This window comes from Atractosteus spatula, chromosome 6, assembly GCF_055471065.1.
Source record: "Atractosteus spatula isolate fAtrSpa1 chromosome 6, fAtrSpa1.hap1, whole genome shotgun sequence".
In the NCBI taxonomy this organism is placed as follows: Eukaryota; Metazoa; Chordata; class Actinopteri; order Semionotiformes; family Lepisosteidae; genus Atractosteus; species Atractosteus spatula.
Genome location: NC_142711.1, coordinates 9744950 through 9889128, shown reverse-complemented (window position 1 = coordinate 9889128; position 144179 = coordinate 9744950). Strand labels below are relative to the sequence as shown.

Below are 144179 nucleotides of genomic sequence, written 5' to 3'. Positions count from 1 at the left end.
ACTAAACATTTTTTTCAATTACTTTGAAAGTAATATGAAATTATCAAAATTAAAGAATTAAGGAACCCCTCAAATAAAAGACTGGTCTGCCAACAGTTGCCAAACCATGTGGCCTTGAGTCCTCGGGGATTCTGATATCAGTCATCTACTGAAATATGTGATCACTCAATGGTTTTCTCACAAGACACGAAATCTGCAAGTTACGGATTTGACTCAACAGCTGCTACTGGTCTGAATTTCTCTTTCTGTCCGTGTGTTACTTCTGCTATTTGATGAATTAACACATGAGACAGGTCTGCTGTTGCCTGTACCAATGCACCAAGGGCAGGTGTATCAACAATCACGTTCCCTGTGAGGTCAACAGCACCAGCCTATGTTTCAAAAGCAAAGTGCACTGAGGAAACGTCCTGGTTTGCTACTACTTTATAATTCTCATGGTTCATGGGTCATACCATATGCTGGACTATCCCCTTTACTTTAGACATAGTGTATACCTCCTGTGGAGGATAACATTCCAGAATATGTTAGTAAGGCAGCGACTTGAGGTAGATGTGGAAATGGTGCAAATGTGAACTGATTCATCTAAAAAGAGCTAACCATATCACCCCCCCCCCCCCCCCCCACATTTGATATAATAAAAAATAAAAAAAATTTAAATGTACATAAAGACTTAAATTGTTATTATTGCTTATCTTTAAATACCTCAAATTTCTGAAGTAAAGAAAAAATAGAAAGTAGAATGGTCTTCATGTTTCTGTTTCTGATTAAATTCATATTTAGCTAATCATCAGAAGATGCAAAGCATATTTGCTGAATCAGTGATTATTAATTTTTCACTATAAAAAGTACTGGATCATTTTATAGCATTTCTCGTATGTGTATGTGTACTCCTTAGGAACTGTATGTGTAAGAAAAGTTAATAGCGCAAATATATATTTAAATTAATTTCAAATAATGGACCTTTCTGTACTAAGAAGTATAGGGTCCTGTATGTTTAAATAGAACAAAACATTCTAAGACATTTGAATCAATAATTTAAAATATGAATTCTTAACGATTATGTTTTTGTAACTTTAAAATTCTAAATCAGACTTGTAAAATGTTTATTTTAAGTATACTTCTGGCCTTTTAACTAGGAAATGTAATTTTGCCCACATTATCTCTCACATTGGTTTAAGATCTCTTTTAAATGTAGCACACAAGTTACAAGATAGTTAAAAAGTAGCTGATATACAAAAAATGTAAACTACAGTAATTGCTTGTGAGGTCACTGACATCTGCCTGGGTTTGTTCATTTTGATCACATGTCATCGATGGTAAATGAGTGGCTTGACTGGAGACTAAAGGTAATCCATAGAATTGAACCTGCAGCAATCAATTGGTTTTCATTTGGCTTGCAATTGGTTTGACTGACCATCTGCATAGTGGCAGGCAGAGAACCACAGGTCTAATTTTCCAAGCAACAAGAGACAAGCAGCATGGTCAAAGGTGAAACAGCACAGAGGGAAAGTAGACAACATTTCTGTTAACACCATGAGCTATAAAACCTTCACTTTCAGACTTTGAAATGGACACTGCTGTGACTTTCTTTTGTTAATAGCTCCATACATTACATTTCCTTGTCATGTCTTTAATTGCTCTACAAGAGAAGAAATGGAGCTGGCAGACCTGGAATCCTGGTGAAAATCTTATAACTCTCCCCTTATTCTTGCCTCTTCTGACATTTAACATCACAGTGTGAGAAAAACTGGTGTACCAGGTGCCATACATGCACATTTGACCCCCAAGGATGTTAGAGAAAAAGTCCCACACACATGCCTTGTTTCTCTACCTCTGTAGATCTGAAAGAAGAGGGTGTGAATAGGAAAGCTCTTTAATGGATAAAAGTGTGGGGCATTATTAAGAAAGACTGTAAGCCTTATTCTTTTCACAGTAATGATAGGATCAAGCTAGGCTAATATAGGGGCCCGTTGCAGCAAAAGCAGGTTCACCCTATTTAATCCTCTTAAGTCCTGGTGGTAAAAATGTACTGTTCTTTGAGTAAGTGTAAATTTATGTAATGTGGGTTTGGTGTAAGTTGTCTGAAAAAGATCACTTTCAAACATATGTGAAATATGGGGTTACTGATAACCACTTGCCTTTCAGGGTTTATTTTGATTATCAATTATCTCTTCTTTTCTGAAGAAGTTAATACATAATTGAAAATTAAGGAGTCTCACCTTTATTACTTGTTTTTTTTCACCAAGGGAATGAAAGAAATGTTTATTTATTACTTTCTGAAGGTGGAAGAGTGTTCAGTTACAGTACATCCCATATATTAATATTGTAAGGTTGGAAAATGTTTTAATCACTCTTTTTATGCTAGTATTTATATTTACCCTCTTGAATAGCTTGCCTTACCTCAATGCCCTGCAGGTGATAAATGTAAATTTTGTGGCTTTTTTTAAGTACATAAGCAGAAATGTACACTGGGATTAGGGTTGATTATCCATATAAGTGATTTATCAGAATGAAAATAAATTCAAATCACACGGTGTCTCTAACATGTCAAACTAAGACTCTTAGTTGAGGACACCAGAATTTATTCATTTTATATTCTAACTGAAACAATCCTAGTTTTTGTAAATGTCCTTGGCCATGTCTTGCCATTAAATCAAAAGTATCCATTCTGCTAGAATATTAATCAATGTCAGCATGATGAAGTTGAAAAGCAAGGTACTTTTTGAATACTGTATACATGACAATGAGAACAAAAGACATAAAAAATAAACATACTGTATAAAGAGCAAGAGAAAAGGCTTCCATAAACTTAATCTCCTTAATTATTTCTTGGTTATTTCTCACACTGCAAACCACTACAGGAAGAATACGTGAATCTATGCACAACACCTCAGATTCTCGAGCGGTTTAATACAGTACAGTATATGAGCATTACCATAGATTACTAAGGGAAATTACGGGTTCACCTGTAAATCTAACTGAACTTCTGTGGTGTTTGAGAATGCTCTTTCATAAATGTGCCTTTTATTTTTTGCCGTGCCTTCTTTAAGATGCTCCAGGCCGTCATGTCATCCTCCTACCTGCACTTTTGTAAGTGGAGTAGCACATTTTGACAATGCCTGACTCCTGTTTCACTTCTTATGTACAGTACTGTGTGTTCTCAAAACATCCCTATCGACGCTACACACTCTCTCAGGGCGCTCCGTCTGAGACTTTCTTGTTTAGGGCCCATTTTCAATGTGCTTTCGCCACCAGAATGTGTCTGCCTCTTGAGAAAATATCTTCTTTTGATGTGATGAGATTCGGTGTGAAATTGGAACCACCAGTAAGTTGAATGCTGCTTGGGAAATGATCGGCTATGGGCATTCAAACAATCTGTCTTTCCTTAGATGTCATTTCTACTTCTGTATGTATAATGTATATGATATATGTAATGCGTATGAACAATATATGAGTAGCCAAAGGCAGATGTTTGGGGAAGGCATGACTTCATGTGGCACTAAATCAGTACAGAATAGTGATGATGATAATTATTATGATGAAGGCGATGATGATGATGATGATGTTTACATAAACTAAAAGTACCATCATTTCAAAATGAATAATTCATGATAATTCTTTAATAGCTAAAGTCTTTATAAAAGGTCTGAATAAAACACAACAGTGGACCTTTCCTTTGTCATTAATAAAGCATGCTCTTGAATGATGCATTTAAATCTCTGGCAAACATTATGAATTTCACTTTGAATTCATATAAAATCAGTAAGTGTTTTAGACATCAGAATGGCAAACTTTCAATTCCATGAATATTAATGCATTGTCCGCCCTACAAGGGCACCATGTACTACACACCATTTCAGTGCAGGAGAACACATTACATCCAGATGAAATAGAACATGATAAATCACTGTCCTGTAAATAGCATGTTGACCAAAATATTTAGACAGCATATACAGACATGAATTAATGTCATACTGATATCACATAATATAATATAAATATTATATGACATTCAAAAATCTAACATTAGTATTTAAGAAATGTCATGGGTAGTTTTCATCATCATCATCATCCTCCTCCCACACCTAAAAAAAAAATCTTTCGTGTTTTGGAAATGATGCAGGAAAACCACCAGCTCTTTACATAAATTAGGAAACAAACCGGCATATTTTGTACCTTAAATAACGCTAAAACTGTTCTGATGAGTTGTTAACATGTTGTTTATTTCAGACATGGAAGCCTCGCTTGTAACCCGATACACTACTAACAAGCTACTGTAGGTGACATTCGTGTGGATATCTCTCAACGTACAATTAAAATTTTAAATACCCCATGGTTTACAACAAAATGGTTCTCAAACTTTAGAACATCACTTTCGCAAAATACAGATACAGTTTGTGAAACAAAGGAATTTATTTTCAAATGGCCACAACATGTGCAGTTATAAATTTCAGAAAATTCAACGTTTAAATGTACATGTACTGTAATTTGCCTTTCAAAGTAATATGTTCAGTGCTGCTTCTGAGGCTATTACAGTTGTGTAGCTTTTTATGTCGATTAATGAATGCTATTCAAATTATTCTACAATACAACAGACACAAGACTGTTAGTGTCCGGGTTCAGTAAAAGGTGTAAAGACTCCAGAGCGATAGAAACATTTTGACGTGCTGGGTAAGACATCAGGTAAGGAATGACCTCCCATACAACAGCCCAAAATATAAGTAAAGTTGAACATAACACGATCTACCCTGAAATTAAAAAGACAGATAACACTTGGAGATATCCCATCTCAGAAGTAGTTAAATAGCTAAATTTTCTACCTTGCACAATGAACAAATAATATTCATATCTATATTTAATAACGTCGAGTGTAATGCAAAAATGCTCAGTTCACCTTTCTAGTTTTTTTTGTTGTATCTGTGATAACTATGTCAAAACGTGATGAAGTATTATCCGGTTGGTCTCCACCATACTGCTTATGTAACGACTATATCCTTTAGGTACAGTATCTTCGCAGAATCCGCTATAATACGTGTTTTTTCGGTAAAACGCGTTTTGTTCTGTTTTTTAAATCGCATCTTTTACTACACAAAGTACAGTAAATAAAGACATTTAATCGTATTTTGTTAATCAGTGCTTATTGAAAGATTATCCTCCTGCGACTCGGAATTAAGCAATGATTTTAAAATCAATATTATGACCATGCTTTTGACAGATGTGTAACGACGTATTATATTCAAATTTATTCTTCTTGACTTACAAATTGTGTGACAAACTAAATTAAGACTGTGTTATACCACCACTAATAATTAAAGTATAAGAATAAGAGTGATAATTTATGCGACGGTAAACGGTATTAACATGTTAAAAATGTTTTCAACGTGATAATACTAGCTCTAATGTTTGATACATGGTATAGTCCTATTAGAATGTATACAACAAATATTTGAATTTCGAAGTTAGAAATGAATATCAAACTTTACCATAATAAAACATTTAAAATTGATCAATAAGACGGAAAGTGAAGATGTCTAATAGTGCTTCCTTTGCATAGAAACTATAACGAAAATATCGCTGTAAACGAACTATTAGAAATATAACCCTATATTTAAATAGGTTCATTGATAAAGGACATACAGTATATTACGTGTAGCTAGTGTCACACGACACTAGGAGCATATCCTCACTTTTTAAAAATTGCTCATGTTCTCTAGGTGTCAGTAGAAGCCAGGACGATATTCCAGCTCTGCACCTCATACTGTACTGTAGTTGTCTTCATTGTCATTTTATATAGGAGTCCCTCGATGTATTATTGTGTATATTGTTACATACAGAACACATACACGTAACCGTATAACCACAAACATACAAATGCTAACTCACAATATCTACCCACCAAGACGGATATATTTCGTTGTGCTATCGTGACGTTGAACGAACTGTGCGTTAACCATTGAAAATAGGTCTAAGACCAAAGGCCTTATGAACTGAAGCAAATCTGAAAACGTCAGTAAATTCATTTTAAACTCAATAACCAAAGCATTACAGCTACATTAATGTGAAGCGCACAATATGTACGGGACATTAACGAACCCAGTTCATATGAACTGAATTAACTGTCGTACAGTGTAATACACATCTTAATGTTTATTTTAAATGTAGAGGCCAATCTCATTGTCACCGGGGCAATCTCATAGCAGCAACGCTTATAGTATGGTGAAAAGAGAGGCTGTAACAAAAATATCTTTGCAAATGTTACTTGTTTTTCCTCGAAGGAAGGCACTCGGTTTCAATTCGTTCAACATAGATTATGCTTTCTACAACTTCTTAAAAGTCTCAACCCATCTTTCTGCAACATTAAAATCAACATCAAATGCTTTGTGCTTGGGATATTATGACACAGTATACACAGCTAGACTTTGCCTAGTTGTCGGGTATGATATTGACTTGAATGTGGCTTTATGGAACATGTAAAACGTTATGTATACTGCATGATCTAGAACAAGTACTGTACAGTATATACATACAAAAAAAAATCTTCGATAAAACAATTCTTGCTAAATCAAATTTCCAACACAAATAGGCTACCTTGTGCATTGTTATTGGTCCTAAAAGTATTCCTTACTTGACGCGGCGTTCTTCCTCATCCTCTGTGTGAGAAGGAATCCCTTTTAACTTGTAAAATGTTTTATTACGAACTTTTGCTAGCTGAACAAGTGGCCCTAATGATGGCTCTCGCATCTGGAGTGGCTGATGAAGCATTGCTTTTTTTTTTCTCCCTCCGTTGTAGTCTTCTCTTTTGGCCGAGGGGCTTCTGGTCAGTGCTGATTAATAAATGTTTTTTTTTCCGTTCTGAAGTACGGGACAATGGGGGTTGCCCTGTGACCCCGCCGAGCCTCGACCTTGTGCGTGTTCATTGTGGCGAGCTGGGAAAAGGGCTCTGGGACGAAGACCCCAGGCAATGACCCGCACACATCCTGTGGCTTCCCCATTCATCCCTAGACCACTGCAGTCGGTCACAGCTCCAATTGTTTCAACTGCAACAATGGGGTTTTTTCCCAGGGAAAGTAAGCTCTTTAAAATTCCTTTAATGTTGTTTCCCTACATTTAGCTAACTATCATTCATCCCGTTTAACACCTTAAAGTATTTCGCTTGCATCTCCGTGTCGATGGTGGCTTTGTCTTGAAGCATCAGGTTTCTCAGTATCGAGATCAAGAGTGCTAGTGTTATTTAAAGAAATTGCGGCAGCAAAGCAACTGTGTGATCGCAGAATTTTAAAGTGGAATTTTGAGATGTCTGATATTTCAGTAAATACAAAAAATGTCGTATTTTATGAAAAAGATCAATCATGTCAACGTCTATTTCGCGAAATACGACGGCCTACCTAGAAGACAGCCTTCTAAACACATGTAGTCCTATAGCCTGATTTAATTTTGAAAGTATGCTATTGTTGAAATTGGGTCTGTACTTAACTTATATGGTGTACTTATAGGCATACCATAATGTATAAATAAGTATTATATGTTTATAAATAACTGATGACACCAGGGTCCAAATGACAATAGTACAACACACAAAAATCCATGGTAAGGGTAAAAATGAAATCGGAACTAAATATAAAAGAACCTCTTTTACCTAAAAAAGTGAAAATATTGTATGAGTGATATATGTATATACATAGGACCCAAGTGGAACAGGAAAACATGTACAGTAAGACATCTGACAAACATGCAGCCCTTTTAAGTTATCGCGAGGTGTCCTAGATTGGTTTGGTTTATAGTCGGTCAGAAGTCTCCTCACAGAATGCTGCGTAAAGAGCGGTTTATGATGCGTCAGTTGTTGTTTTTTTTTAGTCGCAGCATAGCGATAGGCTATGTGTTTGCACTAGAAACGTTACCCATACGAAACAATATCAAGCAGTAAAATAAAAAAGGTACATTAAAAGAGCCGATGGTGGCAGTTACATCAATAAATTATTAATTCACCGCCGCGCCGGCTTTATTTTTTTCAAATTTTTCAAATCCAAAGCATTGCCCCCTTTCCCATCTTTTTCTTTATAAACGATAACGTATATTACGTTTCTTTAAATAGCCTTCGTTTTATTTAAAGATCGGGTTTTATCAGTTGCGGGACATCTGACACGTAATATGTTCTGTTTACAGTATAAATAAATATACTGTATTAAAGACAGCCCGAGCGTATACTTTGAATGTTATTATTTAATACACGTTTGTATTAATCCGTAAAGTGACAGAATTCTTGTGTAAAAAAATTAAAGATGGAATATGTAGTATTTCACCGCTTCTCTTTTACCGGTTTTACCATGCCTCTAAAATCATGGGCTAGTAATGTTTTTGTTTCATGCTCGTTGACTCAGTTTTAAAATTCCAAGACGGCGGTGTAACATTTCTAAATAATCCTAGCAAAGATGTATTTTCTCAAATCCTTTGGCGAGTCACAAGTCGACTCTTTTAACGTTGATTTAAATGAAATTCAGTGTTTCTTTTTCAAGATATAACAAAACATGTTACATTTGTATTTGAAATTCCTTTCTGAAAAGTAGTGTTATAAAGACAAACTGTTAAACTGCCAACTGCATTGAATGCATAAGAATACAAAATATGTACTGTATGATTGAAAAAAATATTATATAATTTGGCTACTTTAAATGGAACAGTTCGGAAATGAATTGAGAGAACTTTTATTAATGAGAAGGAACATATGACATGAATACACATGATATAAATTGATTTATATATAAAAACGATGATTCACATTGATATGACTCAACACAGAGAAGATCATAGTAGAGATTTATACTTGATTTACGGGTCACTCTAAACAGACATACTGTTATAGACTGTTGGGTAGGTAGGTGAGATGGTAGATAGAAACTGATTTAATATACTGAAAAAGAGATATTATACACGTTCATAATGATTCTGACAAAAAAGTATAATAGAAATCTGTGTAATCGCATCGGATTAGATTCTTTCATTTCCTTTGCTAATCCAAAATAAAATGCTATTTAGATGTTATTAATCTCGTCGAGCGCAAGATCACAATCCTTTTGGACAATTTCAGTTGGATTTAACAAATGTCCATCAATATTTAGAAAATTTTCAAACACGGCTAATGGAACTCGAAGAGGGGGGTGAATTGTTGATTGACAAATTCATTTCTTAACCAAATTATGACATATCGGAATAGTAAAAGGTACTTGACAAATTACCTACAGAATTAAGGTGCAATGATATCAGATTAGCATTGGTAAAAGAGACAGACCGATCATCAGGAGGCACAAATGAAGCACTTTCACAAACTAAGCGAATCTGAAACGTTCAATGACTTCACAGTTAGACAAAAAAAAAATCACGAAAAATTGTTCAAGTCCATATAGACAATAAGGGGTTGATAGCTCCACCTCACATACCATTTTAGTGATGTGTGTGAGTTTGAGGGGGGTTAACTCATTGTAATGCATGCAACGACCTGCCCTCTTTTGAAAAAAAAAAGCAGCCATGCTTTGCTGAGCCCAAAGCTCCTGACTCAGAAGCACAATCTGCAAGTCGCAAAACCGGGGGGTTTGTCTTTTATGAATGTGAAATGTGTCCGCAGAAGACGCAGGAAATGCAATTGATTCTCCCGAAATAAAATTTATAAGGAAACGCTATGGATATGGGATAGACGACTACGCAGGATTAGCTAGATTGGTATGGACGATCAAACTACTAATCCACTGCCCGTAAGTACAGATTATTCCTATTTTTATTATTTTCAAATCGAGCATATGCTCAGGCGGTGTCTTCGTGACTGTGCGTCCTGTTTTGAAATTGCATTCTTCAAAACGAGACAGACACCGAGCTTTGATGAAATATTTGACCTTTTACAGATTTGCGGTGTGTTGCATCGAGGGTAGACCGCCCACGTTACACTTGTCCCGAATTTCTAGTTCCACGAAAAAAAATAAACGAGATTGGCGAAATGAATGCTTCAGATGTGCAGTTAACTGGTTGAGATTAATTAACGTATGTTTTCATATTCAACGTAAGGGAAGTCCATGAATCGGTTTTGTAACTTACCGATGTGGCTCAATGCATGGTCCTTCAGGGTGAAGTATTTCTATCGCTTTTGGTTGGCGGACAATAAGAAGAAAAAACATTATTCGGCCAACTGAATTTCTTTCAGTGCGTTATAACATTTCTGACACTTATATTTTACATGTCTGTTTATTGGAGAACAGCTAGTGATCTTTAAATCTGTAGATCAGCAGGTTTGTCTTTGTGAAGCCTGAGATGCTCTTTTTTTTAAAAAAATGGCGAGGGCTATTGTTTCCCGACCATTTTCTTCCGGTCATCTCATTGCCTATCAATATTTCTGTATTACTTATCATTTAAAAACATTACATTCGAATGTGATAAAGCGTATTCTGTTTTGTAATTATCTAACAATACGGTAATTTATTCACTTAAGTAATTATTCAATTTTATCTGTGCATATATATACCTTAATTATTTAATTGCTGGTACCTCTTTGTGGAAATTTGACGATATGTAGCTAAAATGTGGGAACATAAATGTAAATCAAAATGCGGATTTAAATCAATTTATTTGAACTTCAATTTTTCCATCTAAATATATTTGATTAATAAATATTTAAACTCAATAGGTTTAAATAAGATGTCTATGGCAGAAACAGTGAATACTAAGCTATATCGTTTTAACAATGGTAGCCAATAGCTTACCAATAAACATAATAAGTAGACGCTCAAACATATAGGTGCTATTCTTGGTTTTCCCAGAAGACTGCCCCGCTTGCAGCTTGGCTATAACAATCTCAACTTAAAGTGATGTAGTCCTTCATCCCACATTATCATACTGGAGAAGTCTTGAAAGGCGATGTATGCATGCATTATTATTTTTATGATTATTATTATTATTATTGATCAGAATGATACCCCCAAAATATATGTATATTTTCACCATCTTCTCTTTTTAAAAGCATCTCATAATTTATAGAGCTGACGTATAAGCTATCTTAAATAACGCATTCTCTGTGAGATATATATATATATGTTTTGCTTAGTTTGGACCTTTTTCCCGTTTCACCGAAAGTGTTGCATTGTTGTTCTGAATGTCACGGGGAGCTTTTCAAAACCATGGACAGCGAAACGCAGTAAAAAGAAAAGCCAGGTCTCAAATGCACGTGAACGAAAATGTTTCGTCGTGGGCAGTTGGGTATTAAAAGAATTATCCATCTGAATCATTTAAAGTCCAGTGCAATTAAACATTTTCCATGTAAACCGTTAAACTAAACCGTCTCGTGCATAAATATTCCATATGAAAAGCACTATACCGATATTGCTATATAATACATAGGCTGCGGATGCAAAAAACATCACTCTTCCATGTACTTTTCTGAAGAAAAAAACATCCACTCTCCACTTGCCACACGTAAAATACATAGCATACATTTAAGCATTGCTGTTGAATTCGTCACCAACATAAAGTTCAGGGGTGGTCATTTTGTTTTTGAATTCAGATATAAAACGTTCTTTGTGGCTTTTTTGATAAACACAAAAAAAATGCTGAAAAACTGGCGTTTTGTGGGGTTGGGGCAAGTTCGGTGTCATTTGAAAATCGACTTTAATTTCCCTTTTCTATGTCTGTAACATCGAATTTGCCCGAAAACTGTTAACTTTCAATGGATTCCTTTTACCTCCAGTGCAGCCAAGCTGAATAATTGCTGATTTCACATTTCTGATTTTTATACGTGCATAGTCACGTAGACATACATTATTCTACATAATGTTAAAATGTTTAATTTAATATGTATCTGCATACACATGTTACCTTAACCTTTTGCAAGTATTCTGGTCTTTGCACGGGTTTAAGAGTATCCTGAGCAGGTTGAAATAAGGATTTGGATGTGCTCGCTTTAGTTTCAAGGACACAGGGAGATGATCGGGACTTTGGTAGCAAACATCTGTCTGCCCGGTGACGTCACCAACCCCCCATGTAATCCTCTTGTGCTGAAGGCAGATGCCTTATTTGTTTGCCTGGAGAGCCATTAATCCCAAAGTCCGGATCAGCAGGCAAGGGGAAAAGACGGGACAGAGACTGAGCCTAGTCACATAAAAAGGTCTCCAAATGGATAAGACGTTAATGTACTGCCTCAGTGCGAATACGGATTGTGGGGAGAAAACGTTGCTTTGAGTGTTTTATGCGCCTTGTGGATGGATTATTTGTGGAGCTGGGTCCGGGAATGTGTCTAATTTGAAGCAGAAATGCAGAATGTTGCGTTCTTGGCAATCACAAACTCTTGCTCGGGCTCTCGATTTCATTTCAAAATGATTTTCCAAATTCTACAATTCGAAATCGCCAAGTCTTATTTAACGCGGTGCTTTCGTGCTGATTTTTCGCCCCGCACAATGTGGTTCGGTAATGAATTCGGATTTTGTGATTGACGTTTTTCCAGGATCATTAGGAAAACTGTATTTTTTTAACCCATGAATGTCTCATGAACCAGCGTACTGTATTTGCGTGTAGGTTAGAATGTAATTCTTGCTAACGCTGTTTAGGGAAGCAGTTAAATACAACGAGTGCTTTTCCGCCTTAATGAAGCTTTTTTGTCTTCTTTCTTTGTAGGTCCTTTATGGGAAATACACGAGTGAACCGTCTCGCTGATACTTCTTTGCCGGAGCCGCCATCCTTTGAAGCGCATCGGCTGGACCGCCCCCTTTCCCCCAAACTGGATTCGGGGTGTCTATAATTTTCAATTGAGCTCCTAAGATTCAGTACTGGTGATGATGACTTTAACTCTTCAAACACTTGGAGCTCAGCATGTCCAGCCCTAACTCTACTGCTTATCATTAATGGTCTTTTAAAACGGGCAATCCCCGTCTCACATCTGTTTTGCTTCATCAGACACTTAAATAAAGTAATAGTGGGATATAGCGGGGATTTTTACCGTTTATTGAGAATTATAACAAATGCGAGGCCAGATGGGCTCTTGGTAGCCCCTTGGGATAGAAAAGGGCTATTAAGTTTATTCTCTGCATTACAAGGAAATCTGATATATCGGTTTCCTTTCGTTCTAGAGTCTCAGGGAAATAAAACGAAACGATACGGATTGACGTGACTCTTTTCGTTCTTCAGTGCCGCAGACGAAAAGCTTGGAACACCTCGGACGTTCAAGAGATTTCGTGTTCTCCAAAAACTCGGGGAGACATGTATTTCCCACTAAGTGTGCTGTATAACTGTGCGAGACCTCTCTGACCCCTCGCATACAAAGAGGCAGCACTTACTCTAATGATGCAGAGGCTTGCTTTCATGCCTTATGATTTGAGACTCTGGCTCTCCGTGTTCACAGCGGACCTTGATTTAATGTCATACAATTAAGGCACGCGGTGAATGCCAAGAGCGGAGCCTTCACCCTCCACCTCGGGCTCCTTAAAACTTGCCACCAAAGAGACACCAAAACGCCTTTGAAGGGACGTGAGACGATGGTCCCGTTTATTTTTTCATTTCTTCTGTAAGCCATGGTCTCTCTCTCTCTCTCTCTAAATAAAATTAAGCATGGAAATATGACGATTTTTTTGTCTGCAATTATTACGAGTAAGGTCTTTTAAAACGGGCGAGCTGTTTTAATGCCCTTGAGAATTAATTCATTCAGTCCCTTGCTGCGTTAATGACAACATATTCATGCGGTATTCATGTGTAGAAAAACAAGGACGAGGCAAATATGTGTCGCTCGGCGTTCGTTCGACAGGAGGCTGTGGCCCGAGATCTTCAAGCGCAAAAAATAGCAGGCGTGTTATACAGAATAGAGAGCTGTCCCCATCTCTTGGTGCTGAAACATTTATCAACGAACTGTTTCTTCTGTGTAATCATTTTGAGCAGGATGCAGTAATCCGTCTGAGAACAGAAAACTAACATATACATGTGATATAATTCTAAACACTAATATATACTAAATGTATGAAAATATTTAATGCTTCAAAGGAGCATATAATGCGCTTCGCAAACCCACTTAATAAGAACATGGTATCTAAGTAGATTTAGATTTTCCCGTTTCTGAGGTTTATAGGTTTTAATTCACGTTATATAAAAACATTTTTTGGGGGTGCATTGTAACATGTAAATATATATTAAATGAAGTGGAATAAACAGGAATACAGCTATTTTAGACTACAGTGGTAGTACATGTTAATTTTAGGATTTTAGGATTGGAATCTGCGTCAGTTTATTAAACCTTTAACCACGTTTAATCTAAATAATTTTAGATTTATTTCTCTTAGAAATTTGAGCAAGGTCGCATCTGAGGAGTAAAATATAGCTTATGATTAAAAATATAACTTGAAATAATAATAATAATATCCACATCTTGGTGCACAGATGGTATAGTAGTATGCTTGTTGTAGGGCATCAATACAATATTCCATTGTAAATTCGATTGTTTTAAAATACTGCAGCTGCGCTTGCAAATAAGTGTGTTCAGTATCTGTGACGTAGGTGTCAGACCAACATGCAGGCGCAGGCCTTGTTATTGGCATCGACCAATATATAGAATATGTAGGATCAAACAGATTAATATGTTTTATTCGTTGTATAAAAAACATCCACCGTATTGATCTGTCCTGAATGAGTGTGGAACATATTGACTCCTCGCAAACCCAAATTCCATTTCTCAGCAGTACTATTGCTTATTCGATTAGATTTATGTTGCGAAGCAATATATTTTAAACAAAATTGCTCAACTGCAGTTGCCTCGGTCCTTGCAGAGTAATATTGTAATCACGTCTGCCACCTTGTGGCAATTAATAAAAAGCGAAAGAAAGGTGAAGACAGAGGCCTAAAGTCGCAATGACGGTCTTCGCCAACGATGATCCGGGTAAAATGATTCATTACAATCATTAAAATAACACCAATATTCAACTGACGAGAATGATTATTTTTGTTTACATTAATCAATTATAATTATGCACCTTTATAATTAAATTAAACCATATTGCAGACTACACTGTATTTTTTTATAAGCTTTACATTATCGGAAAGAAAGCAATAAATATTTCGTTATTATAATGTTTTCAATAACCATATCAATACTTCTAATTAAAGAAAATGGGGAAAAAATGCAGTTACTCTAGGATACACTTTTTAACGGGGAGTCTCTCCAATTTATATTAATCTGTGTCGATATGTCTATAAATACAATAAGTATTTTGTCGCTTTTTATTATAAAATACCATTGTGGAAGTGGCTTCGGTATTTGTCGAACCAGCCTCCCCTTTGTATAGTAGCATTGTTTTGTTCTGTAATTTAGTCACTTAACCAATAAAGGAAAACAAAAAAATATTCGATGTACTAATTGAATTGTCTTAGAACTGGAATCGAATTTTGCAATCCACAGTTGTTATCTATCGATGTATTATTATTATTATTATTATTATTATTATTATTATTATCAGTCATAGAAAACACAGCCGCCGATTGCCGTTTTCTGAGGTTTAGCAGATTTTGTTTTACAAAATGTACTATTTGTGATTTTCGATTTATTAAGGTCTGACGTACACAAAGCAGCCGAGATCATTTAATGAAGTTAACATACAAAAGAAAATAAATCCAGAAGTGGAATATGTTCTGACATGTTCAGGAAACAGACCGCTAAATTCCGTGAAAAGGATAAAAAAATATATCCAGATCCGACTTAATCAAGGATTTGTTGCGCTTCATAAAAATGGTTGTGAACACAACGTGGACTGAAAAACACAATTCCTGGTTATTGTATAAGACGCATATTTTTTAAGTAATGCGTTGGCTTTTTAGTGTAACGGTAAGACACCATTATCCGTTTCATTTGTGACACCAAGCAGCATATTCATTTGAACTGCATTTTGTATTAAATTATTATGATGATTATCGTTATTACTATTCTTATTACTCCAACTACTCACGGAGACGGAGGCTGTAAATTGAGGTGTGGGAGGTGCTATAATACTGATTAATTTTTTCATACAGATTTCTAAAAAAAAATCTTTGAAGCGGTATTTTGGTTTTTAAAGTTAATCGCTGCACGTTTTCAGTACAGTATCTGACTTAATCGTACACGAAAATTTAGAGAATAACCACAACGACGAGAAAATATCCTTCCTTTCCCAGTATAGATATTTGAAATGTAAGTATCACCGGCCAAAGTAATGAAACACGTTAAAATTGATACATTCAAAAGAGACATCAGAGGAATATACAGACTCCAGAAGGTGCACTGTGTCTTATTCCGATTTTGCAACAAGCTTCTGAATTCCATTTTTGTCCAGATTTTGTCATAGTTAATGGACGTATTCTTTAAGGGTGGTCTCATTAGCGAGAAGTGGGTATGTTAATCACAGCTGCCAATCAGGGTGTTGTCAGATGTGCTCTGTGTGATTCAGGTTCAGTCTTTTCCAGAGAAATTAAAGATGCTCTTTTGTCACATCCGGGTAGTTATTGTTTTGGCAGTATGGCAGATGGCATTCTTCGTAGAGTTCGTGCATTTCCTTAAAAAAAGAAATAACTCGATGAAGCAATGATAGCGGTGTGTCCTGCAGAAGAGAAATGGTATCCTTGCGAGTAAAGGAATTTTTTATTACCAAGCTGGTTTTGAATGGACCCAGACAAGAACCCTAGAGAGTACTGAATACCCACATATGTAACCTTAGTTAGCATGTTCATGACAAAACGCTGTAGCACACCCTGAGGGAGAAAAAAAAAAGAAAGAACCAGTAATTTGAAAAGTTGCTGAGAAAGAATGAATTTCATATTACATATGTTGCTCAATGTTCCTCAGCCTGAGTGACCCAGCAAGGACAAGCTGGGCAAAACCTCACAAACTCTTTGGGATATGACTGCATTTGCTCAGGCGACAGGAAGTGCTGACATGAAAATGGAGTTATTTGGGTTCATCTTGCAGGGTATATAGAGTAAGCCCTGGAGTGGACTGAGAGGAAACCAATTTGAAATATTTTAGCCCTACAGATTGTTCGTGGGGGACAGGGATGGCAGGCAAGCAATGTCTCTGTTATACATTGAGATCACCCCCCTGTGGTGAATAAAGTGAATAGTGTGCCTGTGATTCTTGCACCTTTGGTTCTTGCACTGTGCTTCTCTTCCCCTTGGATGGGCTCTACAGTTGATTCTCAGGCCAGCTTTGTTTTGTGAGGTGGGGGAAGGGCACAGGAGCTGCAGAAAATTCCTTTATTTTTTTTTACTGAACTGTAGAAGGAAAAATGCAATCTTGCAATGTTCCCACATTTCAAACTTTGCATTATCACAATAACAACCTGTTTACCCTGCTTCATCCGAAAATCGTGATTACCAGCAAAAGATGAGCTGCACTGCATTGTATTCTGCTATCAGCAGTAGACAACATTCTGGATGTCTTCAAAAGCAGTGCAACAGATTGACAACATTTACAGTGTAACAAATCCAGTATGTGCTACACTTAAAGTTGTAAAATACCAAGATGTACAGCAGACAATAACAAAAGTCAAATAGCCATTGAGCTGGCATTGATTCGTCAATCATCTTTTCTATAGTAGGTAAATACTTATTTCTGTTGTGTACTAGGAGTTCCAATGGTGTTCTAAAATCTAGAACTGTTTCAATCTGTGTGCAGTGGGACCCTATGTAACACATTTAGCTTGGAATGCGCATTATCTGATCCTCATAAAAATGTTATCTTGTCCATCGGCGATAACTGTACTCTTAGTAAAACAGTCCAACGCTATTAATTCTGCACTTACTAAGAAGTTTCCCTGATTAGGTACTGTATATTGATTTATTGACTGTAGTAGGTCAGTTGGGGAGTTTGCGTCAGCATGCGTAGGCTGCAAAGGAACAAGTAATAGGTTTATTCCACGTTGAAAAGAGAAGAAAAAAAACACAACGTTTAGGCCGTGGAGCCTTCTTCAGGTGTGAGCGTGAAACGTGTTTTCTTTCTTCTCTTTTCAGCATGGAATACACCTATTACTTGATTTATTGACTGTGAAAATATTACCTTTGTTATTTTCACAGCAAGGTAATTTAAGTTCTTATTCTTTGTGTTTCTTAACAAATTGAAGATATTAGCAAATTTAATGTCTTATGAATGATCAGACATGATTTTATAAATTATATTAAAAATAAAGTGTAAAATAAGATATAATAATATATGAAGCCATGGTTTTTGTATTTAAAGTCAAACATCTGACCCATGTATACAGTTTTTGTCTACAGATGTCTCTCGTGTATAGGCTTAAAAAGCAGTTATTTTTTTATATCACACAAATGCATAAATCTGTACAATACCATGAGTTTTAAAACTTCATGTACAGTACACAGCGAATGGTAGAGAGAGCAATAGAATTCATTCTTCTTTGCTGTACTCCCTAGATTCACTGTTATCTGTGCAGCACTGAATAGATATCTGTCTCCTCATTTATAATGTACTGCAGACACTGATGAGGATGTTGTCTCAGTGTAATAGTGGTCCAATCCATTCTCCTTTTACCAGGAAAGAACATAAGAAAGGTTACAAATGATACATGGCTATTTGACCCATCTAACCAACTTTGTAGTTAGCAGTTAATTGACTTGAGAATACCTTTCTTGAGAGAAGGCAGGGCATTGTTTTAACAACATGGCTGTATCAGACTCCATAGGACTTCCACAGGAGGAAGTGCCTCCTGGTCTTGGTTTTAATTCATGTCCACATAGGTTCCACTTACAGTCAATAAAGAAAGTTGTTCATTTTAAGATAGTGTGGGAGTGTGTCTTCATAAATTATCTGATGATACTTGTAGTATTTTAAATGTTCATTTTGCTTAACATGATTCCTGCACTTTGTCCTATTTATTGTAAAGGTTTGCAAACATCATGTACAGGGTATCGAGGGCAACAACTATGCCTTTTCTTCAGTAGACTAAGAAACATTACAAATTACAGAAGGCAGTTCGTCCCATCAAACTCATAAAGTAAATTCAAGGATCTAATCCAGTCCTTCCTTGAAAGAAGCTCAAATTTAATCTAAGACAATGTTCCTGAATAACCTGTTGCAAATCCCTCCAAACCTTGTGTGAAGAACTGTCTCCTGAACTCAGTTTTAAATGCTTATTCTGGCTGTGTTCTCTGGTTCACGATTCACTATTTAGTCTGAAGGAGTCCAGTAGACATTTGTGGATTTTAATTCTTGAATCAGGTTCCATATCATTCTTCTCTATTCAAGAATAAAAGGAGATAATTGTTCTTTCCTTCAGTCTGTCAGTTAAGGGCATTCTCTTAAATGCCTGAATGTATCTGGTCACTCACCTTTGAATGAATTCCAGAGACATTATATATTTTTTGTTACATGGTGACCAGATGCTTATAATGCTTATAATAGTCTAAATGAGGCTGTGCCAGTACATTATGCAATTTTAACATGACATCCCTTGATTTAAAGTCTATGCTTTTGACAATATATCCTAACATTTTGTTTGACTTTGTTAATGGCACCCCACATTCTCTAAAAGAAACAAATGTTGTGTCTACAAAACATTAGGTTTCTTTTTCCATAAGTACTATTTTTAACTCGACATTTCCTATTTTATTCTTTAAAATTGTGATATTACTACCTGTATGCAAAACTCAGTCTACATTAAATCTTATCTTCAGGTGTTTGTCCAGTCTTGACTTTTATCCAAATCTTTTCTGATTAATTTTATTTGTTGCTTCTGGTGTTTGATCATTTTTGTCAATATATTTTTTTTCTAAATTCTACAAACCTGACTTGTTTACTAACTTTATCAGAATCAAGATAATTGATATAATATATTAGGAAGACCAGTTGTCCACATATAGATCCCTATGGTAATCCACTAATTAAATTACCTCAATCTGAACATTCATCCCTTATCTGTATGCTCTGTTTTATATTAACCAATTCCCAATACGAATATATGCATTCTCCTGAATGCCTACCTCCTGTAATTTGAAAATTAATCTTTTATGAGGACTTAATCAAAAGCCTTTGGGAACTATACACACCAAATCAAATCTGTGTGTAACCAATATTGTTATTGCTTGTTCAAAGAATTTTAAGTTGGTTAAGAAAGACTTATCTTTTCTAAATTTCTGTTGACTGTTTCCTAGTTGACTAGATTCTCTAGTTCAGCTCTAATAATCTAGTTTAGTTCTTCATAACCTTATTGTAGTTGGCCCCCCTTACCTTGTATTGTGACGTTAGATGATCTATGCACCTTAAGCACCTTTCATATGGTCAATGCTCCTTATTTGCTATATCCTGAATATAACAAGTCTGTAATTGTGAAAGTTGGGTTGAGGCCAGGTCAACCCTGATGTAAAATCCTTTCCAATCCTAACTTGGCCTGTGCCTGTTCTTGCCTCACTGGAATCACCTGCAAACATAATCTTAGCGAAGGGAGAGCAGTACTGTTCTTCTATCATCGAACCTTTAACCAAAAAGGAAAGCAAGCCTGCTTTCCCATTTTTAACTATGCAAGAGCTAACCTGCTTTTTTTCTTCTTATTTATGTGTCAGTGCTTAAAGAACCTGAAACACTTGTGAAACACACTAAAAAAAATAATCCTTGTTCTTACTCGACCTTAGGCATGTTGTTGTCTTCACCTAAGTGAAATATTTATGTAGTGCATCAGCCATTTCTCTCTCCCATTTCCCATTGCTGTCTCTGATCCATTTTGCTCAATCCTTAATGGCTGTTCTAGTAATGAAAGAGAAAAATAATGATTTTTTTTACCTGTGCTTACAATTCAGTGTACTTATTTTCTTTAGCTGTAATCCTGCTGTTTATTAAGCATGTTATTTGTGTCTTCTTTCTAATTGATATGTTGATATGTTGAAATATTTGGAATGTTGTGCTTTAGTTTTTGATTTATTCACTCTTGTGCTTCAAGTGGAATCTGCTTAATCTGCTGACATCCATTCTCTTCTAACTCCATATCCACGTTATTCCATTTTACTTCTCCTAATTTCCGTCTCACTCCTTCAAAATCAATTTTCTTGAAGTTGCAAAGTTTTGGTTTGGTTTGCTTTTCTGTAAGTATGGAATTATTTCCTTCTACATAAGCAGACAGTTTTTGTAAACCTCCGGTTTCATTCTGGTGTTGCCTTTATTAGTGACACTATTAATAAAGACAAGAGGCTCAGTTTCAGAAGATGCCATGTGTGCCCACCCCAGGCCTGGCTTCACAGATGAGGTGCTGTTATTTGGAGTGCCTGCAGTTCCTTTCTTTCTCCACACTTCAGACTTTCTTGGTATTCATTTATTTTGGTCTCATCCGTCCATAAAACTCATGGCTCATCCTGGTACTTATATAACTGAAAGATTTACTATTTTTTTATAGCAAAACAATGCCTTTTCCATACAACAAAGCTGTTTAATGGACAGTAACCTAACCTATCTTGCATTTATTTATTAGGCTAAATATTGTGATAATCATAAAAATCTTCTTGTATTTTCAGTGGAAATGATTGCTTTGGGTGATGTAAATAATTATTACTAGTTCATAGGAGTTATTTCAAACACTTAATCTCTACATCATACTGACCTACAAACCTCAATATAGATTCCCAAAGATTCTTATAAGTCCTGAGCACTATGCTGGGATAAGTCTGGTATTATTAAAATAACTTTAAACATTATATCTTTATTAAATATAAAGTATGTTCTATGTTCATTGAAATATGTACATCTGTATCTTGTGGTGGGCGGCACAATGGCACAGTGTTTAACATTGCTGCCTCTCAATGCTGGGGCCCAGGGTTCAATCCCAGACCTGGGGGGCTATCTATGTGCACTTTGTATGTTTTCCCTGGGCTTGTGTGGGTCTCCTCTGGCTGCTCTGGTTGAGTACCACAGTACATAAACATTCTAGGTTAATAAGCTTCTGGGAAAACAGGCCATAGGTGTGAACGTGAGTGTGTTTGTGTCTATGTATGTGTCATGCAATGGTCTGGTATCCATCCAGGGTGAATCCTGTCTTGTGCCTGTTGCTTCTCTGCTCCCCAGCAACCCTCAATTAGAATTAGTAAGAGGATGGATATCTCATGGTTGATATTTCTCTTCCATCTGACGGTGATTGATAAGTCCAATATGGACCCACAGACTCTCTGGCAGGTTGAGCCGTTGTTGTTCCACACAATATTATAATCAGTAATGTATTCAACAGAAGGTTCAACACAAAAAGTCAATAAGACCTTCACAGTGCTTGGACAAACCAAGTAATAAAGTGATCATTAGTCATGTCTACAATTTCAGTCTGAGCTACTGATGTCCCTGATGATGATTTTTCCCCAATCTATGTGGGGAATATTAAAATTTCCCATTAAATCCACTTATCACATCCTTGGTTTAATTATATAAACGTGCTTTATAATTGATTTCTGAGTTGTAGCATACTCTTGAGACTAAACACTTTGAATATTGTTTATAATTTCTTCCCTAGATGAGCAGCCAGTACCTGCAGTATCTTTTAAGAGGAGATGATTAGATGAACATGCAAGTATGTTTTCCACGTGGACCTGGAAGAGACCACTAATAAAAACAGGGACGCTATAGCAACTGGTGTGATGAGCTATTAGCTTTTCTCTGGACCAGTATGGTTACAGGAGACACTGCTGTAGGAGGTGCTATTCTTTGAATAAGACATTAAAAATGATGTTTTGACTACTTGGTATATGATCCCATGCACTGCATAGGTAGTGGTATATTCCACATTTTATTTGAGCTGATGAAGTATTTTCTCACTTCTCCACCCAATCTGTTGTGTAGTGGGGCTACTGGCACATAGTGGCAGCCACGAGTGATCTTAGTAATAGATGAAGTTGGTCCCTTCATGCAGTATATGTGAAATGTACTGAGATCCTTTGGGATAAAAAGCCCTATACAAATTCAAGCTATTCTCATTCTTGGAAGAAGAAAAATTATTAGTTTTTGGATCCCTCCTTCCACTTTTATTACAAGATCAGTGCCATTGAGCTCAGTTACAAATATCTTGCATACAAAACAACAAAGAAATATTCTTTGAAATGTAACATACAAAATGGAGTCCCCTCCAAAATTGTCACCCTTGCTAAAAATGAGCAAGAAACAACAAGTTATAAAAAAATCCATAGAGGTAAGGGGCTCTATAGCAAAACGGAATAGATTTTAACTTTAGTGATGATGCACTGGAATCAACCAAAATTACACATTTCTTAAATTAAAATTTATTTTAAAAAAAATACCACAATTGTTGGCTCCCCCATTTTCAGCGCTTTGTGCAACCTCTCATTGTAAAGATAACAGCACAGCCTTTTTTAGAACATTTTACGAGATTGGAGAACACAGTGGGTGTGATCTTATACCCAATAAGATCACACCCAACCTTGGATTGGAGCACATTAGGCGGGATCTTATACGATACTTCCATAGAGAATCTTTACAGATCCTCTTTACAGGTCTGTGCTTATGGTATGGTCAGTACCTGGATGGGAGGTTGCTGCTGAAAGAGGTGTTAGTGGTGCCGTCCTTCGAATGAGATGTAAAACTGAGGTCCTGACTCTCTGTGGTCATTAAAAATCCCAGGTTGTTGTTTCCCAGCTGTAACCCTGGCATCCAAAAAAAAAAATCAGCGTCCTAAACTTCACTTGGGACCAAAACTCCAAAGCAGAGCTTAAAAATTGTCTAGTGTGTGAATGCTAACCCTAACCCTACCTGGGGCATCAACTGAGCATTTTCGCGATCAATATCTGAACCTCTCTGGGCATCAGATTTTGACATGTTCCCCAAACCACAAAGTATGAGTGGGAAACAATCGAGACCCTTGACCAAAGATCTTATAAGTCAATATGATTCAATACTGCTTGGTAACAAATTTTGATTTGACAGACTCAGTTTTAGGATACATTTACCATGTGGTGCACCACGCCATCCAGGCCCCTGAGAGTTTCCCAAAAAATATTCAGATAAGTGGGGAAAAAAAAAAAAATCACTCGTTCTAAACTTGAATTGGGACCAAAAATCCAGTGCTGAGTGGGAAACAATCGTGTGCTGTACATTTATAAGAAAACCCACTGGGACAACGCTGCCATGAAGGTGTGACATGAGTTTGTACTGTACATAATAACCAAAGCTTTAATTACTGTGATTTGGCCTCATTAATTCATGCATTGTTCCTGGTAGGCCTCTACAAAGCTAACTGTGTAAATACAGTAGCCCTGAAGTTGAAGTCATTTATTAAATTGAGATTGAGTTCATTTGCATATGCAAATTAGTTTTCATAATTAATTGCCACTTTCAATAATCAGTAGCCTTAAAATACATCTCAGCAAGTTACTGAAATATTTAGATCTTTAACACTTACTAATAATTTACAATACAGAAGCACAGTACGCCAAACTATCTTTACCTTTTCTTAACATTAAGTAATGACAACCACATCGTTTGCCATTGAAAGGCTGGGGATCAAACATTACCATTTATATGATATAAAAAAGCAACCAGAAAATAATTCTCCATTGTTGTTCTCCAAGGGTATTACATACTGCACTATACATCAAACATCTTTGTGAAATAACCATATTTCCTTGTAACTATATAACAGTTGCAACTTGTTGTAACAGGAGCTGGTCCTGACTCCCGTGTAGTGCGTAGTTTAGGACCCTGTGCAGACGGTATAATCTGGAAGAGACTGGAAAAGGGCTACAGGGAAAACACGGATAGGAATGGAAGGGATGGTGAACGGGACGGTGCAAGGGGGAAGAGCAGGCCAACAAGTCCAAAACAGTCCAAGGGAGAAGTCCAAAATCCAAAGCCGAGTGATCCATCCAAGACAAGACAAGGTTAAAATCCGGAGCGGGATCCAGAACAGGAACAGGGGGGGTCAAAACAGAATAACGAGGGCAGGCACCCCGAGCCCCGGACTCGGCTGGGTCAGGACGCCGATCGGAAGCCTAAGTCTTCAAGCCGCAGACGTAGGGCCTCCGGGCGTCCATCTTCCAATGCAGAGCCCTGAGCTTCCGGAGCACCGGGTTTAAATAATACGGTGAATCCAAGGTGTATAGGTGTACGTGATAATGAAACTAAAAAATAAAAAGGTCAGAGCGCCGTCTAGAGGAGAGATGACGATCGTGACACTTGTAACATACATACAGTACATCTTACCATTTTCAGAAACTTCCTCGTAATAAGAGGACACTGGCGTGCCAGAATGAGCCCTGGGTTTGACACTCTGTTGTGGGGCACATACGCTAGCACACAGCGGGGCAAAGTACAGTAGTTAATTAATTTAATTATCTTTGGCAGCATGTCTTTGGATCATAGGTGAAAACCAGAGGACTCAAAGAAAACCTATGTGGATAATAGGAGAGTGAAAACAGAAGACACCCCTGTCTAGAATCAGGACCCAAGAAATGTGAGGCAGCAGGACTAACTCCCACAGCACAATGTCACCCAACATGTGCTATAATTCTGAAAAACAAAGTGTACATAATGAGCATGTAAATAATTGCATGCAGTTTCAATGCACTAAAATATTATTGGTTATAAACCATATTGCAATGTGTGTCAAATAGAACCTAGACTTCATTGTAACATCGTCTTTGTACCTTTTTAACAATTTACTGAAATTGTTAAAATGCAAAATAATTTGCATTTAATCTTGAATGACTTAACAAGGTCCTACTGGGTTCTTCTTCACCAATAAAAATCTCCAATTTACCAGTTTAATGTTGAGAGTAAGAAAAGAATGACTGTGAGAGCTTGTAACATGTCTGAAAAAGAAATAAAAAACTAAATGATATACTGTAGAGTTTCCCACTGTATCCGCAGTCCTGCATCAATCTGTAGAATATTACAGGAAATACTGAGTTGAAGATTTGGTTAGGGGTATATACTCCTTTGGCTTCTAAATATAATTTTTTACCATGAAAAAATTGATTCTTTAAACTATTGTTACTTAAGCATTGTGTTACAAATGGGGGGGAGGACAAAAAAGATGAATAACAGGAAATGAATGAGCAGATTAGTCAATAAGTAAAATAAATAATCCTAACCCAACTTGTAAAGATTTAGCCAAGATTATACCTAAGCAGTTGGTATAGTAAGAGGCATGCAAATTCTTTATCCTCTGGCACAGCTTTTGTGAAAAGAGTAATAATTCAGGCACACTTGGTAAAACGCATACCTATTAAAAACACTATATAGTACACAGACTAAACAACACACATCACAAAAATACAAGTTACTATATCTACAGGTTTAGAGACAAGGCTTTCCACTAGCCTATGTCTAGACCACCCAGAAATGTCCCAGACCACTACCAAGTATTCAAACTCAAGGTCTACAAAGACCAGAATAAGATAAAGTGACTTTCTACAATAAATAGATACAGTTTGTGGTTTATTCTGTCTCTTCGTAAACCTGGATGCCACAAAATGAAAGGGAACCTGTCTCCCTATTCTAAAATGCACCCACAAACCAGGAGAGGCTGTTTTTAAACCAGGGAACATTTCTCAGAGTTCCCTAACAAACTCTGAATAGCAATCTCTCTTAGGAAGGTTTAGATACTTAGCTCTAATCTGCTCTTTATGGATGATCTGGATGAGGACGTCTCTCCTGGAACATACTTTATGTTCTGTCCTCCTGTCTCCTCTCTTCTCTCTCTGTTCTGTTCGCTTTAAGATAAGATCACTTTATTAGCCCTGTACAATGTAGACCATTTATACAGCGCCCTGCAGAACTTGGGGTGAAGGGCTTTGCTCAGGGGCCCATTGGAGCACCATTTCTCTGCCGACTGCGGGATTTGAACCAGCAACCTTCCAGCCACAGGCGCAGATCCTTAGCCACAGAACCACCACTCCTCCACCATTTTTTAATGACGCTTTCCCTGCGTCTCCGTCTTCTATCCTACTTTTTTGACACACTTAATCATTTACCCAGAACTTAATTAACTAACCAGAAGATTCTTTTGATCAATGCATCTCACACACAGTACAACTAACAAACCCTTGGTTTGAAGCTCTAAGAAGTGGAATGATGGCACTAGTTAGGAGCTACCCACTGTCTCTAGATACCTTGAGACACTTCCATGGTTACCTACTATAGTCAGTAAAAATCCAGTTGCTGTTCTTGTCTTGTGGAATACATCATCATGCAAAAACTTAAGTTCACAATTCCTATTTGAGTACAACATATCGTATCTAGTATGTGCAACTCAAATACCCAGTGCCTAAAACAGACAAACTACATTTGTTCTTACTCCAGAATCCTCATTCATCGATCCTGATGGTCAGACCAAATCACTGAGAAACAGATTTCAGCGTATGATGGTACATGGGGTTTCATGTATTTTTCATGAACTGTATTAAACCAAGCTCATAAACAAAATCATTTTACACGTTTGTCCCGTAGTTTAATTTTCTGTGTGTTAAGTGCCATCGTGTGGCAGCAGTTGGTTATTGCCATGAGAAAGACACATGATAGGGTCGTATTTTTTATACAAGCATAATTCATTTGATTCATAATTCAATTTATGCTTCATTAAAATAGAACAGGAAGCACTTCAAAGTGTTGTGGGAGCATGGAACAAGCTACCAAGCCATGTGGTTGAATCTGTTACTTTGGCTTTCTTCAAGAACCAGCTAGATGACTTATTTAGATGTTGAGGCTTTTTGCTTATATGTATAATCAAGCTTAATTAACTAATCTAACCTACAACACTAATATTATTTTTCAATTTCACTTAAAATATCTTAACATTTATTTTTCCTATATACTGTATATTCTTAGGAGATATATCTACTGTACTTCGTTCTTGTTTTCTTACTTTTATTCTTTTTGATATATTGTAATTCACTTTTTATTTTGTCACCATTTTTTGTCATTTAGCTATGTTCATGAGAGTGCTAGACTGTTTTGTTTATTTCCAATCATTTTGTCTTTCATGTGCTCCAATCAAATTGTTTGAGTGGTCATTGCATAATGTATACATATACTGTATGTCACTTGTGATGAAATGCATACACTGTAAGCCAAGAACACTGTGACATTGCTGTCAGTGTTTGACTGGTGGACTTAGCCAATATCATTTGGGGTTTATAAACCCACCCTTACCTCATGCAAAACGAAAGTAGTAGGAAAGCAGAAGAAAAAGAAAATATCCACAACAGCTCTCTTTAGGTCATGCCACAGCATCTCAATTGGGTTGAGGTAAGGACTCTGATTTGGCCATTCCAGAACACAAATTTTCTTCTTTCTAAGCCATTCAGTTGTTGATTTACTCCTGTGTTTTGGGTCATTGTCTTGTTGCATCACCCAACTTCTAGGCGCTCCGCCACCTGAAGCTATCTTGAAATTCTCCTGTAAAAGTGCTTGATACAATTTTGAATTCATTGTTCCCTCTCTGATAGCAAGCTGTACAGGCACTGAGCCAGCAAAGCAGCCCCAAACCATGATGCTCCCTCCACCATGCTTCATCGTTGGGATGAGAATTTGGCGTTAGTGTGCAGTGCTCTTTTTCCTTAACACATAGCGTTGCGCATTTCTGCCAAAGAGTTCAACTTTTGTCTCAGGCGTCCACAGAACATTGTCCCTGAGGCGTTGTGGAACATCCATGTGGTCTTTTGCAAACTTGAGACGTGCAGCAGTGTTTTTTTTTGTAGAACAGTGGTTTCCTCCATGGTGTCCTTCCATTAACACTAGTCATGTTCAGTGTTTATCTTATAGTGGACACATGAACAGAGACTTTGACAAGTTCAAGAGATTTCTGCTGGTCCTTTGCGGTTACCCTCGGGTTCTTTATCACCTCCTTCAGCAGTGCACACTGCGCTCTTGCCCTGATCTTTGCAGGACACCCAACTCCTAGGGAGATTGGCAACAGTACTGAATTACCTCCATTTGTAGACAATTTGTCTTACGGTGGATTGATGAACACCCAGGTCTTCAGAAATGCTTTTGTAGCCTGTTCCAGGTTTCTGCATCTCTACAATTCTTCTAAGATCCTCTGATATTTCTTTTTTGATCAGGGCATGGTTCACATGAACAGCTGTCTTGGGTAACATTTATCAGAACCTGAATGTAAGAGATCTTTGTGATGTTCTGTTTGTAACTTTGATCTTGTTTTTTTCTTTGTCTTCTATTCCATATTTCCACAAAAGTCTTTACTATTTATTTTGCTTTGCAAATGCCTTATCCAAGACAAACAAACACCAGTCTCTATTATCTTTATTTGCATTTCATTCTTTACTGCCAATCACAAACTAAAAATATTTTAGAAGTGAAAGTTATATGAAAATCAGTTCTTCACCTGTGTAGTGTCTGACTACAGAGAAAAAATCTGCAATACAAATGACAGGTTTTAGTCTATATTGTCCTGTTCAGAAAAACAAAGACAACATACTCCAAAGTTTTTCAAATTGTACTTCTGAATGTTGCATATCCTGTTCATGAGCAGACAAAGCAGAAAATCATGTGACAAACTCATGACATTTGTTTCCTGGTTATACAGCTTTAGAAAACTGGAGGGAGGTAGAGACCTACAAAAGGTGAATAAAAGAATTAAGAGCAACAGAGGTGTGCAAAACTCTTTTCAGTAGCCACGGACACAATAATGGCAATGCAAAAAGCCATTCTCAGGCCAAACTAATATCCCAGATAAGCAAGTTCATTGATTAATAACAGACACGTGATAGAGCTGTAATGCCTGTGCAGCAGACAACAACTGAATCCATTGAGTGGAAAGCAACATGCATAGAATGAATCATTAACTTACATTGATTTACAAAAAAAGAGAGAATGCCATTATCCAGTTGATGGTAAACATTCATAGCATTCTGAAATAGTTTAAGGATACTTTATTTAGTTTCTAATTTTAATTCCTTAAAACTGTATATAACCCTTGTTATCCTGAATGATCAGGAAACTCTTTACATACAAGGGGTGACCCATTTCATCCCATACTGATTGATGTACAGCATTCATCAGAGTGATGGATGGTTGTCTTTCTGGTCAACAGCTTTACTACACAGCAGATGAGGAAGAGAGGTGAGAAATGCCTTGATTGAATTAAAAGTGGACTACAGGTATTTCATATTGTGGAAGTCCAGAGTGTAATTTAGCAATCTCATATTGTATTTTTACTTTATAAAAGAAGACAGCCTTTCGACCACTAGATGGCAGCGTAATCAAGACATTTCAAATGTGCAAGGAAAATAGTTTTGTTTTTTCTAAAGGGCAAAGGAAATTAAATATTCAGAGAGGCCACCCTTCACCATCTACTGAAGATGTTCATGTTTTTCATGACAATCAGATTTAATCCGAAATCTTTTAGCTTATTATCATGATTTGCTAAAAAGAACATTTATACAGTACCCCAGTGAATACATTGGACACCTTGTAAAATACACTAGCTATTATCACTTAACACAATAATCAATTTCTGAAATCAATTCAAAATTAAAATAATGACGATATTTAGACAATTTATCCAAAATAAATTTAAGTGTGGAAGAAATAGCAAACTTGATTTACATTTACATTTTCTATTCTGATCAACGTGTTTTGCTTGGGTACATTAGGTCAATTGCAAAGATAAGCAGAAAGCAACTTGATAAAATGATCAAACTAACTGTAACAAGGAAAAAAGAAGATGTAACTTCAGACTCGTTGCATGCCACCTTACAGTTGTCTATAGCTGGATTTGCAGCAAGGAGAATTAATGATTGTTATATTGGCTTAATACATAGTGCTACTGCTTCCAGGTGCCTGAGAAAAGCTGTGAAAGCACAATCTTTTACCTGAATGTGGATCATTAGAAATGTAGCTAGCATTGCTGTTGTGTAAGATTTATGTTCACTTGGAATGAACTCAAGGTAAGAACTGCTAACCAGTCTAAAGATTATTAAACAAGGGGATTAATTTAACTCGGCAGGAACACACACGTACACAGGGAGCCCAAATACACACACACACACTACGATAGCCTGTAATGTAAATACAGCAATGCAACCAATAAATCAGATTCACAGCCAATCTGTGAGCCGACAACAGAAATCATGCGCACACTTACTTTGAAACCGACGAAACACAACGACAAGATCAGTCGACAAGGTCAGAGACCAATGACCACCCTGTTCGAGCGTATTATTTCAAGAACAGCCGGACACTCCCAATTCGCGCAAGTCCATCGCAGTCAATAGACTCAAAACAGTCAATACACGGCATCGACAATTAGATATTTCTCTATGTGGGTTTTCAAGAAGGGATCAAACTCGCTGATAACTTCGAGGACACCCATGAAGTTCCCGTTGTCGTGGCGCCCGAACATTTCGCTCTGCTAAAAACTTCAACACTGCAACCACCCTTTTCAAGACTTTAGTCCAATACTCATTTTCACTGTCAAACTGTCTTCTTAGTTCTGAATCTATTAGACCATGATCAGCACAGCGCATAATGTATGCGACCATAGCCTTTTTACGGCACTCCGACACTTCGTGTTCAGCCAAGCGTGAGGCGGCGGAGGCGTTTTTCCAGTCACTATAGCCTACGGACAGTCCGGACTGATTATCGCTGTCCCCAAATAATTTACATGCGAAACAAAACACTGCACCTTTCCAAGGGGAATATAGCAGCCATTTCTTTTGAAGAGGGCTTTAGAGAAATACCTCTTTTGGAGTTTGTCGTCTTTCCGAGGCTGCAACACCCGCGTCTTGGTTTTGACACGATTTCGGGCCCAATTTAGCCCGGTATGCCCGCATCTGTCCATCTATTATACCCCAGCATGCTGGGTCCGAGCTCTAGGAAGCGGCAGCTGCTGCTGCAGCCTCTGTTAGCTCCACGGCAGCAGGTGCAACAGTCATGGCGGCGGCTCGTTGGTCTTGTGGGGATGGTGGTGGCGTTTCAGATGGCTCTGCCTCTAACTCAAGTTCCTTTGATCCCGTTGCTGGAGCTGGCTCGTCCTCATGATCGGCGTTGATGTAGACTGCGCCCAGGCTAGAGCTACTGTAGCTGCAGCTAACTTTTCAACCGCGGTTGCCGTAGCACTGACCGCAATGTTAGCCGTAAACCCAGGATCGGGGTCCGGCTCAGCAAACTTGAAAAAACCAGTCAATCTGGGGATCTTTTTAAGTAGATCCCGCTCTATTAACCGCCGTGCTTTTCGCACATTTTGAGGCTAGCTACCGTAAACTTGCACCGGGGATCACTCGATGAATCCGCCAAAATAAATTTGAACTGCGAACCCATTGCATCTAACCAATCATTGGTTCACAAATTATTCAACGTTTTTATGGACCAATGGGGGCCCACAGGTCCGTTTAAAAAAATACTCCGGCCAATCAGAGGCTCCTGATCAGGCACGGAGGTCCGTTTAAAAAATACTCTGGCCAATCAGGGGCCCTGATCAATCCGGACCCCTAGGCTACAGTTTATGTTAGCCTGTTCGTTAACCGCAACTGCCCGTCAGCTCCCCCTGGTAGAGCTCTCTCTTTTTAGCCAGATAAGAGAAATTAAAATTCTCCTTCCCATGCAACCCCCTCTTCCAGCAGCTGGATGACTTTCCTTTCTCGTCTTTCTGTTATCAAAAACTTAATTTGTAGGTGCTTGCAGTCTACGCGTTATGCCAGAATTACAAGGACATATATTGTTAACACAAGATGTGATGCAAACACATTTTTTTACAGATGCGAGGTCATCCGTGCTTTGAGTAACCACTAGGATATACATCAAGTGCACGAATAAGTTTACAAGTAACTTGATTGCAATAATTTTAAGATTATCTTTAAATTTAAGATTATAAAATAAAACATTTTATAAAACAATCCTTCACTAGAAAATATGTTACATGGCTCACAATGTATGTAAGAAATAATATCTGAAATTCAGATCCAAATCTCACTGTGGTATTCACTTAAAACAGGTGAAATTCAGTCTTGAGATTTGTTTCTTGTTAAAATACAAAGGACATCATTCTGATCATAATACCGTCACCTGACTTTAAAAGTAAAAAGTACCAAATACAAACTAGTATAGAAATCTATTCCAGGTGTGATGAAAGTGACTATTTTTTTCAGCATTGGGAATGTCAAACAAGAGTCTTTGTAACACTGCAAACATGAGCCCAGAAAGTTACGTTGACAAATAATGACATTTAAAATGGTTGTTTACTACCAAAAAAAACTCCAGGTGAGTGGGGAACAGCTGCCCCAAGAGGAGGAGTTTAAGTACTGCAGGGTCTTGTTCACGAGTGAGAGCAAAGTGGATTGTGGGATTGACCAGCAGATTGGTTCTGCAGCTAAAGTACTGCTGACTCTTTACCAAACCGTTTTGGTGAGGCAGGGGTTGACTTTTCAGACAAAGCTCTTGGTTTTCCAGTCGATCTATGTCCCTATCATCACCCATGGTCACGGGCTTTGGGTAGTAAGTGAAAGAATGAGATTGCGGTTACAAGTGGCAGAAACGGGGTTTCTCTGTAGGGCTGCTGGGCTGACTCTCTGTGATAGGGTGAGGAACTTGGTAGTCCAGGAGGACCTTTAGAGTAGAGTTACTGTTCCTCTGGATCGAGAGGACCCAGGTGAGGGGAGATGAGTTCTTCAGGGTGCCTCCCACTTGAGATTTACCAGGCATGGCCCACTGAGAAGAGACCCCAGGGCAGACCCTAGAGACTCTGGAGGAATTATGTCTTCCAGCTGGCTTGGAAGTGCCTGGGAATCCCCCCAGGAGACTTTTGGGGAAAGGGAAGTCTGGTCTGACCTGATCAGCCTATGACCTCTTTAGTCCTCATCAGGTATAAGCAGTTAAAAATGAGATGAGAGGTTTTTACCATTTAATCCAAAGTACTTACATAAAGGGATCAAGAATGAGAATTTGCTGAAAATAATCATTTGTATACTGACATCACCCAGTATTACCTTACCCAGAAGCTCTAACAGTTGGATCCTTGCTAATATCATGCTACCAGGATATAAAATCAGGATAAACATTTATATAAAGGATATACATTTGCCAGCAGCTACTGTATATCGCCCTGCAACTCTCAATAATCCGATTACAGTTAAAGACTTGTTTTTATTAAATATTGCTCAGATCACATCCTGCTTATTTATGTCTGATGATGAGTACTTATCCACATCTTTGTTTTTTCTAGAATCAGTCAAAAGTCTCCAGTGCGGGCTCATGTCCTTACAGTCAGTTTCCCCTGTCACTTCTCTGTTGCAATCACTGCACTAGTTACCTGTAAAACAGGATTCTAAAATCTTATAATTTACCAAGGCTTTGCAGAGAGATCATTTGAGGACATATGCTCTGTCTTTCACACCTTATGGTGACCAGCTGCTATTCAGCTGTTCGTAACACAAATTAGGTTCAAAACTATGGGTAAGCAAGAATTGTTTTCTGTTTATGTACATAAGCCATGAAATTCTTGTCCAAATTTAAAATCATTAAATATTTTTAAACTTATCTACGTTTACTTTATGAAAAAGCATTAAACCAATCTTAGTTTTCTTGTTCTATGTAAATACATGTTCTGTTGTTTTAAATGCATTTTTAATTACTTTTTATTTTCTGCATTCTTTACAGCACTTTAGGATGCAAGTTAGGAAATGCCACCTCACAAACAGAATTTGATTGGAATAAACTTACAAGATAGTACAGGATAGTAGAAAGGAAAGCATTAAAACCGTAGGACAAAACATATGAAAAAGCAAAGACAAAAAATGATATTGTTCAAATTTTTGTTAAGGAAATTTAAAAAAATAATGATTATAATAAATACAAGAAAATGTTTCTAGAAATTATTTTGCTAACAAGGATGTTTAAATACCCACTGCTGATTATTGAGGCATTATACAATAGTTTTTAGTGCTCACGTTCCTGCTTCATGCACTGCTGTTATGCCTTCAAACAAGGTGCTTCCCCCTAATTGCTCCAGTCCTCTCAGCTGTGTGAGTGGTTACTGGCATTGCTGGGAAAGCCATGCTTTGTCCCTGTACCACATGGAGGGATTACACCATGCATTTATTAGTTAGCTTAGCTTTGAGATGAGGTCCAGCCTGATGTGCTTGGATACTTACTGTATGCATGAAGAGTTATTCTTATCAAATCTGAAGAATTACCATATACCTATATTTAAGTTTTTATTGACATTTTTGTTGATATAGGTAATAAAACCGCAACAGGACACCAAAACGCATATGAGAATGCTGCCAGCTGTTAATTATTCTGCCCAGTGTAAAGGGTCTTTGTACAGAAACAGTTCCTTGAGATTGGACCGTGACAAGATGGAGAAACTTTGCTCTGGAAAATGCTTTACAAATGAGATTTTTCTGGAAATTCCTAGGAGATGTGTAGAAAATGAGTGAAAGACAAGTAATAAACCATGTAGCATCACTCAATTCTCATAAAAATAAAACAATGCTTCAGGGAACCAGATAAGGATCCATGATAGAGTATATACAGTAGTTATATAATATATATACAGTAGTTATTAATTGGTTTAATTAGTTACTTAATTTTCAAGGCTTTCCTGTGTTGTGGTCGCCACGATAAATCACTGCCTCACAATTTCATTTTGCAATATTTTACAAGATTTTCACATTCTTCTGGCTGACAGTAAAATGACTCTGTGACTGACTTTAGGTGCCATGGAGGTATAAAGATAGCAAACAGTGTTGTTGGGACTTTAACTTAATTGCATTCATTTCCTACTGCTGGGGACCTGCGTTACTTTGAAGTTTAGCAGGACAAAACCTCCTTTAGCTTGTCATTCAGTTCCTTGTGGTTTGTGATCAAACGTTGCTCCATACGGCTAGGTCACATCACATCATCGCTAAAAGGAATGATGAACTGAAGGAGCTGAATTACATTTTGCAAGTCAAATATTATATACTTCTCATTATATAATCTTTTCTTCATCACAGACATTTCTACAAAATGAAAATATACTTCTAAAATTACTTAAAAATCTGCAAATAACCACCCCAGTAAATATAAGCTCGCTGCCACATCCAACCTCCGTCTGAATTCTCTCACTCATGGACCCCAGTTACAGTACTTAAAACCAGTGTGTCGAAAGAGAAATCCAGCATTGATATTCTCATGAAACAGGTTACTATTCTGTCTAGTAACCCGGTGGGCCTCCGTCTCCAAAAGTGAAGAAAAGGATGAAACTGTGTAGTCCTTCATTTTGCCAAAGCATCCTTTCCTGTCACAACTGCCTCTTATATTTCCCCTGTAGCCTGTTTCTTAGAGTCCAAATAGGGGGAAAGAAGACAGGGTGCATCCCCTGGACTGTAGCCCTCTAGCTCTTGAGTCCATAACACCTCCAGCATCCACCCCCATCCCCTGGGAACGGCGCTGGTTATAACAGGAGCATCGGAGTCTTTAACTAAGACATGAAAGGAACACATCAAACCTATCAAGAACAACGGTCATTACAAGCACACTCAAAGTCCCCACGCTACTGCCTTCTGAACTACAAGCTACTGCCGCAGCTACTCTTCTGTTTTATTGACCTTGCTTGGTTAAATTCTGGTTCAAAATGAGCAGTCTGATAAAACAATTCGTTTTGACAGGCCTTTTTTTTAATTTACATGTAGTCACAGACTTTTAAAATGACAGATATTTCTATTTAATAAATTGCTCTCTAGTTTGTACCAAAGCATAAATTATTTTTCCAAATAAAGCATTAAGTACGGCACTAATAGTTTGCAGGCTGCTAAGATGGAAAAAGACAGTTTGCCTGTGACTGCTGTTTCACCATCTTGCCCCATCTTGTCTCATTAGCAGGGACTGATTGGGCATGAAGGTGTTCCTTTGCTGTCAGTAGATAAAGTAGATGCCTTTGGCTCTCATCTGTTCATAATTCTCTTTATCTCATCATCTGTGCAAGCAGAGACTTTCACTACAGACATGATATAATACGATTAATTCAATCTGTTATCCTCTGACTAAAAGTTTAACCTTGAATATTCTGTTTAAGATAATGATTAGCACTAATGTGCATGAAGAACACTTAAATAAAGAGGACTGCAGTTCTGAGAGTGTATTGAGGGGGAAAAAGAAAGGGGAAAATGTTACAGTGATCATTAGTTTCACAAGCCTTAGGAGTCTCTGCTCCACGTCATAATAACCATGACGTTCAAAGCCACAACAAGCACCATCATTGCCTTGTCATATACTATAGTTCAGGTGGGTAGCTGCGTCAGCATGCGCAGGCTGCATAGGAACAAGTAACAGGTTTATTCCATGCTGAAAAGAGAAGAAAGAAAACACAAGGTTTCAGCTTTGGAGCCTTCTTCAGGTGTAAGAAAGATAGGGCAGTCAGCAAAGATAGTATAGCTTGGGAAAACACAAGCCAGGAGAGAGGAGGAGGCGGGAGCAGGGGAGAGGAAGAGTGGCCAATCAAGTGGTGCGAGGTCGAGAGAGGTGAGGAGAGGTGTGAAATGAAACCTACAAATGAATAGAGAGAATTAGTCGTTGAGAGAGGGGGAAGGTGTGAAACAAATTTCAGGATAATTTTAGTTTCTGATGTCTTTCTGCTATGGGGGTTAAGAAACCCTTGTTTGAGAACGCAGACGGAGAGATCAGTGTGATCACGACTGGTAGAGGTGAAATGAGAAACTATGGGCTTGGAGAAATCTTTCATCTTCACAGCCCTAACATGTTCTCTGAAGCGCTCTCCGAGACTCCTTCCTGTTTCCCCAATGTAGATGGCTGGGCATTTACCACAGGAAATACAGCAAATAAGGTTTACTTACTCCGGTTTACTAATCTTTCTTATACCCGAAGAAGGCTCCGCAGCTGAAACGTTGTGTTTTCTCTCTTCTCTTTTCAGCATGGAATAAACCTATTACTTGTTCCTTGTCATATACTGTATTTAAACTTCTTTCGTATATGAGATACAGTAACATATTGAGATTGAACTATAATAGAAATAGAAAGAAAATTTATCTCCAATTATCAATGTTTGATGACATTCCATTCCTGTTGCTTATTTCTTTAGTATAATGCAATGTTATTCTCACACTGTATGTTAATGTGAGGTAATTCAAATAAAATATATTAAATAAACCAGTTATATTAACAAATCACATGCCAGGGAAATCAGCTCATTTAGCTCGTCATTAGCTTTTAAAATCTAAAATAGCAGTTTTTAACCACAAAAGAGAGTCCGTAAGAATAAAATGGGCATTACTAAGTTGAATTACTAGGCATGGATAAGGAAGATGATTTCAGTAGTAGTGCGCAGTAATGTAGAATTTCCATCCTGTTTCTCCACATGAAACATAGAGCTAATAAAACACGCTTTTCAAAATGTATAGAACTATACCAAAGGTGTGAGTCTTTGTTGATATGCTTCCCCAATTTTTGCACAGAGGGCTGGTGCAATTTACACACATTCGTTTCTGCAGTCTTTCTCAGTCTTTCTCAGTTTGGTTGAGGATAATTGATGGACAGCAATTTTCATGTCTTGCCACAGATTTTCTATGAGATTTAAGTTAAGACATTGGTCAGGTCACTCAAGGACATTTGCTTTCTTGTTAAGCCACTTCAGAGTAGCTCTGACCTCGAACATTTATCTTTACACAGAACAAAGGTTTATTGTCCCGTGGAAAGATCAATTTTCTTTCCAGTTCTTGGTCTTTAGCAGACTTAAGCATAATTTCCGCTACGATTTGCCTGAACAATATTCTGTTTTCTCCTTCAGTAGTGATAAGCTTCCATGTCCCTACTGATGAGAAGAAGCACCATAACGTCACACCGCCACCATCGTGCTTGACAGTAGGGATGATGCTGTCTTGGTGATGTGTGGGGTGAGGTGACTGTGTTGAGTTTGTGTCAGATGTTACACTTGTGACAGCCCAAGAAGTTCATATTTTGTCTCATTTCAACATACAACCTTATGCAACATATTTTTAGTCTCATCAAATGGGTTTGTCATTCGGCAATTGAGGGCAGATGTGTGGGGTAACCAGGATATTGTTAACTCATTGACATTTTATCCAAACCCGGTCATTGAACTATGCAACTTCTGTAAAGGTATTGTTTAACCTTATAACCCCCCTAACCAACCAGTTTCCTCCATGCCTGGTGGCTTGGTTTGGAGGGATACTCTGATCTAGGCTGTGCCTGATTGTGACGATACACCCTCCACTTCTCAGTGATCAATTTCACCATGCTCAAACAGACAATCGGTGTTTCTGAAGTTTTTAGACCCTTCTCCTGATCTGAGCCTTTCTGCAACTTTATAAATGACTTGATTTGAAAGCTCCTTGGTCTTTGTGGTTAAAGATGTGCTTGAAATTCTGCACAATGCTACCGGGAAAGGTGCATTTATTCCAAAATTGTGACACACTGTTTCTGCACACAGACAGAGGCCATTCAAATGGCTAATTAACTAATTTAGGCTTACTGTAGCAAAGGGGCTGAATACTTATGCAATTGACATACTTTATTTATTTTATTTTTATTTGCATCTTTTACTAATATTTAAATAATTTCACTCATAAAAGTTTTCTCAGGTTCTGCTTTGAAATATTCATGTTAAATGAATGTGTGCACTTTTTTGTCATTTAACAAAACAGGTAGGAGAATTAAACACAATTAAATGTTTTAAAATAAATCAAATTAAATTAAGCTGTTATGTTTCCAGATACACTCAATTCCATGCTTGATGCTAACGCCAAAGGTCACATTTTACTAATTAAATCACTATTAAGTGATGATGTTTGATATACGTGTAGCTGGCTACATGAAATTAAAGGTTGAAAATATCTTATTAATAAGATCAGAAACACATGATATCCCTGTTTATCAGCTTCAAACAATTTTAATTGTAGCAAAAAATGTAATAAATAATATAATGGTGTGCCAATAATATTTTTCTTAACTGTCACTGTTGGGTGATTTCAAAGCTTAAATTATTTTGATTGATTTATGGAAAACTCAGCTCCAACACCTGAGCACTGGATTTGAGCCTGAAGAGATGCACTAAAAGTCAACACTCAAGTGTCAAATAGTACTGTATGTAGCTCTTCTGCAGCCTGGCTCTCATAATTGCCCAGAGAGGCTAAATATCCTTCAATAGACAGGAGGGGTAACAAGACCCTGAACACTTCTATATTGTTAAATCACACAAATATAAAAACGACAAGGTTGTGCATTACACTCTGTAGTAACAGACAAAAGCTGGCTTCCTTTACTGCAGGCCCCATGATCTGAGCTATGGCTACTGGGAAATTGAAGTACCTTCTACATAGGGTGGAAGCTGGGAAAGATGCTGTATATCAAACCCCACCACATTTGAATTCCTAATGAAATGTTGTTGGTTAGAATGCTCTGCAAATATTTGTTATTGACTGTATGCAAGTATATATAACCAGCTGCAATGCAGTGCTTTTGCAGTCCACAAGTGATGCTGTAGAGACGCGGATTGACTAGTCAGAGTTCATCTTCAACAGTGTCACTACACAGGCAGTTAAGATTTCAAACCCTCTTCAGTATCACTAAACATATGAGTTTCTGGGACTCATCTACTCTTCTTGCTGCTTTGTACAGCAGTTACCTAATACCGTGATGAACATCTGTCGACGTCTGCAAAAAGACAACCCCTTCATTTGGAAAGAGGACTGTCGGGCTGCCATCAGCACGGAGACACAGCCATTCTGATGCCACAAACCACTGATCAGGATTTGCTTCCAAACATCAATGCTAGAGATAAGCTGAGGGGGTGCTTCCATCTTTGCTTTAGCTTGATGGGCTGTATAACATACTGTAGCTTTCTACAGAGCAGATCTCAACAAGGACTAAATACAGTGGTGCTGTATCACTTACACCACAATCTTTAACTCTCTTCTCCAGCAAGGCTTTGGGAAATAGATACTCAGCCTTAAATAGCAGAGTTAGTGTGGAGAATAGAGTGACCACCTGTGCATTTGGTACAGAGTCATAATGGGTCTCGTTTATTCAGAATCTCTTTTATACCAACCTTGCGTGACAGAAACCAGGGAACTGCTCTCGTCTGTGGGAGACCCCTGAGTGAGACATTTGGGGAGGGGGACGCAGGCATAACAGGAGGATTTAGAACTGATCCTAGCAGAGTATCTGCTTTCACAAAAAAAGATAAGACCCATCTACTCCAAAAGAACGAAGAATGAACACATTTAGATGGCTGAGAGTTGAGCTGGAATGAAATCCTGCAAATTCACTGACCCTTGATGCCCACCATTGCAAAGCAAGGTTGTAAGCTGTCTGCAGACATCTCTCTGAAAAAGAGCTGATGCTGTAGTTTATGGGAACAAAAGGAACAACAGACCTAGGAGGGGTGGCAATAGCTGGGAAGAGCATTGGACATTTGTGATTTCTCACCTCCCCCAAAGCTGTCTGTGCAAATACTGGACACGTCTTCAGCAGTGGCACTAGAGGGGTGGTGTGCTGTAACCAGGTCTTTGGAGTTCAGCCCTTGGGAATTAATTGTTTAAAGTCACAACCACCATTGTGCAGAATGTTTCAATAAACAGTAATACATGAGCCAATGAAAAACCCCCAAACTGTATACATGCTTGCAGACTTAAAATTAAAAGCCATATGATACCTCTTGAGTCTGTGAATTTTCTATACCAAACACATGCAGACATTCACTACATTATTATTGTATTAAAATACAATAAATAAATAAATAAATAAATAGGTAATAATTGTCTGGGTCATACTGTTTTACAGCAGGTGTTTAGCGTGTAATGTTATAGCACTATTTTGCAGCATCCTTTGCTCAACCAATGCTGTAGCTGAATAAACAATTCATTAGAACTTTTAATTGGACTTTTTTTCAATTTTTGCTATTTTAAATATTTTAAAAAATTCTCTACATCAATACAAAACGACTCAGTTTGAAAGAACAATTTCAATAACTACTACTGAGGTCATTCCTTGATTTTTTTTTTGTTGAATTGGAAGAAGCATGAGAAACTGAATTGATGGGTGATTACTGTGTAGCAATTTACAGTACTTATAAACTTACAGTTTATAAGTTTGCCCAGAAGGAGGTGCTATAATTGCAAGAATTAACAAGACAAAAATACTTCAGTGAATTGCTCCTCATGTAATTCTTTCTTGTTTCCACTTTTTGGCCTAACTTTTACTTTGTTTCTGTATTTTGTGCAATGGAATGAACTCAAGCAGCTCTTCTATCCTGGCCTTTGAGCACACAGACCATGAGAACTTACAAATCTAGAGAAATAAAGTGTTAAAATGGCCTAATTAACCAAATAATGAGTTCCCCGAGTTCAGCTTGGTGAGAAAATAATTAGTAAAATCAGGCAATTAAAATCTCAGGTGGAGTGGAAGTCAGAAGTGTCTGCAGCCCTCGGGGATCAGAGCTGGGGAAAAAAAAACTTAGTAGATCAATTTAATGGTTCTACTTTTAAAAAAGCCTTTTTCCTGGGGGGAAATATACTAATTCTGTAACAAGTAGATCACAGGATACACGAGCAAAAATGTTTCTTCTTGTCAAGAATGAACGAATGACATTTTGTTGATTTTGTTTTCCTTAGGCAAGTCAGTTTGCAATAAAGAAGGACTTTATTTCTGTTACTCATTTAGGTTACTCAGTAAGTTCAGAACTTCAGCAGGTTGTTAACATATATTATTTGTATAGCCCAGGGCTTATTAATTTGTGTTCATGTGACATAAGAATGTAAAAATGATTAATCCAGCCGTTTTTTAAAAAGACCCTAGTGTCTGAGCCTCATCCAACAAGCCGGTTCACAAGTCTTTGGGTAAAGAAGTGTTTCCTGTTCTACCTAGTAAATACATTTTTACTTTCCTGTTGTAGCCTTTGTTACCTGTTAGGGTTTTATATACTTCAAAAACATCCCCTCGATTTCTTTGTGTGGAACTGAAGAGATTTAGCTCCCTTAACCGGTCCGTGTGTGACTCCTGCTGAGACAATTATTCATTCTCATCCCTGTTTATTATAACCCCTCTTTATTATAACCGAATCTGCTGGTTTTGTTGAGATTATTTAATTGATATGATAATTTATGAATTAGGCATTTTTTTATTTTATTAAATCCTGTAAATTGAATTTAAATGTACATATAAAAGCATACACAAATAACTTAAAGACAGCAACTTTTAAAGACGGAAAACAGTTAAACAAGTCGTACTGCGTCAAATTCCGTTAGTTCAATTTAGCAACCGACAGACCAGCTTGAATGAAAACCAGCTGATACTAGGGTAGTGAGGACCAACCTTCCTTAGCTGGTAATTACATATTTCAATCACCGCTGACCTGCCGTGTACTGTTCTTGCCATTAGATGGCGATATGGGTTTAAATAATGGAAGTTTTAGCATCGTATCCTCTGAGTTCTTATTACAAAGCGCAGTAAAAACTATCAGTAAAAGCAGTGACAAAAGAAAAGGAAAACGTTTCTTTTGGTCCGAGATGAAATATTTTTGGTTACATTGTATGCTTATTGTTTATCTCGAAAACTGTCCCCAAATTTCCACACGAGATAGGAAAGGTAACAAACGAGAGAAGGTCATTTTGCACTAGAAATTGAACTAGCAATATTGGTGTTTTTGCTCTCATTCAGCCATATCTTGAAGGAATCCGGAGTATGGGCTTCAACTCCATGCCTTGGCATGTGTTCTGTACTTAACAACCCTTTTTTCAAGGAGTAGTCTCCATTTAGATTCACTTTAAGATTCACTTTCTGGGATTTTCCACTTGTGTTCATCTTCATTATAGTAAACATCAGTTCTTCTTACATTTTGTATTCTTTTCAAAATCATTCCTTTAGCTTTGTTCTACAGTACTTCTGCCACGTAATAACAATTTTAAAGGTCTGTAGTAAGAACCCCTTTGGATTTGCAGACATGAGAGATGGCCTTAACACTCGCTTTTCAAACGTCTGTTACGTTTTTGCAACAAAATACATTTCGTAAATATTCAGACTTTTGAGACAACAGTTTGTTTCAAATGCAATTCTCTCGGTTGTCAATATTTTCACCTAATTAACTGCAGAAGTTGCAACAATTATCTATTTAATGTGTTGTCCCTTAAGAATAAGAATATCTTTAAATATAGTAATAATTATATTCTTTTCCAATACTTATTTTTATTTTAATAGTTGATTTTAGCACGTAAACATGATCGTTTTACTTTAAACTAAACAGACAACCAATGATTAATAATCTTTTTATTTAGTTTTAAAATATTTCCACGCTTACAAATGTATCTATTATTGTATTTTTTACACTAAACCTCGAACATCTGGTGAGAACAAAAAGTATACTCCGGTATTTTGTTAACTGACTTCAAGTACTTGTAAACTTTTTTTAAGCTGAATAGGACATCAATGTATCACATTGTGACTATGTAATTACACACATTAAAGTACAGACAAATCAACTTTTCAGATTTCCCGATACATTTTTACGAAATTAAACGGCTAACCACGCGTCCTTTCCTATGATACATCAACATAGAAATGTAAAACTTCACCCTGATGCTATGAAGACAAATCCATCCTTCTATCCATCCACAGAGAGAAGTCATTTTGCTCGAGGTAATCTTTTTAATTTGATCAAGTAAACCCCTCCCCCAATTCACATATACACACACACACCACCTCCTCTCCCCTGCCGGCCAGCGGAGACGAGAGAATTTTCTCTTTATGAAGTTGAAGCCCCAGTAACAAACGTTCCTGTTCAAAGATGGTCATTCCTTGATCAAACGAAGCACCCAACTGTTATGATAATACCTTTCAAAACAGGTTCTGTAGCAACTCTCATTTGTGAATCTATTATAGAGATTAATAGATTATTTCTCCCCCTTCAACCAATTCTCAGCGGAAAAATTTAACCATATGGTAAGATGAGAATTAGAATTTCATCACATTAGAGTAAAGTGTAATGAAAAGAGCCTAGCACCTGGGGCCAACACTGAAACACACAATTAAAAGATTTTTAATGAAATCAGGGGAACAAACACTTTCACGGGGGCTCCTCTTCTCGTTCGGTAGAAATGAATTTGCTCGAGGTGCTAAGAACTATTTATTTTACAGATGTCAGAACAGAAAGACCTGCTTCAAAATGTCACTCGTTTAACGGTATAATTAAAATGCAACAGAAGACAAAATAATAGTGTACGTACCAGTATGTTATGGCCAGATAAAAACCTAGAGCGTACCCCGATTTTTCTTCAGTTCAGTACTAAATATAGCAAAATAAATAAATTCAACAATATCAAGATGAAAAGGCTTACTTCGTGTAATGCAGCGAAAATGTAAAATCTTCATAAGTAGCCTAAACTGTCTTGGGTATGGTGACTTTTTGCTCCACGCAACACATCTTTGGGTCTTTAAGAGCATTTTAAAGCATTGTCATCTCATCATTTACATTTTACACCCAGCAGCACTTTACATATTCTTGCAGTTCGGAAGTAAAAATTGTATCTGTCTTGTAAACGGCTCTAGGAGAAACTGAACAACAAAAAAAAAGTTGATCTTTTTACACCTGTTAATAAGAGTTAAAATGTTGTAATCAACTCGCACATCCCAGGCGTCAATAATTCACTCTTCTTTTGGTCATAACCGCTATCTCCAGTATTAGAGGCGTTATGAAAATCCTTATTTCCAAAGAGGGCATTTAGTGTGCTCACTGAGGGGTGAAAGTCGCCACACATGTCAAGCTAAAGGCAGTTGTTGGGTTACTAATAGGACACAACGCCTTGCAAACATATGTATTAAGTTGTGTATACAGATGGCAGTGCGAATAATAGACCCGGCGCCTTTTATAAAGCTGTAAGCAGTTCCCTCTGATCAGAACAGGGAGTAGAGACCATCCAGACGGAGGGGGCAGATAGCGCCCGGGATTGTTTGTTACCGTTTTAATCCTATTAATTAAAACGTTAACCTGATTGGGTAGAAAGCTCCGTCCCAATAGGCGAATCTTCTTCATAATAATAACCTGCTTTGAGATAATGATGTAAAAGACTCCCCCGTCTGCTGCTGCTGCTGCTGATGCTGCTGATCGCTTTCGAAATCTCGTGAAGGTGAATCGAAGCAAGATAAACGCCAGAGCAGGGCACTTCGCTGCGCGCTGCCGCCTCCACAGTTTAGTCGACAAGTAGAGCAGGCGTCAAGATCAAGTTATAAGACAGAGCCTTACAAACATTATCAGATAGAACAACGCGAACTGTGGCAGGGCACAGGATCCCAGAAGGACTATGGACAGGAGTATGAGCATGAACGGAGCAGAGGGGGACCTCTTTCACAAAACTCTCAGCGCTGTTTCCAACAAAAAGATGGACTCTTTCAGATCAGCTGCCAGTATCGATCTGCCTTCCCGGGATCGCCAGTCACCGATCAACTGCTTCGATCAGAGTGACTCAGACCCACTCCAGCCTGGGGGTCTAGGTGGCGGTCGAGGAGGCGGGCTTGGTCTTCCGACCGGATCTTTGTGTGTGAAGTACGGGGAAAGTGGAAACAGGACTTCGGCAGCCGAGAGCAGCGGCGGGGAGCAGAGCCCAGACGATGACAGCGACGGCAGGTGCGAGATGGTACTCATGACGGACGCGAGGACAGCGGCTTCTGGGGGCAAATCCGAAGGCTCCTCAGGTAAGAAAAACAAAGAGCAGAAATTACTGAGGCTGAACATCAACGCCCGGGAGAGAAGGAGAATGCACGATTTGAACGATGCGCTGGACGAACTGAGAGCTGTGATCCCCTATGCCCACAGCCCCTCGGTGCGGAAACTCTCCAAAATTGCGACTTTGCTACTAGCCAAAAATTACATTCTCATGCAGGCGCAAGCCCTGGAAGAAATGAGAAGGTTGGTGGCTTACCTCAACCAAGGCCAGGCTATTTCAGCAGCCTCTCTGCCAGCAACGACAGCCCTGCCCCCCGGCTTGGGTGCTTACGAGCAGCCGGCTGGTTATCCCTTTCCCGCTGGAGTTGCAGCGTCCTCCTGTCCCGAGAAATGTACCATTTTCAACAACGTCACCTCCAGCCTCTGCAAACAGTGCACTGACAAGCCTTAAAAATCAGCAGAACTGCAAGAGGTAAACCACAGTAAATCACAGCAAAAAAAAAAGTGCAGAGACGAAAGGAAACGTTACATTGGGTGAGATCAAAAGTCCAACAACCCTGTGCATACGGAAAAGGATGCCGAACGAAGCTGAGAAACTTTTTGTTATTATTCACAAAAAGGCACCCGAAGTGAGAGCCTCTAAAATACACGTTTTTTTTTCTTTGAATATACTTGATTGTGTAAATATAAATTATGCTCCAAGTGCTGGCGAGAATGGAAAACAAAACCAAACAAAAAAAGTTTATGCCTGGTTGCAAACGTTAAATTATTTGAAAATCATTGTGCACTTTGTAACTGATCACTTACCATGATATGGACCCGAAGGAATTACTTGTTTTAACGACCTGACAACATTCAGCCATCTCCTTTTTTACTTTGAAAAGACACATAACCCTTATGAACAGTTGCTAATTAACATTAACAACAACGCTGCTGCTTGTATCCAGTTTATTCTCAAAGTACGTATTTTGTTTTTAAATCAAGGTCATTTCTGGAACTTGTAAGAAACAGCTGCTCTTTAAAAAGTACGTGATTAATTGACAAGACGTCATTACTGTATGACAATAGGAAATAGGACTTAAGGTGAATATCCTAGGTTTGAAATTTGGAATTTGAAGAGAACATAACCGCTTAAAGACAAAAACCTGTACAAAATACTAGTATCTTTCACGGTTCTGTATTACTTGCCTTGTCGGTTATTTTTTTCTGTGTATGGACATGCTATATTTTGAAGGCCCTGTTAAAGGTGAAATTATTTCACTGCCATTGCATAATTTATTTATTTTATGACCGCATGACACTGTATATTTTCTTCATCGCGACCTAGACTGGTGTGAAGTATAATTCATAATTTTCCTTTTTCGCACTCTTTCAGTGAGGCTGGAAAGATAACCTTTGATCAGACTGGTTGCCAGGTCAAGGATACAGTACGTGGGGTAATATCGATATCCATTAGAATTCAGATTATGACTGCCATTTGGGCCATTTGTATGTGTTGCTGTATTGGAAAGCTTTATTAAAATATTTTGAACAAAACTAATTATTCTGTGTGCTGCTTTCTGGCTTTAAAGTGGTGCAATCGCGTTTTCCTATTGTTTGTATTAGTGTAGGGACAAACTGTACTGTATATTTCTTAAGTTTTCTTTGCAGAAGAAGAGAATGTAATCTTAAAATTTACGTATCTTAATTTTCTCCTTACTCTCTTAGATTTCTTATAGAAACAATAAAACTCTAGTAGTTTTCAGGGACCAGAATTATGGTTAGGAAGCGTCTTAAGCCGTTGGTCTTGTTAACTAAAAGGGTGTTTTCCATAGAGCTGGAATGTTGGTTCGTTAATTAACTGGTAAGTAACTTAACTAGCAGTTTGTATTTTTGTATCCTAATAACCACCTAATTGAACTGGAGGGGTATGTAGCCACCTTGTCAGTGTTAATTTGTATGCTCTTGGTGTGCTGTTGGTTGTAGTACAGGGCTTATTTTTAAAAATATCCAGCGTAGTTGTCTTCGGAACTTCACCATATGTCCTCGATGACGCTAAATGTGGAAGAAATAGAATGAATATTCTCTGCTCCACTTGCCATCGGAATGATTAATCAGAACCTGTAACTTTTCATGAAACATAATTGTGAAGTGCCACAAAGCCCAGCGAAGACAGGCCAGACGGGATGGAAACTGAAGCCCCGAGGCAAAGGAAAAATGTCTCTTAGCGTTACATGACAAAGCCTGGGTGCACCTAATTATGATTATTAAAACAATTTCCATGACGATGTCTAATATTATGTTAATTCGAAAACAACTGTGTATGAAAACTGTCGACTATAATACCTAAATTCATTTAATGAAACACATCGTTAAGGCAATTAAACCTCCTGGATGTGATTAAGGAACATAATTACGACACTGTTCATTGCCATAATTGGGTGTCTTTAATCACAGAGCGGAGTGATCAGCAACACAGCCATTAGTTTGTATTGTTCTGTCTCTGCTGTCCATCACGATGATTAGGAATTAGCCACGGCCAAGGGGCATCTTTCTAAAATGGTGGTGGCATTAATTTTAAACAAGAGTCGTCGCTTTTTCGCTTTTAATTCAAACAGATAAATGTAGATAATGAAAATCGAGCTGGCCTCCTATAAGACAACGGTTAGAACAGCAGTCCCTTTCACTTCACAGCGGGTGGCGTAATGTGCTAATTATTAAGTAAAAATATTTAAATAGGTTCAGAAAAAAACAGGCTCGTGATTGTGAATTTTATCTGTACCTTATGCTTCCATTATCACAGTATCTATTTATATCCAGGGTCTGTGTTTTGATGGTGGAATTATAGTTTATTGATGTTGATGTCTCAGATATCAGGAAAGGTGATGTGCAGTGTCACCGTTTTAACCTTAGCTATAATTATACAGATGCCTTAGAAATATAAACATTAGAAATTAGAACAAACCAGCGGTGTCTTCAGATAACTTTTATATTGTAAAATATACTCAATTTAAATTTTACTTGCGCATTAATAACATTTAAGCGTTGTTGTTCCCAACGTAACATACTGTACGTCGAGAACAAAATGCTACATTTTCTGAAAATGTTACGTTAAGTATTTTGATTGCAGTTTAATGGTAACAACCAATTAACGAAGTCAAGCATAGGAAATATAGAAATTATAGATATGTTGTTTTCATCTGTTTTTAATTTACAGACCTCATACTTGCACTGTAGATGACTCACCTTACAATCTAGAAGGACATACACATTTATTTTAGGATTGTCCCAGCATGAGTGACATTCCATAATATAGTGAATTATGAAAATATAATAATGTGCTAAATAGAATCCTCTGTTTAACTGTTAGTGTTATATTCCGGACACCTTTATGTATTCGATGCTATGGTAATGTAGCACCATTCATAAATGGATAATACGCTAGCAGTCTAAAATGTAATCACAAGATTGCACGTCCAACTTGATCACAGCCAAACATAAGCTGAAAACACAGATGACTACTAAAATTAAATGACAAAAACGATCTTTGGTTTCCTTTGAACCAACTTTTGGTTTTAAATAAAATGTTTTTATGCGAAATGGTTTAAAACACGAAGACGTAGTTTCTACTATCGTATAATCAAAGACCAGTAAAAACTTTCTCAGCACCGCACACTGGTGACAGACACTGTCTAAACTAGTATTTTTCTGCGAGTTCTACAGAATAGTGTGGGAAATGAACTCTTTATCTCTTGATCTCTTTATTTGTAACTTACCTGTCTGGTACAATGCTTTTTAATTTTCTTCATAACCTAAAGTCCACTGGGTGATCTTTAAGCTTCAGATAGGAACAGGTCGTACTGTATATTGGTGTCATAAGTAAGACTAATTTTCTCCAAGACCTCGATCCAGCACATACACAAACTTCCTACAGTTTGTTTCCTTCTCGAATTATTTCCTTTGAATTTCTGCGAGTTTGTGTGGTTTTTACAGGGAAATAAATAACCTAAATCAACAGACCACGAAAGTTAAAAATAATTCACGTTAAATACTTAGAAAAGAATAATAACGCTTCTGAGTAATACGAAAGCTAACTTGGCTTCTTAATTGCAACTGTATTACCTTAAATTTTATTTTCCTTGTTTTGTTCGCTATCAAGAATCTTACTTACATTATCATATTCTTCAGTATGATGTAATCATACAGCATATTGAAGTGCAGACCTGCCTTTGTTATAAGAAACATACTCAAGACATGATGTTTCAAAAACAATTACATTTCACAATGTGTTAATACTGTACGTATCTAATTTTCAAATCTTAGAGAAGATGATTTAAAACCTAATGTTTACAACCCAGCAGAAGATAGACTTGTAGTCGAACGTTTAAAAAAGTACTGGTAAAAACTTTACAACTATGGTCTCCGGTTGTCTTATGTGCAGCGCACTTTTTAAGTCGTTAGTTGGGGGACGCCTTTTTATACAGTACATGGTCTTTAACTATAAAAATATTTATTCTGATTTATTGCGCTTAGCTGTACGCCATTCACCCCAGGCGACCGTTAATAATATCATTAGGTACAGTATAACGGAATATTGTAAACGTAAAAACATCAAAGACGTTGATGTGAACATGTCTAGTGAAAAAAACAGCAGTAAAAAGTAAAGTAAAGGAGTAAAAAGCAGAAATAGTACAAGATACGATATGGTCAGTCATTGCTATATACTGTACTGTGTATAATCATTACTTCTTTATGTGTTCTCCTAAATGTTCTCATAACCTCTAATGCAATTACGTATTTCCAGGGAAATTGCATAAGAAATTATACTAAAAACCACGGCACAACTTGTCAAATACATGAATGAATGAATCTGTCAACCAACACATCCGTTTCCTACATGCAGGTTCAGGAGGTTATGAGATAGTATAGCAATTTCATTTACGAAGGCTGGTGATGCATTGGAAGTTACATCTTTCTGACTAACTTGCGTTATGTTTACGGTATCAACATCGCTACGATACCATGTGTTAGACAGCATTAGGTATTTCAGTTTGGGACATAACAGTTGTGTGATTTAACACTGTCTAAGCCACCTGGAAAGCGCATTTCAGCACCGCGGACAGCGGACGCCAGGGCAGCGCCTTCAAAGAGGAGGGGGAGTAGTCCTGTTCACTTCTGCTTAGGAAACCTTTCCTTGAGTTTGCATTCTCACTGTTTCAAAGCTCTTTCGGTTTTCACTTAACTAAGCATACTATTACTCCTTTCATGAGTTTGTCTGTTGCCAAAATTGAGGGGTTTTGATTAATGATACAAGCCAATCAACCAAAGTGAAACCACAACTTGCATCAACGAGATCTTATCCGATTCTGTTGTTTACCGTAACGAAGTACAGTATTAACGAGACACAGTAGGTTCTAAATTAAACTTGGTGTGTTAAAAATAGTTTCAATTTTTCTCTTTTTCTAAATAACATAATGAAAAACTTTTTTGTAACATACAGTAGGTTCAAAAAAGAAACACTTTAGAGAGGGAGAAGGTGAGGCCTTTCACAGGAAACCAGTTATGGCTAAAAACTTACTTAATCGACAGTTTCATACACATAGTAGTTTTGTATTAAAACTGTAGAAAATTTATAATAACACACATATTACAGTACGTATGTTTGTATGCATATAAAAGACGGGTTCTCGTACAAGACATCAGCAATAGTATGTAAATTTATTACGTAATTTTCCTTTCATACCGAGATACATGTATGATAAATGTATGTACAGTACTTCACTTTTTCTGATTAGGATACCTATTTGCTTACACGCGTTTTGATAAAGAGCAATTAATATACTGTATATACACAGGTATATATAATGTATTAATATATATGTGTTAGGCGCTTATAGAAATTACGGCTGTACAGAAGCCAACAACATATTAACATTGGTGATAACTTAAGTTGCAGAAACATTTTATCTGACAACACATTTCAGTATGTTAGTTTCATATGTGAAGTTCGTAACATCTTTTATGGTAGGACTGTAGCTGGATATAACTCAGACCATACAGTATATCCAGTTTAAGGTATTTCTAACTGAAAACTATTTTTGTCAAAAAAAACAGGACATACAGTAGCATAAAAAGTAAAATGAGACTTTAAAATGAATCCCTTTTTTTAACGAAGATTTAGAAAACTACAGCAAACAATAATGGAGTCAGTGGAAATACAGTTAAAAAGTGTTTGTATTAAACGGAATGACTGAATTAATATGAGGTATTAGTTAATATTAGTTATATATTAACTAGTTATATAACTAATATTAGTTAATATTAGTTTTCTGAATGAATAACTAGATTAAGGCTAATGTAAGTCTTAAATACATTTCGAGAATATCGTCATGTAAATCGTATGTTTAGCAATTTTGATCCAATGGTTTCATCATATTTTTACTGTGTTTTTTAGTTTCTTCATTTGTCCATTTCTATCTCCAGAGACTGAGCTAATACATAATTTAAAGAACTATCCAACTCGTTATCATGGAGTATTCGAGACTATAAGAAATCCACGATGACAGAATTTTACAAAAAGATACTTTTATTGATTTGGTAAAATTGTGAGGCCCTGCTATAATATGTGAAATGTTTCAGGACTGTTCAGCAAAGGAAACGTTGTTGCCATATCACAATTCATCTATCCAGCCATTAATAGAAAGCCTATTCCTGTTCCTGTTACACATGCACATTATTTAGGGACACCTACCTGTAGATACAAACTAGACAAGACTAGTTTAAATCTCCTAGGAAGGTAGTTGGAAGGTAGTAGGAAACTAAAGCAACTGGTAAAGACTCACAGGAACGTGAGAAGAACATACAAACTCCACCCAGAAGGCACTCCAGTTGGGAGTTGAACCCAGAATGCAAGAGTGCAAAATGCAATAGCAACACTAACCACTTCCCATATCACTACTAGAAGGTAAATAAGTAGAACCGTATAAGCATTCAAACAAGTAATAGAATAGGGAGTCTGCAGCAGAGTCAGGATAACAAAAAATGATTTTATCATCATGTAGAGTAACTGTAAATGTGGAATCTAGGGTTACAGTCCAAGGACCCCTTTCTCTTTCTCCAGAGAATTTATACATTTAACACTTTGTTGTAGTAACAATTTGTAAATCAGTTATTTGTAAGCTGAGGGATACCTGCATTCCATTCAGAAAGACTCTCTTGAAGATGGCCTTGATGGCCTGCTGAGTGATCTCCACAGAGAATTTTAGGGGCGTTCTATAAATGTCATTTTCTACACTTCATTGTCTACTGTGAGATCCCTTAACAAGCAGCAATTCAGGTTGTCAGTAAAGTCATTTGTACTGTAATACCAACACCCACGGAGTTGGGGGGTGGGTAGTGCAGCATAATGGGTCAGACTCTGGACTCTTAGCTGGTGGCGTGTGAGCTGAAGTCCCTGCTGCAGACGCTGCTGTTGTACCTTCGGCAAAGTACAGTATGTTAGCCTGATTGCTGCATTCCAGTCCGCAGTATAAAATAGGAACCAACACTCTGATCATTTAATGCCTAGAAACTAGTACAAGCTCTGGCCTAATGAGCCATTGTGTGTGGCTCAAATGGAATTTCCCTACCTATTCTTGGAGTGGAAAGAAAATAATAGTCATCTATAAGAACACAACAATGGTTACAACTGAGAGAAAGTCATTTGGCCCATCTAGCTCATTCTTTTAGTATCTACTGTAACTGATACAAGAATTTCACCCAGGAAAGCAGAGCATTAGATTCAGATGGCTGGGCAGCTTTTTTCATACTCCTACAGTACACCCCTTTTGTGTAAAGATATGCCTTCTGTTCTCAGCTTTAAATGCAATAATCAGATTATGTAATTGATAACTTTTTGCAATCAAAGACTACACACCTTTTAAAGTAATACCTGTCATTCTGCTTACGTGTAAGTTCAACCTTTAAAACAAGTATTAACCTGTTTCAGCACATAAGTATTAAAACAGTATCTTACATGTGTGTTCTGTCTTCCTTTGGCGAGAACATCATCTGTCAGATGGTGATGCAAATACAGGACTTTCCAAAAGTACAGAGACTGCCAAGTCAAAACTGTTATTTTTGCTTTACAGTCAAGCAATTTGTATTAGTGTTCATGTGATAAATAGGACAGATAGTATAATATACATTACTTTTTGGTTAATTCCATGTATACATTTGATCATATTATATTATATGAAAATACATACTGTTCAACCCATTGCTCAGTCCAGTGACTCCAAGTGAACATTCATAATGGGACACATTCCCTTAAAGTAAATGTCCTAGTGTAAAAGTCAGGATTTTCTTGTATTTGCTTCATGATGCCTCTGATCCATTGATCTCACCCAAAATGTTGTGTAAGATGGTTTTCCAAGTCTTTTCTGAATTCCTCTTTAAGTTCTTGTTTGTTTTTGGGATGTTCTGACTTCGGTCTTCTTCAGCATGTAAAATTCATGCTCAATTGGATTTAAATATGATGTTTTACTTGACTAATCTAAGATTTTTCAGTTCCTACTGATGCACTCCTTGGCTGTTTGTTTTGGGTTATTTTCGTGCAGCATGACAAAATGTCACTCAAAAAGTATGGAAGCATTTAGGCTTATTCTGTATTGCAGGCTAGGCAGCAGATTTTACAACCTAGGAAGCAGTTTGTTCTACATAAACAAACAAACAAACAGTTTCTGGAAACTTCAGAATTCATTCTGCTGCTGCCATCAAGATAACATCATATAAACCTATTCTAATTATAAACTACTACCTGCTACCTGTTCATTCAAAGTATATGATAGCTTATGCTCTACCTGATTAAGTCCATTCATTTACTTACTTTATGGAAATGGCAACAATGTTCAGAAGTGTTTGCTGGTTTTCCTGTAGGTGTCCACTGTGACAAGTGATTTGGGTTCCTTTGTTGTCTGTTATACATTTTGTATAAAATGCCAGTGTAGCCTTCTATCAAAATCTATGTGGCAGAATGTAAATTTATCATACACAGTAGGGCTAAGGTACACTGCTGTACTTCATATTGTACTGCTGTGCTTTCTTCTGAAAAAATTGAATTCTTTTTTTTCAGATGTACTGTACATTGTAAGGCTATATGCATTTGTGATTTCATGAATATCCTCTCTCTAGTATTCTACAAAGTCTACATCTGTATACTAGAATAATTCAGGCAAATAATACCATATCGTAATGACAAAAATATTCCAGATAGTTATTTTATCTGTTTTATATATACATATTGTAAATATGTTCACAGCTGTGAAATTACTATAGATTATTATCTGATTTTATATTATTATCACTTACTTTTGTTTTATATTTACAGATATATTATAATAATTTCAGGTTCATTTCAGTTTTTTTTTCCGAGTCATTTCACAGAACATTACAAGGGGCTCTCTAAAATCGTGTGTATATTTTCTGAAAGGCTGAACATAAAGTATTGGCATTATCCCTTCACAGTATGTAGTGTCCACATTCCCACAAAATCCACTTACCTTGGCTCTTTGGGTATTGTGTAAAATTCTGCTTTTATTGTTATGTGATTATTAAAAAGGCTATAATGGAATACCTAGACACAGATGGGAGATTTTGCCTGTTAGGTGATGTGTTATTATCCTGCAATACAAAACTTGATTGATAGCATTTATATTGCTTGTCATTCTAAAGGATCCCTAAGTATTTTCCATAGGTAAAACAAACCCATGTAATGCACCACAGATCCTTCTGTAGCCTGGATCTCACCTGGATGTTCAAGAAGTGCTCTATTGACTTACAACTCATAAAACTGTGACATGCAAACACCAGAGACCAAAACCATATTATCCTGTGAAAGTACTCTTGGTTTCAGCACTGTAGTGTAATTTTGCATTCTCATGAATTACACAATGCCCCAGAACAAACTATTGTCTTCTGTTTGTTATTGGTCCAGCAGTACTAAAAAATGTATTTTAGATTGGTCCAAATAATTTATTCTTAAATCTTTTCCATATTTCCCTCATGATGATTATTACCCTGGACTACAACTCAGCTATGACTCTATATCTTCTACAACTCTGCTATGTCCTCAGCACACAGAACTTCATTCAAACTCTGTTGTATTTTCAAACCTGCAGACAACAGTTTTTAGAGTGTCTAAAAACAATTTAATTCAGACTGCACTTGAGGATCTGAAAAGCCATCATTTAACTGGTAAGAAATCTCAATCAGTGCACATCTCTGAGTTTCTTTAACCTTGACATTATGAAGCTCTGTTCAGCTCACGTTGTAAAATCTGCTGCCTAGCCTACAATACAGAATAAGCCTTGTGACCCCAAACCCACTGGTCTGAATCCTGGCTGTGTCCGTGGGAGTGGTGACTGGCCCTTAACCTCACTGTTTCTATTCCAGTTTGCTGTGTGGAAAGAGGCAATTAATCTAACAACATGCAAGTTTGAAGAATCTGTGTGTGTGCTTTTTTGCTCCGTTAAGGTTATTTCAGGTAGTTGTTGGAGAATAAGAATGAGTAACAATCACGACATTAATATTGGAGTATGTAACAGGAAAAATACAAGACCTATATTATTAGAAATTAGATAATCTATCTAATTTTATTATATATCATTATAGTACTGTATATTGTGTCACCTTGCTTTATTTTTTTCTGCACCATTAACTTAAAATTTCTAGAGACTAGAAATCTCTAGTTCTTAAGTACACATTTGCATTGTTCCACATTGTGAAAAGAGATTTTATGTTTCAGTGTTGTTTTTTTTTTACAAGTTTTAAACGATTTAACTTACGGAAAAAGTATTATAAAACTAGACAAATGCATTTCAGCACAGAAGAGTTGTCAACCACATTGTTTTCTTACGGTGAAAAAGGAAAGCATTAAAAAGGAACAATACTAACTTCAATTGTTGCCTATTTTTAATATTTTCCTTTTTTTCTACAGAAATGAGTAGCAACTGTTTCTGATTCAATGTGTATTCTTATAGTGTATGTTTTATACATGCAAACTAACTTGCCAAGCACTGGAATAGATTGTTATACAAATCCAAAATTGTATTATATTTTATCAAAATATTTCAGGAAACAAAACAAGGTATATTACAAGACAGGTAATTATATTGCAGAATATACAACTTTTAAAACTCAGTATACTGTATCTTGTATACAGAAACTATTGCTACAAAAGTAAAAAGCAGAGTATGAGTAGACTTAAGGATTAACACTGTTGTTGAACTAAAGATTTCTTGGTAAGAGCAGAAAAAGAAAGCACAGTGCATATTCAGGGTTCAAACCACCTCAACAAGAGGGGCAGTAGCTCTGTGGCTAAGGATTTGTGCCAGTGGCTGGAAGGTTGCTGGTTCGTATCCCGTGGCCAGCAGAAGAATCCTACTCTGTTGGGCTCCTGAGCAAGGCCCTTAACCCCAACTGCTCCAAGGGTGCCGTATAAATGGCTGACCCTGCGCTCTGACCCCAAGCTTCTCTCTCCCTGTCTGTGTGTCTCATAGAGAGCAAGTTGGGGTATGTGAAAAAGACAAAATTCCTAATACAAGAAATTGTATATGGCCAATAAAGTGATCAGTTCTGATGATTGATGGGATCTCTCTAGAACCCATCAACCCACTTTCAGGACACCAAGGAAACAACATCTACTTTATTTATATGTTTGAGGCTGGACTAAGTCAACTCAGTGCAGTTTCCACCCAAACATAGTCCATCAACATTAAGGCAGGATCTGAGAGACTGGGGTCAGAGCACCTTACTGAGATCAATGGGGAGGCCCAGGTGTGAAGGTCTGGCACGGTGAAGGTCTTTTCACCACTGAACACTTGCAGTGATTGATGGTAAACTGAAGGCATGGTGCTACGTTGATCAAGACCTAAGATCTCATTGCTGCTCTTTCTGCAGGCTCATCATCAGATGACAACATTCCAGCAGGACAACACACTTCCTCACGCTGCTTGTGTAACAACATCTCTTACGAGATGACAATTAATGAATGACCTACTCACGAGACCCCAGCCCCGTGCTGAACACTAGTGAAATGAGCTAGGATACTATGCAGCACTTAGGGCTCAGAGACCAGTGAACAGGCACAATTTTGACCTGGCTTTATGAGAGGAATGGGAAAGAATCCCACAAGACAGTAACTGCATGTGAAGCCTGGAGCAAAACATGCATTGAAGATTCACAGGCTGTATTGGTTTTAATGGCGGCCACACACGTTACCCCTGTGACTTTAAGGAAAGCCCCATGTCAATCAATTCTGCTGATGATTAATAACAATCAGCAGACTGAAGGTCTACTGTATGTTAAGATAACCATTGTATATAATGTCTGCAATAAAATGTCACTGTACCTAAGTAAAAAAAGATTGTCATTTTCCAGATAATTCTGTCATTTTGTTGCAATTGTGATGTTTCCTTTGATGCTTAGTACACATACAAATTATTATTGAGATCAGTCAAGTGAAATAAATAATTTCATGATGCAAGATGACAAACTTTAAAAGGCCAAGGATGTAAAGCAGAGATCTGAAGTAATCCAGTTGTTGAAGATATCTGCAATATGTTTCTTCTGATGCCCACTACAGTATATTTTCCATTCTTTCTGCCTCTCACCCAGCTGTTCCTAATCACAAACATTATTGAAATTAGATACACATGTAAATATAACACAAACATTTCCATTTGCTTTTGTCTGACGCATCTTGCCCATTACCTCCGTCTTACAACGACCTCTTGCTTATCTCCTCTCTCTGAATGGGGTTCAGGCCTGCTTGTCCTATGGCCGGGAGGCAGCCCCTGAACAAAGCAGGTTGAGTTCAAACATTCACAGAGCATCTGATTCTTGGATATTGTTGTCCCTTGTGAACGAATCCAATGAAACTTCTGCTGAAAGTGTAAGAAGTGCTGTCACCTCCTTCTGAAATCTAGACAGTGCAGACGTTTGCCATGGCAGGCAGCTGCTGCTGTGGAACAGGTAACTGCAGTCTGTGGTGCTGTGTGGGCTTGGAGCCCATGAACGACTGTGACTGAACCCTGACAGTGAAGGGAGAGCCACAAAAGGCAAATTGTTCATGCTGGTACACTTATATTTCCCTGTCCATTACTATTATTATTGTAATAGGAGTGTTTGTTTTTTCATTAAAACCTTACCTTGTTATTCCACACAAAGTCCCTTCAAAGATGCAACTTGCCTTTACCAAAGCTCTTGAATATTCAGATCAAGTACCCTCATAATATTCACTGTTTAAGACTGAAAGTGTTCTGTTCTTTTAGTGTGTTAGTGCATCATATTCCCATAAACAGTGAATTGTACCTGGTTGCCCTTCTCTGACTTGTTTCTAGAGCAGTAATATAATTACTGTAAGATCACCAAAACTGTACAATCTTAAAAACACTGCAAATTAATCCTGCCATACAACATTAGTAAAGGTACAAAAACGTTTATTATTGTTTCTTTAATAATAAAACAATCAGAAAAGAGCCAGTTTTTTAGATTTTATTAAAAACACAAAAAATAATATTTGTATTAATAATGAGCACAACAGGCAAAGAAACATAATCAGAAACCTTTTCAAGGCTTAGAGATGTATGGCACACAAACTTTACTGCAACTACCTCACTTGAATACAATTATATTTTCAAATGAAAAACAATTTGCCCCTTTAATGAAAGGGCCTAAACATGAATTATCTCTCTGGAAACTTCTAGAATTGTACTGTATAGTACTGGTTGTGTAAAGTTCTTATGTACAACCTACTGACAAACTTATTGATATCATTTCAATAAACATACATTTAAAATAATGTGGTCCAAGGGCTCCTTTTCTCTTTCTGTTGCTATTTTGTATTCTGTTTGTCTGCTGCTTATCTCATTGGGACCACATCAACCTCCAGTCTCTAATCCACAATCCCTTTCAAAGATCTGCCATATTTCTAACTTTCAATCACCAGTTAAGTTCTAGTTTTAAATTACTTCATCTGAGTATAGCTGTATTACTCTGTCGTTTCCAATACACAGTACCTAAATTATCTGAATCACCAGAGATGAATCATGAAGCAAGAAGGATGAAATAATTTCCTCAGAATGATATTAGAATGTAAATATTGCCAGCAATTAATGTTTAGATGCCTGAGCAACAAAAAATGTGAATCCAAGGGATATAATTTCCCAGTATGACTACTTTTATTCCATTTTTGATTAAGGGAATATCTCAAAACACCACGATCTAGGAGTATATTATCATATTACACTCTCTAATTGGAGTTTAAACTTGCTTAGAGAACAGACTGAAGTCAATTAAGAGAGATGTAATAATAGCCTGATGCCTGAGCAACAAAAATGTGAATCCAAGGGATATAATTTCCCAGTATGACTACTTTTATTCCATTTTTGATTAAGGGAATACCTCAAAACACCACGATCTAGGAGTATATTATCATATTACACTCTCTAATTGGAGTTTAAACTTGCTTAGAGAACAGACTGAAGTCAATTAAGAGAGATGTAATAATAGCCTTTATTTTCATATAGTGCCTTTCCTGCTATATCATCTCACAATGCTGATTTTGTGTTGTACATTTATTTACTGTAATACATTATGTACTGTAATACATCCATGTTTTCCTACTAGTAAGCTTTTGGAAATTAAGTGTAATAAAATGTGTCTGCACAACCCTTGTAAACAACGGAAAACTATCCTTGGGCATCAGAAATTTAAATAACAAATCATTTATCCATGTTAAACAGTTATGTACAATAGCTCAGGTGTAATGACTCCTATTTCTTACTTCCTAAAATCCAATGATGTCTCTCTAAATGACAAAGCATACAGAGCAGGAAGCAGCTCTGTTACGCTGAATTCTTATCTTCATTTCAACATTGTAATTAGAAACGTTTATTAATATTGTATTCCATATTTCTATGTTGGTATTTCAGACTATGGTAACCAAAACCTTCTCAAATTATAAGAAGAAATACAAGGTCTATATAATTTGAAATTAGGTAATGCTTCTGATTATGTTATATATTATTATATTACATTGTGCCACTTTGCTTTCTTTGTTATCTGCACCTTTAACTTTCAATTTATATAGACAAGAAAGCTCTAGTACACATAGTTACACATTATGAAAACAAAGATTTTTGTCCCGAGGTTTTTAACAATTTACTGTAATTGATGGAGAGCTTGATTTTGTAAATTGTTAAAAAACTTGGATTTGGAGTTGATAACAACTTGGGCTAAAATACAAGGTAAACGCTCCTGAAATTGTTTTACAATTTGCTTTCATCTGGTTGTAATTCAAAATGCAAACAGCTTGACAACTGTCTTTTAGAGATTCACAGGCAGGCAGGCAGATCATAAATAAAACAAAGATAAATATCTCCAATCATAAACCACGAAACATCTCTTTCAGGATATCAGAGGTTTTCAGGACCTTGTTTAATTTTGAAGATTAAATGCATGTTATGGGTAATAAACAGCGAAACTCAGTGAAATACCCAAAGAAACAGCCCCTGCAATATTATGAAAGACATAAAATCAGACCCGGGTAATCAGAGAACAAAACTGGTCATAAATTTTAGCCCCTTCTTTTTAATCCGACAACGTTACAGATTTTTGCTTTGTTTTTGCTACAGTATGTCCCTTACAAGAGAGTTTCTCTGCAGTTGATTAATTTATTCTATAAGGCTGTAAAGACATTACAACAAAAATGAGACACTCCAGAGTACCTTAACCTGAAACTCCTTTGTTTCGGCATCCATGCAGGATGCTCATAGACACAACTGCTCTTTGCTCATACTCACTGGAGGAGTGCTGAGCGTGATGGTGTGGGCCAGAGTGAGGCAGCTGGATTTAGCCCAAGGATCAACAAGCTTTTGGGGCCTTTAAAATTCAAGGGTAAAACATTCACGAGTGCCTCTCAGGATGCAGCTCTAGTTATTCCACTCAAATAAATGCATCTGGAGAGGGAACAAATTAAACCTTAGTCCTGATGCTAAAGGACTACAGATGTTTTATTAGTCCCATTATTTTTTTTATTTTCTCATAACAGGAAAAACTCATTCAAAAAACATCACCTTCCAAGTTCTAGGAAGATATACAATCAAATATCTATTAACTGGCACTGCTGTGTTTGACTGTAGATGTTACATTTACATCTACAGTCTGTGAATGATTTACCCTTGAAATTTAAAGGTCCCCAAAGCTTGTTGATCCTTGGGCTGAATCCAGCTGGATTTTAATTTATTTATTTATGGTCAAACAAAACTTTGTAGCTCCATAAATCAAACCACCAGTTCTGTTGATTATTAGTTTTCTCTGTTTGAAAGAACTAACATTTTTTTAAATGACAAGACGTCAAATATAATTATTACCTTTAATTATATAGGTTTGTCCCTTACAAGAGAGTTTCTCTGCAGATGATCAATTTATTCTATAAGGTTGTAAAGACATTACAACCACAACTCTCTTGTAAGGGACGTACTGTAGCAAAAACAAAGCAAAAATCTGTAACATTGTTGCATTAAAAAGAAGGGGCTAATTATATAGGTTTTTTTAGTCCTGTTGAGTGCTATTTCTTTTTTCGCAATTTGCAATTTGGACCTGACAGTCATACCTTTACATTTAGTTGGATTTCTTTCGGAATGTTTATGACATTCCTGCTGCGGCAGCAGTCATACAATCAGTGTAGATATTAACTCAGACAATCACCAAAATCTCACATAAATTCAATCATTCAAGCATGTTCACCTTAAAGGAAGCCATGTTAGTGAGGCTAAAGGGAATTTCAGACTCCAGAAAAATGATGACTTTTAATTCTAGCATCAGATCATGTATTTTCTCTCTTCAGAATTAAACGGGGCCAAGTGTACTTTCACTCGATAACAAAAATGTTAAGTCTTTCTTTTCCAGTGATGTTTTCTTTGTGGGATAATCAGATGATCGCTTCTTGAGGATTACAATTCCCATCAGACACAGGAGTAATTTGCTGCACCGTTAAACTCCAGATCAGCTGCACAGCTCAGAGTATGCGCATATTGTGTGTTGAAGAATATGTGGCATGCCTCACCTTAACAATTTCTAACCCTGTAACAAAAATGGACGTCAGAGTCAGGTAACAGGATTCCGAGACCCGCGCGACTGTTGTCTAGCTTCACTTGTGCCTCTCCTGGAACTTCTTCAATCTCAAAAAGCAGCAGCAGCAGAGAGAGAAACTGCTTTATTTCGTTCACTGCTAAATACCTGCCAGGACACTTGGTAGCCCCAGAACCAAATGGCATCCAGTAATATTTCAGTCTCTGGCCGTGCTTATAGAAGTTGGTCTTCTCCTTCCCACCTTCAACAAAACGGTCAAACTTGTAGATCTGTTTGGGGGAAGGAAGAAAATCAGTTCAACATATTATGTTGAGGTGCTTCGAACGAGCAATACTGAATAAAATCCATTTCGAAACATGATACATTATTTCCACTCATTTAGAAAGCTTACAAAACTAGGAAACACAAGAATGAATTTCATTAACACAGTATAATTACATTATTGCATTTTAAACCAAGGAAAATGCTAAAAAGCACTGTACAAATTGAATTTAAATTGTTCATAAGAGAAATTAGACATATATCTAAATATATAATGGGCATGCAACTCCTCTTAACTTTTTAAAATGACAGTATTTCTATTGCTCTAGCTAGTTGTTGGTGCTTGAAAGTTTATAGGAAGCCGGGAATAAGAATGATCTGAAATCATTTGCATGCAGGTGGTAACCCTCTGAAGCCACATTAAAGCCGAGCCAGGGTGGATTAATTTCTAGTCTTTGATATTCATTAACTGTGGCTTCAGAAAAATACAAGGAGATGACACAATTACCCTCAGAGCTTCACTGCAGTTCAATAGACCTACGATTTCAAGTTCACACTGCCATACCAAATGATCAGAAAGTCTTGGGGAAGGAATGTAAATTTCACGCAGCAATGAACAGTGCTCTGATTTCAGCAGATTTATTTAGTCCTGTTTTTAATGATGGTTTGGGGGGAAAAAAATCCTTCGTGATCAAACTAAAATGCCATTTAAATGCATCCTTTCTGGGCTCCTCAACCAGCCCATTTGCTTAACATTGGGAAAAAAAAAGGTTTCAAGGGGAAAAAAGTTTCAAGGGAAAGAAATAGTGTGTTTAGGGAACTAAACAACAGCCACTGTAATCCAGATATTTTGTTTTATTCAAGGTTCAAATGATGTGAACTAAAAGACCATTCTATTGTGCTGGAAGAGTAAAATTTAGTTCCAAAAGGAAGAGATACTGTATGATTTGGTTATTTTGCCTAGAACAAGCAGTGAGAGGTGACTGATGCACACAACTGAAAACACACACTGAATGCTGCTCCTACCTCTGGATCCTCAAAGATCTCTGGATCCATGTGCATGCTCTGGGGATAGAGCGCTATGATATCTCCCTTCCTCACGCCAACGGACCAGTCTTTGTCAAACTCCAGAAAAAAGTCCTCCTGGGCAATACGGATGTTCATAGAGGCTGAAGACAGCCGCAAACTCTCATTTATCGCGCTTCCTAAATTGGGGGAAAAGTACATCAGTGATTTGGATTACGAGTTGCTAAACATTTCTAGCCAATGACACAAAATACTAGCTCACTGTCTTTTCGCAAGTTTTCCGAGGGAGGCTGCCAGGGCTGTGAATACCTGCCTCTGCCACCAGAATGTGTGCTAACCCATAAATCAAGAATCCGTGTCATTAAGTAAACGTGAGCAACAATAAACAGCAACTATAAATTAATTCATACAAAGCATGTTATGATTTAGTTCAAGTAGGGAGCTGTGTCAGCATGCGTAGGCTGCAAAGGAACAGGTAAAGATTTATTCCATTCTGAAAGTGTTCACACCTGAAGAAGGCTCCATGGCTGAAACATTGTGTCTCCTATCTTTTCAGCATGTTATGATTTATCCAACATTTGGTTAAAAAGAAAAAAAAAATCTAAATACAGAATCCAAACTGCATTCACCAAAAAGACAAATATATTCAATGCAATATAGGTTTTCATTTAGATATTCTAATCTTATTGCTCTCTGTGCAAGCAATACATACTGTACCTGCATTCAAATTTATTTACTTTAAAAAAAACTACTATATACCACTTACTGTGACTTATGTGCCCACTCTTTAGTCTTGGACTATTTAAATAGCTACCAGATAAGCAGTACATTTAACAGTACTGTATACTGATATAAAACATACAGTACAGTAATTAATGCTTAATGCTTTAATTTGTAAAAGAATCAATTTTAAAGCTCCCTTTTTCAAATAAAATTAGCTTGTAATTTAGGAGACCGATGATGCACAATTAAAATACTTATTTCTTCATCTATGTTTTCAATCATTTTCATTCATTGTTAATACCTGCATTGCTAAAGATTTCCCACATTGAAGATTCCAGTTAAGACATCGGGAACTCTCTAGAACCTTTAGTTAAAGAGGAACTGCAGTCCCAATTTCTCAGACTGGTTATTACATCTTGGTAACAAACTAAATTTGATGGTATCACAAAAAGTTTTCAAATTCCAAATTAAGCACAAAATCCTGAATTTTGTGAAAGTACTGTATAGTCTCCATGACAAGTGTTTGTGAGAATTGTGACGTGAAGCTGCCCTTCCTGCTCACTAGTCACTGTAATTACTAATGTAATGAGTTGTACCACTGAATAAGTACAGGTTGTGCAGCAGATATTTCACCGCAGAAATGTTCCAACATGATCTGCATCCAGTGTTAACAAGTTGTATTTGTCGGCAAGACCGTCTCAAAGTTGAGAGCAATATTTCTATTGGATTAAAAGAGATGTGTTCACAAACCGGCTTGTTTACTATGTATTAGGGCTGCTTCACCACATCCGAAGTTTTGATGCCTTGGTCTAAACCACAGACAAAGACAGCAATATGGTGCTACGCATATCAGGAAATTTAGTCTATTTTGTGACATGAATCATTATGGCTTGAAACGCAATCATCAACTCTGATTCTTTCTGACCCAAAAATATAAAAATAGGGTTGCAGTTCCTCGCAGTTTTTCTGTATTTGTATAGGACTTTATGACTAACCAGTATTAATACTTATAAAAATCATTAAATTGTGTTATCCTGTTTCACACTGCTTGTTTGAATTGGATTACTTGTGTTTCAATCAACAATTAATTTTCTGGAGTAAAAAATAACCCTGAGCATAATCTCACGTGATTAGATGCATTTACATGATGCTAAAGTCTGCTATCAGTACACATTCCTAATCAGTCATTAAATGAAGGTAGGAACAATATAATCCCACACATAGCTCCAACCATACAAGACATTAGCCACTGAGAAATTATTCAATTAAATCTGTAGATACTGTTTATCCCTCTCCCGTGCCAAAATATGCGCAAAGCCATGATTTTACCATCTATAAGCCAGATAAGGCAACGCCAATCTACTAAACAGTGCTCACAAATAAACAAAAGAACAAGGGTATTAACCTAGGAAGATCAACAAAAATAGGACCTTAAAGCAATTTTATAGAAACACTCCCAAACATAGTCTTTCCTTTGATTAAATCAGACTAGAGTGTATAATAAAATACACAAATTATCTTGGTTCGAAGAATGCAGGAACCAAAAAGTAAATGACGAACGGAAATCCACAGCCAGGTCTGTGCATTAATCCAAGTATCACCCTAGGTTTATAAGCACCCAGCCCAGTGTCCTTGGTTTCCCTGTGGCCTTCACCTTGTGCTCCCTGCACAGTGAATTTTATGGTTAATTTCCGGCAATTTATCCTGGCAGTTTCAGAAGAAATTCCTACGGGAATAATGTGCATAATTTGCATAAATCATTCTGATAGAATGCATATCAGCATGTAGCTCCTGTCTAGAGCTGCAACATTTACTTTGTAATCAAAACTGACTTTTTTTTTTTCCACCAGCACATCTAGAAGCTGTGTTATGCTGCTTGATTCTTTCTCATCAGTCCTGTGGGGTGGGGGTGGGGAGAAAAAAAACACACCAAAAAGAGGGAAGACATAAAAATCGTTAAGAAACCGTCTTTAAACAGGTGACGACTGATCGCTGTGCTAATCGCTAGAACTGGATCCAGGAAGGTGCAGGATGGCCCAACAGACACTGTGCCACCAGCCATGGTTCTCTTTTATCTATCAGCATAAACACACATAATATAAAGAAAACAACAACTGTTCTCTCCGTGAAAATTAAATCTACTGGGGTGTGCAAAGAAAACAAAGTGGCATTCAGCACACTCTCGCATGAGGCTTTTCCTTAAGCGTGCATTTGTCTAAAGAAATGAGGCTGCGGTCAGCTTTGTGTGTCCAGCGCAGTGATCTAATGTGACGTACAGTAAGTCTGTGCATATTCTTTTCGACTGCCTTCGTTACTATAATCAGGAAGAGTCAAATCGGTTTTGTTGGTGACGAAGCTAGGGAAAAAAAAAAAAGGAACCTTTTGCAGAACGCGGCCCGGCGCGGCGCATAGCCACGAGGCACCTGACACGATAAATTTCAATTGGCAGAAACTTTGCTGCGTGCTGGAAAAACAAACGGACAAAAACAGGACCAAACCCCATCCATGCGCCAGCCACAGGAACACGCACGGCTACAAAGAGGAAAAAAAAAACTGAGGACCCTGCCATGTGAAATAAATATGGTAGGTGACACGTTAAACTTTGCTTCATTCCAAGCAAATCAATTGCACAAATAAAAAGAAAATCCCCAAAGTGCAATTATGAGCAGGGTTTCCTCCAGCAGCACAATAAACATGGCTGCATCCTATTGGTTGACATCCTTTCTTGCTGCATGGCAGAGTCTGATGCAGTATCACAGATGACAATTGGGCAAGCATCTCTTATGCAGAAGTTAATCACAATAATAGAGCACAAAGTGTAGCTTCACGGTTGGACCATAAATGACAAATCTGTTTTACCATCCAGTACCAGCTACATGTGGGAGGTGAAGTTAACACAGGCTTTGAGCATTCCTGATGATAATTATTCAACGACAGAAGTCACATTATGTTCATCTGCACTGGGAAAATACAGTGTGGTAGAATTGTTTTTCTTCCTTAAATGAAGATTTTTTTTAACAGAATGAACACGTGGCTTCCACGCACAAGCACGCAGATTCACATGTTATGAAATTGCCTATTTTTTCTTTCGTGTATCTCATGTTGGAGGAGCTGTTCCGTGTATCTGGCAGGCTAGGTTGCTAACATGGGAGGTCTTCCATTATGTACCAAGAGGTACAGTAAATTATCCAGTGCAGTAAAGCAACATCTGTTTCCATGCAAGTGCCGAGCAAACAAGGCATTTTAAGGAATACCAAGGGATAAGCAAATAAACAGCCCTGATTCATCTCCCTCTTCCACGTAAGAATCAGATGCTCAGCTGCGATTTCCATGCATTAATAGCACAACCTTTTGATACTGCTTAGCCAGGGAGGTTCAATGCAACACTCAGTACCCATCTGTCTGAACTCTGTAATAATTTATTTTTCATTGACCTCCCAATAATACAAATTAATGTGGGTCAAACATCCCGTGAAATAAAAAAGATATTACTATAACGAAAAATGGACACAACGATGGCTCGATGGTTAGTCAAAATGTTGAAACATTTTTAACATGAACGGAAAATGTACAACAACTACTAGACGTTCTTGTAGATTTTCAAACACAAAGAAGAAATATTTTACAATTATATAAGGACAACAACAACAGCCATATGGGCACTGTTGTTATATTATTTTCATTTTCAGCATGATTCCAAGTAACGATTCGGAAAAAATAGCTGTGTTGCTTATAATATTTTCAATGGGTATTACAGCTTTTTGATGGAGCTAAACTAGGATTTCAAAATATTAAGTCTAAACATTAAAAGTTGGTGACACTACGACATGATTAGGGAACGCACTGGCCCACTGGATCACACTGTTCTGATAAAATGCACATCTTAAACAAAACAGTGAGAGCCGGGGGGTGGGGTGGTGGCACTGATTCATCATGATACACACAGGAGGCTGCCAGAGTTCCTGGGGTAAAGCAAGTCTGCACTCAAAGTCAGTCCTGGTGCCTTTGTCTGCAGTCATACAGCAGCACCACAACTGTCTGCTAGGCCTTTACTTTTTGCACAGCTTTGGAGCATATTTACTACATACGCACATCTGTATACAGCATTTTTGAAGATTATGTGTTGATTAGAACTAAAATTAGATGATAAAATAAGACGAAAACAAATTATTTGAAAGTAGCCAAGTCTGGGTAGGGGGAAAAAAAAAGAAAGTGAGGGAAACACAACAGACAGGCCAATATCAGCAGAGCCAAAGAGCAAAATCGAAGCAAACTTTGTAAGGCCTATCTGAGTCAAAGCTGAAGTCATGTCGATCCACTTTAGTGTTTCTCGACTTTTCTCGATACACTAATAAATATTTCATCTTTAATTCCAGTTTGTTCCCCTCTGCTTTCGTGCCTCCAAGCAGTTGTCTTCAGATTTCTACTGAGTAAATGTGCTCTAATGAGAAGAGGAGCTGCCCAGGCAAAGCGTAGCGACTCGAGCAGGGCCCGCCACCATCTCGGTGATAGGCAGGCAAATTGACTTAAAATGAAAAGTCTTGTCAGATGAAGCACAACATGGTAGCCCAATGCCCAGCTGTCAATCACCACCCACAACAGGGAACTCTGAGAAATGAAAAGGTCACTATAATCATTTAGAAATATTAATGTAAAAAATTTACTATTATTTTTCAACAGAAATTAAGGAGAGATGGTTTTTATAACAAAGAATCACATATGTTAAGCTATTAAGGCAACATTTTATATGTTAATATATGAGTATAGAATCCTCATATATTGTCTGGGTACATTTTAAAATCTGGTGCACTTGATATGAAGATCTTTTCTATCATCCAATCAAATTCTGTAATTCGTGTTGCACCTTCATGACAAATGAAGTACACAGCCCCAAAAAATTGTTTAAAATGAAAACCGACCCACTCTCCAGAACTGTACTATTTTATACATATTTAACTGCATCCTAACTGCATCCTACTTTATTTCTGCTTAAAAAGAACATTTTGACTTCTGACTTCAAACATGTTTTTTTTTTGTCCTTCTAAAATAAATTGAGGTCGATTAACACATTCGCTCCCAGACTGGCTGGGCTCGGTGGTCATCTGCTTCCCATTTTCATCTCCCACACAAACAAGGGATCACGCAACTCAAATAACACAAACGGGCAGTTTTCTAACTTGCGGAGAACTAGCGATTCTGCGAGGCGCACAAGCACCCGTGCTGAATAAAATGCAGATTTCCTCCAGCGCTTAGTTCTCTCACCCAAAAATGCACTCAGGCAGGACTGAAAGATTCAGCTCTATCCATCAGGAGGAAATGAAGAGATAAATAAATTACCTAAATAGAGCAGGCTGTCTAATTGTTCTCTGGTGAGGATAATGTCCTGACCATGGCCTGATTCTTCACCTGTCAGCTGGAGAGCACAGAGGATCTCGTCACGCACTGCTGCAAGGGCTTGTGGGTGCCTCACTAGGTAGTACATGGCCCAGAAGGTGGCCGGAATGGTATTTCCAACGGAGGCCCACAAAATGGAAAAATGATGTGCTGGGAGAAATAAGTGAAAAGGAAGATTAATAGCATTTATTACACTGATTAGATTTGCAGTGTGCTAATTAAAAGATGTTAGGACACAGACCCAGCCAAGGATCAGTGAATGCTAATGAGGACCAATAGGCTTCTGAAGTCTAATTTTCTGCTTAATGAGGATGGTTTAAATGTAATGTTTTGTGGGAGGAAAGTGGGGGAGGGGGAGAGAGGGTGAACACAGCTCTATTGCGATCTTTCTCATTATCACCATTAAGCACCTTGTTTTACAACCTCAGCAAAAAAAAAAGAAAAAAATCAATTATCTTAAGGGGTTGTTACAAGTTAAAAAACATTTTATCATTAGTCAATTAATAGGTATGTTAAAAGTCTCAAGGTCACACTCGCCTTACAACATGATAACCGAGCAGCAGAAAAGCAGAGAGATGTTCTTGAACGGAAAGGAACATTACCTGCTTTGTCAACACTGCCAAGTAGTTCGTACTGCTCAAAAAGCTCAGCTCTGACCTTAACGAATTCTGATGATTCTTGCCAGTGTGCCATTCTTTCTGGCAAAAAGATGTTGATCAGGTCTTCACGGATTTTTTGGGTGGCTCCCAGAAATTTAATCGGGATTCCAGCAATCAACAACGGGAACATGGCGTCAAACTTCTCAAATTTTTCTCTGAAGGAAGCCATATCTGCATGCCTACTGGTGTGGCCGGGCTTCCCAAACACAGTCATGAACGTGGCCTCAAACATGATCTTGTTGCAGAAGGAATACATCTTCTCCGTCCTCCACTGGGGTTCCTTACTCAGGTAGTCTTGCCGAAAGAGAAACAGCAGGTTTTTCATCATGTTCTCAGTAAGGGGGCTCAGATTGTCGCCCTGCAGGAGCTGGTAGCCCCTGTGTATGCGCTCGTCTATTCCAGGGAATTTCGGATTCCTGATGGGAGGATAGCCAAATGTCACGGGCGCAACCTGGTCAGAAAAGTCACGGAAATCCAACTGTTTTCCGTGCTTAATGACACTTGGATAAAGGGTAGGGTCCATTATAAAAGTGATGTATTTACCTGAAGAAACAAAGAAAACAAAATCACTGTGTGGGGAATAAACAAGAAATGTAAGTAAGCAAACAAAAAATAGTGGAACCATTACTAATTAATTGAGTGATATAGCAACAAATTGTTCTTACTGATGGGTCATTAAGCATCTATACTGTATATCTGCAGATGAGATGCTTATCATTTTCACTCACACTAATTAATTATATAAATACTGAACTGATCTGACAATAAAGCCATTTTAGACACAGGAAGAATACGATCTTGAAAAACTGACTCATTACACTTCTTGGTAGAGCACAGGTAAAAATGTCTAACGACTGGAAATGATTTTAATATTTAATTTACTGATTACTGTTTTAAGCCTCATTTTGATGAAAAAAAACACCATGGAAATGCTGTAGAGGACGATGCTAAAGAAAATAAATTTGAAAAAAATCACTTAAGGATAAGAGGAATCCAAGGCAATGCTAAAAATATTGAACACAAAGTTGCATATTTATATATACCTTTTTCAAGTGTGGAAAGATTTAAATAAAGTTGCACACACAAGGTACTCAGGGGAAATTTACATACAGTAATGTAAAGCAGCATATTATGGGAGAGTATTAACATCAAATAAAGCATGTGTGGTTTATTGCAACTGACTTGTATAAACCAGCATTTTATGCCAAAAGTGCATATAAACTATGTTAGCAAACTGGGTTTTCATACTAAGTTTAAGGAAAATGTGTTTTTGAAATAGGGGAAATAAAAAACTCTTAAACCCAAGAAGCTGAGTGTAGATTCCTGGTGGAGTAATTCACTGTGTATAAAATGTCAGTGGTAAGGTCTCAAAACATGCTTGGGTTTTTAGAATATGTTCAATACATTAAGTAATAAACACGTGAAAATTCAGCTTCAATGGGTAGCACTTCACTAAAAATTGCTTTAGACCAGAAAAATATTTATTAAGATGCTTGTGCTTTCAAAGGATTTTCATTGAAACATTCTGGTTTATTCACAATAGAAGAAAGCAGCAAACTGTAGACAATCACTTTTGACACTAATCCCCTGTAATTTTTTGTCTGTGTATGTGATTGACAGTTTATAATCCTTTCCAAAGCTCTTGGATGCAGAATAATAGAAGTGTAACAATCATGGATTACATGACAATACAATAATTTATTGTTCTGCAGTGTAACAAGTCTCTTCATTTACCAACACAACCGACACAGTTCATGTCAATTTAATTTAAACCACTATGAACTGTAATCTAATAGCAATGGCCAGGGACAGTCCGACACCAATTCAAATAATTACTGCCAGGGTACTTTAAAAATCGAACACTAATATGTATAACTGTAGAAAACGTGGTAGGAATGCCCACTTTATTTACGACAATGTCCGTGACAAAGGATCCCCTTAGTATAGCTGTGAAAGATGAAGCAGCTACAACAGAAATCACTTACTGTATGCTGATGGTTAGCAATTTGCATTTGCCTTTTCTTGTGCCATTTTTGGAGATGACTGAACAGCGTACAGATTTGAGAAACTCTAGTGTTTACCTCGAAAGAATTGGTTGATATTCTAGAAAATATCCCACCGTTGTAACAGGGGTTTATTCCTTAGCACTCCTTAACAGTAAGACTGCAAGACTGTACCGAATTATGCATGTCTAAAAACACATATTAATATTGATATGTACCAAATCATCTGTATAATTCTCATCTCAAGAAATTTAAATGATACTTTTCTTTTATTTTATTTTCACTTTTCATTCACTATATGTTTTGGAGCCCTTAAGAATTTAATAGTTATTAAAGGGTGTTCTTTTTCAAATCCTGCCAGGACATGCATTATGTTTCCAGGTACTGTACCTCTTTGAAGAATTTTGGCATGCAAGCATTTTGCAGCATTTATTTTAGTATCAATTTTAGAAAGAAATGCAATGCACGCTTCTTAAAACTGACTCCTTAGCGATGCTGTAAACTGGACCTCTTGTAAAATTTTGGGAGCTCTGAATCTACTCCTTGAGGTGCAATGTGTCATTGTATGTTCTCGAATTCCCTCTTTCACATTACATGTTTTCTTACTTTTAGATGCAAGTTCTGAGTTGAAATTCATGTTCAGCATGTTTCTTTCTCAGTCCCTTCAAATGGAGTCATTAATCTCATTCTCAAATGAGAACACAAATTTCTACTTGGGCTCTGTTACATACAGAGCCAGGCTTTCTGTATCTGACGGAACTGAGACTTGGCATCTTAGCATGGCTAATATACCACACACTATAACACAGAAACCTTTTATTTCCACAGTCAGTAAACGCTTACACAATTAAGATGAGAAGGCTCCTCACATTAAAACAGCACATTAACAGTAAAATGTGATGCTGATTAAATGCCAGTGACAATATCAATGTCCTTTAAACCCTTCATAAGCTTACAGCAGGGCCTTTTAGAGCCCATTAATCCAACCAATCATTTTCATGGATATGTATTTAATAAAGAGCGATGCTCCTGAAGAGTAACTTTTTCCCATTTTGATTAAGAAATGAATACATATATATAAAAAACAGAATAAATTATAATAAGAACTGCTCATTTAGCAATAAAAATGACGAGTGTTTTAACAAAGTAACACTTAAAAAGTGTACTTCATTTTGAGCAGCTGAGCACAATTCGTAATAATTCATGAAACCGTAAGTGCTAAAAACCGTGGCTTTTACACAGAAACCTCTCATTATAATGTGAATTGGAAGTAACAACTGATTTAATCTATATCTAAATCAAAGTTATACTGTACATATGAAACACGATATGCATCGGATTTGATATTTCCTACATTTTATTCCAAAAAGATACATACAGTACTGTACATTTACCTTCACCCTCAGATAGAAAAATTGTCCATGATAATATACAGTAACATATGAAACCTGCAGATTCCTAAAGAATTAATTTCTTCATTACATTTCTGTGGTCTAGTTTGTTGGGTTTTTTTTGCTGGCAGTGTTAGTTTTGCAAGCCGAAACTGTTTGGAACATCTGAGCCTACTTCTCACCTCCGCTTTATCAAAATTAGAAATGTAATATTAGTCTCCTTCAAAGTTTCTCTTTTCAACCTGGCAGACAAATTTTGTTCAAAAAAGCAAGCGAGTGCCCAGAAGAGGTCTGTCGGTGGATGAGCATTAAACTGTTTTTTTTTTTTAGATGAACACGTTTATGTAATCTTTATCCTATTAGGAAGATTCATCTGAACTGTTGACAATGATGTACAGTAGTGCTTCACAGAAATGACGTCTGAGGAAAATGATTCTGCTGCACCACCACACAAAACCAATTAGAGAACTATTTTCTGCGACAGGTCAGGAATTTACATTGTTTCTCATGGAAAGATGTGCCTTTTAATTTCTTTATTAAAATGACATCCATGTCCCTATGACTTTTCAGCATGGCAATCATTTACTCGTCACACTGGAAATGGCCATCAGTGAAATCGCAGTACGGGTACAAGTTCATGCCCAAAACTATAAGCATCGTTTTGCATTTTCCAAATGAACTGCTTCAAAAACTAATAATTGCAGTCGACCTAAATGATAGGACTCTTGTCATACACTGACAGAACAGTTGGGATGTCCAAAACCAGAAAGCAGTACAGTACAAAACTCTTGAAAAAACCTAGGTAACTGTCTTTTAAATGTTTACTGAAGACTGATGTTTTTGTTATCTTATTGTTTATTTATTATGGTAAAAGTAAATCTTTGTTGGTAGGTACAGTGGAATCTACTGTACATAATAGTCTTAAAAATTAAATGAACTTGATGTTTTTCCACCTCTACATCCCTTACAGTCTGTGGAGTTATATGTATGAGGTATATCTTTTATTCTTTGTGTCAGAAGCTAAAAAATAAATGACAAATAATGGAAAGAAGAAATGCAATACCTACCAGCAACATATACAGTAAAGATGTCCCCATACTTTTCCTTTTGAGCGTTGAGAAATTTATAGGGATTTTTACAAAACTCCAGAGTCTTCCCAACATATGGAATCCATCCTGTAATTAACGGTGGCTCCCCATATCGCCTATAAAAAAAAGTATATCACATAAATATTTTAATGTCAAGGGAAAATGGTCCTGCTTGCTCATTTTTGAATGAAAATTCTTGAGTTCAGGGTTATGCTACTGCTTTTCCAAAGATACACATATTCACCAAATATGAAACAAGGAAAAGAAAGAGTACATTAATTATTATTTTTATTATTAATACTGTGTTAGTAGTATTTCTTACTAGAGTGGTACTTATTGTTCCAGATTTGAATTAGATTATATTACAACAAAACAACTACAAAACTTATAGGAAAGGTTTCCACTCTTAGTCTAGCAAATAGCTACTACTTTACTGTGTAAAACTGCAGTATTTGCATCTGATTTAAGCTCGCTAAGATGGAATAAGTCTGCTGCAGATGAGAATGAGGCAAATCTCTTCAAACAACACAGACACTACATCCCATCTGTGAAGGTGACTTATAGTACATGCAGAACAACCCATTTTGATTAATCACAAGATATTTACTGGCTCAGATCTAATCAAAGATCAAGGGATCACAAGCTTTAACATCATACAAGGCATGGGAATTTATGCAGTGGGATTCACCTGTCATGTTCTGCAGTTGTGTTTCTAAGTGTCTGTTTTAGGGAAACATAATAAATATTCAAATCACTTCAAAAATTGAAATTAAAAATTAAAACTGTGCATTTATCATAATGTAGTGTTTGAAATGTCTCACATGTAGAATGAGTATCATGATGCATTAAAATAAGAATTATATTAATGCTATGCATTATCAGGTTTGCCACAAAAGCTGCTTTGTTTTTTCGGCTTCTGGCAGATTTACAAGGAATCACCTCTGCGTGTTTTCTGTGCTACTGAACCTGTTATCTGTCATTCGCCTTGAAACGGAGCACAAACGGTTTCACTTTAGTGCACCCCTAGCATCTTAATTTTCAGTCCAAGAGCAAAATAAGACAAAGACTAATCCAAGATTATAGAGTACTGTATATGATCAAATCTTGACCTCTGACAGTTTTCAGCATAACCTTAATTATCCTCTCTAAGCTTGTGAAGATTTCCCATTTGCAAAAAAAACATACAAAGTAAAATCAAGACAAGATAACCAGTGTACTGTATGTGGTTCCACTGTCTACTTTCCATGCTTTCACTTCAAGGAGGGTGTGTGTGTACGGTGGTGGGGGGGGGGGGGGGGGGTGGCGTCCCACATACTGTACACTAGGTAGCATTGTGACAAATTTAGATAGTCTTTTTGTCATATTCTAATTTAATGCATCTAATTTCACCCTCCATGCTCTGTCATTTGGTCAAAAGATGTATTCTTCACAGCCTTTCCGCGGGGTAAAAAGCAAGCATCTCAGAAATCCAGGGGAAAATTAACTTAATGCTCCTGGTCTGTGGGCTCACATCAGGAGATATTTCACTATCACCCAGATATAAGGGTCATCACTCACTACAGTCATGTGAAGCTCAGGAAGCAATAAGCAGACCCCCGCTAAACACCAGGTCAAGACCTTGTCTACTTAGGGAAGCCAAAATAACGCAGATTCAATTGAAGACTTACTGTGCATGCTTTGAACACAATCTACCTTACCTGAACTCCTTCTGTTTTAGAAAGAGAGATCTGCAATAAAAGTCAATTCACACTCTCCAGCTACGATAGAACCAAAAATAATACACATTCTCTAGGTAAACAACAATACCTTTACACCGTATAGTGTATGTACCGCACATACATTATTTTTTAAATTGAATCTAAGGAAAATGAATAGTCATCCTATTTTTTGGTGATGTCATTTCTGCCCAGTGTAAATTCCAGTTGGTTTTAGTAGTGAATAGTATTTAGGATCTTGTTTTAATTTTAAAATTGGTATTTATTGGTATGAACTCTTGTAAAGTGCTCTCCTGTTAAATTCTATTTTAAAATGCAAAAATGCTCTTTAAAAGTGAAAGTGTAATAAAGGAATCACTACTGAGTTTCAAAACATTCGTTCAACAATAGATGCAGTATATGTGAAGTGTTAAGCAGGGGTAAAAGGCTAAAAGAAATATAGCTACTGTATGTAACATATCATGAATTATGATGCTGAGGTGGCAAAACTATCTGAAGAGACATCTAATACCATTGATTATAAAGTCAAAGTTAACAGTCTCTTCAGACGGATTCATCAGCAAGGAGATACAAGCAGTTTGGCTTTTCGGTGGGTTCCCTTATTCTTCCAGTGTTTTGTACTATTTCTTCTTTTTACGTTAAAACGTATTTGCATAGTCATTGAAATAATACACTTAACAGGCACACTAACAGGTTTTAGACTTCTATTACCAAATCAATTAAAAATAAATGCTGACATTTTGAAGATTAACCTTCAGCTTACTATTGTCATCCCTTCATTTGGACAGCTTTATCATTAATTTCTATCCTACTTATAAAATATAATCTATGTCTACCAAAATTATACAGCATATTGCCTTGTGTAATCTTTGGTCTGATCTCTACATAACTTATATGCAGCAGCTATGTAATCTTTAAAAGCAAAAACAAAGACGAAAGAAAATCATTATTTTGTTGACAAGCTGGTAAACGTACCGGGTTAACCAAGAACATTATTATTCCCTAGATATCCATGGAAATGTCACTCCCCAGGATTCTGTAGTGATTCAGCTGTGTTTCGTTTATTTTTACACAACTAAAATGGATTCTTAAGACCCCCAAGAGGGGTTTGTTATTTCACTGAGTATCAGTGTCTTGAGTGTTTTGATATCCAATTGTTCCTGAATTTATGGGAAGTTTAGAAATATTCTAACAACGTTTTATAAATGTTTGTGTTTTAAGGAGACTTCTCAGATGAATTACTTATGCATTTTCCTGCCACCAAATATTGTGGAATAAATCAGACTTTTTACATCTGCTACTTAAACATTGTCAATACCAGTTGCTGTATTCCTAGCTTTTTCTATCCGTTTAAATCTAACAGTAATGGGGAAACTTTGGCTTTTTTTATAGTAATACTTATATTGAGGAATAATATTGTATTTAAACAACATAAAAGACCAACAAATACCTGCACTTTGCATGAAATTACAAGGGAAATAAATAAATGACTTTTTTAAAATTAATAACTGTTGTGTGGTGCTCAATTATCAAAAGTTTGATAAGCATATCATTTTTATCATGAAACAAGTTAGTGATGGACAGCTATTATAACATCCAGTCATTTTCTAACTGCTTTGTCCAGTACAGGATCACAGGGAGCCAGAGCCTTTCCTAGCAAGCAATGGGTGCAGGGCGGGATATACTGTACTGCGGGCGGGATATACTGTACCGCGGGTGGGATACCAGTTCACCGCAGGGCACATATAGACACAAACACAGACATGCACACACTCCTTGCAGGGCCAGTTTTCCCTGAAGCCAATTAACATACCAGTATGTCTTGGGATTGTGGGAACATATCGCAGCACCCAGCAGAAACCATTGCGAACATGGGGAGAACATACAAACTCCACGCAGAGGGGTCCGGAATTGAACCCAGGACTCCGGCGCAGTGAGGCAGACACGCTAACCACTGTGCCACCCATGACGTTTATTCTTCCGATTAAAAAAATGATAGGGAAATAACGCCAGCTCCCATGTGATGGAATCTTTCTGTTAAATCTGTCACAATTATGAACATCATTTTTAACTGTTTTGATAAACATTAAGGTCCTTCAAGTACGTTTTCACTAAAATTACTTTGGAATTAGAGAAACATGGAGAGGGCTCCATGTTGTCTGGTGCCTGTATCTCTGTGAAACGTGAGCTCTTCTGTAGGAGATGTTTTGCCACTCTGGCCAGTCAAATCAAGAGCAAAGGGCTCTAATTCCGATGGCGTAGCTGTCATCTGCCCTATCGCTCAGCCGCTTGCCGAGAGTTCGGTGTTCTCGCTGAAATGTAACAATGTTAATTACATTTGCCTTTTTAATGGCAGTCCCCAAGCTCTTGCCAAGGATTCACAAAATCCGTGCCACTTCACAAATTTCACTCTCCAAAAAAATAAGGGCAGAATTCAAAGGGTATGTCAATATGTGCTTGCATCATTGTGCAGCTGCCTCATGTATATAAAGGCAGGCACCAGAAGGGTCTGGGCACAGGTCCCTCTGCTGTAAAGACTCCAGCTCCATACAGTCGAGCACACGCTACACAATTTCAGAGGATCTGTTTCCTCCAACACAGCCGTGGAAAACGAAAAACACGGAAATAAATGCAACTACATACAAAGGGGCGATAGGCCTAGTCAAAACAAGAGAATAAATGATATGTGAGAACGGAAGAAAGGTTAAAAACAAGAGGAAGCTGTTGAGCGCCTCTATCCTCATTAGTAGTCATTATTATTATAATAATATTTATTATTAACTAAACAGCTTTAATACATTTTAAATAAGACATTTAACATTAAAAAAGGTGTTTTTTCTCTTAGAACCTCCTCTTATCTTTAGACCTTTAGTTTTGATTTCAATCTAAATTCAAACCTTAATAACTGTGAAACCAGTCTCATTATAGCCATATGTTCTAATTAATCTTTTTTTATTATTTTTGTGTTAATTATTATCCTCATGCACTGGAGGATTCTGGGAAATATAGTTATCTTCTCAGGTTGATCTGAACGTCATTTGTTGCTAATGTAATTTTTTTATCCTACACAAAAATAGATTTAAATTTTGTTTAATCTAAGACCATGATACTGTACATCCCAGCTAGAATTTGTCCAATATTTTATTCCACTGTGTATTCCACCTGAAATATTATATAAATATTCAGTTATGATGGTATAACTATTTGGGGATTCTAAATCTGGTATGACAGTGACAGCAGATACTGCTAATTGGCAATCTAACTAACTAGTCATTCCTTCTAGAAGGTCATTTCATAGCTGATCTGTAGGACATGAATCTACTATATATTTAAAAATCTTCATTAATTTCCAGTTAAATTACTTACAGTATGAAGCTATTTTCAACTAAATTCAAAATTTTTCAAACTTGATTCCCTAGAGTATATAACAGGGTAGTTTTGCCTGCAGTGTATTATGTTTATCAAGAATACATAAAAAGCACAGTTCTGATACATTACACAGACTAATTAGTATGTTTTCATTATACACATTCTTAGCCCTAGAGGTAATTTTTCTTTGTCTAATTCTATTCCTATAAACCATACTCGTAAAATACATAAAACATATCCAGGACAATATGGAGAAATTTCGAGACAATGAAAGGGAAATGGTTCATTTGTAAATGAGTACATGACTTAGCCAGTCAAAGGACACACTTCTGTATTAAATAGTAACATAGAAGAGGACAAGTGTTTCAAGTGCTATAAATCCATATTAAGATTAATAAGTGGCAAAATCTTAGAAACAATAGTTAAAAGCATGGAATTTAAATCAGGACATCTAATGTATTAGTGTAAGACAATTTAGAATATGGTGCATAATTTTGGTCACTGTGTTACAAAGAATATGTATAAGAATACAAAGTATTGCTGCTCTGGAATCAGTCCGAAGAAGGGCAACCAGATACATACACTGCGAAGCATAAAAGAAGTCTGAAGTCTGAAAGTCTGAAGGCACTGAACATTTTTTAGCCAGGAAAAGAGTAGACTGCAAGAGAACCCAATCCAATTATTCAGAGCATTCAAAGGCACTTACTGTACAATGTCAACCCAGTGAACAGCTTTAGAAAATGTGTATCATGAAGCAGAAGACACGAGTATTCTATGGGGGAATGCATTTGAAAATGAGAACAGGAGACACAAGTTTGTAAAGGGAGTTTGGAACAATCTGCCTAGTCACGTTATTGAAGCCAATACCCTCAATACTGTAAGTTACAAACTATCAAATGGGCTACAGTATCTGTGCCTTCTCATGACTGAAACCTTTCTTACATTCTTACTCAAACATCATCATCCAAATTGTTGTGAAATGATGTGTCCACAGAACAATCTTTCTCTATGCTACATCTGATCTATAACTGTGCAGTACTAAATTATCCACTTCAAGAAATACTAGAATATAGGAACAAGTAAAGGTTTATTCCATGGAGAAAAGAAAAGAGACACAACATTGTGGCTGTGGAGCCTTCTTCAGGTGTGAGGAAAACCAGGAATATTAGAATATGATTTTAAAAGTACACTGCTCATCATTACAGGAAAATATACACTACCTTTGATTTTTAAGTTAGGTTACCTGGTGCATTTGTTAGGATTTTTTCATGTTTTTTTAATATGTGTGACAAAACAAAACACTTTGGACACATATTGACAGAATTTAATTATCATTTTTTTCTATTCCACTTAGTACATACTGTATAAAATATTTTGTTTCAGTTATTTTGTAATCAATACATTACCTTGACATGTAATGCTCATGAATTTCCAAGTGTTGCCTTGCCACAGTGCTTAAATGATGTGACAAAAAGATTTTACATATGAAAAGTTGTGCCGATTTTCTCTCCTTTTCAACTCCACACCTGTGTCATCTTTACTTTAACTATTTATGGTATTATAATCAGACAAAGTACTTAGGTCAAGAGTCTTAAAACAATGCTATAACCTCCATAATAGTGTTTTATATGCATTCATGTCTCTCCCAATCTGATACAGGAGACCTAGTGTGTGCTTTTGTTTTTCTCCATGCTTTATTCCACTGATGCAGTATACAATACTTAATGCTAGTGTATCTGAGCTGGTGTTTATTTTTTTTTTGTAAATAAATCCAATGTTCAAAGCCAATTTCCAGCAATGCCATTATCCCGAAGCAGTAGTGTTAACCACCACATTACCGTAAAACCCCATGTACATGATATTCACGTTATAACCTCAGAATATAAATTTCATGTCAGTTCCTGTTGACAGGTGTTTAAGGTCAAAGTTTAGGGGGTCCATCTTACCACACTAAAGCCAGTATTAATGTGTGCAGCATTTGCCGATATGTTACAGTCAGCATTGCTTTATTATGTGTATACACACTGCATATAAAGGCAGTATATTTGGTATATTTGAAACTATGTCAGACAAGCATAGGTGTTATTAGTTTAAATCCTAGATATGAAACAGGTATAATTAAATTTCTGTAAATAATTTAATAATAAAAAAGTCTGAATTTTCAGCATACAGATGCATATAAATTATAGTCAAAGTGCTTTAAACCAACCTTCATCCTATTTATTGTGACAGCTTTGTCAAAGTAACAGCCTCACTGCGTACAGTGAAATAGTTTAGAATTTTTGGTTAATTTAAATGTTGAAATTATTTTAGACCCACAGAATCCTGAAGGTATCCAGCTGCACACTGATATGAGAGTATAATATAAAACAACTTCACCTTTAAAATAAACTTTGAAAAAATAGTTTGTATTGCAGAGGACACAAAGGACAATCTGTTTTTAAACATGCCTGTTATCAAACTTCCTTTTATATTTAATCGTCCTTCAAGTGTAATGCAATTCAAGCAATGAGCCTCTTTTCTCCTGACAACATGTAAATATTTAAACAAACCGCAGTTCTCCTTCAACTACAAACTTCCAGAAATGTAAAAATGAAAAAAAAAACAAATGACTTAAGGTCGATTCATGTTCTAAAGAGATTCTGTCAAGTTGCTTGTTTTATACATTTTCAGTTTTAAGCTAAATGTTGTAACTGCATAAAAACCTTTGACATACAGTAACATTGTTGGGTCAGAAACCACATTAATTTAAATAATGGATTTGCAATATGTTAAACACAGCTGTCTACACACCAGAAATGGAAAAAAGTGAATTATAGAACACCCCTTTGTGAAAACCTGCCTCTGCTTTTTATTTTAACATAGACGTTATGCTTTGCATAGGAGAACATTTATAATAATAGAATAAATATTGATAATGATAATATATTCTTGCACATAATGACTTAAAGAGAAAATTAGGCTCTTTCAGAATGACAGCTGCTCATTAAATCCAGCACTCTCAGGTTATAAGATATTATATTTAATTCAGGATTTGTATACTTTCCTCTGATTGCAACATCTGTTTGATCCCACTGCCAGTTTCTTGCATCACTTGTTCTGTATTCAATAATTTCTATTCCCTCCCTTAAGAGATAATCCAGATGAAAACATAGCGACAACCAAAACTTCTTCATATACAGTATATTAAGGATTGTCATTATGCATTAAAATGCACATTTTAACCTTTAATCACAATTTACAAAATTATAACCTATAAAACCTAACTTACATAGCATATAATGTACAGTATCATATATAAACAGTCTAAGATATAAACAGACAATGTATAAACAGTGGGGATAGAAAGTATTAATCCCCATTGCATTTTGCCACATTTTGTAGTGTTACACCCGGAAAAATGGATAAACCTGTATATTTTTCCCTTTCATACAACAATATGGATCTACAACATCAATGTGTTTAAAAGTTTTTAGCTAAAGTTTATCACTGAATAGCAGGAATATTATTCTGGGTATCTGGCCACACTGGTGGTGTTTTCTGGCCTTCCTAAATACTCCCCTTCATTTTATTGGCAAATTAATTTCTCATTTCTCCACCTAAAGTTCTGTGTAGTGAGGCTATTGACATATATTGATCACCAGGTGGAAGCTGCCGACCAGTATCCCTTAATGGCAGTCCACAATGGGCTAAGCACTGCTGAGTTTGGGTGGGTTTGGATCATGCAGAGTATCATTGGTTTACCATTCAACAACTGGAAGCCACTTGACTGGCAAGGAACCTGTGAACTTCCAGTATAATGAATAAGATCTGCATCAATCTTTCATTCCCTGTTAAATGGAGGGAATCACAGTGTGAAAACGGGTGGTGAATACTTCAAGGAAGATGCATACATTCCCTTCATTCCTCCTGTGCTGGTGACAGAGTGCTGATCTACGTGCATCAATAATAGGCAGGGCTATGAGAAATTCTTTTTTCTATTTGTCCCTTTTTTTTCTTACAAATGAATTATGTTTTAGTTAACCATGAGGCTGATTTATTCAGTTTTCTTTCAGGTACATTTTTATAGCAAGGTCTTAACATTTGTGAAGGTTTCGGTGCAGAAAACCATCACAAATAGCTAAATTTGCATATAATCATGTCCACCCCCATACTGTCATGTAACACTGTCGTGCATTTTAAGGGTTAAAAGACATAAGAAACTCACACTTATATGAAAAGTACTAATGCATTGGCTTTAAGTTAAGTTTAAATAACATTGATCAACTAAAAAAAAAACAGTAATCACAAACTTATTAACATGAATCCCTCCATCCAGTGCGGAAGCCCGCACTTTCTCTCTCTGCCTCTGTGATTAGCAGACCGCCCTGTGATGAAAAGGACAATGAAACTCTCAGTGAGCCTGTAAAGTCGTCTCCAAACTGTCATTCCCCACACTGCTGACACAGAACCCGGAGTGTTCCCTATAACATATAGACAAAACCACCTTTTATAACATAACATCACTTTATTAGCCCTATACAATTTCTTGCATTAGGAATTCGTCTTTTCGCATACCCCAGCTTTCTCTCCATGAGACACAGACACACAGACAGGGAGAGAAGCTTGGGGTCAGAGCGCAGGGTCAGGCATTGCACAGCACCCCTGGAGCAGTTGGGGTTAAGGGCCTTGCTCAGGGGCCCAAGGGAGTAGGATTCCTCTGCCAGCCGTGGGATATGAACCAGCAACCTTCCAGCCACAGGCGCAGATCCTTAGCCACAGACCCACTGCTCCACACCTTGAGATTCTGGAAGGTGGGTAGTGGATATCTGAGCAGGGGATAGGGAGAAGCTCACTCACTGATTAGATACATCTCTGATCTCTCTCTGCTGTGCCGATAATTTGAAAGTTGCGCTTCACAACCTTCGCATGTGAAATCTGCAGATGCCGAGACCCTCCTGTATATTAAAAAACACCATTCATCATAGTTTTATTTAATCTAATAAGTGTATAGATGCATTTATAATATGAAATCTATATTAAATTATGCATATATTAAATATGTACATCCTTAAATATAACCTTATCTGTTCTGCTTTGGAGTTTCCCATACTGTAAAGGTAATAAGTCAAAATAATTTAGGAAGGGAAAGTGTAATTTCTCACAGAAATGGTCATGTGCAGTGGCAGCCCCCACTAATTTTTAATTAATTCCCTATTTACACTGCACATAGCTTAAACCCTCTATAAAAATGCCACTTACTGTAAATCAGCATAAAAAGTATTAAATCAGCAAAATGCAAAAAAAAAGCTTTGGAATGTTGTAAAATTCAGCAATAACTCAAAAAGCAGGCTACTGAAAGAAGTTTTATGTGCATATTCATAAGCAGCTAACACAAATACCAACTCTAAACTAAAATCAAGCATTTTGTACTTGGTGCTTTAGTGAAAATTGAACAAAAATCACATTCAGTAGAAACCACAGATTTCATTACCAAAGTACTGTATACTGTACTCCACTTCAGCTATACACTCTACTCTAGTATATCATGTATATTTATATGTGCTCTCTACCTGTATTCTATTCTATGCTAATTTATCACACATTTTGTTTCTATCTTCCCTGCACTGAACATGAAGGGGATTCAAAACATTTTTGCCCTGTACAATAAAAACATATTTTCACTGTGACTGTAATTTATGCAATTATTGATAACATGTTTACAGCACATCTAACTGTTAGCAATGGAGGTGATAGAAGCTTCTTTTTGCTGTCAAACTGATCAAAGACATGTTAAGATGGTATCTATAAACAGATGCTGTCCAGTGACAAACCTGAGAGGACAAGACAGTGAGGCCAGATGTTTGAGTGACCTTCGCACTGAAGAACCTGCTGACATGGCGTTGATTTAGATGGTTGTTGGCAGTGGCCTCTGATCCAGTGGATCCAAAAACAGAAGGTATAGAAATTTAATTTTTTCTTATCTTTCCCCTTCAAACACAAAAACTGAGACTACTGGTCAGCAGGGCTGATGGCTGTCAAAGACGCTGAATTCACAACACAGCGCTGCCAGTAGGCATCACATCAAAACAGAGTTACTTGAATGAACACGAACATCTCCAGGCCCTGCCACTTTGCATCGCTCTCAACTTTCAACAGCTGTTTTTTGAGAGAATACAGATGCAAAATAATGATAATAGCAACTACTTACAGCCCTGTTTTTAAGAAAAGGCCACACCCAAAAAGTATATCTTTGTATGATGGCTAATGAAGAAGCGAGCTGGTTGTTCTGTTGCAAATGGAACAAGTTGTTTTTCATTGTAAAAAAATATTGAAAAAGCATGAAAAGAGGCTGATTTAACCATATGCTACATACGTTCCCACTTTTTAATAATAATTACAGAGCAACAAAAACAAAGCAACCCAATAAATATACATTAAAAAAGAAATAACTCTCAAGATAAATGCAATCCTTTCTGGACACTTAAATCACAGCCCTGGAAAAAAAAGCTCAATGTAATTTTCACATTCACCAGTGTCCTCTGTACTATGGATTATGAAAGGAACAAAACTATACCATCATAACACTGCATGTAATTTTCAGCCTGCTAGAGCTCCATTCATTGCTGGATATATTAGCATTGCCGAGATTTTAAAAAGGAGTATCGACACCATATGTCACCCAAGCAATCAGTGCACAAATGAGACTGCATTATGGAGTGCATCCAGATGATGCCATTGAAATTTGATTGCTGTGGAAGCGTGGCATGTCACAACTACAGTACCAGTAGAACGGATAAGCATTTAAAAGAAAGAAATAAAAGTTTTAAATAAATACAATCCAAAACCTGTTCTGAATTGTATCCTAAATGTATATTATCAATAGAAGAAAATTCGTTTTCCACACTTTTTCCTTTTAAACAAAGTTCATACAAAATAGTTGGAGAAAAAACACCACAACTTCTGAAAATGTTAACTCCAAGGCAAAATACACTACTGTTTTTGGCTGATGACCCTGTATAACAAGAAGCCTAAAGGATTCTTGCATTATTGTACACTTGAGGTAATTCAAATGGCTCAAGGAAATAGTTTTCTTTCAAAGCTGAACTCTATAAAGAATTGTGCAACACATCCCTGTCTGAAAAACAGATACAACATTATGGATGCTATGCATAATGCCCTCCTCTCATCTCATCTGTTTTTTTACAGGAACATTTTTGTGCTCATGTGTTCTTTAAATAATTTTCATAATGGATCAGGTAATGATCATTCATTTATTTTCGTTGTCATTTAAACAATAATGGCAAATAAAATAGTTAAAAGAATCACTGGTTACGCAAAATAATGACATAGTGGGTAGAGAAAACACAATTTCAACATTGTAACAGAGAAATTAAAACGTTATAAAAAGAAAAGATGTTTGCATGGACTATAGTAAAATCTTTTGTATACAGCTTCAATTCCTGAATGTTTTGTGTCATTGTGTATTGTTTTAAGTCATGTGGCATTCTCTTAATATAATTTTCTTGATAAAATTGGGCATTTATTAGAATGATTTATTATGAGTTAGGATATCACATTCAGCATGTCTTTTATGGTTGATATAAAGCCTATGGCATTTTGTTGTTTGATAGGTGAATGCAGGAGTTTGTTCCAGTTCATACAGTTGCCCACAGTGGAAATATACACTCTGCCTCTACTCTGAGCTCTTAAACCATTGTCGGTCATGTCCTGTGATCCTGAGTGCTAAGGAAAAGGCTGACAAGACCAGTCTTAAGCAAAGATATCCTTCTTTCTGTGACTATGCGGTTTCATTCCTTTCTTTATTACTTTCACAATGTTTGATTACTGAACCTTGGTATCATTTTTTCCCTTTAATTCATTAACACCAGCATAGCTGGCATAGCCCAGAACCTGTTTCAATGGCCATAGATTGCTGGCACTATAGGAACCACCCAATTTAGTACTAAGTCCTAAAAAAATAATAAAAATGCCTTCTAGTGTAATAAAAATGAAAATAGAAACAAGAAGACTCCAAAAAAATATCACTTTGACTGTCATTGAGTCATGTAAGAATGAATTATGTAAAATACTCAAAAAGAAAGAATTATAAAAATCGAATACATATTTATATAATTATTTAAAAATTGTTACAAAAGAAGTCATCTGGCAAACGACTTGTGAGAGTCCTTGAAGCAATATACAGTATATTCCCTTTCTATTGCTACACCTAAAGACTGATCACTTAGCAGAGCTTGCATTATTTTCCTGGTCAGACACAGCTCCTCCTCAAGTGGTCAGAAAGTAAGGAGATGCACAGTACTGAGACACCATAATATACCTCAGTAACTCATTCACAAGAGAAGGTTCAGTATTTTCAGGTACTGTACCTGCTGCTACACTCTGGTCCTTAGTAGAATGTGAACCAAGAGCTTTCAAGTTCTCTTAAACACTCAAGAGCAAACTCAAATAAACAAACTGCTTATTAGAGTCGTATAATAACGATCTAGGCACAAATCATATTCTTTTTTATTTTATAGTATAACATAGTATTCACAATGTTTACAATAATTGGCTAGTGAGTACACAATCCCCCTACAAACAAATAATTTTCCATTTAATTTCGACCATTTCATTTTAGTGAATACAACCTACCACACAGTTCCGTTCCAAGCCCAGAAGTTTCTGGGAACTAAAGAACATGAAGCAAAGTTGTATAATCAAGTTAGAAAGAAGTCTTAGATTATATACAGTAAAGGTGAAAGAAACAAATGCGATTTCTTATTGAAATGTACAAGAGAATGGATGCCAATAGAAACATACTAACATATGTTTCATAAGAATTTTATTACCCTATTTATGGATGTTTTTAATAAAGGAAATGGTTTTTGGTTACTACTTAAAATTTTTGGCATCATTTTTATTAATTGATCATTCATGGCTGACAATGATATAATAAAATGACTTTGACAGTTACAAAGTACCTGAGTGCGAGAGTGGTTTGGACGCTGGTGATGAAGATATCTGAGCTGCTAAATGGCAAGTCTGCTGAAAGTTATGGAAGAAAACAAAGCAAGGAACCACTTTACCCTGTTTATTGAGAGAACAATACTGGGTTGTATGTTTGTGTCTGGGGTTTTCACAACCAGTAATATCTGAGTTCGTAAGGCTTTATAGTCTGTAAATGATCATCCGGGTGACCACAAGTCATGACACCTTTCCAAGATCAATGAGGACGTCCAAGTGTTACAGTCAAGGCAGGAGTGTCTGTTGCTACAGAAACCCCCTTTCAATGATTGATAGCAAACTGACTTCATGGTGTTATTTGATCAAGTCCTGGTACTTCACCTGCTGCCCTTCCTGTAGGCTCGTCCTGATGCGATACCACTCCAGCAGGAAAAAGCACATCCTCATGCTGCTCATGTAACAGCTTGCTTGCAAGATGAGAATGTGTCAGTTATGTTATGGATGTCCTGCTCATCACACTTAAGCCCTATTCAACATCTGTGGGATTAGCTGGCCAACATGTGTCATCGAGAGTTCAGAGACCTCCAAACAGGCACATCTTTGAGAGGAATGGGACTGAATCCTACAAGATAGCAATTTGAACCTGCTGCAAAGCATGCATCACATACACACAGTTTATATTACTACCAACAATTAACATGTATCTTTCACAAAAGACCCAGTTCAAAGGCCTTGGTGATGACAAATGCTAATTATTAATATCAAATGTTAACCTATGTCAGTCCTCTGCACTACAATGTCATTGCACCTGCTACAAAAAAGGTTCCAACATTTTCTTGATAACTTTATGAACTTGCTATTAACGTGATAGTTAGCCACCTTTTCTTCTGACAGTTAGTATACACATAGCGTATTTTCATTACTGAAATCTGGAAGACCAAATAAATTGATACTCTTGATACTTGGTGCTCACAACGTACAGTATCTAAAAACTCTAAAAGCCAAAGATCTAAGGTCCTAGATTGCAGATCTAGGTCTTCACTCATTTTGCCTCATTGGTCACCCTAAATCATACATTCCTAAAGACTGGGAACCCTTTAAGTTATTGAGGAATTAAGTAAGCTATTTGTTCAATTAAGGGAAATATTGCAGTCAAATGCAATGCATATAATAAAATAATCAGTTTTACCCAGATTCTCACGTACTATTTTAGAAGTTTTCTTCTCATATCACTTTTTTTGGAACATCTAAGTTTCTGAAGTCTGTGTAATATGGTTGTGTAAATTTTGTTTCCCCATTGCTTTTTTAATTAAAAGGATAACTTTACAATCTCATGTCTTGCCTACAACAAAGCAAGAAAATGCACATTTGTCTTCACATTTCTCTTGTGATACTGAAAGGGACGTGACTCCACCCCCTAACTAAGATAGGTCGCCCTAAATTACCAATGCCTAAAGACAGGTAACACTTTATGTTATTGAACATTAAGTAAAGAAGTAAGTTATTTATTGAATTAAATTAAATTTAAGACATGTACTCTATGGGGTGTGTCTGTGATTGGGGTCCTGCCTAGAACTTGTGGCCTATTGTGAGCCGCCCCACACAGCATCACACTGTACAAACAGTTCTGCTCAGGAAATTGCTTGCCAGATACCATGGCAGTTTATTCTAGGAATGCAACTTGGAAGAGAAACTTTAAAAAATAAAAAGAACAGTTCTCAATAACATATTAAAACAAATGGTATACCGTTTAGAAGAAATAAATACACAAATCCGATATGCTCAATGCCCCTTCGTCTGACACCAATTAAGAAACTGTTAATTTAACGATGTACAGATTTCCTTTTAAAATCTATTTTAGTTTTTTTTTTTCATGCCTAACTGACCTCATCGCCTTTCACAGATTTTCCCATCGCTCAGAAGCATCTGCTGCTGGGAGACAGGGCTGGAGTTGCTTCAGGTTTCTGAAGGCTCATGTTCCACTCAGTGTCTCCATAAAAAAGAGCAAGAACCAGAAAGGAATTTTAAAATTACGTCTCAGTACTGGAAAAATATTTTTCTTTTTTTTTCTAATCTTAAGTAGGTTCTTACCAGCCATTACTAACCAAAGCCCCCACCTCCTTGTGTGTGTTGCAATTGATTTATAAGAATACCTGGAAACATTCAAATAATTTTTTGTTTTTTTCATTAGCAGTTCAAAGGGAGAATAATGATATGGACTCCAGATTCTATATTCTAGTATATTGCAATTTATAATTAATATAAGTCTTCTGAGGAACACTGAAAGCACAGGGTAGAATAATAATGTGAATCAGATGCTTTTAATTAAGTTTAAGTTAGTATTATATACTTCTTCATGGAAAAACATTTATGATGCCAATGGAAAACAGGAAAAACAGTGATAACATGTACAGCAAACTGGTTCTAGTAAAGAAGAGAATTCTAAAGACAAGTACTTAAAAAGCATCACTGTATCACATATTTGGCCAACCTCAAGAACTGCAAAAACATGAAAATGTTTCAGAAAGAGAAACCAAGTGCAGTAATCATTTACAGGATTTTATTTTAAACTGAAAACTGAAACATTTAGAAATTAGAAAAATAGAACTTGTTTGTGAAAATAACTTTTCTGTTATATCCAATTCACTAAAGACCTCTCCTTTTTCACACACTTTCCAATGGCTTGAAATCTTAAGGAGTATTAAACAAAAGGTTCAGACCACATCAGTAACCCCGAGAAGGTGGACACTGCATCCAGTGACTGCCAGATTTAAGTCCGAATTACCAGACTAAAGCCAAAAAAAATGCCAACAGCACCATTTTCAGAATCTGCACTTTTGTTCTCAACTGTGCTATCAACAGTTTAAGATACATAAACTACGTTTTTGATGTCTAAAGACTTTCCTTTAGCTCTCATTGTTGGATGCAGCCCAAAGACAATGTCGATGGAGCACTGAAACACTGGTCCAGATGTGGCTGCAGCTGGAGGAGGAGGAAGCTGTCTCTCTACGGAGATGTGCTTCACTGATTTGTCAAAGGTACAGCTGGCTTTAGCACTCTGGACAGGAAACAGCAGCATAAAGTAGGCTAAAGTGCCCAATTAAACTACCAAGGAAAGAAATTAAAAGAAATACAGTGAAAAATGAAATCTGTCATTTATATTGCAATTGAATAAAGGCAAAATAATAATAAACTATTTGGCATGTATTCTTATAAAAAAAAATTAACCTCCTATAATATTTCTTAAAGGTCTCAATGACTATGTGTATTACAACCAATAAAATGAAATACGGGAGATAATATTATGTGATTGCTGATATCTACCTTGCATGGATTGTAAAGTGAAGTTCACATGTGAAAATGTCAAACAAATGAACAAATCTTATTTTCTTTTATTAAGCATGCAACAGTATTTATTTAAATGGAGCCAGTTACAAATAGTTATTTCAAGCACCATTAGAAGTCTAGAAAATTAAATTATTTAATGTAAATCGATACATTCGCTTCGGAGGCTTTTATCTGGTATTAGTAGTACTATCTCCTTGTGGTTTTATTTTGAAGCATTCGACTTTAGTAAAAAAATATTTTCTGTGTCAAACATCACTCATTTTAATCACTTAATTTTAAGCTTCTCGTGTGTTTTAAAATTTCAAATTTGGCATTTAACTCAAATATGCAGATCACCAAAGTGCTTTTCTGTGGATTGAAGGCCCTGTGTGCCTATCCATATTACAGACAACTGATATCAGTCTTTAATGCTTTCGCAAACTCCCGCAGAACATCAGTCAAACACTCCCTATCTCCTGTTGTGGAAACTGGCTCTGTGCCCTTGGCTAGATGCTTTCAGGTGAAGTGATGACATGTGTACATATGGGGGAAACTTGTGAGATTTTGCCACTGGCCACATTAAAGAACTGCTGTATAGAGCTTGATACAGTTGATGCCATTTATATCTGAGGTTCAGAATACCAATCTTTATACAGACACCAATTTCACATGAAAATGCTCATTATGTTGCAAAAAGGGAATGGATAATTTACCTTTGAGTGTGTCTGAAGACCCCCAAATCTTTAACCATTCACTCTTGCTCTTTCATATTCAAAGCCTATAGGTGGCTCAGCACACAAGCAGCGAAACCCCATATACTCAAAACTGCCCTGGTACTGGGGATTAATAATGTTTACATCTTCCACCAATGGACTTGCATTACTTGTAACTGTATGATTCTGCACTTTAAACATCAAAATATATTATTAAAACATCAAACATCAAACATTACTTAAACATCAAAAATATATTAAACATCAAAAGAAACTAAGAAAAAATACATTTCATAGTTTTGGCAAAATCAAGACCATCTTCACATCAAATATGCTGGGTCTTCATGAAGAGCACAAAACTTTGAGGATCTCATCACTAGGCAAAAAGACCACTCACCAGTATGTAAAAAGAAATAGAATTAAAACAGCATATGGACAGCATGAATACAAAACAGTGAAGGAAACAGTAATGGAAGATGGTCTGTCTTTCATGCTTAAAGTAAATAAGTGCAATGAACAGATGACATTACTAGTTTGAGAGTAAAAAACATTAATATCATACAGTGTAATAGTGACTGAAGAATGTAATGAAGAGCTGAGAGATTGCAGGTGGCATCTAAACAGATGGGCTTGAGCAGGTGCCAAAAGGTGGCTCTGGACTGAGCACTTCTTATGTCTGGGGGTACTTCATTCCACCACTGAAGAGCGAGGGTGGAGAGTGAATGGGCTTTGGATCTGGGAGAATGGAGAAGAGGTACAGGAATTCTGTCAGACGTGGAGGAGCAGAGACGACATGAGGGCGTGTAGGATAGGCAGAAGAAGAGTGGTTGAGACAGCAGCAGGTAAGAGCTAGAGGTTTCGGACGCAGGTATCACTAGGGAGCCAGTGGTGGGATTGGAGTAATGCAGGATGAGAAAAGTGAGGAAGAGAAAAAAAGATCCTGGATCGCGCCCTAGAGGAGCCAAACAGAGAAAGTGTGAGGAGCAGAGACAGAGGTTGAACTTTGCGATCTGTGAGCCAGAGGGAGAATCAGTAACACCAGAAATTCCAATGTCAGCAGCAAGCAGTGAGAAAATAATAGAGTGATGCAGCATTCAAGGTGATAGAAAGATCAAGAACAATGAAGACAGAGCAGTGTCAGGCAGCTAGAGCTGATAAAGGAAAGTGCAATATAGCGTGTTGATCGAAAGCCAGACTGTAGTTCTGCGGGTGGAAAGTGTGGCAGGAAGAAAGCTGACAGCTGGCTGTGCACTGCCCGCCCCAGGGTTCGAGACAGAAGTGGAAGAAAGGGGCCAGGGCGAGAGGGATCAAGGGTGTTTTCTTCTTACGCAGTCTTGTTTTAAAAAAAAAGAGGAAAAGCAGCTGTGAGTATAGAGGTGTTAAGGAGAGAGGAAATGCCCAGAAGAAGTGAGCAGGCAGAGGGCAAAGAGCAGCAAAGAGGAGATATCAGTGTGAGAAATGGGTGCGAAGGAAGAAAGGAGAAAGAGTTTGAACTAGTGGGGGAATAGGAGGAATAGAGGAAGGTGCTACTCTACTACTAGAAGCATCAGTAGAAGTGTGTGGAATGGCCTTTTCATTATGTCGTGCTAGTGCCCATACAAAGAGAAATAAATGATGCGCAAAAGATCTTGAAGCTTCAAATAAAATAAAGAAAAAAGTTGTAACTTGTAGGTTCTTAACAGACGTCACCTAGCTTTTGGTGAACATTTTCACCCCTAGGACTCCATTTAATAAACCCACTGTGGAATACCCTGTTCCAAGGGGAACATAAAATAATTTAGGAGATACATATAGAGAAACATATTAGACCGGGGAGTAGTATCAACATTTAAACTGTAAAGAACAAGAAGAGGTTAATTCCATGCTGGAATATGAAAAGAAGGCCGTGGAGCCTTCTTCAGGGGTGTGAATGTACTGTACATATGTACATTTACTAAACATCAAAAGAAAGTATGAAAAAAGTATTTAACAATTTTGTCAAAATCAAGACCATCTCCCCAACGAACATGCTGATTTTTCATGAAGAGCACAATGTTACCTCTTGCCTCTCAATGGTGAGGTACTGTACACCATTACATTACTGCTCACCATATACCAGTCGTGTGACTTCTGAGCTCAACGCTAGGAAGTGCACCATCTCAGGCACCCTGTGAACTTCCTCAGGTCCCGGTCCTGAGCAACATCCTGCCCTCACTTAAGCAGAGGGGATTACACCAGAGCGCCAACGGCAGAGGTTAATTTCCAACCCTAGCCTGCTGCTATATGAGGACCTTTCCAAACCTCCAGCTACACGCCTCATATCATGTCGACCAGTTATGATCACAATGTCAAGGAAAAACTGTGGAGGCCCTATAGCAGCAGGAATCAAAACAGACAAATCCCACCTGAAGCCACACTCGCCTCGCAGATCCTACCCAGGATCAACCTGCCATGCGAACAGTGGGCCCATCTCATCGGGGGCCTGTCCAGACTGGTCAAGGCCTCTGTGCAGCAAACTGATACAGGTGTGGCTTTAAGGGCCACATCAGAGCTGTTGAGCACCCTAATCAATGACTCATGTTGCTGAGCAATACCCCCTGACAAAATGTGGTGAGCTGCTGCCTAAGCATAGTAACAGCACCAAGAAAATAAATCTAGAGTTTCATTCCCAAAGAAATCACAACAAACTGGAGGAAACATGCTGTTGGCAGTGGTTTTGTAACTTATGTCAAGTGATAATGGGATTGTAAGAGTGATTAGGCCCCTTGGTAGCCATGGTATATATAACACTTGGCATCACCAAGTCTGCTCCTGGAGAGTCCCACTCAAGCAGATTTCATAGTTAACTATTAAATCACTAATTACTAAAAGCTGGGAAAACGTTACCTGTGGTCAACACCGTATGATTTTTAAATGCAGTCATTTACAGATCAGTTAGAATAGGTATTTTTAACCCTCTAGGACAAGAATTTAATACGATTTGCTTAACCGATCTACAGTATAACTTAAAAGTCATCCCAATCTTTTCAAATGAGTCATTCAGATACAGGACAGGGAATCTTCAGGACCTGGGTTGGCTATGTGCATGATCATGAGATGATGTTTAATCAATTTGAAGCTTTTATTTTTCCATGTTTTTAGATACAGTATATATGTAGTGGTATATAAATATAGTACACTTATGTAAATGCAAACAATATACACACAAATATATACATAGCACACATTATTGTCACCATTAACCAAGCAGATAGATAGTTTCTTCATGTGTTTTTCATAACATATTAACTCTACAAATCACAAATGACCCTGGTGAACGTCTTGTATTTAAAAGAGAAAGATGTTTCAGAAAAAGTTAACAATTGTTTGTCTTTCATCTAGATGTTTAGGCACTTCACCTGAAGAAATACGCACTGCCAGCCCTGAATTGTGGCTGATGTCCAGCTCTTGTCAAAACCGTTATGTGTCAAGATCATCACAGAGAGTAGCAAAATGACAGCTCACAATGTCTGCATAGATGAAGCCCCAGGAAAAAAAACTGAACAGATAGGAAATTCATGCTTCTAAAGTACATCAAAGTGACTCCTGTCAGCATCATGTCAAAAGGAAGAAAAAGAACTGTTCATTTTTACAGCTCACTGTGCATTCTGTAGGGAAATGTGAAGGCAGAAATATATTACAAGAAATAAGTGATGAGGGCTGGATTTGACTGAAATACCATCAACCTATCAAAAAAAACCATGAGGTGTTCCGATACACGAATGCTCTAATGTTTAAAACTGAAAGAGTAGGTAATTCCATTAAAAGAGAATATATGGATTTTATATTCATAGACATAACTAAAAGTTATTCCAGTGTTGTCTTGTAGGATTATTATACCTATGTTGTTTGCAAACAGAGACAAGTGGTCCCTGAAAAACAAGCTTTCAGGCACACGGTTGCACTGATCGCAAAAACAACACAGGTTTTATGCAAGTTTCCTCTTGCCTTAATTACAAGCAGCATATTTTGTATGAAAAGGAACAAGTAAAGGTGTATTCCTTGCTGATTAGAGAAGAAAAGAAACACAATGTTTCAGCTGTGGAGCCTTCTTTGGGTGTGTCACACCCTTTGCAGCCTACGCATGCTGACACAGCAATCTAATTGTATTTTGTATGAGTTGCAGATACTATATATTGTATATCTGTATTATTTAAACAGTGCTAGTGAGTAATAATATAGAACAGCTTCTTTAAAATGCATATTTATCACATTTACGATTAGTACGATTAATTGTAGGGTCATTTAATTACACAAAGGCCCCATTAAACCTTCTACTCGAAATTACTAGAAATCTGCTCATTCTCTAGTGAAAATGTACATACATGAGAATTTAATGTGAGATCTATAAGTATATGTACACAAGAATGTTTTAGAAATCATTGTAACTTGTTGCTTTAGGTGGTGGAAGCTTCTGAGGGAAAGTTCACAACATGTACAGTATGGTCACTTGCATTGTTAAGCGCCTTGGGTCAACCTTGTTGTGAAAGACGCTATATAAAAATAAATTGAATTGAATTGAATTGAATTGAAAGTGCTGTCATAAAAAGGCATTGTAGCCCTGGCTTAGGCTAACTGAGGTTGCCGTCTCCCCCCATAGAGCTAGGCTGTGGATTTGGCCCTGGATAGTGAGGTGGGCTAGCAAAAGGAAAGAAAAAAATAATAAAAATTAAGTTGCAAAAAAAATCTGCCGATTCCTAAATAAAATGAGATGCTTTTCACTGAATATCACCGCCAATGGGTGGTTTGACTCATCAATCGCTCAAGGAGACTTGTATAAGTAGTGCTGATCACTGACCCCAGGGGGCCAATTCAACTCTCATTTCAACCATTTAAACTTGGATTGTGTTTGTTGTTGTTTTTTAATTAAAAACATAAATCTGCAAACATTTCAGCTTTCTATATGTCAGCCAAAAGTGCTGACTGCTATTCAGCAAAAGCAAGTATTGCATTTTTTTAAAACCTGCTGTCAAGCTGGCTAATTATTTTTACATTGAATCAGAATGGAAATACTGTAGCAGATCTTAAAAATTAACAAAACAAAGTCAGACAGGCATGCTTGTCACTGTAACAATACAGAAGGACCTAAACTTACCTTAAAATGGCAGCACTCTTCACTTTACCAATTGTGTGCTTCCACTAGACTAGACTACAAGCATCAGTCAATATGTTCATGTCAGTTTCTAGGATTTTTTTGAAGGAGTAAGCACTTGCAGGCTCAGGTTGTTATCACTACAGTATGTATTGTCTATATGTATCTGTTTTATACACACTATAGTGACAATAATAGTGGAATACACCCATCCCTATTTATTATGAAGACGTAGTTTATGTATCTTCGCTATACAAAGCAAGCATTTTCATACTTATTTTTGTAGTTAAAAAGAGATATTTGCTACCATCTGGGTGCTTCCTTTCAACAGGGTTTCAACAGAGAAGAAGCCTGACACCTGAGACTGATACTTCTTTTGAAAGGTGTCAGGGGTTACAGTCCTCGGCAGACTATCTGAGACTATGTTTGATCTCAATAGACTGAGGAAGAGAACAGGCTCACTTCAGTCCCGCGGTAAGCCAGCAGGCAGCTATCAGCATTCTGAGGCTTCAATTCAGAGTGTCCTTAGGGACAGGCAGTTGTGTGGAAACTTGTCCCCAAGAAATAAAGTGTGGTTCCTCAGCAGGGAGCCGAGAGGTATATCCCCAGTTCCTCAGCAGGGAGCCGAGAGGTATATCTCCAGTTCCTCAGCAGGGAGCCGAGAGGTATATCCCCAGTTCCTCAGCAGGGAGCCGAGAGGTATATCTCCAGTTCCTCAGCAGGGAGCCGAGAGGTATATCCCCAGTTCCTCAGCAGGGAGCCGAGAGGTATATCCCCAGTTCCTCAGCAGGGAGCCGAGAGGTATATCTCCAGTTCCTCAGCAGGGAGCTGAGAGGTATATCCCCAGTTCCTCAGCAGGGAGTGGAGAGTTTTCCAAGGAAGAGGATCAAGAGCAACAAAACCCCTGGAGGAAAGTACAACAGCACATCAAGCAGGCGCTTGCTGCTACAAAGGTATATTCCCCAAGGTTAGGGAAAGCCAGGAGTCCAGTCCTGAAGGACGAAGTCTCTGGAAAAGGGTTAGAGATGGTACTGTAGGTATACCCCTTCACTGGGGTGAAACAAACCCTGAATACATTCCACAGAAACACCACAGTCATGAAATTCATATCGGTCGATTACTAACTTTCATGCAGACAGCACAAAAAACAGCATCTGAATCAGAGGCAAGGAGCCGCTCCATAACAATACTTTAGCCCAGTGTTTTTAAATGAAATTCAACTGAAAGTTTTCATGAGATAACATTATGCAAGATATTTTTGTGGACATTTTGAATTTGGAATTGATGGAGCATTTTTTTACACCGTGGGTGATTTCTGTCATATACTTCAATCCCCAGACTTATGGATTAATATAAAACAGAAAAATGTCTGTACATGGGGTTTCCTGACAGGTCTTTAAATCACAGACTTGATGTGCACTGCTACTGGTTTTAAATCCTTAAATCTCTAGATACATTACTTTGTTCTATTATTTATTACTTCAGGGATTAAAAATATTTTAAAAAATCCCAATTAAAGCATTTTAAAAGCTACAGATTTCATTTTTAGATCTCTGTTGTATGAAGTGCTTTCAACCAGTGTATTGTTTTGTAAAAACTTGTGGTTTAATGTGACTTTAGAACCTTGAAGTGAATTACAAATATGAGAAACAGTGATTAAATATGCAGAATAAAGTGCATGGCTTTATCATGAATCGTGGTAAAAAGAAACATTACCTGCATGAGCAATAATTGATCCTTCTAATGGAATCATCAAAAGTAGAAACGGATTAGGAGGGGCTAGTTAAGAAATAAACCAATTGTCCAAGACAATCTGCCCTGTCAGTGTTGAAGAAAGATATAAGATGTGAAAAGGGGATTAACTGATTTCTTTCTGCACAAAGACGTCTTATGGCACAAGACATTCTATGCTTAGGCACCTTTGAGTTATGGCTGGGATGGGAGTTAACTGATATGAAATTCCAAGTGTAAGATTGAGACTCCCTAACTAAGGAAAGATAAAACCAACCATTAAAAGTGTTCAAGGTCTTGGGAATGTCCAAACACAGGTGCCCCCCCCCCCATTACCATGGTAACAGGTTGTGTCAGGAGCGTCTGAAATTTGCTATATAAACTGGAAGATTTGTACCTATATTTCGAACAATACTTTGGTCTTATTGTTCCTTGCATGCAATAAACTCAGGTGTTTAAACTTCATCTCGGGTTCTAGAACTTATTTGTCTGTTACTACAGTGTAGATTTCACAAACGTTCTGCATCAAATGGCATCATCCTAATGATTAATAGTAGAAATTAATCCCATTATCATACTATTAGATCTTTGTTGGAACATCAATCCATTTCCAAATATGCTAGAACAAATGGTACAGTATAATTACTAATAAAAGTATCATATTAGAAAAAGATTCTAAAAGAAAAAGAAAGAATATTAATCATAGCAGAGACACATAGTGAAACACTTAAGAAACATAAAGAAAAGGGAAGGAACTACACATACTTTATTCTTCTGTTTTGGTTTTGCTTGAAATATATATCTAATGTTGGAAGAAGGGTCTTCCTTGTCCTAGAGGCCCTGGAACAATAATTCATCCAAAAAGTAGTTTCCCTGACGAAAAATTCCCTACCTAAATCTACACATCCTATCACAGACAATATAACTACAGGAGCACTAATGTCTTGTAATGGTGTGAATATGTGAGGATGTACTGTTGATGAAGACACAATTCTTTAACCATTATAGTAAACCACAAGGAAAGTTTTGACTCTTCAACACAAAAGCTCAAACTCCCCTAAGCTCTCTACACAACTTTATTGTACATAAAAAGTGTGAAAAACACTAGCTTAACTATCAAACTTTCTTGTGCATGCTATCACAAAATTATGGGATAAATTATAACTGTACTTTAATGCTAAAACAAATGACTGGACAAACCTTTACAATGTGAGCAGAAGGAGGCAGAAATAATAGAATTTGAAAACCTGAATTTTGACAGATTCTAGTTGTTGTGCTTCCTGGAATGGGGCTTGGCAACATAAAGCCTATCCTGACACACAAATAAAGCCTATCCTGACACACAAATAAAGCCTATCCTAGACAATTAACCCAGCAGGAATCTTGTCCAAAGGGGCGAGGAACCTCATATAACTACAGGAAGAACATGCAAACTCCTTACATAAAAACCTCAGGATGGAATTTAACGCAATTCCAGGAGGCAGTAGCATTAATCACCATGCAATATTGTTCTGAAACGTTCTAAACACAAACAATATTAAGAAAAATGTACATCATACAGTATATTATGTATAATTTATATCAAATATATAGTATATTTTAAAACATACAAGGGAGTATACTTTAAAATTTAAACAGGAGGCAATTCCTCGCATAAAAGTTGTAGGAATACAAGATCAAGATTCCCAACCATGTTGTCAAAGCTGATGCCCTGGCTTCTTCCAAGAAACCGCTAGATGAGACTCTCTGATAAGTCGCCTACTAACAAACAAAATCGACTCGATGGGCTGAATAGCCACCTTGCATTTTCTAACCTTTCTTTTGTTCTTTATACTATTTTAATGATCAACAGTACCCCCATGCCAATGTGCTGCTGGGTGGTTTGTATATGATGTATTTCAGAAATTGTGAGCTTAATATTGTATAACGGAAAAGCAAGCAAGAATCTAGAAAAAAATCAGATCATAGCAAATACATAGGAAAGTATAATGCTAAAACAATGCGAACCAATATGTAATTAGAAAATGAGAAATTTACTACTGGAAAAAAAAAAAAGGTGAAAACTATTAAAGACTGTAAGTACTCTGCAGTAACTAAAATGCCTTGCATATTCCAGAAGGTATGACATACACATTTCATTTCATGGTTCAAGAACAGCAACTGGATTTGGAAAAGCAGTAGGTGGTTAATGAAACAATCTGACAACATAAGCTAATACATAATCATACAGTGATCTGAAATGGAACACCTGTTTCTGGTATGCCAAATCTAGCTTTTTTAATAATTTGTTAGAATATTAGAATCTACTGTATAGGATTCACTTGCAACCCTTCAGAATCTGTCAGGAAATTTGAGAATAAAATGCTAACAGGAGTATTTCAGCAGCGCAAAGTCTCTCGTTACCATCCTAAGAGTAATGAAAACTTCACACATGCATGAAGCTCCAATAATTATTTTAAACTGCCTTCTGTTTTCCCCCTGAGGAACGCAGTGGTATTTATTCGATGCAGTTTAATTAGCATCACGGCAATTAATGCTATACTTTTGCACAGGCTGAAAATCCTCATGTTAACACAATTTAACTCACTACACAGAGTTTCACTTGCAATTGTGCTGATCCATTTACATACAGTACGGGGATATGGGGAAAATGTATTAACGCAATAAACCTTTCTTTCAGGAGAGAAAAACAAAACACTGATAAAAAATAAAACCATCTACCTTGTCTCTTAATATTGTAATCGATTCTTTGACCGTGTAAGCAATAATAATAGCCCTACATGGGCTAGGACAATAACTGTGTCAAGTAGCTGTGAAGAGGTGAGCAAATTGTTGTGTCAATTACAATACAAGCTATTAATAACAAATTATACAGTAACAGAGTGGGAAATACTACGCTATTCATAGTAAAAATTGAAGGTTGAATTCCTAGCTGTCTCAGGCATTCTTATCATGATATGTTATTACCCAAGCAGCAGATCTTACTCACTTGCATAAGTGATATACTTAACATGGTTATAAGGTCTTGCAGTCACCTTCAAGATACAGTACATAACACAATACCTCCACGACTTTGTTCTTCCAAAGTACTTGAATTTCATAAGGTACTCGCATAGAATCATGGGCACATGAATGTTAAACAGTAAGGAGAACTGCAACTTGCAGAGCAGCAGGAAATGGTTACAGAGATATTATCATCAGGTGTGACTGCAAGATATCACAAGCTCATTATGTAATTTAAAATTTCATTTTTGGTACATGGAATTTCTGAATGAAACCATTAGTAACAATTAAGTTAAGGCATCTTTTATACATGGATGTGCTTCTAGTAATTCTGAATTATGAATAAACCACTATGCTGCAGAATGAACAAAGCATCTTCTGCAAATAACTCTGTAGTTAGGGGTACGGCTTAGGCTATGGTCAGAATTAGGGTTTTGTTACTAACATACAGTATACATACTGTACAGTAGAGGCTGGTTGTTATCACATTTAAGTCATTCTACTACAGTGATAGAATGTCCAATTCTGGTTCTGGAAGGCCAGTGTGTCTGTATGTTTTCAGGGTTTCAAGTTATTAAATTAGTCCAGGTACAGTAAGTCAATAATGGGTTGATTTAGATTGTTAAGGGCTGGGCTGGATTGAAAACCTGCAGGCACACCAGCTTTCCAGGACCAAGATTGGACATTCCCACTCTAAAACTTTATTGATATATTCCATTTATAAAGAGTTAAGCATAACACTTTGTTGAAGAGTAAAATTTGCCTAGCTGGCAAGTCTTTACGCCTTTATGCCTACATAAATCTGGTCCTATTACTTCATTGTTTGTCGTTAACAATTAACATTGGCCAACAGAAATGTCAGGCATGTCAATCTCTCCTGAATGACTGTGCCCTTGTGATCCTAAACATAGGTGACGCACTGGGGACAAAGCTTCTCTCTCTGATGCCTTCTTATTTTTCTCTCATGGCACCCCAGGTCCTTGCAATGAAGCAATTCACTTTAATCTCACCGCTTGCACCCAAGGATTGGGTTTTAGAAAGAAGTACTGTACATCACACAATAACAATGCAGACAGTGCAAATAATTGTTACCAAAAAAACAAACAACGCAGGCCTACACATTGCAATTTGCACACTTGTAGCTTTTTTTACCTTTCAGTACATGGATTTCAGTCTATAAAATACCATGTTATTAATAAATTAAATATTACATAAACATACTGTACAGTACATGCAGTGTATATTGTAAAATACAGTACTATGGAATATGATGTGTGTTTGGGTGTCTTTTTTCCTGGTGTCTCATAAGAAACTTGATATGCTCAGGCAAACCAGAGCTCATAGCCCTTAGTTTCCACGGAAACCGAGCACATTTGCACGAGGAATTGAACCCCTCTTGGGGTGGTGCGCACTCACTCAGGCTGATTGTCCGAACCTCCTACCTCCAATTAATGAGTACTTAATTCCATCAACACAAAATATTCAAACTCTGATCTGCCCCTAATCCAGTGCTCTGTCATTGAGCTACCTTCAAACCTGGGTAGTGTTCACTGTAGGAAAAGCGCACTTTTCAGAACGATACTGAGCCTGAATCCTGCCAAAGAATATCTGTGTACAATTTTTGTTACCATGTTGCAAAAAATGTGTTTCTCTACTGGAATCCATCCAAAAAAATGACCTGGTATTTTCCAGAGCTCAAAGAAATGTCCTTCGCTGAAAGGCTAAAAGAACTGTATGTTTTTAGTCCTGATGCCTTGATAAAAGAAGACTGCAAGAGGAAACATAATGAAAATCCTCAAAGCTATCTACAAAATCAAGAACATACAGCCATAGTGCGCCAGTATGCTCACCACACAGTAGCCATCACTGTGGAGGAGAACAGCGTGATGAAGCCAATTCATAGATTGGGCCAATTATTATGAAGCCATGATTGGTAAAGGCCAGGGGGAAATTTGGCCAGGATACCAGGGTAACACCCCTACCCTTTTGAAGAAACACCCTGGGATTTTTAATAACCAAAGAGTCAATACAGTACCTCAGTTTTACAGCTCATCCGAAGGACAGCGCCTTTTTACAGTATAGTGTCTCCATCACTATACTGGGACATTAGGACTCTCACAGACTGCAGGGTGAGTGCCCCTGCTGGCCTCACTAACACCTCTTCCAGCAGCAACCTTAGTTTTTCTACGCTGCCATATTCTTGAGGCTTAAATTATGTCTGATTTCAAGAAAAGGCTTCATGTCAATCATATACTAACAACCAAATTAAGTAAATTGTCTGAATTCAGCTAGCTGAAAGGTCTCTTCTGATTGGAAAAGTTTCTTATTTTCTTATGTTCTAAATTAATCTGGGTGATGAGTCCTGGCCTCAGTGGACACCTACACAGTTGGAATTGCTGTTGTACATCAAAGCTAATTAACTCTGACCATTTACCCTTGTAAACAGTAATTCCAGCATGCATTTGGAGAACATGTTTTTAATAAGACACATTTTGTATTTTAACAGTGTTTCTGCACCATTCCATTAAAATAAAAATAGCTTCAAAATAATCAAAATAGTCTCATTTATCAATGGAAACAAGAGGCATTTTATTCTTAGAAATCATTATGGTAGTGAATAAAAATTAGGTAAATGTATAAAAGTATAAGTGAAATTAAAAGAACATTTTTTAATCATTATTATAAGCAGTAATAGTGACTGCTGGCAGCCATTTTAAAAATATATTTTTATTTATGTAAAGAAATGTAACATAAAATAGTTACATTTGCGGAATACACAAAAACAGGACTGTAGCAAGCACAGCAACAGCGGCAAAGGAAATCTTGGACAAAATCATAGATGGCACAAGCACCTACAAATTAATACTTAAGTTAAGTAGAAAATGAAAGTATTGTAGGATCATCACATCTTGTGTGATTCGTTGATTCTAAGCTGCATGGAAGGGATCTGGGTGTTTAAGTTTTATCTTGTCTTCATCAAAACAATGTGGGTAAGCAATAACAAAAGAAACATTAGACTTGAATATACTGTATGACCATTTCTGGAATGTCAATCATTGACAATGCTCAAGCTTTACAACAAACTACTAGATAGGATTTAGAGTACTGAGTTCAGTTTTGGGATACCACAAAAAGCATATGGCTATTTAAATACAAAAGAGCAATCGGAATGATTCCTGGTCTAAATTAAATTTAACCAGTTAAGTAGCTAAATCTCTTCTGTCTAGAACAAGGGAGACTGACAGGAGATCTGACACAAGTACAGTATACAATATCTGAAGTGGTATAGACTCAGCCAACCCAGGTGACCTTTTCAGGCTCATCAGCGAAACTGAAGCACACAGAAAACTACACAACTGGAAACTACAAAAGAATTCATTTAAGACAGATCATAGCAAATGCTTCTTTACGCATTTAAGTGTTGTGAGCATCTAGAATCTGCTTCCCAGCCAGGTGGTTGAGGCCCAGTCTTATAAGAAACATCTGGACATTAATGTTAAGCAAGCCTTTTAGCCCATCTGGCAGTTTGTAACCTACTGATCCAAGGCTCTCAACCAGGCATTTTCGAAGGAAGCCAAGAGAAAGGCAAAATAGATAAAAAGGAACAGGTAAAGGTTTATTCCAGGCTGAAAGGAAAAGAGAAGAGACACAATGTTTCGGCTGTGGGGCCTTCTTCAGGTGTGAGGGAGAGAGGGAAAACAGCAGACAACTAAAGCAAAGGAGAACAAAGGACAGAGTAGTTAAGAAGGAGCAGGGAGAAGGGAACAAATGAAAAAAAAGTACAGAAGTGAAACTAGATCTTGTGAATTAAAGTCTTATCAATAATGGAATTTGATTTCTACTGTAGCAGAAATACCGTTATTGTCATTCCTTAAAATTACATACCAAGAGAGTTAGTAGACATCTGAGAGCTATCTCAGCTAATTTAGCTTATTAATTCCCATCAGCACCTCTAGCAGATGTACAGATTATTTGTGAAACTATTACGCACACATGCTTACTACTAATCTGTGTGATGCTGAAGATGAACCAGGACTGGATCACCAAGATGCAGATGCCAGTGTTGCTAGCCAAGAACTTAAAACAAATCAGCAACAGACCAGACTAAACCTGCAGACACACTGGTCCCCCAAGACAAGGACTGAAAACCCCTGTTTCTAAGACAGTAAATCAACTGCTGTGCATCATTTAACTCTAGGAAATAATGTGAAAAGAAGCCTACTTAAAGTTCTCTCTCCTTGACTAATAGAAAAATATTAATAGTAGGTTGCTCCTGTACAGAGAACTGTTGTGAATAGCCAAATTCACATATAACACAGTCTACCCCAATACCGACAAATAATGTACTACAGTATACGCTGTCCAGTAGCACTATTGTGAAAAGACATAAGTAACCCTCCCTTAAATAATAATTAAAGTATTAAAGCACTATTGACTTAATGCTAATTTAACTAACATTGACCAACTAAAAGAAGCAACAGTGATCACAAACTTACAGTAAACAGTTAAATAAACAACATGAATCACCCCTCTGGTGTCCAGCGGATGCCTGCACTTTCCCTGCCTTCATGATTAGCAGACCCCACTGTAATGAGACAGGCAATAAAGCTCTCAATGAGCCTGTAAAATCATCTCTAACCTGTCATTCGCCACTCCGGCGACGCAGACCTGGGAGGGTTGGTTATATGTCATGTTATTTGCCAAACTGCTTTATACCATACGGTGTCGCAGGAAGCCGGAGCCTACTCGGCAAGCAAGGGTACACCCTGGACAAGTGCAAGCAAATCATACATGGGGACAGTTTGGCCCGGACACCGGGATAACTCCCTACTCTTATCGAGAAATGCCCGGGGATCTTTAATGACCACTGAGAGTCAGGACCTCGGTTTAATGTCTCATCTGAATGTCGGCGCCCACTGCAGTATAGTATCCCTGCCACTATACCGGGGTATTAGGATTCACATACACTGCAGGGTGGGTGCCCCCCACTGGTCCCACTAACACCACTTCCAGCAGCAACCATATCTTCCCAGGAGGTCTCCCATCCAGGTACTGACCAGGCTCAACCCTGCTGAGCTTCAGTGGGCTGCCATTTAAGAGCCGCAGGGTGATACAGCTGCTGGTGTGTTGGTTACAGAATACAAAACTCAGCCTACGTTGAGATGGAGATGCTGGCTAGGGGGTACTTGGGCAGGCAGTGGGGGTGGGGTGGGGGCTCGCTCACTGGCAGCTAGATTTCGTTTCAACAGTCCTAGTCTGTTGTGCCACTAATTTGAAAGTTGCGCTTCACAGCCGTTAGCTAGGTTTCATCCCACTTTGCTCTTCCACCATCCAAGACCCCGTCGGTCAGACTGGATTGCAAATAAGCGAATCTGCGAATGTTAAATTTGCAGATGTCAAGACCCTACTGAAAACCCCAAAACCGTTGCCCTGTGATCGCTCTGATGCACTCCCCAGTGATCATGCCTAGAGGATGAGTTCGCTGTTACAGCAAAGGTGGATGGTGCTTGTCCCAACAGAATCATTTTTCTTCTTTCACTTCACCCTGACGTATACTTAAAAACATCTCATTTGATCTTAACGCAATGAGGCTGTGCCAAAGCCAGCGGTTGAAAATAGCAACCTTAATCTCACTACTGGAAACACAGCTCTGTAATGAAAGAAAAGGGAAAAAAATGTTAAAAAAAATTCTCAGACAATATGATATCAAATCATACTGTACATAATGTGCATTGGAAACAAACTGAAACTGAGATTCTGCGTCTTAAGTTTCAGCTGTGTACACTCATTTTATAAACCGCTGAATGCAAACAGACTGAACATCTTGCATTACTTTAAAAAATACAGAAATGAGATACAGAGGAATTGTGGAACTCTGACAAATTACAAAAGCTTAAGGGAATAAAGATTCCAGGGAAACAAAATATGTTTTTATCCCAGGGCCAGAGTGTCCTGACCTACAGGCTATTTGTAAATTTAGCATTGGCTGGTACTGCAGAAGCACAATTACCCTCGAGAAATGGAAAGACTCTTTCAATCCCATCAACAGCAGTGTTTCCATATATACTGTATAATATATAGGCGCACATATGTAGTACTGTACATGCACACGTACAAACATTAACGCTTCATAAAGATTTAGAATCCTTTCGGTGTTTTGTTTCTCTTTTCTGCATTACCGCATGCGTGCTTCATCTATTCAACTACCGTTTCCCCCCTTCCTGTACAGCCTCTGCGACGCTGCCATTTCTCAAATGAAATGATTAATGAAAAAGAAAAACCTCTCGCCAAAAGGAAAACTCTGGCATCATAACCTAAATGCCGGTATCCCACTTAAGGAACTCCATGCAAAGTTCAACAACTGTGAAAGAACTATTAAAGAGGACACACAAACGAGTGACCTTGACTGACAAGCGCACTTCATTTTGGCAATAAACAGCGGTAGTGCTGATAAGTGTTCATTGGCGCAGAGAGTAATTACCTATCTGTCAGCGTTGCTGGTGTGTGTGAAGTAGTATAAATGAAACATACATAATGTACAGCAATAATACCGTGCATGCAGAACCTAATGTATTATCATCATTCTTGGGCTCAGGTTTATGCGGCTGCCATCATTGGGTAAATGCCTTCAGGCCATGATAATTTCATTCTAATCTCTGTTCCATATTATAATTTTCATAGCCAGAAAAATACTGGGAAGCAATACGTTTCAATCAAAGGCTAAATAGAACACAACCTGTAACTAGATATTTTATATACCTATATTTTTTTTTCTTTCACAGAACTTCAGTCCATTTATGATAAGAAGGGAATAAGCTGTAAATTTATGGACGCCGACCGGTCTCTCTAGCAATGTCACAGGAAGACAGGCTCCTGATAGCGGGCACGAATTCCCCCACCATCGTCAGAAAAACAACACAGCGCTGGCGCTGGGTATTACTGTTGTACACATTTTGATTTTGAGCTTGTGAGTAGCTACAATTTAGTGGAAAACCCCAATATAACAGAACACAGACATCTATATACTGTAGTAGTGAAAAAATAACACTATCCAAAATCAGAAAGTACAGTGTATTACAGTCTTTTTACTTTTTGAAATGACACAATGGGATGAATTAACAGGCATAAAACTGTTCCAGCTATGGAAGCTGTTATACTTAATCTATACAATATTGTAGAACTGCTGACCATGATGGGCCTAAAATTAACAAAACCACCAAATAATATCATTTTAGTTTTACCTTTTCTTTTTTTAATCTGTTCTTGCCCTGTACAGCATTGATGTTTTATGTCTGTGCATAAATTAAATGCAATTTTCATGTTACACTAAAGAGATATGGTAAATAGACATCGTGATTCTACATACCAGACTAAAAACATACAGTATTCAGTCCTGGAATTACTACAGAGCCGTTATGCTGTGTGGGAGAAAGGCTTGGAAAACTAGAGTACCTTTAAGCAATTTGCTGTTGAGACAGTCCTTCTGAGTGGCAAAACCCAACCTCTGGGCTTGAAAAAAAAAAGTTCACTCACTAGCCAACAAAAACCAGAAACACAAGCACAGTAGGCCAATTTCAATAGCAAAACTGTGTAGTGGTATTTATTAAAAAGACTTTTTGTTTGAGGCTTCAAACACATAAGATATTGTCAGATTTATTAATGGTTTCCAAATTGACACCACTGGGCACCACTGTGTTCAATTCCACCTTATCTCAGTTTGTATTGAACTGCATTTTGGACAATGCCGGGAAAAAAAAAACAGGAGTTCCTTGGTATATCAGGTATGAAGGCATTATACTTTAATCCTGAGAGCAGTGTACTATTGGAAAGTATGGTGGCAGCAAAAGATATTTAATACTGTCGTACTATACAAAGAGTATCTGTACCCAGATTAGTTATATGATCACGGTCATGTTTGCATTAGGCAATCTTGTAACATTTCCGATACATTACAGTAATTTAAAAAAAAATAAAAACCAAATAGCTAGGAGATTTCAGAAAAGAGATTTCAGTGGCTTCTGGTGCCTTAGCATACAGAAATGTCCATCCATCCATCATCAGAAAGCTGTCTATTCCTAGAAAGGATCTTGGCAAACTGGAGCCTATCCCAGCAGCACAGTGCACGAGATCAGTGAATCTATCCAGTATGTGTTTAGAAGGTAGGGAGAAACAATCAGAACAAACATGAAAATAGAAGTAAACTCTACACATGAGCAGACCAGGTCCAGAATCGAACCCAGAACCCAAGACCTATCAAGTAGCGGTACTGACCACCAAGTCGCCAAATACAGAAAATGATTTTAATTAACTACAGAGATTTTAGAATTCTGCTTCAATCCTTATTGAAGTAACTCTGATGGAAGCGCTTCGTGCACTGAGACAGTAATCTCCTAGTAGAGGTCAAATAAAAACTGGCAGTTCAGTGTCTGACAAGATTGACAGCCTGAAGAAATACAGCATACAACAAGAAACGACAGTAAACAACTCCCTGGGAAAACCACGGTTAGCTTGCTTTACAGGCTGTCTGAATGCACCATTTGGACAACTATATTCCCGTTACTGACAGTCTTTATCAATCCTTGACATTTTACTTAAAAAACAAGCTCCTTATTCTTCCCTCAGCTCATGGAAAATATATCTTCAAGAAAAAATGCATTCCGCTACATTCAGATACCTTTTTGAAAGCTTATCTGTGAGAGTTTTCACTTATCACCCCTCTTGCAATAACACAAGAAAATTTGTTGTAACATGACAATGGCTGCTGGCTTTATTATACTTGCGTGGCAAAATATTTTATTTTACATTTATCTACACATCTAAAATTACTAGGTCACATTTCAACAAACAGGAGGTTCTTACAAGTCTCTTCATTTAATGCCTACTCTCAGAGTGCTGTGGCAGAGAACTAGATCATGAAGTAATACAGCAAATATAAATTTACATGGACACAGCAAATGTAAAGGGCACAAGGAACGCACAAATAATTCTTTTCGGAAAATTCTAGTCTGGTCTATCCTTGTGCAGATAAGAAAAGAAAGTAGCTTTCAGTCTACAAGTCTCACACTAATTGAATAAGTCATCTTTCTTACAGTCTGTCCTCACTTCTTCTGCAATTAATTGCATGCTTATTTATTACGAACGATCCATTTAAAAAAACATGTAAACATACAGTAGTGTCTTACTTTTTGGCTTTGTAATTTTGTTCTTCAGTTAATGAGGCCTTGTGAATGACTCTACGCTGATATTGCCTTTTCACTCTTGTTTTGTGTTTGGAAAAAAAAAACATCCAGACAGTGAGGAAAATTAATGGCTGCCAAAAATCTGCTGTAGATGTTAGAAAAGCTTCTTTGGCTTGTTCAGCGATAGACACTGAGTCCAGTAGTAGGAGTCCCAGATTTCCATAACAGGTGGCCTTGTCTTAATGCAACATACCCAGAGAAATTATTTATTCCATAAGTTCTACATTTAGCAACTGGTGATGCAACATGAAGAATTAGTAAAAGAATGATATCAGGGTTAAAACTAAAAACTATAACTACGTAATTCACTACTACTGTTACATTAGTTGACTTTAATGATAATTATGATGTTCAATACAAAGAAAAGGTCCAGTGAATCAAAAACAACCTTGATAAAATGATATCCTAGAAAGTAACAAAAGTACTCACAAACGTCTTCCATATGCATTGCACTTTTTTCAGTTTATTCACTTATTTATTCAATAATTGTAACCAGCTATGTACAGTACGATCAATATGCTGAAAGATCAGTGAAAACACAGGAATTAGAATCAGAGAACAGGGGGTAAAATATGTAATTCTGCTAAAAATGAAATGGGTACCCAGCAGTATCAATATACTTAGAGATATCAGGGGGATCTGCTTTTTTTTTCAATTTAAAATGTCAGAGATATAATACAATTCAAACCCTCTGTGGAAAAGGGAAACCAAAAAAGCAAGTTGTTTGAAAATTCAAAAGAAATGACCTAGCAACTTTTAAAAAGGTACTGTATTTGACAAACTCAAAATGAACAGCCTTATGAGCATCAACACCACTTGAAAAAATACTGGCAACCTGTTTAAACTTTGCAGAACAATAGGCTAATACATACCTTCTATTCTCCAACAGCTTTTGGCTGGATGAAAGCAATACAGATTGTTTCCCAAAAAATGGGGGGAAAATATGCAAAGCATTTAAAGAACAAAGTCCAGTTCCTACTGACATACTGTACAGGGAAGTGTGTGCATAATAATTTGATCTTGCTTATCAGTTAATAGGCTAATCAGCTAGAATATGACATCAACCATAAACACACAACATAAGACAATGGTTAAAAATCTAAAGGAACACAAAATAGCTATTCCTGTACACATGTATACACATATTTAAGTATAAACTGTCTAAATTTCAGTATGTATGACATAAGTATGACTTTCTTTCAGACCATCAGCATATACTATATGATGTAAAGGTGTCTGAGTCTCTCTGTTCTGTGCTCTGTGTTTTGCTGCAGTTGGACTTTGTCTCACAGATCCTTATCTGAATATGACAGACGTGTACAGTGTTTGATAACTTGGCACTGTGCATAACACGGGGCCTTATGCAGATGGTCACACAGAAGGCTGATTTTTGCAACACGGATGTGTACGCTTTGGGATAGACAAATTTAGATTTTGGTCTTCATTGGCTAGCCGGGGATTCTACTAATGAGAGTAAAATAAATTTAACCTATTGGCGAGACAGAGAGGACCTTTTGTGGAACAGTGTTCCGTCTTTGTCCCTTGTTTTTTTTTTTTAAACCGACGTTTACAGTAATTACGACTAACCGGTCGACGTAAAGAAACGCACTGTTTTTTTAGTTCAATGATGGGAACAACTGACAACTGTGCAAAGACTGGATTCTTAGGATGAGAAACCCCTGGCAGTCACTGGCGAGTGTTACAGCTGACAACATGCAGCCTCTGCTTGCCCTTTGTCGTGTGTGTGCTTCACCTCAAGAGCTGTCAGTGACTTGTCAGAAACAATCAGAAAATCTGATGGTGTCTGCCAGCAATGTACAAGTTTGGACAGGATGACATCAAATTTCTGGCGCTGCGTGTCAAGTACCATATGAAAACAGATGTCCTCATTACTGCATTACAAGTGCTTAAAAGAAACCATTCCCTTTTTTAACACAACATCAGATGCACCACATTTAGGGAGCATTTGGAAAAGCCTTCCTTTATTTTTAGGTATTCCAAATTCTTCATTATAGAAATGGCAGCCGCAGAATCTCTATCAAAGGTTGTTAAAGTGAAAACAAAACAACTCATTTTTACCTTTTCCTCAACAACTGCTTCCACACTTACCTTGAACTGACTCTGGAAAACCTTTCCTTCAAGCTAAAACTGTCACATTGGATAAGCTAAACATAGCCCAAAGTCCCAGCCTTATGAAAGTGTTTTATTTCAATAATCATATTAAATAGAAAATGTAATAAAATTACGCAAGGGATGAATAGATTACCCTTATGTTAAAAATGTGACAAATCACAACCCCCTGTGATATCTGAAGCCCTCAGATCCTAAATGACAAAAGTTACTTTATTAAATAGGACAGATTGCTGCTTGTCTGACTTACTTAATCTGTGTGATTGAGCAATGAGACGCCTTCGGGTTCACAAGTCCTTCAAAGGCAGCAGATTTCGCTAATAAAAAAAAGAAAAGCCTTTCACCAATATGCTCCAAATGATCGGTTTTAAAGATTTATTCATTGGCTTTAAACATCCTTATCCACTTGCTACCACCCAAGCCCTTTCACTTCATCAACCTTCAACAAAGACGGTTAGCTTGGACAATCTGTCAAGTGTCATTGTCATTGATTACAGGACATCCATGCAAACAAAATGAAAACTTACTGAAATAACCCATAAAAGCACAGACTTCACAAATTCAGAGGAACAGCCCTGCTTCCCCCTTTTCAATAGAATCCCATATCACCAAGCCCTACATTCATTTGCCTATAGTCTGCCGTTTTATTATTGGGATTTAGCTTACATCTCCACCCACCGTCTTTTGAGAGATTTACAAAACACAAAGGAGTTGTGAACATCATTGTGCTTAGTTTGAACTTTATTTAGCTGCCCATATGGTTCTCCAACTCGTCTTAAAGCCAAATGTTTATGCTTAGCATCACTTAGCCAGCTAACCGTTAAAGGAAACAGGACTCTATAACTACACTTTCTTTTGTGCATCTTAAAGTCAGATACAAAAGACCAGATCATGAATGCAAGCTTTTCAGTCTATAGAACAATAAATAACCTCGCAATTCAAGTGAAACTCTACACCAAATACAAGTGGTTTCATTACAGCAAGATAATAATATAACATTTCACAGCAACCAATCCAAAGAGCCTTAACAATTTCTGAACACAGTTTCAGACACTGAACATCTTGTTCTCATAATAAAAAAGAAACAAAAAGTTGTATTTTTTTACAAGCATTACTAGTGAGGTACCAGCCTGAATGCTCCTAAGAGGGTTTTGATTCCTACAGAAATAATAAAAAAAAAGATCCAGATTCTTTTAAAGAACTGAACATTAATGAATAATAAAAATGTGTAATCGATGTACTAAAGGACCTCTCCTCATGTCTCCATAAAGCAAATGAATAATCACATACTCTGAACATTTTATTTACATAAGACATTAGCACGAACAGTACAGTACAGTGTAACATCACTAACGTTTGAGCAAAAAAAACACATTAGCACTAACACAAGTGTGCTAGAGTTCTGACTTTTACTTTTAAAAGCTATGAGAATGGTGTCTTCAGCTCAGCCCTTAGTGACAATTCGTCCACATCACAGACCCATCGCCCATAATTAGCTGTGACTCCTGACAAGCAGCTCAGCAGAAGATCAGCAGAGAGAAGTAGCACGTTGATGTCTATGTTCCCTGAGGCTAAGGCACAGCAGCATTAGCAGACCAGTGTGTGAAAGCCCAGAGCTGCATTCTGCCATCCTGTACCTGCATTGTCATCAACCTTTGGAGTAGAGAATCTATAAAAATAATGTCATTGTGCAGCAGACATAATATGTTGTACTCCTCCAAAGGCAACATTTAATATGACTGATCTACTACTTGTTTCAAAACAGCAGCACATTACAGACCTAGTAATATAGATACTGTATATATGACATATTAGACTCTATATTCTTTTACTGGTTCTCTTAAATAGTATGTAAGCTGTTCCACTATGTAAGGACAGATTTTAACAACAAAATTTTAAAATTAAAACATTACATCAAAGCCATTAACCATGATCTTGCAGGAATTACTGCAATGTCTGTGGTGTGCACAAAGTCCTAATTGTGAGGACAAATTTTACAAATTGAGTGACGCAGAGTATGGTAAAATAAAATTCAGCCTATTCTATGCAAACAAAATAAAAGTTTTCACAATAATAAGCAGAGCTACTAGAAAATTATAGCATCAAAAATAATGATCTTATTACTGCCATTTGAAAACTCCACTATTAATGCTAAATTGTGACAAATGATTTGGTGTTTAACATATTTCTACGTTTGTGGTGGGGATTGGGAGGAATTTATGCAGAAGGGAAAAGAATATAAACAGACCTTGTTTTCAGTAATAATTTTAAAAGCATCTGACAAAAAACTGTCAAGACCTTTTTCATCAAACAAACTAGATAAAGAATACTTGTGGCAACAACATTTGTATAATGTTTTTCACCAAATACTTTGTTAAGAAAACAACAACAGATGCAGTTACCTCATTACAACATGAGCTCTATCAAGTCCCCACATAGTCGGCAATTTAACCTCTGTGATTCTGGAATTAATTAAGCAGGAACAAATGAATAAACTACTTAATGAAAGTGGCAAGTGGAAAACAAAGTCATAAACTAAAAAAGATAAATGGATCACTAACTCTCTTTTCTTCCAGTCACCTGGAAATAAGTCCACATTCAGCTTAGACCCTCTACTGCTTTTGAGTCCCCAGCTGCTCTTTCAGCTAGTAAATAAAAGTGTTCATGGAAACAAAATCATTCTACACAGTGAGCTGCAATAATCTGGAGAACTGCAACTCTGTTTGAGCTGCTAAAAATAAGTGTATACACCCTTCCTATTCAACAAAAGCTGCGTTACTTTATTCTCCAGGTATAAATAAGGCATCCAATTTCGTGAAGAGCTGTGAAGATAATAACAGCAACCTCTTGCTAAAAAACACCATCAGCAAATTACCAAGTTTTTCTCCCACCTTGTTACAGTATATGACTCAGTATAAGGAACAGTTAAAAATGAACACTAACAGTTAGATTATTTTCAGATGTGATTTTAAAAGTCTAAATAGCTAAATAAGTATGGTTTCATTAGTAAAAATAACCTGAGTCAACTTTTCACAAGAGAAAATATTTGTTCAAGCAAATTTATGAATGAAAGTCACAGGCTGGGCACCAGTACACAACCTGCTGGGAAAATGCAGCTACTGTGTTATTGTTTTCATGGTGGAGAGCAAACAGGATGTTAATAAAGAAGTAATAGATGTAAACTGAAATGAAGCCACTAGCAGAACAGGCATGTTGGCTAAACCTGCAGTACAAGGCAGAGAAACACCCTGATGTGCCCCCTGTGAGGATGTTTAAAATCAAAATCACACTGCAGCCATATCCTCATATTATTACCAACAGTTACACGATTGCAAAGGGATCTGTTCTCATTTTGTTCATCATTCTACTGAAGCAAATAGAAGGCTGATTAGTACAGAGCTCACAATAATTCAAAAGAAACGCCTAACGATGTTTGACTTACTTTAGTCATGGCAATGTTTTATTAATGTACACAACTTATTTTGGTTGAAAGTTTAGAAGATAAAACGTTTGACAATGGATAATCACAACAATTTGTCGGTCTATAAATATACCCAGAATGCTGAAACTTCATGAATATATAGCACGTACAACACGTTTATCGCAGTTAAACAATTATTGCTGTCTGTTTTGATTTTAAGATGTAACTTTGAGTGGTTTTTCCATTCGGTTTCTTCAGTCCACTAGAAAATGACTCCACGCGCCTGGCGCAGAAACACGTATTGCAGCCAGAAGGGCTTAATGTTTCTGTGATACACAGACGATAAGGCATAGAGATCTATGTATACAGAGACTCAGGAGTGAGCTCCACAGAACAGTGATCTCCGACCAGCTTCTCGTCTCTTACACATTCATCAAATCGATATTCATATCACTTGAGCCCTTCGATTCAAAATGAAAAGATGTGCAAAATTAAATACACAATAAACCTTACAAAAGTAGAAGTTTTACTCTAAGGTCGAGAGGAAAGCATGTCACGCAACAACATAAGTCAAGGAACAAAAAATTATGGAAATAGCATAGACTGCATATAATAAGAAACAAATCCCTCCCCAAAAATGTGTTATGCCTAAGACTCTGCTGGCTTTTTAATTTGGAAATATGCTGCCAGATTGTGGTCACACTGCCAGGACATTATTATATTTTAAGTGTGTCATATTCTGCGCTCCTCGTCCTGCACACTCTCACATGCTTTGCTGGCTGGGCTCACCTTTATTCAATCCCACTGGCATGCAGAGAGCCCTCTGGCTTCTAACAACCTATCCCACTGTGGTACATATTGGAGAGCATACAATTGCCTTAAAACCTATTTGCATCCACAATAAAGTCACCATCCACCTTTTCAATGCAATCAATCTGACTGGTACAAACAATAGTTTGATTTTGATTGCCCTGCAGTGTGAGTGGGCAGCTCTGTTGAATACAAAAGAATCTCTTTGAAAACAAAGGTCTGGTTCATCATTCAGGCCAGTGCTATTCAGGCAGCTGCCTCTGCCACACTCACGCTGACAAACGTCCAGAAAAACAGATGGTTTGTGCATTCATGACCAGTTTAGTGGAAGCCCAAGAGTCAAGACTATTCAGGGGAGTTTTTTGTCATCCATTTGATAATAAAGCTTTTCACTCTAGTAGAAAATTAGAAATGCATTTTAAAATCGTCCTTTAATTATTGAGGTCAGCCAAGCTCTGTATGAAAAAAAGGGGGCTCAAGTATGAGCTTTTAGTTCACATGGCTGATGTGAAAAGATTTAAGGCGGGATCCTTCATTTCACCTTTTAGAGCCGAATCACAATAAATTTACATAAATTGCTCAATTTGCAGAAAAAGGCAAAGTGTCCTGCCGGTAAAAATTCTCTTGAGCTTTTGATTTTTCGGTCTTCCCTGAAATACAAGAGTTTCGCCATTCTAAAACAGGATAAGAATGATACAGTATACAGAAAAAAAAAGAGTTTTTCAAAAAAGCTGTGCATTCTTTGCAATTTATAATGTAATGCATTACAATTTATTTTATTCATCGACACCTTTACTTTTTTCCCCAAACCAGAATACATAACTGGATGGATATGTCACCATACTGTTTTAAATCGGAAAAGCAAGACTTCATCTGAGCATAAAGGGAACATCTCAAAAGTCAAAGAAAGCACATACAGTATACTGTAAACAGCATTCAAAAAGCCAAGAAACGTTCTCAGCTCGGAATCTTAACATCCTAACCTTTCTGTAAGCAAAAATAAATATCTTTCTGGGAGGTTTTTCTTATTTGGACATAAAACCAAAGACAAAAAGAAAGCATTCCGAAAGACACCATTGACAAATATTCTGTGAAATTCCACTTCATCACTTTTACCTTTTATTAAATCATAAAGGTGATAAATAAAGGGAAGGCAAAGGGTTTTACAGTACAGTCTGACCATTACAGCACTGAATTTTTGCACATCTGCATTATAATCGATAACAGATGAGTAAATCCCAGCCACTAAATCATTCATCAGCTCGGCACTCTTAAGTACCAGATGGTGATGCCATGGTCCTCAAACTAGGAATATAAAATTTGCGGATTTTGGGCTCCGATCTGTGGCAAGAGGCATAAGAGTGCCTATAGGGGAGATGCTCCTATCAAGTGTCACCAGCTTCTCAGCTCAGAATTCTGCTACAGCTACTGACGCTCAAACTTTTGGGCTGCAGCCATTATTACCACAGAGCAATCTTGTCAGTTACTGATATGTAAATCTCGATGATGGAAAATAAAATAAGTCACTGGGAATTAGATTGTCACTAAGCATAAAACTATGTAAAACTATGTAAAGGACACCGGTTTAACAAATTATTTATTTTTTGGCATCATAAATTCAAAAGTGATATAAGCCTAGATCAATCAGAAAGTTGATGTAATGCTATATATATATCTATACACTTAAGCTCCTATACAACATCCACTGCCTTGTGTCAAATAACGAAAGCACTTCCTAGTATATTGATGATAAAAATACGCAACACTAAAGATATTTCATTACAAAGAAATAAAACATATTCTCACATTAAAATGGAATTTCACATCTTACAAAAATAATCACAGGGACTTATAAAATGTTATTAACTGGTAAAATTATTTTAAGTTCATTTCTTAGGGGAAAGTTTTATATATATACATTATATATTCCTTGCTTCTACATTGTTTTTCTGGAAAAACATATGATTTGAAGAACAGCCCCTCCAATCACTTTTGTAGAAGTCAAAAGTACAGTCATTTTTATTTTGGTATAAAGCCAGTTCTATAATATTATCTCAAGAAAATGTTAGAAAAAGAACGTAGATCCTAAGATGATATTTGTGGAGTGGTGGCCTCTTGTAAGAAGGTTTGTGCTGAAGGAAAATGAAAAAGAAACCTTCAGAGTTTAAATTTAGCATTTAATACATACTGTATAAAATAACATTTCAAATACTCATTTCGCTATTCAGTTGAGCAGTTACGTCAATAAAAGACGGGACAAGAAAAATATAATTTGAACCGAATCAATGAAAAAAAATTCATACCTAACTAAATTTAAAATAAAGGAAACACAAAATTATTCAAATTGAATCATCCTTCAAGCCAGTCTTTGATCAGTATTTACAAGATAACTGAGAAACCTCAACTGCTAGACTCCGCCACAATCCAAAATGTACGCTTACTTCTTAAGCACTGCCCTCTTCTGACGATAAACAGAACTGCAGAAGAATTTCTCACAAAAGCCAGCAAAGTGCCTCAAAAGCACAATGTTCGTGGAAACGTGCCAGTTTTTCCTCTACTTAATGGGAAGATATTTGTCTCTCAAAAAATACTTTTAAAATTAGGAGCAACGATGCTTGAAATTTAAAAAAGGATCCTGACATAAGACATATATACCTCTGGAAGTATATAAACCAAAACATATTTAAGAGGGAAAAAAAATCACAGACTTCCAGAGTCTTAAAGAAAATGATCTTCTCTGAGTACACCTATGGGAGCATAACAATTCATTTCCTGTAAGCTCTCCGTACAAACAGGAAAAAACAGCTGGAAAAGAAACGTCAAGACAAAGTACGAAAATGAGAAGATTAAAACAAGAATCCAGAACAAACATGTTGTGCTTATTTCTCCATTCAAAGTTACTTTGAACAACACCACAAACAAGGCCTTTCAGGCTTTTCAGATTACCAAACCTCGATGTATGCATTTAGTACATAAACTAGTATAAATTTTGACCTGCATAAGACACTCCATGTCTGCGAATGTGCTCCTGGTTCTTTAACCACCACCAGAAATACTTGATTTCAAAGAAGCTCTCTGTATAAGCAATGTAAATGAATTTCTGCACACTAACAAAATATTCCTCAGTTAGTCGGGTTTATCTGCATAACAGTGACATGACTGAACAACTGTGAGAAGTATTTCTAGATTTGTTTTTGATTGTGTTACCCCCACACCCTTTACAATTTCAAGACTTTTTTCTTTCTTGATGGTGCATACAATGCTCTTTTCCACTTGTTATTCTGACACAAAATGTAAAAAAACAAACATTTAATTAATATTAACACAGATTGGTAAGAACTGTGCTACGAAAAAAAATCAGGAGTTATACCCAAGCTCGAAATTCTAAAAACATGTAATATGCAATATTCTTTATACTTGCTCCGTCCCTTCCACTCTGCCTTTTTAAAAACTCTCTCTCTAGCAAGTGGCCGATATAACAATGGAATTCCTTGCATTTGTATGACGTTTTAATCTCTAAGATCCTAAAGTGTTTCACATACAGGAGGGGACCCACTTCACCCATCACTGAAGTGCAGCCCCACCTACAGCAGGTGACCAGTGGAGCTGCTGCACATTATAAATTGGAATAACAAGACCATTGAAATTCAGAGGCTATGGTGAAGAAGAAACCGATGTTCGAGACAGGGCACAAAAATACAGGAATGCTTTTATTTCCACATTTGTATTCTGGTAAAAGCAAAATGAATACTGTACAATGATGTGCTTCTCCCCCTAATGTAAATTATTACTTGCAAATGAGTAACCCTGCAAAAAAGGGAATGTGCAAGAAGCTGTGTGTGAGAGCAATAACTGCAGTAAAGACAGTTAAATCTGGAAAGCTTTTTTTTTTTTACTGAACAGCAGTTTTGTTTTTCTAAGCAGACACTGGCAAATACTGTAGCGATCCTGGGAGAGCAATGCTCTAGGGAGACCAGAGTGAGGGAACGGGTGGGTCAGAGGGCAAAATCCATTTAATTGCACAGATTGCAGGCCGTTAATTTTTAGACAGACAACAACATTTCGATTTTGCAATAGCTTGTCCAATGTTACACCCCCTCTCTGATTTCAGTTTATACAGAGGGAGATCAACAAACAGTTCCTCATATCCATCTTACGATGTGTGCATCCGGTTCTGTTTGGCCCCCCTACCTTACTCTTTCCTTTTCTGAGCCACAGAACAAAAATGTCTGATCCTGTATAAAAATAGAAAAAAAAACTAACAATAGACAATACACAAACAAGCTTATGAAGAAACATTTGTGATCAACTATGAAACAAAAAGAACCCAGCTTCCATAAAACCACAACACTTCTTTCCCGATCATAACACTGTTACAATATTGCAGCACAGACTGTAGCACTTCTGAAGTAAACAATTCACCCCACAGTCAAACTCTCTGCTAGAACTGAGTTTCAGAGGTGAAACTTATTGATACAGAGGATTCAACCGAACCATGAAATTTACAGTTTTAACTGGCTGTGCCACAAAGTTCTGAGGGGCTTTGGGTCTATGTGTGTATGGTTAGGATGGAACTTGGGATCAGAAGAATCACTGTTGTTTTAGCAATAATTGAATACTGCTTAACTATTTTACCTAATAAATATGTTGGTGTGCATGTCCTGTATAGGTTATTGCATGGGATTAAAAATAGCATCTTCATGTTCGTGGGATTTTGTATTGGTAAGAACATACTGTACAAAATGTTACAGACAAAAGGACATCATTCGGACAGTTTCGCCATTTGGTAGGTAGTACTTAATTGATCTGAGGATCTCATCTAGCTACAGTATATCTTGAAAGAAATGAGGGTGTCGGCTACAACAGCATGGCTGGGCAGCTTGTCCAACACTCCCACTAAATGCTGTCCATGCTCCCCCACAGCCTGTGGTGGGCTGGGCTCCTTCAAGGATGAAAACTGGAGCCCTGTGTCTCAAGCACAGATTGCGTGTGGAATTCCTTAGTAGAATTCCTCTTACAGACAGACTTTGTTTTCTGAGAGGTTATCACATACACACAATTTCTAAACACAAGCGGTAGTCAAACCAGGCAGAGTAATTCCAGACCCCAGGCTGTGAGCATAGTAGCATGCTAAAACATGGCAGGGGAATGTGCAACAGCTGTAGATATGATCGTCTGTTTATTCTGGCATAAGTACTTTTTCACCCCCACTGGAAAGCTGCTTGAGAGGTCTTTGAGAGGTGCTACAGTATGTAAAACAAGATAATAAGAATACTATGATAACAACGCAGGGCAAAAGGAACAGGTGCACCTCAGTAACACAATAAGACAAAATAACAAACGTCACCTACGATTACAGTGATGATAATAACTGCTAACATTTTCCTCACATATACAGTAGGAGAGTACCTATCTCATGGAGCGCTGAAGTGCAGCACCTACAGTACCTTGGTGACACACAGCAGTCATTATGCGCCAGCAGTCCCACTGCACAGCACATCAGCTGAAGGAATTAGAGTTTTCATTATCAATTGTTTCGTAGACCTGATGAGATCAGGCTACAAAGTGGAAATGCTGCTGCCTTTGTATGTAAACAACCAATAACCAGAGCTTTTTGATCCTTTAAGAATATATTGCTTGTGACAGTTAAAAGGCTAAGCTGTGCATTAGTTCAATGAACCCGCAAGAGTTACCTAACCATCTTATTAAAAATTCCAGTGGGGACCTTTTCTGTCTGATCTATTTTTTTTGTCACTGGACTATTAAGGAATACAGAATATTACAAAAGGTCACCTGCAATTTCTTTTTCCTAAATTAATACAAAATCACACTTGCACACAAGGGTCTGGAAGCCCTTGCAGAAAACTGTCTTTACCAAAAAGAGACACATTATTACTTATTCTAACCTATTTCAAGATCTTTAATGTGTTTCCTGGTAGAATTAACTATCTTAATATGCTACTATATATTTGTTAACGTTTGTGTCCATTACATGTAAAAATTATATAGTCTCACATGAAAATTGTCATTTTGTTGTTTACTTGTTACTTGTTAGCAAGACAGCATAGATGCGTGTCTTGTGGAATGTAGCTTCAACCTCTGCATCATTGGCAGATCTAAAGGTCGAGTGGCGAAATGCTTTGCAATTGATTAACTGTGTATTTACAATGGGCAATCTTAAAACAGTCAGTGCAGTAACCCAAATACGCACTAAACATAAATGTTAATGTACGACCTACTGGATATGAAAAGGGGGTTATTCAGTTGCCTGAAGTTCATGTGGAATTAGATGAAAAGGTAAATCCATACGAGCCATGCATTTTGACTCATGTTTTACTCATTTGAATCCTTCAGGAAATGGCTGGATGAGGTGCTGGGATCAATAAGGTAGTTTGAAACTTTTTTTTTTTATGTTCCAACAGCTGCTGTGCAAAGTTCAATGCAACTGATTACTGTGACTTTGATTACTTATCTGTCAGTGCACTAACACCAGCTAAACTACTACACTATCTTCATAAGAAGGGCAAAACACAGTGGAAAACATTTAGACCTTATTATTTGCAATTTGTTTTAAATAAAGTTTTATTTAAAGGGGAAATGCAGTCCCAATTTCTCAGACAGGTTATTAAATCTTGGTAACAGAATAAATTGATCCATAATTTTACAAATTCCAAACTAAGCAAGAAATCATGAACTTTGTAAAAGTACTGTATGGTCTCCATTTTGTCACAAACAAATGGTCTCGCCACAGACAAGAGCAAGAGTTTGTGCGAACTGCGATGCAAAGCAGCCCTTCCTGCTCACTAGTCACTGTAATGACTACTGTATGCGATGTACGAGCAAATAAGCACAGCTTGTGCAGCAGACATTTCACCACAGAAATGTTCCAACGTGATCTACACGCAGAGTTATCAAATCAATTGTATTTGTTAGCAAAACCGTCTCGAAGCCCAGAGCAGTATTTGTATTGAATTAAAAGAGATGTTTTCACAAGTCTCTATGTTTAGAACATAACAAGGCCACTTGTTTTTTGCGATTTGTCCTGAGGCGAAGGCAGAATCACAACGTTTTGAGGAAAGGAGAATCTTGTCTAAAACGGAATGGGGTGAGTGGGCAACTCCAATAGTTCCAGTCCTGGAAAGAGGAAACGCTGGCGATGTGTGCATTTGTGGAGACTTTAAGATCACCGTAAGTACTGTACCCCACAGTGTCCGTGACCCTTTACCTCATATTGAAGACATTTTTGCAGTGTTAGCAGGGGGTGAGCATTTCTCCAAGACAGATTTAGTCCAGGCATATCTTCAAAAGGAGACTGAAGGATCATCAAATCATTTCTTTTGATAATTAATACTTTTAATTAATACTTTTGGGGGTGTCAGCGGCCCCAGCTAGATGGCAGACGATGGTGGAAGTCCTGCAGTGAATTCCAGTTACAGTACATAGTGTTGTCAGGAAAATATTATTGTGACAGAGAAAAATGACAGAGACACTTTGAAACAGAAAAATTGAATAGAAATAGAAAAATTTGAAACAGTACATAGCAGGCTCAGATAGTGTGGATTGGGAGCTAATAAGGCCAAGTACTGTATGAATTTCTTCCAAGTGAAATCTCGTATCTCATATACAGTATGTGGTTGGAGGAACTAGTTGCTTGTCGGATATGTTTGACTTCATTGTTCATTTTGCGTGTGCGCGCACCGATCTAAAAGTTATTGATGCGTCATAGAAAGCTCTGCTAAAGACGCACAAACTGCAGCCCCGTCTCTTATTTTCTTCATGTAGTTATGTAAGTGAGCGGACATAACGATGTACGTTTTACTTTCGTTGTCTTCTGAAACGCGCTCATCAATGCCGATTCTTTCTAACCCCGAAATACAAACATAGCGTTGCAGTCCCTCTTTAAATGAGTTGGGGCTTCAACCAAACATTAGATACAGTACAACCACAGATTGCAGACTTTGTTAGTGTTTCAACAACAGAGAGGTCAGGCATTCAATTCACCTTCACTTTATTATTAAGTGACTTCATAAATATAACGAGGTTTTCTGCTCAATCGATAAGGTCCACTGGAGGTAGGTACCATGCCATTAAAATCAGCCCACACGTCTGAAATACACTGAAAAAGATGAAGGAGCTGCCAAATACTAAGCGTTTCCTATTATATGTCTAAATCAGACAAATAACTACTCGCCTGAGACTCGGCTGCTCTTTACTGTGTTAAACTGAACTTCGCATAAAATTCTAATAGAGCAGAAAAACGTCCAATTGTAGTTTTACGGTCTACACATCGATACCTTTTACTTTTAAAACCTGCGAATACCTGTACGAAGAGAATGCTTCGTTACTTCTTCAGCTTTTTATTTTAATAAAAAAATCGCCTCATTCGGCGATATAACTACCGAGTAAATAAATAGTTAACGATTCTGTTGCTGGCAGAAATAGGCAACAACTTGATTCAAGCTTCACGGGTTATCTGCAGGATAATCGCTTTGACGACAGCATTCATGGTTTTTTTTTCCCAGAAAAAAAGTAGTGCGCAGTAAATCACTTTTCTTTCACTTACCTCTTCCTCCCGAGGAATGTGCAGAAGAGGCAAAAGGAAAAAAAGACGAGACACATTGTCAGAGCAATTCCCAGCAGGTCCATGTTGCTTGTTGCTTCAAATTAAGCCTTAAAAAAAGAAGTTTCTGCGTACCCAAGTACTCCAATTTCCGGATGCCTTGGGAGCAATCGAGAACTGTCAGCCGAGTTGATAGCTGCAGCTCGCCACATTCAATGTCCCTTTCTATTGTAAAGCCGAGGTTTTCTGTACAGAAAAAAAAAAAAGTTTAGGAAACTGTTATGTGGAGCCACCCAAATTGTCATTAGCAGTAGCTTACAGTAAGTTTCCTGATAGAAGATGTTGCCATTATAAAGCCACTGTACGTCGTGACGTTAGAGAGTATATGACTTCGTTTAGTTTACTAGATTTATTACGGAGAGTCCAAATTCTTTGTGTACAAAAGTGACTGCCCTACAGTATCATTCATTTTCCAGTTTCAGCATTATGCATTGTACAAGAAATTGTCATTTGCTTAATTCGTCATTCTTGTGTTCGCTAATTCTTTTAAGAAATGTAGTGTATTGGAACTCTTCGTTCAAGAAGGAGCCTGAGCCTAAAATGACTTTTTGTAGTTGTTAAACATGTTTAAAAATTTGAAAGCTATTAATTTAAAGTTATGGCAGAATTTATACAAAATATAAGTGACTTTGCAACTTTCCTATGTTTTGTATCCTACACATTTTAGAGTTTAACCCCAGCAGCAGTCTGTCCAGGTACCCTTTGAACTTTGACATTTCCCCCCTTTTTTTGCAAGCTCACGTCCCCCCGCCCTCTATAAAAGGGACCCCCTAAGCTCCTGTCTCTTTCTTCGCGCTTCCCCATGCTGCGCAGTAGTAACCGTTTCTCCTCTCCGTGCGAAAAGAGTAATAAAGACGGTGAGCTGCAGTTTCTTCTCCTGTCTTTCTTCCTACACCACCAGCTCTGCAAGGGGAATTAAAGTTGAACTGCCTCGCTATTTTCATATTTCGAGGTTAGAAAGAGTCAGCGTTGATGAGTGCATTTCAAAAACCGCAATGAAAGTAAAATGTACGCAGTAACTTGTAAAACTTCCAATTTGCGTCACAAAGTAGACAAAAAATTGCTTTCCATTTCAAGACAGCTTTGCTGATAAATGCTGCTTATTTAACTCTGCATGCAGATCACATTGGAACATTTCTGTGGTGAAATGACTGCTGCACAACCAGTACTTACTGTACTGTACATTACCTTCGTTCTTACAGTGACTAGCGACCAGGAAGGGCCACATCACATTGTGATTGGTGTGAACTTGAAGGGAAGTTTGTGACAACATGGCGACTTGCATTGCTTTCACAAAGTTTATGATTTTGTGCTTAATTTGAAATTTGTAGATTTTTTTTTATAATGTCAGAGAATTTAATAACTGGGCAGAGAAATAGGGGCTGCAGTTCCCCTTTAAGAGGGAATCACTGCGACCTCTTACGAGTGGAAAAAGCAAAGCAAGGTTCTCTGGCGTGAGCTGTGAAAACCTGAAGGTGCTGCCAGGGGTGAAATCAAGCTGTTAAGGAAGGCCTCGTGTATCTAGATCATCTGATCTGGTCCAAATTTGCTCTTTCTAGGATGCCCTCCATGTTCTCTGCCAGGTGTTAGAGAAAATAGTAGCAACGAGCCTTTAGTTGCACCCTGAGAAGCCAAATGCCTTGCCGCAAAAGTCTAGTTCCTATGCTACCGTTTGAATGGGGCTGGATTCGCCACAGAGGAAGATATGGTGACTGTGGCGTGAAACTGGCCAACGCCAAAGGAGAGCACAACTGCTGTGTCACTAGATAGGAGCTGTTGGCTGTGGTGAACACATTGGAACACTTCATGCACTACCTGTGTGGTCTCCCATTCACCATCTACACCGACCACTCGGTGTTGCTCTGGCTTATGTATTTAAAGAAAATGGAGGGGTAGGTAGCCTGGTAGATCAAGATACTTCTGTAATACTGTACCAGTACTCTGTGCAACACCAAGCCGGTGCGTGTCTGCAGAGAGCAGATGCCCTGACGGGGACAACCTTGTGCAGGCTGTGCCCACTGCAGGCTCTGTGAGCTGTGGGAGGCAGACTGTTGTGCCCCACCTGTTACAAGCTGTTACAATTCCAAGCCTGCTCCCAGAACTGCGCTTGCCATCCTGAGCTGGCCGCCAAGGAAGAGGCACCATCGATCCCGACCCCTGCTGATGAAGGAGAGGCCCCACCCTTCCCAGGTGTACCCTCTTAGGTGTATTATTTAAAGACTAGCTCCTCCAGTCCTCGGGGCTCATCATTAGGGTAAGGATGTCGCGAGGCCCGCCTGGCACCAGTAAACCCTACGTCCATCTCCTGAGGGCAAAGACCTCATGCCCGACACCTCCCGCTTCCTGAGCCTGGGGTGAGGAGGATCTCACCCCGTCACCCTTGGACCTCTGTGTTTAGTCTGTGTTTTTCCCCTTCCCGGGGATTTTAACCTTGTAGCGTCCCAGGATGGATTACTCGCCGCTGAACTCCAACACTGTCCCCTGACCTGCCTTTGGACCCATTAGGATTTGGATGCCATTCTTTGTCTCCCCCGTACACTGTCTCACGGACTGTCACTATTATTTTGTGCACTATTAAACCCCTGTGTGTTTCCTTTTACCACGCCTCCTGTTTTCTCCAGCTCTTACCGCATCGCATAGGGTCTACTACAAGACCTGACACGGATCTCAGTCCGTGTTCGTAACACCCCCGTCGACAGAGAATGCTCCCATCCCACTTCCGGGGGTTCAAAGCCACCCTTGGGGCGAGGGAGACAGGGAGGTGTAGGGGTTGTCTGTTCTGTCCAGGCACCCTCTGAACTTTGACCTTTTTCTCCTTTTTGGAAACTCACTTTCCCTCCCCCTGCTCTCTATAAAAAGTTCAAGTTCAAGTTTGTCAATCCAACCATATACCGTACATGTATACAGAGGAGCAAGATATTGTTCTCCAGGTCTAAGGGTCTCCTCTCACTATTTTTTCATACCACCTCGTGGTGCACAACACAACAGTAGCCGTTTCTGCTCTCCACGTCCCCCTTTCCGAGAATAGCACACCCGTTTAATGTTGCCAACTGCAGTTCCCTCTCCTGCCTGTCTTCCTACAGTGTCGACTCTGCAAGGGGGACTATAGGGGAATCACTGTAATCTTGCAAGTGCATTTAAACTCGTATCCTAAATCTAATTACAAACATAACAGAAATAGGTCACTTTCAAAAAGCATAATCTACAATACTCGATGATTTCCTTGGACTGTGCACTGGGTATACACACATTTCTGTGTTTACAGAGAACTTAATTTTTGTTGTGTGATAAAGACTGTGATAGACTTCCATGCCATTACTGTGTAACGAATACAGAGTCATGCAGGGGAAGGGAACTCTTCTCTCTGTTCAATTGTTACACTACCCATCATGTAAAATACCCTAGACAATGGATTACCAATCACCGTCATTTTTATAATGACTAACAACAAGCACAGTAAAGAATTAACTTAGAGACGTGATTAAAAATGCTTATTATGTTTTTAACAAACTTACCTCAAATCTTCAAGAACATGTCAGTCCTGCTAGGTGCATTGCAAGGCACAGGAGTATCCTTCTCCTTATAAGACCATAGCCTATTCATGAAAATACAACAATTTTATCTCCAGAAAACTAAAAAATAGATTTTTCAAATTTTCTTCCTGTCAGGTTTCTCTCTACCTGTCTAGGTACACCCAACTGTTGACCTTCAGACACACCACACCCCCTCGTCTCCATGCAACAGCTTTTCAAGTCAGCGAAAGGAGACGGATAAACATTTTATAACTTCTTAACCTTTCTTTCTAAGGCTACCCTCTAACCTGGAAGAGGTCCACCTGTCTAAGACTTAAGGAAATACACAAACCATGTGGTGGACTGGGGTTTTACTAACAGGATAATAAGAGTGTAGTGGACAGGTAAGTCTTTTTTGCCAAAACATTCTAATCTTCAGTATAATTTTCTCCTATATGTATAACCTGCTGTGATGGACTGGTTCCCTGTCCAGTGTGTATCCTGTCTTGCAACTGCTGCTTGCCAAGATAGGCACTGGCTCACCCGCCACCCTGTATTGCATAAAGTGGTTAGAAAAAGAATGGATGTACAGTACCCAAGAATTATGCTTCAATTTAGGAGTTCAAATATTAACTTGTAAATTAAAATACAAATCTATTTAGCATTCCAGTGCAGGTCTTTTCATTACAGTCACCTCCTTACCTACACTATGTAAGAGCTAATGGATGGATTAGAGTACCTGTTCATGAAATGTATAATATCAGCTGTGATATACAGTAGCTAATTTTCTATTGAGATTAAAAGAATTTAAGCAGTTTTGCTGAAATGTGGAGCTGTGAAAACGTTTTAAGAACCTATGGATAAAATAAAAGAAAACAAATAAATACAAATACAGATCAAGCTTTAGGAAGGACTCTTATCTGCCTGCAAAATAGATCAAATTAATTTTCTTCACACTGCTGCTGGAGACGCGTCCAAAACTAAGAGCCTTATTTTCTGTGGTTTTCTGGAGCATATTCAGCTTTTTTGAACTCTGTGTAAGACAAAGGCTTTATAAAATTGTGCATTTCAACACTGTGACAGCGTGTACCATGAGAGAAGCAAAAAGACAAAGGGCATCCTTGATTTCGCAGGGCTTGTGTGCTAGATGACTCTTGTCATGTGGTTTTGTGGTCCGGGTCTTTTTCTGTGGGTGAGAGTCAATGGGCCCTTTTGAGCACGTTCTGTTGCTTTCTTATGTCTTTGAGCTTATGCACTGCAAAATGTAATTGCAGCCTTAATATTGCCAGTGGGTATGATTATTTAGCTTTCCTTTTAGTCAGGAGACAGATGACAGTGTATAGTGTATCACCTTCCTCATAACACCTAATTTTATTTAGAACCTCGGGGGTTGGTTGCATAAAACACTTAAGTATTACATAACTTCAGCATTAGCCCAGGAAACATTTCTCCATGACTGCCACACTGATTATATGTTTGGCTACTTTCTGCAGCAGCTGTACACCTAAGGATCTCACTGTAAGCAGTAAACCGCTGAGGGGAGTCAAATCTAAGGTGTCTCTTTGTGGGTGGCAGCAGATCTTTTACCAGCCTTATCTGAGAAAAAATAAGGAACATGAACAACTTCTAAATTCCACCTTCATCTCTGTGGCAGAAGCTTCAATATTTATGTATTTTTAAAATGTGCTCTTCAGCACTTCCAAAACAATAACTAGATATTATATCCCTAACCTTAAAATTAATGACTAATAAAAGTCATGGATAAACTATACAGAATACTGTCATGGGTAGAACATGTTAATGCCTTCTTTCTTTTTCATTTTAGGTATTGCCATACTTTTCTGAGTCACAGAAGATAATTATTGCTAACAACATATCACACATATTTAAATGCAGTCTGACACAAGCACATCATTGCCATTAAGATTTTCTTGTTAAATCGTATCCTACAGCTGTGCAGAAATCCACTTTCTGACTATTTGCTGATTAATGAGAATCATTTAGCCCCAAGGAAACCACTGAGCAATGTAGACTGAACCATGCATAAGCAGAGGACAATAATGTGCCTTGTCTGTACAGTCACGAAATGACTGCTGCTTGGTTAGCTGTAAGCTTCATTTTGGGACCTTTTGCTCCCATATTTAATTAAACCATCGTTATCACCTTTCCTGCGTACTGAGCTGTAATACTGCGGGCACAATATAGATCTGTTTCTTAATTGGTCCAAAATGGGTTAATTGTATTTCACAGAGGCAGTCATTACCAGCATATTAATAAAGCATTGTGACTCCGAGAGTCACACTGACTTTAATTCTAATGTTCATCAAAAGCATCATGTTGCTTTTTTTTTACACGACTGTGTGGTTAACAGACAAAAACAAACTGATGCTCTGCTATAGAATGGTTAAGCTAAATCCACAAAGAAAGTCTCAGGGATTAAGGGTTAAATTCAGTTGTGTTTTTGGGAAGTTGTGAGCCCCCTGAAAGAAACACAAAGGGTCATTTCTGTAGTAGCAGCTACTGTAGAAATCAATTTTGAGTTTACTCAAACAGCTTAACTATAAATTTCTTCAAAGCTTGGTTCTTTCTTATTCCAGTAAGCCACACCTTACTGGAGTGCTGCAAAACAAACAAAAAATGTAGACTATACTGTTGTAATTTGTATACCCAGAAATACAGAACAAAATACAAAATAATTTGTTTACAAATCAATCAGGCATCGAATTGCAGCATTTTACTAGGTAATGAAAGAGAATTTGCAGCAATCTCTTCACGATTACAACTCTATACATACACCAAACAAACCAATGTGATATTTCACTCTTTCCCAACATGAGGCCATTGCAGGGCACACACAGAGACAATCACACACACCAGGGTTCATTTTCCCACAAGCCAATTAACCTTCCAGTCTTCTTTGTACTGTGGAAGGAAACCAGAGTAACTAGAGGAAACTCCCACAAACACAGGGAGAACATACAAACTCCACACAAATAGCACCTGGGAATTGAACCCTAGTGCTCCAGCACTGCGAGACAGCAAAGCTAACACTGCTCCACCATGCCACCCGAAGTGGGACATTGGTTTGCAGACTCTGGTCTAGCACAAACAGTGCCACCTACTGGCCCACAAACACCACCTACTGCAGCAACCTGCGTTTCTGGAATGAGCCGTCCCTTGACTTGTTCAGCTTCTGAAATATTAAGTTCAGTTTACAAAGTGGTAACACAGCTGTTAGACTGATGCATTGCTATTCCTTTCTCTGTTTCGAATTGTTTGTGCCAATAGCTCTTTTGAAGAATTTGCATGAACTTCATGTGTTTAGAGCATGTGCACTTGGGATAGCTAAAAATAATAAATATATGCCATAAAAATTCCCACCATGCTGGGATCAAGCGGATGGAATCCGTAACTGAGTTCTTCTAAAGTCTCAATGTCTTTGTATTGCTCCACAAAGAGCCCCTTTATTTGTTGGAGGAGTTATTGAAGTGAATTCAAAGACCTGTTCTTCAGGGGGGTCAGTGAGTGTGTGTGTGTGTGAGAGAGAGCGTGTATAGAAGTGTGCATAGGTGGGGGGGTTAACAGGGAAAGTGTCCAAAAACACCACACCACCAGTGGCCTGAGAGTAGAGATATAGGTGAGACAAATCTGTTTGTTATGAGCAGAGGAAGCTCAGTATGTTGGTAAGTGTGCTGGGAAAGCCATGAACATCACAGCAGGGCTACCCTCTGACAGGAGAGTAAACTATTAATTAATCGAGCCTGATTGTGGGGGTCTGTTTTATCATTGCGGTGGCTGACAAGCCAGGGCAGCAGTGAGCCTGCTAGAGAATCCTCAGCATGTCTGCAGAATGAAAAGGAGCTCTAAGAGAAGAAAGCTTTGAGATTTTGTTTGCCCATACAAAAAACACAGACTTCAGTCATGAATTATGGATCGAAATGCTAATGTCATGGAACGGTACCTTACCAGAGGACACTGGAATGCTGTGTTCAAGGGTAAAGCTGAAACACAGCCACAAATTTGTAACCAGTCTGTTTTGAAAATACTGGGTTAATATGGTACTGTTGAAACATGTCACCAAAGGTGATAGGTGGGTGACAGACTGAAAAATACATTAGGGAAAGGAATGGTCAGAGAGTGGGTTTGGATTTTCTTATATTTGATAGGCTTATGCTATAGGTACTGTATATAGTAGAGTATAGATAGATATATGAATATCACAACAATACAGAAACATGATTGAGCCTTTCTTGGTATTTTTTTAACTAATTATTTGTGCGGGCTTCCCAGTGCTGTGTTATACATGCTAATGCCAAGTGTAATAGAGCCACCCTCCCACAGGTCAGGACAGGTAATTTGGCTAGAGGGCACTGTAGCTTCTCTGCAGGATAGGTTTCACAGGTGTTTAGCCGACCAGTTGGATCAAAGACCAATGGTTTGTCCAGCTTGCCCACCCAATAGAAAGTGTCTGGTCAGGCTGTTTGCCCGAAGGATTGACTTAAATTGACTTAAAAAACCTTGAGCCGCTCATGTAAAGACTTCATTTGGGTGTGGGCTAACTCCTGCTGGGCATCTATTTAGGGTGGTAGGTTCTTCTGTACCCCACTGGCCTCTTTTTGGGTAGCGTCTCTCTGCACTTTCCTCACATCTTCCAACAGGGGTAGGTTCCTTGCTGGAGGCGGAGTTTTATGGTGGTAATTTGTTCAAGCCGTCAAGAGGAGTTGTATCTCGGGTAACGTGAATGGGCATGTTGCAGACTCACAGCCGGACCTGTGTTTTGCCTACCAGCTGGAGCTGAGGCTAGTTCACCCTGCCTGCTCACCCAGTGCGGCTCTACTGTGTGCTTGGTCTGATTGCCAAGAAGACTGACTGGGAAGGAGAAGGCTAACCAATACTGGGCTGCCCTCACCCTCTGTTCTGCCCTCCTCACTTTTCAGATTTACAGGACTGGGGCTTCACCCGGAGCACGTGGGCTTGAGGTTAACCATCCTGAGAAGAAGGGTCAGAAAGCATGCTGTCCTTGGGGTGTCCACTTGCCCAGAGAGTTGGGTTCAGTGCCATGCCAACTTCCTTGGAGCTCTTAAACATGTAAAAGAAGACAGCCAACTGAGGTTCTCCTCTACAGGAGTCTCCTACTGTAATTACTGTACAGGAAGTAATTTGCAGTTGAGATTATTTTAGGATTTCATGTGAGTGTCCATTTTTTGTGCTTTTGCTGTTGGTTTCTTCCTTGTAGAAGAAAGGAATTTAGTTGCCAAAGACAATTCATTTTAGTGTCAGCGCCCTCCCATGGCTACAGTCAAACCTTTTTTTCCCCAACTAGTTACAATGTGTATGCAGTTAAATAAACTCACCACTCTTACTATTTAGCAGAGCAGCTGTAGAAACACCTGCTCATCTGTTTACAAGAAATAGTACAGGCTGCATTGAATTAAGATGACATACAGTAGAAAACATGTACAGTACATAACATGCATCAGGTAAACACAGAAATTTGTAAAACAATTGAGCTATGAGCATAAAAACAGAATCTGCCTGAATCAACTGTTTATCAGAAGCAAATGGAAATTAATTTCAGAAATGGAAGAACAAAAAGGCACCTATTTTTAAAAGAGCGGACTCCTGTGGTTCCTGACCTTTCATTTTTACAATGTTCGGTCAAGGATGAATGCCAATGGTTCTAAAACCTTTAACATCAGCTTGTTACATGGAGTCCTCAATCATAACCTTGAGGCTTCTTCTTGTTCCATTCATGTGGAACAGCATTAACAGAAATCACCCTGTGACAAACATACACACTGCGCCAACAGTTATTGCAACAGAAAAATAATTCCTCTGCATTTTGCAATTGACCAAAAATGACCAAATTAAAAGAGTCATTACTCTGGACTTTTAGTGTTAGCATAGTGCTGAAAAAATAAAGCGCAAAGTGAAAAATGAAAATTGTAAATGCACACTACTTATAATGCAGAATTTATTACTGTACATCTTAGTAAAACTACGTTAATTTGATCATAACTTCAGATGGCTTTATTTTTCCTGTAGTTTGATAGTGTTTTCAAGTGGGTTATTAAACACCCTTCAAGGGACTGAATTCAACAACTGAATTGGGATTCATGTATGTCCCTTATAGTTTGTGTACACACACGCACTCATGGGATTTGAAACTCCCACATCTACTTGTCTTTGGAGTTTTGCCATAGTTATTTTTGAGAATGTGAAATTTTGTTTCATGTTAGATTTGTGTCCCTTTGTAAGTTCATGTGCACTTGCTGTTAACATCACCAACCCAGGAAAAAGGAGAAAGAAAAAAGCAAGAACCTGGTATCCCTTCATCTGAGTGTCTGAATTGCTCAACTTGTCTTCAAAAAAGTAATACAATGGGTCATGTGATGTAATGCAACTGAATGCAGGGGTAGCTGGTGTTAGTTTGAATACATGAAAGTTTGCAATGTACAGACAATAATGTTTTTAATTTGGAAGGGATTAGACACATTTTGATACACAATATCATTTGAAAGGGAAAGAGTCTGCTCAGCAAGGCATTTTTGCAACAATATTAATAATGAAATACCTCAGCAGCTTCTGCCACACAATTGTGAAAAGAGGCATCTCTACAGATCTTCAATGGCCCAAGTGAACACCAAAGCAGCAGAGTCTCACTTAACATTTAAATTCGTTTTACTTCATTGTTACTTCAACTAGTGTAAATGTGGCTCCCAAGGCATAAACTAAGTGGCTTGCTGGCATATGGTACCACCTCCATTTGCGCACTAAAAGCTGGATACTGTTTTTGTGAAGCAGATGTTGATGAGCACAGAAATGCGCAGCTGACTCTATCTAACAGCTGGGAATGGTTCGTGACCCATATAGATGGAGGTAACCGTGTGCATGTGTCTGCCAAAGAGGGATGCATTTTCTAAAGTTGGTTTATTTGTTCCCAGTTGTTATTTTTTATCTTGGCTGTTCTGGAACAGGTTATTGATCTGAGGGCATTTTAGAACGCTACAGCACATTTAACAGACATTTGTTAGAGAACCTAAGCAGTAGTAACACAGACAGAAGCAAAAATGAAGAGTAGCTATCAGCGCTGTAATTTAATTAAAATGAATTGAAATTATTCTGATTAAGCAGATAAAACAACTGTTTTGTATTTGTGTTTTTGAAGTCAAACTTTTGTACTGATTTCCCAAAGGTGACCGAGGCCTGCCAAAAACGGACAAATGAAGTTTCTTTGGAGATTTTGTTCAGGATGCCAGACCCATTATCTATTCTATTTTGACAAATGCTGTGGCATGAACAAAGCAGATGGGACCTTGCTTTTGGATCAGGAATCTGGGATCTCTTCCATCACAATCTCCGTGCACTAGTATAGGTGCTGGTAAATGAAGTATGATCAGGCTACTTAGTGCAACACAGATTCATCTGTAGTTTGGAATGTTTGGGGATTGATTCAGTTTTGACTGATTTTAAGCATGTAAATAACAAATTTATCATAAGCAAAAAAACAGAATTTCCAATTATTATTTCTTTCTTCAAGGTCTTCCAGTTAGGAATCACTAATTAAAATTAACTTACTTGCCAGCTACTCTTTCTGCATTACTGCAGGAGCAAAGAGGCCAGAGTACAGGTATCCTCTGTACTTGTATGGCAGTCTACTTCTGTTTCACACTGTCTGCTTCTTTTCACACTGCAGGCTCCATTGAAAGAGCTAGGACATTAGAAGGTGAACAGGTGCATCTCCTGCCAAGAATACAAGTACTGTACCTGATGAAGTACTGTACTGGGCTTCCTGTTGCTCTGGCTGTTGTCTTTCAAGCCAAGAAAGCTGAGCCTCACACTCACCCAATTGGTTGTCAGTAATATCAGTCTGAAGATGTGATGGTTATTTTAATCTAGTTTTATCCCACGCTCAACAGCGGCAAAACGGGTGCTTTGGAAAAGTCTTTCTCGTAGATGGAAATTAAACTACAGAAATTCATTGGGGCCAAAGTGGCACGTTGGGGATGCTTTCAGTGCATGAATCCACTGTTCTCATCATTTAATAAATTCCACAGAGTCCATTAAAAATGGTCCCGGGTGTGGTCTCTCCACCTGGCTGAACCAGCAAAAGCATTAAGTCGAGCTCTGAGGTCAAGGGTTCTTGACTTCACTTGATGGCTGTGACAGGGACCGTCCAAGAGTGCATGACTGGCTGAGTGCTATCAAGATGGACCACTAGGGGTTCTCTTGGATTTTAGTGACACAGCAGTCTCTGTGTCCTCCTGCAGACCTGCCTGCAGTCAGGCAGCGCTGTCAGTGAAGGATGCATCTCTCCTTCTACAGGTGCTGAGCCTGTGACAGGTTAAACAAGAGTGACTTGAAGGTCAGTGGGCTGAGGAGTCTGACTACATTCTCTCATTTTTGATCTATAAATATTGATGATAATTGCCTGATGCTTGACATGAATATTGTTTTAAAAACAACTGAATTTGTAGTCACAATCTCATCACCAAATGATCATAGTATATTCATTCTTCCCACGAATGTAGTTTGGATAGAGATAACTGTTTTTTGGTGGAGTTTGTGTTCCTTTGTTAGAACGCAGATTATCATGATCTGTGAGAATCCCTTGCATGCTATTAATATCCACAGATATTTCAAAGATCTCCTTTTGATTTCTCCTTTGATTTTAAGCCTGCTTTTGTAAGACCATTAATTCTTTACAACCTTTATTTAATTAAACCAAAAATAGTAAATTAAAATGATTAAGCTGTGGTGCAATTACCCGACACTTTCACATTTTCATTCATTATTTTTTGTTAATGCTCATCAAGTCATACCCTGAAGGAACTCCATTTATTTTACAGTGCAAATGTGTTGAAAATGTGATGTACTGAGCCAATTTAAAGCAACAAATCTGGGTTTTAAAAGAGAAACAGAAATAATTGAGTTTTAAAAATCTATTACTTTTAATTTTTTTTAAAATCAACTGCCTAAACTGTCATAGCTTAGATCCTTTTAACCAAAAAATGATTGGGGTTGCTTTAAAAATAAAGTAGTGCACTGTATTATTCTGAAAGCAAAAAACAGCAACACAGCTGGCGTAATAAGAGGTTCAGGTGGGCAGCTGCGTCAGCATGCGTAGGCTGCAAAGGAACAAGTAATAGGTTTATTCCATGCTGAAAAGAGAAGAAAGAAAACACAACATTTCAGCTGTGGAGCCTTCTTCAGCCTTCTTCAGGTGTGAGGCCTTCTGACACATAAGTAATTGATCTTATTACTTGTTCCTGAGGTAATAAGAGATAATAAGAGTCAACAGAGAGGGTGGGCAAAGCAAAAGAACAAGCAGACTCACACACGTACGTCCACTGGAATACAATGTGTTCCTGAAGACAGCACCTAGGGAAGCAGCATAAGGCAAGAGAGATGAATTTTTTTAAAGTAGAACAGCAAAAAGAAATATATTGATCTTCAGGTGTACCTGTATAACTACACACCTCACCAAAACTATCAAATAGAAGGTAAACACATGATCAAGGAAAAACAACAACTGAGGTGCTAGGAAAGGCAAGTCTTGTTATCCATTATAATAAATTTGGATTTAATGGACAACACAAGCTCTGTTCTGCAGAAACTGAAAAGGGCTTAGGCCAAACAAAATGTTTACATTGACTGTTTTTCTGTGCATGTGCTGGAGATGTCTTATGTTTGTCCAAGCATTTTAAACCCTAAAGCCAAAGTTCTGCTTTTTCCTTTCCTTGGAACAACATTCTCCCAGAACAAACAGTATTAACCTTACCATATCCTGGAAAAGTTTGGATATACAGTACTTTCTCCACGTCGACATTGTATGTTAATAAATGAGTGAAGCATAATTTGTAATTAAGCAAACATTGCGCACTAGGTGTGGATGTAATATTTTAATTTTGGTATGTGGTGCACCTAGTTATCACATCCTCTATGTGAGTGTCACAACAGTGTTCGGAGGAATGTCTGTCCCCCCTGACCCTTTAATTTTTCTGATGTGTGCTGATGCATAAAAGAGTGTTCAGTTGGGAAGGGGAACTTAATTATAATAGTATTAAATTGCATGCTGCTGGCAGTAATAAACAATGGGGACAAATGCTTATTTTTTAAAATATTCCTCCTGTGAATAAGATTTGAAAAGACCTGCCTCTCAGCAGGTTACTGCCTCAGAGAAACAGTACTTAAAAAGTAATTTAGAAAATTAGGATACTCCCAACAGAGTAAAAGAGCTGCAAAAGCTGTAGAAAACAACTAATGTGAGCAGTGAATGCCTAGGGATAACCTCAGAGTCACCTCCTTCAAACCAGCGGTAACTTTTAGTGTTATTAGACTTGAGGCTAAAACAGTCAACATTGTTTAAAAAAGCTCCCTTATGGTGTGCTCATTAATTAACTGAACTGTTTGTTGATTCTAGATTGATTCAGAGAAACCTCTAGAGAGAGTCATAGGACGACCACACCGCCTTGATGCCGAATTTCATCTTCAGGCCTTCAATTCCCAAGACGTTTCTGTAGCATTACGTATAACAGATGAAGCGAAAAAATTTTGTTAGATAAAAATGTTAATGAAAACATTTTAAATTCAGATGTTATTTTTTGAAGGTTCTCCCCAAAGGGGAGTAAAAACAAATCTGTGGCAATTTTGCACTTGACAGGCGGCTCTTCGCAGGCAGAACAAAACCAAAACACATAACATGCGAAGAAAACGAGGAAAAGGTTCCTGCAAATTGCTCAAGAAATCGTTTTTATTAAGTTGTTCTCAAATTATTATTGGCACTGCTTCTACCCCTGCACTCACTAGACAAATTGAAAAAGTTCTAAACTTGCCTAAACCTAATTTTTTAAACATTTGTTTCAGATTTAAAGTAAAGATTAACACCAACAACAGGTTGGGTTTCAAGAGCTGTTATCTTCATTAATTCATTAAAATTCAATTACACAGCAATGCCTTTTTGTCTCAACTGAAACATAACCAGGACATTTGTGTTAAGAAACTCTGGAGCATTTTTTATGCATTGTTTAACAGTGTGATAGAGGGCACTATCTACTGAAAATGCAACAGAGGATCGAATAAGTCTGCATAGCATTCATTTATTTGGGTGGTGAAAAACAATCATAACTACATTTTAAGATCCCCAAAACTAACATTGAAGCATTCAAAATAGCGAAAGATGAAAAGAGAAAGAGTTTCCATGTGGACGCACTTGGAGACAGACAAGTTAGCACCTAGATATAGTACATGATTAGCTTCACTTGGTTGCCTTTAGGTGGTTCAAGGCAATGCAACTTTCCTGAGAAGAACATTAGTTTAGATTTGGAAATTACAGGAACATGTGTGTCTTGCAAAGAGATTTACTGGAAATACATATTTTTTAAAAATCTTATCAACAGATGTTTTCAGTAAAACAGTGCAATTAACAGTGAACTGTTTATTTCAGATTTATTTTGAGCCATTTACTTACAAAGTAATCAACAACAATATTTTCTAAATAAACATCTCCTGTTTTGGATTACATAATGCGTAAAAAGACAATGCTGTTCTGGTTTCTTTGAATACACAGTAGTTTACTTACAAATCCATGTTGTATTCATTTGCATTTTTGAACAAAAAAAAAGAATGATATGTTTTCACTGAACTCCCATTTGTTCCGAAAGTCAGAGCATTGGGGTCAAACACATCATTATCCCAGTATATACTGTATCTTTCTGTGTATTAATACTTCTGGATTGTTCAAGTATTTTAATAAATAAACCAGGCCTCTGTTAAATTTTAAAACAAAGTGCAGCACATTGGCCTTTCTGTAGATCATTTCCAGAGTATGACAAATAAATTCCTTTAAAAACAGCAACCTAGATCTAGCTGATGCTTAAATCTTCTGGCAGTGTCATCTCTCAGTTGACATCATTTAATCATGTCAATGTCAGGAAGGCAGTCTTCTCAATTCCTTTAAAACATGAAATAATATACAAATAAATGGAATAAATAGCTGTTGTAGGGGCACATATTTAGAAATGATATATTAGAAAAAACGGTATTCAATTTGACATAAGGATGACTGTAGGAATGTAGGATTAGGAACATAATTGAATATATATATCGTATATATACTTATTTTTACTTCTGGCTTGCTCAGAAAATGCAGTACAGTTCTAACACTTTGCCTCTAATGCAGTTTTGCCAATATATCTCTTTCCTCTCACTCATTTGTTCTGACTATCCATAAAAATGGTTTGAGGTCTATTTATCAGCATCAGTTACAC

General features: G+C 37.5%; 2 protein-coding genes and 1 long non-coding RNA gene across 7 annotated transcripts; 2 read left to right on the top strand and 1 right to left on the bottom strand.

The window, feature by feature from the left end:
• The first annotated feature begins 45846 nt into the window (after window positions 1–45846).
• bhlhe22 (basic helix-loop-helix family, member e22) lies at window positions 45847–48143 on the top strand. Its single transcript, XM_088919235.1, has one exon. It carries the CDS (start codon window positions 46246–46248, stop codon window positions 47056–47058), a length of 813 nt encoding a protein of 270 aa, XP_088775361.1. The 5' UTR covers window positions 45847–46245; the 3' UTR covers window positions 47059–48143.
• A 12977-nt stretch (window positions 48144–61120) lies between these two features.
• Window positions 61121–128425, bottom strand: cyp7b1 (cytochrome P450 family 7 subfamily B member 1). Of its 2 annotated transcripts, none has more exons than XM_088918052.1 (6): window positions 128342–128425; window positions 76244–76380; window positions 71726–72325; window positions 71067–71273; window positions 65007–65185; window positions 61121–63988 (listed from the first exon to the last, which is right to left on the bottom strand). In XM_088918052.1, the coding sequence occupies exons 1-6, from the start codon at window positions 128422–128424 to the stop codon at window positions 63695–63697; spliced, it is 1500 nt and encodes a 499-aa protein (XP_088774178.1). In that variant the 5' UTR covers window position 128425; the 3' UTR covers window positions 61121–63694. The 2 variants fall into 2 exon arrangements, with proteins under 2 accessions (XP_088774178.1, XP_088774179.1); XM_088918053.1 differs by lacking the exon at window positions 128342–128425 and adding an exon at window positions 115798–115840.
• LOC148831793 (uncharacterized) lies at window positions 126000–143754 on the top strand. Of its 4 annotated transcripts, none has more exons than XR_016091230.1 (5): window positions 126000–126075; window positions 132206–132314; window positions 136848–137099; window positions 139106–140275; window positions 142334–143754. It is a non-coding gene; the product is annotated as an uncharacterized LOC148831793 (long non-coding RNA). The 4 variants fall into 4 exon arrangements; XR_016091229.1 differs by having other exon boundaries at window positions 139106–141156; XR_016091231.1 differs by lacking the exons at window positions 126000–126075; window positions 142334–143754 and adding exons at window positions 126093–126165; window positions 126826–126966 and having other exon boundaries at window positions 139106–141884.
• The last annotated feature ends 425 nt before the right edge of the window (window positions 143755–144179 follow it).

Excerpts from the sequence above, each read along its gene's own strand:
- cyp7b1 (XM_088918052.1), bottom strand. The coding sequence starts at position 128,424 with ATGGACCTGCTGGGAATTGCTCTGACAATGTGTCTCGTCTTTTTTTCC. Across the intron at positions 72,326-76,243 it reads CTTTACTGTATATGTTGCTG|GTAAATACATCACTTTTATA; the intron begins GTAGGTATTGCA and ends TTGTTTCTTCAG. Across the intron at positions 65,186-71,066 it reads AGACAGCCTGCTCTATTTAG|GAAGCGCGATAAATGAGAGT; the intron begins GTAATTTATTTA and ends CCCCCAATTTAG.
- bhlhe22 (XM_088919235.1), top strand. The coding sequence starts at position 46,246 with ATGGACAGGAGTATGAGCATGAACGGAGCAGAGGGGGACCTCTTTCAC.